Source organism: Neofelis nebulosa, chromosome 15, assembly GCF_028018385.1.
Source record: "Neofelis nebulosa isolate mNeoNeb1 chromosome 15, mNeoNeb1.pri, whole genome shotgun sequence".
In the NCBI taxonomy this organism is placed as follows: domain Eukaryota; kingdom Metazoa; phylum Chordata; class Mammalia; order Carnivora; family Felidae; genus Neofelis; species Neofelis nebulosa.
In genome coordinates this window covers 25677597-25821775 of record NC_080796.1, presented here as the reverse complement: position 1 = coordinate 25821775, position 144179 = coordinate 25677597, and positions in this window count along the sequence as shown.

Here is a 144179-nt window from a genome sequence, read left to right as displayed (position 1 = left end):
CTTCTGCTTATTACTGTCATTGGATTCCATTGTCATCAGACGGAAACCCAAAGTCCTCATGATAACCTGTGGGGCTCTGTGTGACCTGGCTCCTGGCTCCTGGCTATTTCTGTTCTTACTCTTGCTCTTTCCACTTCAGCCACTTTGCATATGCCAGGCAGTCTTCCCCTTCTAGGTCTTGACCCTTGCTGTTTCCTCTGCCAGGTGTGCTCTTTTCCCAGCTATTCACATGGCTCACTCACTTTCCTCATATCTTTACTTAAGTGCAGCATCTCTGATCACCTCCTGATCACTTATTGAAAAATTTCAATTAATTCCCTGGTATTTTCTGTCCCTCTACCATGATTTATTTTCCCTCTTGCCATAACATATTCTTTTTTAAAAAATTTTTTTCTAATCTTTATTTATTTTTGAGAGACAGAGTGTGAGCAGGGAAGGAGCAGAGAGGGAGACAGAGAATCCAAAGCAGGCTCCAGGCTCTGAGCTGTCAGCACAGAGCCCGACGCAGGGCTGAATCTCACGAACTGCGAGATCATGACCTGGGCCGAAGTTAGACGCTCAACCGACTGAGCCACCCAGGCACCCCGACTTTTTTTTAAGTTTATTTATTTATTTTGAGAGAGAGAGAGTGTGAGGGGAGTGGAGCAGAGACAGAAGGAGAGGAAAGAATCTCAAGCAGGCTCTGCACTGTCAGGAGAGACAAGGCTTGATCTCATGAACCATGAGATCATGTCCTGAGCCAAAATCAAGAGTTGGATGCTTAACGAACTGAGCCACCCAGGTGTCTCCAGACATACCATATTCTTAAACTAATTTTATTTTTAAATTTTATCTTCCCCATTGGAGTAGAAGCTCCATGAGGGTAAGATATTTGGCTGATTTGCTTGCTCTTGTGACTCAAACAATGCCTGAGATATAGTAAGTGCTCAAGAAACATTTGTTGAATGGAAAAGCAAATCAGTGATAGGATTGTGTTCCCAAAGGTAATTTGAAATTCTGCTATTGAGAACATTGTTCATATTTTCCCACAGAAGTAATGATATTCATGGCAAGTCAGTCCTATGCCATTGGCTCAAAATCTAAGTTCTACAGTATGCTTAAAACGAGGGGCTTTTGTTGAGGTGTCATACAATGTCGCCTAGCTAGCTTTTGCCACTGAGACGTACTTGGAAGCAATTGATCACAGTAGAGTGTTGTGAGGGCTATAAAAGAGGAATTGCAGAATTGAATCCAGTGGGAAGCTCAGAAGAAGGAGGAGTGATTTTGGAATTGGAGTTAACTTCACAAAAGAAGTGGGTCTGTAAAAATGGATGAAAGTTTGCCTTAGAAAAGGAGGGATATTTATTTATTCATGAATATAATTTACTGTCAAATTGATTTACATACAACACCCAGTGCTCATCCCAACAAGTGCCTCAATGCCCATCACCCATTTTCCCTCTCCCCTACCCCCCCATCCACCCTCAGTTTGTTCTCTGTATTTAAGAGTCTCTTGTGGTTTGCCTCCCTCCCTCTCTGTTTGTAACTATTTTTCCCCCCTTCCCTTCCTCCATGGTCGTCTTCTAAGTTTCTCAAGATCCACATATGAGTGAAAACATATGGTATCTGTCCTTCTCTGACTTATTTCATTCAGTATGATACCTTCCACTTCCATCCACATTGCTGCAAATGGCATGATTTCATTCTTTCTCATTGCCAAGTAGTATTCCATTGTATATATAAACCACATCTTCTTTATCCATTCATTAGTTGATGACATTTAGGCTCTTTCCATAATTTGGTTATTGTTAAAAGCACTGCTGTAAGCATTGGGATACATGTGTCCCTATGCATCAGCACTCAAAAAGGAGGGAAATTTAAGAGGCAGAAGGAATAGTATATCAGATGTCATAAGTATAAAAGTATATGGTATATTCATAAAAAGAACAAATTTTATGTGACTGGAATATTAAGAGAGGCGAGTGAGTTGTAGAAATGCCATGAGCCACGTTAGGGAACTGAGATATGCTCTATCAGTGCTAAGAAAGGTTTCTGGATTGAATGGAGTTTTGGAGACTGAAAAGAAGCAAAAACTCATTGCTTCCATAAGAAATTATCTTAACACTTTGTGGCTTATCAGTTGTTGGGTTCTCAAATTTCCTTTGGTTTCTAACTAATTCAAAAAATTAATTGATTGAGCTACTTCAAAGTTTAGGTAATTACTAGTATCTAAAATCTTATGTGCTTCTAATTCATTGTGATAAGTAATATGCTCACTTTTACCTTATTTTCAGAATGTCTGACCTCTGGAAGTCCAAATAGGAATTTACTGCGTTTTACCCAAACATCATCTTTATGATATCCACATACATTCTGGTTAAATACTGGCATGTTATCTTTATGATCATAGCTACTCAATAAAGTCAAATTTGAAATTTAGGAAGAAACTGGTGACCTGGATAAAGGCCTATCAAAAATGGAGGTGCCAGAAACCTGGGAGAGATAGCCAAGGGAAAAGACAAAGGAATCTAGATTCAAAATGATCCTGAGCCTGAATCCTGAATGCTGAGTCTACACCAAGAAGAAAAAATTTAAATGCAGAAAAGCTTAATGTCCTGAGTGTAGGTTCAGAAATTTAATTATGTGAGTCAAGATTGCGGAGGGGGGGCTTGAGCTGGCACCTGATAGGAAGCTAACTAAGTACCAGGTACCATTCTGAGAGCTCTCTGTAAGTGAAACCATTTAATCCTAACAGCACCCCTATGAATAAGAGAAGTTATTTTCCCCATTCCACAGGCACCAGAATTCTCCCAATATCATATACCCACAGAATGGTAGAGGTAGGGTTGAACTGATACTGGTAACTACTGTGCTGTACTCTGTGGTAGCAGTTCACGCGAACATTTTAGAATAACAGGGCTTGTAGGAAATTGAGAGATCAGATGGATTCTTTGTGCTTTCTGGGCAATGCCTTTATAGGTCCCCTCCAAGAGCTGCTCCAAGAGCAGTGGGGTGAGTAACTGGGTGGGCAGAGATCCAATGAGGCAAACAAAACCAGCACACTTCCATTGGTTCTGTTTCCCTGTTGGGGATACAAATATGGTTCCATTTGAAGTAAGAGTTCACACAACTCTTTTAAAGAAGTGCCTTTGACCTTGTAGCCTAAGCACTTGTATTGTTCATGAGGATGCCATGGCCAAACTAATGAGTGTAATATGAGCTAACAGTGAAAGGGGCCTTCTTGAACATAAAACCCATTTTTTTTTTTAGTATGATTCCATTTTTTAGAAAAAAATTGTTGTTGTAAGAACATTTAATGTGAGATCTAACCTCTTAAATTATTAACTGTACAGTGCATTATTGTTGGCAATATGTACAATGCTATACAGCAGATCTTTAGAACTTGTTTCTCTTGCTCAACTGAATCTTTATGCCTGTTGATTTGTAACTCCCTATGTCTCCCTGCCAGGCTCACCTGGAAACTACCATTCCACTCCTTGATTCTGTGACTTTGACTATTTCACATATTTCATATAAGTGAAATTATGCAGTATTTGTCTTTCTCTGATGGGCTTATCTTACTCAGCATAATGTCCTGAAGGTTCATCTATGTTGTCACGCATGGCAGAATTTCCTTCTTTTTAAAGGTGGAATAGTATTCCATTGTATGTGTATCCCAGTTTTCTTTATCTATTTATTTGTCAATGGACATTTGGGTTTTCTTCCCACATCTTGGTGGTTATAAATAATGCTGCAATGAACATAGGATAAAGCTATTATCGCTTTGAGATTCTAATTTCAATTCATTTAGATAAATATGCAGAAGTAGGATTGCTGGATTACATAGTTCTATTTTTAATTTTACATACTGTTTACCAAAGAAGCTGCATCATTTTTGTTCCAACTAACAGCGCACAAATAGCATCCTTGCTAATGCCTGTTAACTTTTTTTGATAATAACCATCCTGATAAGAGTGAAGTAACATCTTATTGTGGTTTTGATTTGCATTTCCCTCAAGATTAGTGACAGCATTTAAAAAAAATGTACCTATTGGCCATTTGAATGTCTTCTTTGGAGAAATGTCTATTCAGGGCTTTGGCAACATTAAAAAGGGCATTTGTGTTCCACGTACCAGAGATGACTGTTCTTTCTTGCACCACATTGGAATAATGTACTTAATTCAGGGGTTGCATTGTAACTGAGCTGCAGAGTGGTCCCCAGAAAGGCAGACAGCATGCTGTGCGGTCTGGAACATATACAGAAAAGACTGAAGTGGTTAAGGATGTCTAGCCTGGAAAAGAAGTGAAGGAGAAGGCTGACAGTTGTTTCAAACATGAAGGGCCAGTTTGTCCGAGAAGGAAAAGTTTGAGGAATAAAACACTTTGGTCTCAAGATAAACATAAAGAGTGCTTTAATAGTAGAATTCCAGAAATGGAAAAGGCATCTCATGAGGTAGTAAGGTCCCTGTCGTGAGATATATTCAAGCCAGGTGGTGAGCACTGTAGAGATGCTGCTGAAGTGGTTCCTCCAATGGTTGGGAGGTTTGACAAGTTAGCCTCTGAGATCACTTTCAACTGTGAGAATATATGAGTCTAAGAGGTCCTCAGTCCAAAGGGTAAGCCATTAAATCTTTACACTCCATTTGATGTTACAAATACCATTTTAGATTATATTCTTTATCCAAGGTCATTTACCATAACCCTTTATATAAATCAATAGATGATATGATTTTAGCAATTCCCAGCTGATCTAACAATATATCAATTCTAAACATAGAATACGCATTAGATTTGGTTCACAGATCAAAGAGTTTTAGAGCTATGAGCTATGAAGGCCTTAGAGATTGTCTGATTCAATCCTTTTATTGCAGGATGACAGAATTGAAGCAAAGAGGCAGCGTGTCTTCTCCTGCCTTACCTAGGTCCCTGCAGAGGCATAAGGAAATGAACAGACTCAACTCCGTCCATTTCTAAGCCAGTATAAACTAGGGCAGGACCCTTAGCAACAGTCTTTGGCTCACATCTGGGAAGGCCTAGAATTTGTTGAATAATGATAGTCGTGGTTTATCAAGTGCCAGTTCTGTAGCAGACACTATTATGATGGGTGTTTTGCAAACACTGTGAAACTTAATTCTATGAGACCAGGATTATTATTTTTATATTACAGATGAGGAAAGTGAGGCTCTGTGATTTACCCCAGGTCACAGAGCTAGTAAGGTGGCAGACATCTGATTCTAATACGCAAAGGTTTAACACTAAATCTTATGTTCTTACTTACCCACTTCATGTTGCCATTCAAGCATAGCCCATATCTGCTCACCTTTCCTGGTGTACTTTCTTTGCTCACCAGATTGGATCTTCCTAATACAGGCATTCTCCTGGATCATGCCTGATGTAACTACTCCTTATGGACATAGGGTATGGAGCCATTGACCTGCTCCTCAGGACCAGGTTTGGCAGCCAGGCCATCACCATACTTTTGAGGGTGTAATTTTTCATAGTTTTCACCTTGTGTTAGGACAGGTGAAGTAGCTTGCTCAAGGACACAAATAGTATAAAAGAGATCTGGGCCCCAGAATTCTATTACTCAGCATAGTGCACATTCCTCTGTCCTTCATTCTATTTCCCCATAAAGCTGTAAATAAGATATATACTTTTCGTTTTTTAATTTGAGCTTCACAAACTAATACAAAGTAAAAAGCCAGGAATTATGTTCTGTTGTCTTCTGGCACTGACTATTGGCTGTGAAGCCATCCAGGATAATATGGGTTTCTAGTATCCTTGTAGACAACTCAATATTTTTCTCCCTTGTATAGTGTCAATCTTCAGGCTCAAGCATTTTCCAATTAATTAGAGAGTTTTCAAAGTATTCTGTACCATTTGGTGTATTCTATTTGTTACAAACAATTGATGATGTGTATGGTTGATCTCTTTTGTCTTCCATAGCTATCAGCTACTCTTGAATCATTTTAAAAAATTTTTAATATTTATTTATTTTTGAGAGAGAGCGAGACAGAATGCAAGCAGGGGAGGGGCAGAGAGAGAGAGACACAACACACACAGAATCCAAAGTAGGCTCAAGGCTGTGAGTGGTCAGCACAGAGCCCGATGCGGTGCTTGAACTTGTGAACCATGAGATTGTGACCTGAGCTGAAGTCGGATGCTTAACTGACTGAGCCACCCAGGTGCCCCTCTTGAATCATTTTACTAAAAGATTTCTATTCATTCCTCTCTTAGTTTCTTTATTTATATTTAGAAACTACTTAAAACATTTGCAGAATGTTGAAGTTTTAACTCCAATAGGGGTTAGTCTATTTCTCCTTTCAGTTCTGTCAGTCATTGCTTTATGAATTTTGAAGCTCTGTTATTAGATATGTGCACAATTAGGATTGTTCTCTCTTCTTCAAGTTCTTACCATTAAAAAAGTCCTTCCTAATTCATGATAATAGTCCTTGTTCTGAAGTCCCCTTTTCTGAAATTAATATAGCCACGTTAGATATATATTTTTTAATTTTTTAATGTTTATTTTTGAGAGAGAGAGAGTGTGTGAATGGAGGAGGGGCAGAGAGGGGGACACAGAATCCGAAATGGGCTCCAGGCTCTGAGCTGTCAGCACAGACTGAGCCACCCAGGTGCCCTAACTACATTACATATTTTATTCTGATTGATAGATATCTTTTTTCATTGTTTTACTTTTAACCGATTCATCTAGTTTAGTTTTCAGTTAACATTAGCATGCTCTTTTTCTGTTCTCTTACTTTTGAGATACCTGTATTGTACTTAAAGTGAGGTTCTTGGGGCACCAGTGTGGCTCAGTCAGTTAAGCGTCTGACTTCGGCTCAGGTCGTGATCTAACGATTTGTGAGTTCGAGCTCCCTGTTGGGCTTTGTGCTGACAGCTTGGAGTTTGGAGCCTGCTTCGGATTCTGTGTCTCCTTCTCTCTCTGCCCCTCCCCCACTTGTGTTCTTTCTCTCAAAAATAAATAAATGTAAAAAAAAATTTTTTAAATAAATAAAGTGAGGTACTTGGGGTGCTTGGGTGGCTCAGTTGGTTAAGTGTCTGACTCTCGATTTTGGCTCAGGTCGTGACCCCTGCATCTCGCTCTGTGCTGACATGACAACGTGGAGCCTGCTTGGGATTCATTCTCTTCTCTCTGCCCCTCCTGCTCACACTCTCTCTCTTTCAAAATAAATAAACATTAAAAAAAAAACAAAAACAAAGTAAGTTTCTTATAGGCAACATATAGTTGGGAAATTTTTTAATACACTGTATTTCTGTCTTGTGATTAGTGTATTTGAACTGCTTATATTTACATTATTTATATATTACACTAAGTCTGCTCTGATAATCTGCTTGTTTTTTTTCAAGTTTTATTTAAATTCTAGTTAGTTAATATACAGTGTAATATTTCAGGTATACAATATAGCGATTCAGCACGTCATACAACCCCCGTGCTCATCATGGCAAGGGTCGTTAAGGATCATCCTTAATCTCCATCACCTGTTGCATCTATTCCCTCACCCATGCCCTTCTGGTAACCATCAGTTTGTTCTCTATACTTAAGAGTCTGTTTCTTGGTTTGCCTCTCTCTTTTTCCCCCCTTTTGCTCATTTGGTTTTTTAAATTAAATCCCACATATGAGTGAAGTCATATGGTATTTGTTTCCCTCGTCTCTGTTTCTTCTTGTGAGTTGCAGTGTTCTGTAGATATCAGATCAAGTTGGTTGCTAGTATAGCTCAAGTCTTCCTTGATTTTTATTTTTTCTGTGCTGTCTGAAGTCTCTACTCTTCTGTATTCTCCTTTGCATTTCCGTGTGAATTTTGGAGTCACTTTTGCATTCCTTGAAAGACTGCTAATGTTTTAATTGAGATTGCATAAATCTCTATATATAATGTAGGACAACTGATATTTTCATGGTAGAGAGTATCCTTAACTATGAATATGGTACAAATTTACATTTATGTAGTTCTCTTTATTGTCTTTCACTTTTGGTTTGTACCTTCTCCATAAAAACATTGCCCACGTTTTGATATATTTATGCCCAGGTACTTTATATGTTTTTATGGTACTTCAAATATTTAAAACTATTTTCTGTTTACTGCTGTTACAGAGAAGTAGAATATCTGTATATGAATTTTAGTCTAGCTGCTGCCATATTTTCTTACTAATTCTAGTAATTTGTCTGCAAAATCATTTGGATTTTCTGTGTAGATAATCAAAGCATCTGTGAATAATGACAGTTTGTTTCTATGATTCCAATCTTTATAGCTTTTATTTTCTTTAATAATAATATATGGATTAGGCTCTCCAGTGCTAAATAGGAGTTATCTTATTAGGAAACTTTATCCTGTTACTGATTCTACAGAAAATAATACTAACAATTCTCTATTGAGGTGATGTTTCTTCCAGATTTTTGGTAAGATGTCATTTACTAGGTTTAGGAAGATACTGTATACATGTACTGTTCATGTGTGTCTTCAGAATTAAGTTCATACTAATCCCATAAAATGAACTAATGCCAAACATTGCTCTAGAGATTGGGGATATAGCACAGAACAAAACAGATAAAAATCCTTACCTTTATTTTCTTATGTTTTGTTGTTCCTTGAATATTTGGCAGAATTTACCTATAAAACGTTTTGAGACCAGTGTTTACTTGGTAGAATATTTAAAAATTACTGGCTCAGTGTCTTGTATGACCAGTGTTTTTCTATTCTTTTTGGGCCATTTTTGATAAATGATTCAGGAATTTGTAGATTTTCTCTACATTTTAACATACACTGGTATACGATTAATGATAATTGATATCGTTTATCTCTTTGCTGTATTACTAGTTGTATCCCTCTTTCAAATATTATTACTCTTTTCATATCTTTATCTTAATTTTATTTTTTGTACTTTTTGCATAGGTAATGTATTTATTTATGTGGTTAAAATTCAGGAGGCCAAGAAGGATATACAGTGGAAAATCTCTCTCTCTTTCTTGTTTTTCTGCCATTAAATTACCCTCTAATTACTGTTATCAATTTCTTGCATATCCTTCTAGATTAGCATACATAATATATAAGTAAAAATAAGTACATATAAGTAAATAGTTCAACATTTTCTTAATTGGAAATATGCTTTTGTTCTTCTAAACTCTTGCACTCAATAATATATGAAATAGTAATTTTCCATATTGGGAAAGATCAATGCTTTCATTTTCTTTTGTGGATACATAGTATAATCCTGTATGGATATATGTAGGTTATTTTATCAGGGTTTGTTTGGTTTTTTTTGTTTTTTTTGTTTTTGTTTTTTTTTTTTTTTTGGTCAAAGGACCTAAATTTTATACTATCTTATGCTACTAACTTTGAACATTTGTCATCTACACTTGTGCAGATGTATCTTAGGATAAATTCCTAGGAGCAAAATTATTAGATCAAAGGGTACAGGAATATATTTTATTTTACTCATTTTGGGTAAACCAAATGTGCATGTGAGTACAATTCAAAAGAAACAAAGGGGTAAATGGTGAAAAATAAATCTTCCCCATATCCCTTTTGCCACGTTCTTCCCAGAGGCAATCACATGTTTCTTTCCAGAGATATTCTAGGTATATACAAATATATATGCGTATGCAGGATAACTTCTGTTTCAGATTGCGTTTCAGTTTGTGGGTATCTAAAAGGTTTTGCTTATTATTTTGGCCAAAAAAGAATTACCAGGTTTAATGAATCTACTCATTTTGAGAATCTCTTTGTTGTCTTTCAGATTCAGCCTTACACCTTTGGACCTCATCAGGACAAATAATGTCCTCTATTGACTTTTATTATGCCCACTCATATATTTTAGAAGAAAGAGGAGCTATTTTTATGCAATCCTTAATTTTTGTTGTCCAGAAATTTCAAACATGATACAATTTGAATTGTTTCCTATCTTACACCTCCTCATCTGATATCCTCTTGGGGATGATTTCATCTTTCTTTTGCACCGGGCTTTCATTTCTTGTGTGTCATGTATTTCTCTTTCTTGATTTACTTCCTAGCTTTGATGGGATACATTCTTTAGTAGTATTCTGAGAAAGCGTCTGTAGCAGGAAAAAATTTTAGATTATCTATGTCTGAAGACATCTGTACTTCTCCCATCCATTTAATTGGTATTTGGTTGGTATAGAAATAGAATGTAGAAAACATTTTCCTTTAGAACTTTGAAGTCATTGTTTAAGTGTCTGTTAGTTTAACATATTGGTATACAGATATCCGAAGCTATTGTGATTCTCGATCCTATCTATGTTACCTGTTTTTTCCCTCTAGAACTTTTAGGATCTTTTTCTTCTTCTCAGTGGTCTGAAATTTCACAGCAATATGCCTTAGAGTGGGCTTGCTTCCATCCATTGTGCTGTACCCTTTTCAGTCTTGAAAATTGTGTCTTTCATTCTTGATAAATCTCCTTGAATTATTTCATTGATGATATTCTGCTTTATCTTTTCTCTCTTTTTGGATGCTGGACATACTGAAATGGATTTCTAATTAGATTATCTTTTTTTTCTACTGTGAATAATTTATTGTCTTTTTACTTTATGGTAAAATTTCTTAAATTTATTTAGCAGTCCCCCTTCCTGAGTTTTATTTCTGCTATTACACATTCAGTTTTGTTTCCTACATGTTCCTTTTATTCTCACATTCTGCTATTACTTCATTAAAATTTTGTCTTTTCTTGTATTTCTGAAGATATTAATGGTAACTTAAAACTTTTTTTCTTCCCTTTCTGAGAAATCTTTGCTTTATTTAAGTTGCCCCCCTCCCATTTGTTCAGTTTTATTTGCCTTTCATGTTAGAGGCTTTCTTGTATATCTGATAATCTTTGGTTGTATATTAATGACTGAGAGCCAGAGACTAAAAATTTATTTAGAAGCTCTCAGCATTTGGTGGGTTTTCAACTTGGAATATCACTGTTGGCCAAAGAGTGTGAGATGTCTTGTGGGGAAAGAATTTTGTTAATAACTTTGTTTCTAGTATCCTAACTTATTCTTTCTTTATTAATTACTTTCTTGTACTTTTTTGGGGTTTATTCTCTTGTTTTATTCTCCCTCACTTCCTGGGTTGTTTACCTTATGAGGTTTTACCCCTTCCTCTTTTCTAAGTATTTAAATATATAAAAATTTTTTCTAAGCATCACTTTGCCTATGACCTACAAAGTTTGATGACTGGTAGTTTGATTGTGGGTCTTCGTCCTCTACCCGTGAATTATTTAGAAGCTTGTGTGTGTGCACACATACATGTGCACACCTTTGTTTTCCATTCATATGTTTGTTTTTTAAATTGCATTGTGGTCAGAAATATCTGGCCTTTGTGATAGTAATTATTGAGAACAGTTGCATGTTGGAGCACCTGGGTAGTTCAGTCAGTTCAGCATCCTACTCTTGACCTCTACTCTGGCCAACATCTAACGGTCCTGAGTTCAGACCCCGACTTTGGCCCCATATGGGGCTCTGTGCTGACAGCATGGAGCCTACTTGGGATTCTGTCTCTCCCTCTCCCTGCCCCTCCCCTGCTCATTCTCTTTCTCTCTCCCCCCCTCCCTCCCTCCTTCTCTCTCTCTCTCTCTCTCTCTCTCTCTCGCTCTCTCAAATAAACTTAAAAAAAAATTTAAGAAAGGGGGATGCCTGGGTGGCTCAGTCAATTGAGCGACTGACTTCAGCTCAGGTCATGATCTCATAGTTCATGAGTTTGAGCCCTGCGTCGGGCTCTGTAAGGACAGCTTGGAGCCTAGAGCGTGCTTCAGATTCTGTGTCTCCCTCTCTCTCTTCCCCTCCCCCACTCATGCTCAGTCGCTCTCTTGCTCTCTCTCTCAAAAATAAATAAATATGTGCTCAGTTAGTGTGTGCTCAGTTTTCATAAATATCACCTGTATGTTTGTAAAAAAAAAAAAGTTACCAAATTACTGGTTGCATATCCTATATATGTCTTATATAACCCAAGTTTGTGTACTGTGTTGTCCAAATATTTCATACTCTATCAATTTCTGAGAGAGGTGTGTTAAAATTTTGCCATACCATTATAGATGTTCTTTCTCTAGGAAGTTCTTTCATTTTTTGTTTTATGCATTTTAAACTATTTTATTCAGTATATTCAAATATAAAATTGTATCTTTTGGGGGAAGCAAATACTTTTACCATTATGAAATTATTTTCTTTATCTCTGGTAATGCCTTTGCTTTAAAGTCTATCTTTGCCTGATATGAACACAGCTATAGGATTTTTCTTTTGGTTTATGTTTATGTCTTATATAATTTTTCCATATTTTTACTTTTAGTCTTTTGTGCCTTTATGTTTTAGGTATATCTCTTATAAAGACTTCATAGTCTTTTTTAAAAGGTCCTTTTTGACAATCTGTGCCTTTTAACCAGAGTGTATTTTATTTATTGTAATTACTGATATATTTAGCTTTATTTTTTCTATTTTACCTTATGATTCCTTTTTGTTTTGCTTTTGCTGTGTTCTTTTTTTCCTTCCTTTCTTTCCTTTATTTTAATTGATGCAAGTATTTTTTTCTTCTCTACTGACATATGTATGTATATATATGTTTTATTTATATTTTGTTTGGTTGGTTAATACACAGTTCAATATCAGTTTCAGAAGTATAATTCAGTGATTCATCACTTACATAAAACATTCAGTGCTCATCACAACAAATGCCCTCCTTAGTACCCATCACCCATCTAGCCCATCTCCCACCCACCTCCCTTCATCAACCCTCAGTTTGTTCTCTGTCATTAAGAGTCTCTTGTGGTTTATTTCCCTTTCTTTTCTTGTATCCCCTACTTTCCATATGTTCATCTGTTTTGTTTCTTAAATTCCACATCTGAGTAAAATCTGCTTTTGAAGATTTTTATTTAAGTGGCTACCTTTGAAATTTTTAAAATATATGCTTAACACAATATAAACTTAATTAATATTTTTACCTCCCTCCCCCAAAATATAAGACCTTAGAATGGTTTAATTTTAGTCACCTCTTACCATTGTCTAGATGTCCACCCTTTTAGCTCTCTCTTTTTTATTAGATCATAAATTAGACACTTTTTTTATCATTTTATAGAGTCAGTTTTTATATAAATATAAATACATATATATTTATTTTTTATTTCAGTATATGTGCTGCCAAAATGAACACAATATATTTACTTTTTATTTCAATCATATTCTTTCTTGTATGTTAGACCTTCTTGCTGTTTCCTTTCTTCTTGAGACACATACTTTAAAATTTTCTTTAGTAAAGATTTAGTAGTAGTAAAGAGATTTTTATAGCTAAAAATATCTTTATTTCATCTCTGTTCCTGAGATATAGCTCGTATTAGTGTACAACTTTAGGATGATGTATTAAGCATGAGCCCAAATATTCATTTTTATAAAATGCAGGGTCACATTATTTTCAGGTTGAGACAATTTGATTGAACCAAACTGGCTACGGTTTCCCTAGTTGCAGCTGTATGATGCAAATCTGTGTAGATCTCAGAATTACTTAGGCACAGTCTGGTGGCCAGATGTGTATATCAGCTTAAATATTGATGGGACATTTCTGGGCCCCATGGTAGGCTGAGATTTCCAAGAGAGTAACCATGATTCTAAGGATCTCTTATTTAGTTGGGGAAATTGAGAATCATCTTTTTTCCACTTTCCTTACCTCTTTGACCTTTGATCTGTACATGATAAGAACTGGAGCGAGAGAAGGAGCCTATCTTCAATTGTATTATATATGTATCTACTTATGAAGAAATGCATTACTGCTTGGAGATTTTACTGTACTTACTTTTTGTCATCACAGGAGAAATTACAATGTTATATTCTGAATCCACTGCTGCTGTTGGGATATTAGCTATCAATTTAATTACTATGACTATGCAAGTAATCTCTGGTTTCTTTTGAGGTCTCTGGGTTATTTTTGGTGTTCTGAAATTTTACTGTGGTGAATGTTGCAATTGTCAAGATTCCTAAAGTGAGATTTCATGTCTTTCAGCAGTTCTGGAGAATTCTTGCTCATTGGCATTTGAATATTGGCTCTTTTTTGCCTTCTAGTTTCAGTGTCCTTCTGAATGCTGGACTCATTAAATCTGTGTTTGGTCTTCTGAATCTGTATTCTTGAGTTTATTGATTTCTATTTAATGTTTGCTATTTGAATCATATCTCTGAGCCGCATTTTGCATATTTCTTATTTTCTAACTCTCACTTTGATGTATTTATTCTGTTTAATCCTTTCATTGAGATGTTTTTATTTTTATTTATTTTTTAGTTTTTAGTTTTTTAAAAATTTTTTAACGTTTATTTATTTTTGAGACAGAGAGAGACAAAGCATGAACAGGGGAGGGTCAGAGAGAGGGAGACACAGAATCTGAAACAGGCTCCAGGCTCTGAGCTGTCAGCACAGAGCCTGACGCGGGGCTCGAACTCACGGAATGCGAGATCATGACCTGAGCCGAAGTCGGCCGCCCAACCGACTGAGCCACCCAGGCGCCTCTCATTGAGATTTTTTTTAATGGAGGTGTAATTAACATACAATGAGCTGCACAGTTCTTAGATATTCATTTGATGAGTTTAGACAATGTATATAATCATTTAACAACCACCCATAACAAAATAGAAAACATCACAATTACTGCAAAAAGTTTCTTGGTCTCTTTCCAGTTACTTTTGTTTAGCTTCTCAGTTATTTCATTGTTAATTTCAAGAAGTTATATTTAGTTGTTTTTAAAATCTGCCTGGTCATGTTTGATAGTCTGTTGCTCCTCATTTAAAATTTTTTTTTAACATTTATTTATTTTCAAGAGACAGAGTGTGAGTGGGGGAGGGGCAGAGAGGGAGGGAGACACAGAATCTGAAGCAGGGTCCAGGCTCTGAGCTGTCAGTGCAGAGCCTGACATGGGGCTCGAACCCACCGACAGTGAGATCATGACCTGAGCTGAAGTTGGACACTCAGCCGACTGAGCCACCCAGGCACCCCATGTTGTTCCTTATTTTATAAATTCCTTTTCTAATTCTCTAACGTACTAAAATAGCTATTTTATAATTCTCTATCTGATAATTCCAATATCTGAAGTCTTTTATTATTGTCACTATTATTCCTAGCTGATTTTCACAAATGGTGGCTTTTTTACCCTGAATTTTGTGACTTTTATTGTGAACTTATACTTATTGGAACACATTTTATGAGAGGTTTATGAGGTCTAACTTGGAGGAACTTCACCAACATACTCCCTACCCCCCAGAACATTTTGTGTTTGTTGTTTTATAATATTTTCTCAAACTCTTATTTTTCTCCTTTGAATGTATGTTTCAGTTTTTTAAATTATTATTTGGTAAGAGAGATGTCAGTAGTATATAAGTTTTTGAAGATAAGAATTATTTTTTAGGGGTGACCAGTAGCTCAGTCATTTAAGTGTCCTACTTCAGCTCAGGTCATGATCTCATGATTCGTGAGTTTGAGCCCCGTGTCGGGCTCTGTGCTGACAGCTCTGAGCCTGGAGCCTGCTTCAAATTCTGTGTCTCCCTTTCTCTCTGCCGCTCCCCCATTTGCACTCTGTTTGTCTCTGTCTGTCTCTCTCTCTCCTAAATAAATAAACAAATATTAAAAATTTTTAAAAAAGGAATTATTTTTAAAATGATATTCCCTCTCTTTTGGTGATTCCTTTTCAAATGTATAATGTAATTTTCATGTGATTTTGTTCATGTCCCTTTACTCAGTTCTTTATTTTGGTCTGGGGGTCATAGCTGCCCCCAGTTTTCAGTTTCTAAGATGTTGGTTCAGCTTAGAGGAAGGTCTCAGAAATTACAGGCTTTCTGTCTTGTGATCTGGTGACTACGATCATGGTGTCTTCCTCACTGGATTCATCTCAGTGATTTCCCTCGGCTAGGGGTTAGGGTCAGCGACAATAAAATGAGATGTCGGCATTGTTTTTCCTTAAATGTCTCCTCCTCTGAGTACCATATTGTTCATCTGCTTCTCCCAAACATTTTTATATCATTTTATTTTTTTATTAAAAATTTTTATTTTAATTCCAGTTAGTTAATATACAGTGTTAGTTTTAGGTGTATAATATAGTGATTCAACAATTCCGTACACCATCCAGAGCTCATCATGACAATTGCACTCCTTAATCCCCATCACCTATATTACCCTTCCCCTAACCCCCTCCCCTCTGGTAACCGTCAGTTTGTTCTCCGTAGTTAATAGTTTGTTTCTCAATTTCTCTCTCTCTTTTTTCCCCGTGCTTGTTTGTTTTGTTTCTTTCAAAAAAAAACATTTTTTAATGTTTTTTTATATTTGAGAGAGACAGAGTGCAAGCAGGGGAAGGGCAGAGAGAAAGGGAGACAGAATCTGACGCAGGCTGCAGGCTCTGAGCTGTCAGCACAGAGCCTGACGCAGGGCTTGAATTTACTAGCCATGAGATTATGATCTGAGCTGAAGTTGGACGCTTAACCACCTGAGCTGAGCCACCCAGGTGCCCCTTGTTTTCTTAATTCCACTGAGTGAAATCAAATGGTATTTGTCTTTGTGTGACTGACTTATTTTGCTTAGCATTATACTCTCTAGTTCCATCCATGTCATTGCAAATGGTAAGATTTTGTTCTTTTTTATGGCTGAATAATATTCCATTATGTATATATACCACATCTTCTTTATCCATTTCATCAGTAGATGGACACTTAGGTTTCTTCTAATCTTAGCTATTGTAAGTAATGCTGCTATAAATGTAGGGGTGCATGTATCCCTTTGAGTTAGTTTTCATATTCTTTGGGTAAATACTCAACTGCTTGATTGTAGGGTAATTCTATTTTGAACTTTTTGAGGAACTCATACTATTTTTACAGAATAGCTGCACTAGTTTGCATTCCCATCAACAGTTCAAAAGTGTTCCTTTTTCTCCATATATTTGCTAACACTCTTGTGTGTGTGTGCTTTTGATTAGCCATTCTGACAGGTGTGAGGTGATATCTTTTGATTTGCATTTCCCTGATGGTGATGATGAACATCCTTACATGTGTCTGTTGGCCATGTAGATACCTCCTTTGAGGAAATGTCTGTTCAAGTCTTCTGTCCATTTTTAATTGGATTATTTGGTTTTTGGGTGTTGAGTGTTATAAGTTATTTATGTATTTTTGATACTAAACCTTTATCGGATATGTCATTTGCAAATATCTTCTCCATTCCGTAGGTTGTCTTTAGTTTTGTTGTGTCCTTTTCTGTTTTTTTTTTTTCTTTTTTTTTTTTTAATTTATTTTTGGGACAGAGAGAGACAGAGCATGAACGGGGGAGGGGCAGAGAGAGAGGGAGACACAGAATCGGAAACAGCCTCCAGGCTCTGAGCCATCAGCTCAGAGCCTGACGCGGGGCTCGAACTCACGGACCGCGAGATCGTGACCTGGCTGAAGTTGGATGCTTAACCGACTGCGCCACCCAGGCGCCCCTGTTGTGTCCTTTTCTGTGCAGATGCTTTTTATCTTGATGTGGCCCCAATAGTTTATTTTTGCTTTTGTTTTCTTCAAGTTCCCCAAACATTTTTGACCAGTAGTTGGTTAACTAGCCTTTCCTGTATAATTACTTTTAAGGGTCTTATTGAGGAACTGAGGAGCTAGCTATGCCAGCTCCTAGAATTCTCCTTCATCTTGGTCTGGGTTTCTCACTATTTGGCATGTATGCTTCATTGTTTACAGTTGTTTTCTTATTCCCAGAGTTAAAAATTTTTTGTTGTTGTGGGGCACCAGGGTGGCTCGATCAGTTCAGTGTCCAACTTTGGTTCAGGTCATGATCTCACGGTTTGTGGGTTCAAGCCCCGCATTGAGCTCTGTACTGACAGCTCAGAGCCTGGAACCTGCTTCAAATTCTGTGTCTCCCTCTCTCTGTGCCCCTCCCCTGCTCACACTCTGTCTCTTTCTGTCTCTCAAAAATAAACGTTAAAAAAATATTAAAAATGTTGTTGTTGTTGTTGTTGTTTTCTGGAGTTAAAGAGATTATGAGTAAAAATGTCCTTCCTTACTCTGCCAGCTTTACATGGAAATCCCCTTACAATGTTTACTAGCTTAACAGTTTATCAAAATTGAGTAACCAGCTTGGGAATAAGAATTGTGGGAAAAGCCAAACGATTAAAATATGTTGGATTACTTCAGTATCTGTTTTACCTCTTTCCTGGAGTCACCTCCTTTTCACTAACACAAAATAACGACACTTGGACCATTACTCTTCCAGTCTGGCCAAGTCATATTATCGTGGTTTGCTTTGGTATGTATTTCTGTGGCAGAGATGGCAAAAGCTAAACCAAAATTCCTGCTTGAGCTTCCATACTGTTGGGTTGTCACTGTAAAGCAGCTCCATATTCGAGAGTTACATGTCCCCATTCTTCTGCATCTAGGAAGGCCATGTACTAGTTCTCACCAATGGAATACAAACAAAAATAATGATGTCACTTTAAGGCCAAGGATATTAAAAAGAGGTGCGACTTTTCTGCCTTCTATTTTTCCATCTGCCAGAGCAGAACAGATGGTTTCAAGGCTCTAGAGGAATAACAAATGCATAAGATGTTTCATGGAACTTGGGTCTTTCACCAAATGGAGAAAAGCAGCTTATCTACTAGGAACCCCTACATTGGATTTGCTGTTTAAGTGAGAAATGCACTTTTATTTTGTAAGGGTGCTGAATTTTTGGAATTGGTTTGCTATAATAATGCTGTGTGCCTTACCCTAACTTGCATAATCTAGATATTTATTTTGAGAGACCTATTCCCTTTTTTTTTTTGGTGGTCAGAAACAGGACATCAGGTTAGATGTTCCATGCTATCAAGCATACCAAGACCTTCCATCATCTTTAATGCTCATCCAATTTTGAGTCCTTAATGAAGTTGCCTTTTGACACATGGCTTTATATAATGGCATATATCTCTTTAAGGTTTTATTTTGTTTTATTGTTTAGCATATCGCCTGGGAGATGTTTTTCTAATATAGTAATTAAGAAAGTACATTCTTAGGCAGTCCACAGCATTAAAAACATTTTTTAAATTATTTTTTTATTTTAGAGAGGTGAGGGGGGGAGAGGAGCAGAGGGTGAGAGAGAATCTTAAGCAGGTTCCATGCTCAGTGCAGAGCCTGATGCAGCGCTCGATCCCACAACCCTAGGGTCATGACCTGAGCTGAAATCAAGATTCGAACCCTCAACCCGCTGAGCCACTCAGGTGCCCCAGTCTACAACATTTTATGGAAGGGCAGAAGTGCATCTTATCTCCCTCTTTAGACATTTTATAAAATGCTTTTTTTTTTTAATGTTTATTTATTTTGAGACAGAGAGAGAGCATGAACGGGGGAGGGGCAGAGAGAGAGGGAGACACAGAATCGGAAGCAGGCTCCAGGCTCTGAGCCATCAGCCCAGAGCCCGACGCGGGGCTCGAACTCACGGACCGCGAGATCGTGACCTGAGCTGAAGTCGGAGGCTTAACCAACTGAGCCACCCAGGCACCCCTAAAATGCTTTTTTAAAATCCCAGAAATTTTACATATTTTACGTCTCCTATATTTTTCTATACCAAGAGTTATTGTTATTTAATTTCTTCCTGAGACTTGATACATGATCTAGTACTATGATTTTGAACCCTGTAATATTCACTTCTAAGGGTTTTGGTGAAATCTGATGTCCTTCTCACTTTCTTTCTAGTTCTGAAGTGAGAACACAGTGGATGCCTGGCAGAGATTTCCTCTATCCATGCAACAGTCACTTATCATGATAATTTTAGGTGAATAGTCTGACTATTGTCAGTTGTGAACTCTTGCTATAATTGGATATAAACATAGGGTTTCATTGAGGTGATCAGATTCCAGGCTTACAAGTTAGTGCAAGCAGGAAGGAAGAGGAGTTGGAAATCTTACTAGCTGTTTTGAGGTGGGAGGGCTGCTGGACTCTGTTTCTCTGACATTCAGAACTCTTCCTACAGTCACTGTTCACGGCAGGCTGAGTGTCTGGGAAGATGAACAGGAGAATGGATTGGGTGACAGCAGCCAGGAATTTTCTTATATGCCTTTATGCAGTGACTGAGTAGGCATGAGTTACTGTTCCTGGCACTGAGACTTAGCAGGTGCAATAAGACGAAAGGGGGAAATTTGTCCTGTGAATGACAGAGGGCACTGACAGCTTGGCACAAACAGACTTAGAAGACTAGTGTTTCTGCTGTGTGCCCTGCCAGTTCGTCTAGTCCTGATGAGTCTCCCTGGAGTGGCTAACATGACCCACGTGCTCCCTAGAGCTGGTACAGAGGAAGTTCATGCTCTATTCTGCCTTCTTCAGGATTATGAAGGGGCCACCCATTCTTCCCTTTTAAAGTTTCAAGTGTTTAATTCGTGAATCTCTAATCTTAAAGCATTTCCTACCGGATTGACAAAGCATAGGGGTTAATTAAAGCTGCAGAAAGAGGTAGGCTGTTTGGTTCTTCCTTACATCGGGCTGGGAGGCTACAGTCTGGCCAGTTTGAGCACAAACTTGGAGGGCCTCCCAGCTGGAATGGAATCAAAAACTTCTGTGCCCTCAGGTTTGTTTACTTTTGGCATTATCCAATGTTTTCTGGCCTCTGATTCTTAGGCAGGGGGCTCTGAATGGCCCTGACCCAGCGTCCAGTTTAGCACTGGGAAGAATTAATGCAAGTGAGATCAGCAACATCCGGGTTTTTTTTTAAACCCTGAAACACACAGGGGGTGAGGGCTGGGCCAGCTGTCTGAGATATCCCCTGAAACCCCCAGTGCAGCTGGATTTTCCCCTCCCTTGTGCCAAGCAGGCCTATCATTATTAGATCACACTGCTCTTGGGCCATGTGACAAGCATACTATGGGGCAAATAATACAGTAAAGAAGAATGGAAAAGGAACTGCATTTTGTTTTCTTTCATTCTCTTTGCAGAAAGCCTGCAAGTGTTATGCTAAAATCTGCCTATTGATTTTGGTATAAATAGTCCTCTTTTTCTAATCCAGATGCAGCCGTGTGCCCCTCTGTTCAGGGTTGGTGATTCTCTGTTGTGTCTTGGGAGTAATAAGAAGATTCCACTGGAAAGAATGTAGGCAAATCAGCCCAGCTGAGATTACATAAAAGGGGATGGAAAATTGGAGAAAGTATGTAATAAACCTCAATATCTAGTTGAGTGTGATTTTTAACAAAAGGCTCTTGCATTTAGCTCAATGACTTAAGATCTTTAGATAGTAGCTAAATACATTTTTTCAAACTTTTCCAGCCCTGAGCAGGAGCCATTTCAGTAGGCAAGGTAATTCTACTGGAAAGGCATAAGCCGCTAAAATCAGAGGCTTAGGGGTAGATTTTAGCTCCTTGGTGATTTGTATTTAGAACTTCAGAGCCTTGGGCCCTGCTAATGAGCGGCTAGGCATCTTATGGGGAAGTTATATTTCCCAGATCTAGGAGAGAGTCCTCTTGTCTTGAAAGATCTGGTGAATCTTTGATTTATCCATATATTTTTACTATTCCATAGCTCCACTATTCTTGGACTCTTATGCATGCCCCCCTCCCCTTATTAATTTATCTTAGCTTCTGCTTTACTTCTCCAATGCTACCCATAGCTCTTTCCCTCCTGCCCTTAGATTTTGGCCTTGTAGAGGAGCGTTTCCTAAGCGTGTTCTCATCAGATCTATGAGATACTGCACAATAAAAGCCTTTATGGTCAATTTAGATTGAGAAATAACGCATACTTCACAACTCTTTTGGAAATTTGTAATGCAATTTTTAAAAGTCACTGAAGGAAAGTTATTTTCATTTGTTGGCGTGGATATATGTATATTTATTTAATACCAAAGTGTCTACTAGCTTTAGTTTTAGAATTACTAGTTTTAGAATTTGCTTTGGGCATTAACACTGTAATGCCCACAGGCTGAACAATCTGTCTAGACCAGTAGACATACAGGTTACTGAGAAATGGCCATGGATCATCAAACCCTCTGAAAAGGCTTACTTTTGAAGGCAAAGGATGAGCATTGACTAATTGTATAAATACAAATAAAAGGAATCAAATGTTTAGTAAAGCACAGACTGCCTAAAATAAGGTGAATTGGCTGCTGTCCATTGAGGAGATGCTGAAACAGGGATGTTCATGATCTTGATAAAAATGGATCCCTGACAGAGCCCTTAAAAAGGAACTACTCAGAGGGGCACCTGCGTGGCTTGGTTGATAAAGCGTCTGCAGAGTGTGGAGCCTGCTTGGGATTCTGTCTCTCTCCCTTTCTCTCTGCCTCCACCCCCCCGCTTGTTTTTTCTCTCTCTCTCTCAAAATAAATAAATAAATAAACTTAATAAAGGAACTACTCAGTGAGTGAATTCTACATGCTTCATGGAATACATAGATACAAAACCTATATAGCACAAGAGACAACATGGGGAAGAAGAGGCACATACTGGATAGAGAATTAACAGACATGGGAATTGGTCTCACTGCTCCTACTAATTAGATATGTGAGCTGGGACCAACCATTTCATTTCCCCAAGCCTTATTTGTCAAATAAGATGATTAGACAGGATGCAAGTCCATTTCTAGTTCTGAAAGTCATAGTGTATATATAATGACTTTGCAAGTTGGTCTGTATGTGAGCACAGTGGAAATCAAACTGATGCATACTTGCCCCAGCTCCCTAGGCTTCTATTCCCTTTTATTTTGGGGAGATGTTATGCGTTTGAACCATATGTGTTGCACTAATTGGTAAGAGTATTCCATTCTGAGTCAGTAACCACAAGTTTGGGAAAGAAGAGAGTGCCTGAGACAGGAATGTTGCAAGTATCTTGCAAATTTCGGTTACCTTTATTGAGAAGAACTCCTTCTGCAGTCTGAAAGGAGACATTTTTTTAAAAAATGCGTTTAGCAGATATTTAATTAATAAATACCTATTATGTACTAGGCTCTGTTTTAGACACTTGGGGCAGTGTGTGTGTGTGTGTGTGTGTGTGTGCGTGCGCGTGCGCGCGCGTGCGCACACGTGCAAGATAAAAGACAAAATTCCCTACTTTCAAAGAGCTTATATCTTAGTGGAGGGAGAAAGATAATAAACAATATGCCCAATAACTAAGTAAAGTATAGAGCAAAAAGTAAATTATATACTATGTTTTAAAATGCTAAATTCTTTGGACAAGGGTAAGGGGGAATGGAGGGTTATAATTAGAAATAGGGTAGTGTGATAGAGAACCCAGAAATGGACCCACAAACGTATGGCCAACTAATCTTTGACAAAGCAGGAAAGAATATCCAATGGAATAAAGTCTCTTCAGCAAGTGGTGCTCGGAAAACTGGACACGCAGAAGAATGAACCTGGACCACTTTCTTACACCATACCCAAAAATAAACTCAAAATGGATGAAAGACCTAATGTTAGACAGGAAGCCATCAAAATCCTGGAGGAGAAAGCAGGCAAAAATCTCTTTGGTCTTGGCCACAGAAACTTCTTACTTGAAATGTCTCCAGAAGCAAAGAAACAAAAGCAAAAATGAACTACTGGGACCTCATCAAGATAAAAATCTTCTGCAAAGCAAAGGAAACAATCAGCAAAACTAAAAGGCAACCAACAGAATGGGAGAAGCTATTTACAAACGACATATCAGATAAAGGGTTAGTATCCAAAATCTATAACGAACTGATCAAACTCAACACCCAAAAAACAAATAATCCAGTGAAGAAATGGGCAAAAGACATGAATAGACACTTCTCCAAAGAAGACATCCAGATGGCCAACCGACACATGAAAAAATGCTCCACATCACTCATCATCTGGGAAATACAAATCAAAACCACAATGAGATACCACCTGACACCTGTCAGAATGGCTAACATTAACAACTCAGGCAACGACAGATGTTGGTGAGGATGCAGAGAAAGAGGATCTCTTTTGCATTGTTGGTGGGAATGCAAGCTGGTGCAGCCACTCTGGAAAACAGTATGGAGGTTCCTCAAAAAAGTAAAAACAGAACTACCCTATAACCCAGCAATGGCACTACTAGGCATTTATCCACAGGATACAGGTGTGCTGTTTCGAAGGGACACATGCACCCCCATGTTTATAACAGCACTATCAACAATAGCCAAAGTATGGAAAGAGCCCAAATGTCCATCGATGGATGAATGGATAAAGAAGATGTAGTATATATACACAATGGAGTATTACTTGGCAGTCAAAAAGAATGAAATCTTGCCATTTGCAGCTACGTGGATAGAACTGGAGGGTATTATGCGAAGTGAAATTAGTCAGAGAAGGACAAAAATCATATAACTTCACTCCTATGAGGACTTTAAGAGACAAAACAGATGAACATAAGGGAAGGGAAACAAAAATAATATAAAAACAGGGAGGGGGCAAAACAGAAGAGACTCATAAATATGGAGAATAAACTGAGGGTTACTGGAGGGGTTGTGGGAGGGGGGATGGACTAAATGGGTAAGGGCACTAAGGAATCTACTCCTGAAATCTTTGTTGCACCATATGCTAACTAATTTGGATGTAAATTAAAAAAAAAATAAAAAATGAAGTTTAGAAAAAAGGAATAGGGTAGTATGGGTAATTCTCATTGAGAAAGGGATATTTGAGCTTAGACCTGAAAGTGAAGGAAGGATGCTGACAGCAGAAACAGTGCAGAGGCAAGAGTGTGCCTAACAGGTTCTAGGAATAGCAAAGCAGCCTGTAAAGCTAGAGAGGTGTGAGCAGGCGGGTATGTTGCAAAGGAGGAATCTAGGATGCTTTGGCTGGCTGGGAAAAATAACCATTGAGCCTACCTACTAGGGCAGTGTCAATACCCAACAGCAGCATAGCCTGGCCTCAGACTTCTCTCCTTGTAGGAAGCCTTGTAGGATTCTCAGGAATGGCATTCCCTGCCTGGCCTGAGTTACCAAGTTAACGGAATATCCATCCTCTCCCCAGCAATAAAGCATCCAGCCTTTGCATCTGTTAACAGTCTCCCCTGTAATTTATGCATTGTGTGGTTAGTTTAAATGCTGACTCTATCATTATCTGAGTTTATTACCATTGCCATTTGCGTATGTTTGATGGGGGGGCGGGGAGGCAGGAAACCTCTGGACAGATTCCAAGTTGGAAGTCTGCATCTCTCTTTGCTCTTCTCCCCCAGTCCTCTGTCTTCCCCAGGGCCTGGGCCGTGGCCAGCTGTACATTATGCTATGAAATAGGTAAGTGTTCTTAGTAGCCTTGTTGCTCTCTTCTGTATCTGCCTCCTTTCTTATCCCTACCATGACTCTCCCAACATTCCTGACTTTTGAGAACCCAGTGAGATATAGTGTATCTGCCTCTCTCTCCATCCCCATGAACCATCAGCACTGACTGTCAACCAGGACCTGATAAATTTGCTCACATTAACATAAGCCTGGTGATTACCTCTTGTGGGGTAGGGTTCTGCTTTTTGACAGGGAATAAAAAATGTACTCTTTCATTTTGCCATTTCATGTGTTGAGTTAGAATGAGGAGGGCATGGGGGTGATGGGGCAGCTTCTCAGCATCCTGGAACCCTGAAAATTATTACCAAATGGTAGGCAGCCACCTACCATTCAGAGAATCAACCTTGGCCCCTGCTGCCCACTTACCTCCAGCTCGGCTCTACCTGCTTTCCATAAATCACCTTTCTCCAGGATTTCACTGCCTTTTTTTTTTTTTTTTTTCTTGTTTTGGCTAGGAATCCTTCTGTAGATAGTAAGATATATAGTGAAATGTTTGTGAGAGTCTCTGAATTACTCTTCCTCTTGAGAGTTGGGAAGCGGTTCAAGCCGTAAGGGAGGGGTGGAAGGGATTGTTGTGCAATGGCCAGCAACTTGGTTTATTTCACAAGATTATGTTTTCTGTGTTGCTTGCAGTGTGAAATACTGTGCACAGGTGCCCCCATTTGATTCAATTTCAACCCTCATCATGATTGATAGTCCCACCTGATCACCGCCAGATCACTTTGCTGTTTGCCCTTGTCGCTGGGCTGCAGTCTATGAGCAGGGAGCCAGAGCCAGACATTTTAAGGACTCAGAATGAACAAGCATGTCTGTCTCTCCCTTCTCTCCAAATGTTCACCCATCTAGATTTTTTATTCAATCAACAAAAGTCTGATCCATATTTCTTTGAAAAGAAGCACAGCCAGAGCACAGAGAGTGGTATTAAACTGAATGGAGGAGTTACAGATAATAGAGATGCAAAACCTTGGAAGAGCTAAAATGAGTGAGAGGCATTTTATGACCCATTTATGACCTCATGTCTCCATGTTCATACCATCAACTTCAGAGTCATTGTAAGTTAACACAGCAACCATCAGTTACTGAATATTTATTATGTTGTCACTCTTAGAAGTATTTTATGAGAATAGATTCTTTAAATGGTCTCAACCACCTTAAAAAGTCACTTATTATTTCCACGTCTCAGATGACAAAACTGAGGTGTTTGAAAGGTTTGGTAACTTGCCCCATATATAAGCCAATCAGGGAGGCAGAAGTCTCTATAGCCAAATAAAGATAAGTGGTCAAAATGTGTATGTATAAATAAAGATAGAATTTTAGATAGTAAGACACCTAAGCAAGAATCTAAAGAGCTTCTTTACATAGGAACCTTTCCTGGTGCCTTAAGATAGGATTCTGTCACATACTGACTCCTCAGGAACAGATCTGCTCAAATAAGCCACCTCTGTGTCACCCTTGGCCTGATGCCTCCTCTCTGTTGGGTCTCTTTCTCTGTTTTTTTCTATCCCAATAGTGACATCTGGCTACTCCTGAGAAGGTGCCTATAGGCAAAGGATGCAAAGACTTCTTTGTTAGTGAGTCTAAACACCACCTCCTCCAAGAAACCTTCCTATCACCAAGGCATAGATCTCCTCCCTCTGTGCTTGCAAAAGCACATTGTGTCTAATTCAGCTAATAAGACTGTTCCTGTTACTCATACAGTGCTGTGTACAGCCCATCCTTGTGAATGCCAGGCTTTGTGCTAAGACTTTAACATTTACCGACCCATCTAATCCTCCCAATAACCCTGCGAGGTTGGTACTATTGCTAGGGTACAGAGGAGGAATTGAGGCACAGAGAGATCAATAACTCGCTAAAGGTCATCTAGCTAGTAAGTGGCAGAGTCAGGATTGAGAGCTAGGCAGTTTGCTGTCAGCACCTGGGCCTTCATCACATTCCCCTTCCATGGTGGGTTGTAGCCTATTCCCAAGGCTTTTGTCCTAATTAGGCTACAGTCTCAAAGGGAGGGAGTGTATCTCGAACATCTCTTTGTCCTCAGCTCTGGGCACACTGCCTGGCACCTAGCAGCACCCGGGAGTTATTTGCTGAGTGATCAAGTGAAAGAAGAGTGGTTCCTGGAGACGGACTGAGAGGCAGCTGGGGCAAACCACTCAGATTTGTCTCTGCTTTAAGGCACTAAATTGCTGTCTGGACCCTTACTTTTAGGACAAAAAGTGAGAGGGAGGGGAGGTATTGCAGAATAAGCCTTGTTTGACTCAGATCTTCCCTGACACTGTGACTGTGCCTTCCTGCCTCTCTTCTGTTTGCTTCTAAAAACCTACCCTGATTTTCCCCCCTTGGGCTGCACTTACCTCATCGTCCTTTGTCCTGTCAGTTTTGTCTCCATGTGGCACCTGTTACATCTTGTCATGACAGTATGTGTCCCTTGCCCCTTCTCTACCACTCTGACAATGAACTCCTTGAGGGAATGACCGTGTCTTCATCATCTTGTGCCCAAGTGTCTGGTGCAGAGCCTGGCCCACCACAGGCCTTCAAGGCATGCTTTCTGAATGAAAGGATGCTTACTTATTGCTAGACCTGGTACAGGCGGGCCAAGAAAGTACAAGAGCGAAGGAATTATTATGCATTTGAAAAAAAATACCTAATCTCTCGCCCAAAGAACATAGAATCATTTACTTGTTTCTCATTGTCTTCCCTCTCTTTCCTTCTAGCTCTCATCATTTGATAAGCAATGCAGACAAATTCTTTTCTTAGGATTGGTTAAAAGAGGCTGAAAAGGTGGTTTGATTGGGTGGGGGTGGGTAGGGAGTTAGAGGAAACATAAAACAATAAAGATGATTTAATTTATATCTGATCACAGCAACCAGCTGGCTTTGCCATCAATTATTACACCCTCGAAGTTATTAAAGAGCACCTCTGTCATAGGTACCTTATTAGCTAGGGATTTATGGAACACAGAGCCACAGCAGGAAATATTGATATTTCCCTCACAACATCACCTGTGGATGTCTGGGTTGTCTGTCTCTCAGCCCTATCTCTTCTCATGTATCCTCATTCTAAGGCCCTATCACCTCAGGCTTGAATCCCAGAATGTTTTGCTCCTAAAGTATGCATGATGAAAACAACATCCCTCACTTGTGCTTCAATTCATCTGGTGGGCTTCACACTTGTGGCCATTATATTCCTGCTTTCCAAGCAGAAAGTGTTCTGGGCTCATTCAAATACTTCTAGAGTATTCTGTGTCATAAATCACCTCCTTTGATAGGACCTCTGGTTTCAATCTACTTTTTAAGAGAAAATTCTAGACATCAGATCTCACTATATATGCATGAAGTAGCATGAGTCCCAGAACCTGAGACCTTCATTCCTTGGCCTATGCTCTGTCTTCCCTCCTTGAAACCCAGAAGCCCCAATGCAAATGAGTCTCAGCCTTCACCTAAGGAAATTTCCAGGTTCCTTACTTGGGTCTCTGTACTTAATATAAATAAATAAGTTGCCTTGACATAAAAGGCATATTTCTTTTTAACACAATTAGGTGCTTTTCTCATCACTAGAAGCAATTTATTCCTAATTATAACAAATTATTATGTGTGATATTAGAAAAAAAACCCCACCAAATAGCATTTCAAAATTTGGAACCTGGGTAGGGAGGAATAACAATATGGAGTCATTCATGTCGATTCAGGTCAGTTGTATAATTTTTCCTTTGAAGATAACATTTTTAAGAACTAAAAGAGTTTCCACATTTTGATCTTTTGAAGTACCAAAGTGACAACACAGGCAGAAAGAGATGACACAAGAAAAGTAGCAATTTAGTTACTTACCCAGAAATGCAGAGTTAGGTGTTATTAATGAGTGGCTAGATCACACTTGACATTTTACAAAGTGACTTACATTCACACCTGTGCATGTGGGTGCGTGCGTGCACACACACACACACACACACATATATATGTACACACACACACACCACATGTAGAGTAGAAAAAGAGGACAGAACTAGGTCTTTGTCTTGAGAGGCAGAATCAATTGTGAATAGTGCCCGTCTTGGCAGGATGGAATAAGTAATGTAAATGCATGAAGTGGACAGATCAGGAATTAAATCTATGAATGATGAGCATTAGCTGGGCTACGTTTATATGCATACACGTCAGTCACTCTGTTTACGGCTGCTGAGCTCATGGTGTCTCAAACATCAGCTACGTGAAGTGGGTGGTGGATTTGGCTCTTTATTATTTGTTTATTTTTTTACCTCCTTTATTGAGGTAGAAATGGCAGGCAAAATTTGCATATTTTTAAGGTGTGTAACATGATTTTATATATGGTAATCTTCCGTTATCCGCAGGGGATAAATTCCGAGACCCTCAGGGAATGTCAGAAACCAAGGATGGTACCGGACCCTATGTATACTATGTCTTTTTCCTATACATACATATGTATGATGCAGTTTAATTTATAAATGAGGCACAGTAAGAGATGAACAACAATAACTAATAAAATAGAACAAATATAACAATATACTGTAATACAAGTTATATGAACATGGTCTCTCTCGTTAATATTGTACTGTACTTACCCTTCTTCTCATGATGTGAGATGATGACATGAGGTGAATGACAGACTTCATGATGCAATGTTAGGCTGCTGTTGACCTGATGATGTCAGAAAGAGGATCAGCTGCTTCTGGACCACCAGTAACTGAAACTGCAGAAAGTGAAGCTATGGCTAAGGGGAGAACTACTGTGCATGTACATTGTGACATGATTCCCACAGTCAAAATAATCAACACATCCATCACCTCACATAGTTTTTTATTTTGTTTTGTTTTGTTTTGGCGAAGAGTACATAAGATATATTCTCTTCGTGGATTTCAAGTATACATACAGTATTAACTATAGTCACTATGCTGTACATTAGGTCCCCAGAGCTTATTCATTTTATAACTAAAAGTTTATACCCTTTAACCAACATCTCTCCATTTCCCCCAGCCCTCAATCACTGGTGACCACCATTCCACTCTGCCTCTGTGAGTTTGACTTATTCATATTCCACATATAACTGAGGTCATACAGTTCTTATCTTTGTGTGTGGCTTATTAAACTTAGCATAATGTCCTCAGGGTCCACCCATGTTGACACAAATGGCAGGACTTTCTTTTTAAAAATTCTCTTGCATACACACACACACACACACACACACACACATACACATACATACATACATACACACACCACATTTTATAATCTATTCATTTATCAACAGATACTTAGGTTGTTTCCATATTTTTGCTACTGGGAATAATACTATAATGAACATAGGGGTGCAGATATCTCTTCCAGATACTGATTTCGTTTCTTTTGTGTGTGTATGTATGTGTGTGTGTGTATGTATATGTATATATATATATATATATATATATATATATATATATATCCAGAAATGGGATTTCTGGGACATACGCAAGTGCTATTTTTTATTTTTATTTTTTGAGGAACACCCATATTATTTTCCAAATGGCTATGCCAGTTTACATTCCCACCAACAGTGTACAAGGTACTCTTATCTCCACACCCTTACCAACACTAGTTATCTCTTAACCTTTTGATAATAGCTTTCCTAACAGGTGTGAGATGATAGCTCATGGTGATTTTGATTTTCATTTCCCTGATGATTAGTGATATTTAGCACTTCTTCATATACCAATTGATCATTTATATGTTGTCTTTGGAAAAATGTCAATTCAAGTCCTTTGCCCATTTTAAAATAGGGTTATTTGGTTATTGTTGATTATATTGTTGTTGTTAGCTATTGAGCTGTATCAGTTATTTTTATTTTTTGGCTATTAACCCCTTATCAGATACATGATTTACAAAGAAATTCTCCCATTCATATGTTACCTTTTCATTTTGTTGATTGTTTCCTTTGCTGTATAGGAGCTTTTTCGTTCATTGTAGTCCCATTTGTTTATTTTTGCATTTGTTGCCTTTGCTTTTGGCTTCATTTCCATACACACAAAAAATCATTGTCAAGGAACTTTTTCCTGTTTCCGTCCAGGAGTTTTATGGTTTCTGGCATAACAGTTAAGTCTTTATTTTAAGTTAATACTTGTGTATGGTGTAAGGTAAGGGTCCGTTGTTATTCTTTGGTATGTGGATACCCAATTTCCCCAACCCCATTTATTGGTAACACTATCCTTTCCCCATTCCGTATTCTTGGCACCCTGGTCACAGATTAGTTGATTATATATGAGTGGGTTTCTGGACTGTCTGTTCTGTTCCATGGGTCTGTGCATCTGTTTTCATGCCAGTACCATATTATTTTGATTACTATGGCTTTGTGATATAGTTTGAAATCAGAACATGTGATTCCTCAAGCTTTTGTTGTTCTTAAAATGTTTTAGTATCTGGATTTTTTCAGTTCTACAAATTTTAGGAATTTTTTTTCCTATTTCTGTGAAAAACAGCACTGGAATTTTGATAGGAGTTGCATTAAATCTGTAGATAATTTTCGGTAGTGTGGACATTTTAACAATATTAATTCTTCCAGTCCATGAGCATGAGATATTTTTACATTTATTTGTGTTTTCTTCAATTTCTTTCATTAATATATCACAGTGTTCAGTGCACCTATCTTTCATCTCCTTGGTGAATTATTCTCAAGCATTTTATTCTTTTTGATGCTATCATAAATTGGATTGTTGTCTTAGTTTTCTTTCCAGATAGTTTGTTGTTACTGTATAGAAATGCAACCGATTTCTGTAAGTTGATGCTACATCTTGTAATTTTACTGAATTGATTTATTAGTTTTAACAGTTTTTTTTAAGTAGAGTCTTTAGGCTTTTCTCTAAGATCCTGTCACCAACAAACAGACAATTTTACTTCTTCCTTTCTGATTTCAATGGCTTTCATTTCTTTCTCTTGCCTAGTTGCTGTGGCTAGAATTTCTAGCACTGTATTGAGTAGAAGTGGCAAGAATGGGCACACTTTTCTTGTTCCTGATTTTAGAGGAAAAGCTTTTGACTTTTCACCATTGATTATAATGTTAGCTATGAGCTTGTCATGTGTGGCTTTTATTTTATTGAGGTACATTCCTTATATACCCATTTTTTTGTGAGTTTTTACCATGAAAAGATGTTGAGTTTTGTTAAATGCTTTTTCTTCATCTACTGAGATAATCAGATGATTTTTATCCTTCATTCTGTTAATTCATTGTATCACATTTATTGTTTTCTGTGTATGTTGATCCATCCCTTGCTTCCCAAGAATAAATTCCACTTGGTTATGGTATGTGATTCTTTTAATGTGCTGTTAAATTCAGTTTGCTAGTATTCCATTGACTATTTTTGCATCTATGTTCATTAGTGATATTGGTCTATAATTTTCTTATGGCATCCTTAACTGGCTTTAGTATGAGGCTAATATTGGCCTCTAAAAAATGAATTTGGAAGTATTCTCTCCTCTTGAATTTTTTGGGAGAGTTTGACGATTGGCATTAATTCTTTGCATATTTGGTAGAATTCACCAGTAAAGGTATCTGGTCCTGGACTTTTCTTTGTTGAAAGGTTTTTGATTACTGATTCAATCTCTTTACTAGTAATTGGTCTGTTCAGATTTTCTTTTTCAGCATGATTCAGCCTTGGTAGGTTGTATGTTTCTAGGAATTTGTCCATTTCTTCTAGGTTGTCCAATTAATTGGTGTATAATTGTTCATAGTAGTTTCTTATGTATTTCTGTGCCATCAGTTTTCTCTTTATCAATTATTAATGACTCTTGAGACTCCTAGGCATGTTTCTTTCACAAAATAGTTGACCAATCCTATTAAAGCCTTTTAAAGAGAGGAAAGCAGAGTCAGAGAGGAGCCAGATCTGTTTAAGGTCCCATAATTTTTCAGTGCTTGAGGTTAGACCTTCTTACCAGGACTTCTTCCTACCATCACATGGTACTTTCCAGGCTTGCAGGGTTCACCACTCTTTGTCACTCTCTCCATCCTGGTAGTGGCCATTAGTTATGAATGTAAGTGCCCTGTGGTTGAAATCTACATCATTATATTGTTTTCATTATTCCAGAGCAATCAGATGTACTGCACTCCTTTAATAGGTCAAGGACTGTGCCTACCTGTACACCGAATACAGAATACACTGTAGAACTCCCAAAATGGAAGTCTCATCCATTTAGGAGATACTCATTGAGTGCCTACTCTGTACCAGACCCCTTTCAAGCATTATAAATGAAGCAGGGTATGAGACCAAATCTCTACCCTCATGGAACTTATTTTATCATCAGGGAGACAGAATCCCCAGCAGTCACTAGCTGGAGATGGGCAGCTGCTCATTTTAGGGAGGCGTGCGGCCCCTGTGGTCCACTGTTTTGAGATATCGGTATCCTAATACCTACCGACTAATCTTGTTTCAGTTTCCTGCCAAGCCTCTGATTCTTCAATCTCAGATTTTAAATTTAAACCCCCTGAGTCACAACTTTACCACCATAGAGTAAGAACCTGATGACTTTCAACAGTAAGAACAAGCATGATTTCAAGTCCTGAAGTCCCATCCAGCTGGGGTCAGTCTCTGATATTAGAGGATGAAATAGATCAGGCTTTGTGATCAGGTCAGATACATGAGGAGACAAATTTAGAATAAGCAAGGGATACCTTAAGTCACAACTGAGGGACGTTAGAGGTGTAGAAGTTGGTGGAGGAGGGAGGGCAACTTTAATCAGAGAGAGTGATTATGGAATCAAATTAGCCTCTCATTTTCATTTGCAGAAGGAACATTCAATTCACTTAACACCACTCCACAGATCCTTCTACTCTCATCTGTACCCAGGGGAAAACAAATTCCACTGTAATAGAGCATTTGGACAGCAGTAGACTATCACAGGGAGAGCATGTAGCTAAAAATGAGGAGGCCTGAGTTTCAGTCTTGGCTCTACCTCTACTAGCTTTGTGACCCTGAGCACAGTGCCTCACCCCTAGGGGATCCAGTGCCCATCTGCTCAGTGTGGAGATTGGATTAAAACATTTTAAAGGTCTCTTAGCTGCAAAATGCTATACTTATTATTTTTTTTATTGCATATCTCCATACTATGGCCTACTAGTGCATAAAGTTACCATTTTGGAATTACTATAGTTCTGTTGATAAGAGTTTGAGATTTGGAATCAGGCAAACCTGAATTCCAGTGGTGACCCTACCCACATATCTTTGGGCCAGTTACTTAATCTTTCTAATCCTCAGTTCATAAAACAAGGACAGTGATAATACTTGTCTTAAAGAATTGTTCTGTGGGTCAAATTGTTCTGTACAAAGCCCTTTGTACAGTGCGTGGGACATAGTAAGACTCAATAAATGCTTAGCTGTTACTATTTAGTGGTCTGATTAACTAAAATGTTCAGAATAACTTGGGTATTTTATCTCTTTTTTTAAAAATGTGGGGCAGGTCTCTTTTTGAAAAAAATTCCTTGATGACACGGCTGGGGAGGTTTATTTGTGGGTAAGCTAAGTAATGGGGCAAGACTGAAATAGCTCTATGGAAATAAAGTATTTAATGTGGGAATGAATGAAGTTGCCACCCAGCACTAACAGCCAGAGTCCTGGCTGAGGTGTAATTAATTAATACGATGGCCAAGATTTATAAGGATATTTTAAGAAGTAGCTGCATTGCACAGAGCCCTGGATTTTATGCCTGAGCTGAAGTAAGATCAATGGGAAATCCATTCAGTCCCATGGTTTAATGGGTGTGGATGAGGATTTGTCCCCCGAGTTGGGGCTTTGTGCATCGTGGCTACCCGGGTGCTTTCCCTGGGGTGGAGGCTAAGGGAAGGTGAGAAAAGTTGATCACTTGGAGCCAGAGGAGAAAGAATGATAGCCTGTTCCTCTTTCCCTGTTAGAAAATGCAGAGAAGCGGCTCCCAACCCAAACTTTTCCAGAAGGCCTCTCTTTTAATGCCTAGTTATATCCTAGCTAGAAGGTAGGATGTTTACCTCTTCTCTTTAGGAAGACTTTGGAAAGACTACACTGAGCACAGTGTACGTCCCACTGCCAGGAGCTTGGGTACCTGAGATGACAGATCAGCAAACCACAGGCTTCTGCAGATGGCTTTGCTATCAGCAGGGACACCTAGTGCTTGTCCAAAGTTCATTCCAGGGGGCCATTTGCATCCTGGGGCCCTGCGGTAAACTGGAATTTTGTGACTTGCCTCATTTCCCTTGGTGGCAGAAATAATGTCCTTCTAAGACCTCTACAACAGGATTTGGGGATGAAATCCCCCTAATATATTTGGGGATATATGTTTTCAGTTCCTCTTTTACTTTGTGCTCAAGGAGGACTGAAGAACCAGAGTACAGCTATCTATGTCTCCCTGGACTTTACTTCTGAGTATGAGGCCATAGAAACATCTGATTTAGGCTCACCCCTGGGGAAGGTGATTTTCCATTTTCCCTTGGTCCATGTTGAACTTTTTTCTGCTATGTCAGCTTTGTTCATGTTCCTTCTGTCTGCATGTCCTTCTCCCTGGAGCCCAGCTCAGCTTCTTTAAGGGTTCTCTCCTGGGCTAGCAGTGACCTTGGCTGAATATAAACCTGGCACATTCTGTTCTCATTGTTCATGGATTTAATACCTGGCTCCCTGCATGTGACTTGCTTGTAATTTTTGTAGCTTCTTGGTCCTTTCTTTTTCATAATTTACCCATTCTTTAATCCTGCCTCTTAGAAATACCTCTTATGAGATACTCATAAACTATTTCTGAGTTTCAATTATAAATCTTGTTTTGTCTTCTGAATGTGATTCTTACATTTCTTTCTCACTTACTCCATGGGCAAGGCCCCTGGTGGTGAGATCTATCCCTTCTTCAGTCCCAAGGAGATCCTCCATGCGCTTATATGAAAGTTTACATTTTATTAATGATTTAAAATTGTAGCTCATCTTCAAAATCTAATTGGAACCCCTTCAACAATACTATAAAGTAACTATCATTATCCCGGTTTTACAGATAAAGAAAAACAGAGGCCCAAGAAAATTAGGTGACTTGCCTAAGGCAATCCAATTAGAAAATAGAAAATTAAGACTTGAATATGGGTCTTTTTGATTTTAAGTTCAGTTCCTAACCCACCACATCATCCACTGTATAGAGATTGGGGCTCCTGCGTGTTTTTTCCTCATTTTCTGTGACCTAAATCTCTAGCTTCATATCAATTTCAGTCCCATTTTTTCCTGTTGCTTCATCCTCTTGCCAAGGTACCACAGGTTCAGGACACAGAGACTTTGCCTTTCCCATGAAAAGTCATGCAAAAAAGTGTGAACTTATCCTAGACATAGGGCGTTTAAATGGCTTCTGCTCCAATCAGTTTTCTGTACTTGGTACCAAAAAGACAACTGAGTAGAGTTGCCTCACTAGTAAATGCAAGGCACAGGTAATCTTTGTAAAAGAACAGATAATCTTTATGTCTAATAGGTTAGGAAATTACACAGTGAGCCAATCATTTACTTTGATGAACAGTAGTTATTACATATCCACTGAACACCTAAGTATTATGTACCATTGGACAAGGGCACAAAGAAATAGCTGTAAATAGTTGCTAAAGATCCTGGAATAATCAAGACACAGACTTGGCTTACTGAATCATAATCACCATTGGAGAAGGAGATTAAGGGAGATAAATACCTGTTAAATGTTACTACATAATACGTGGAGTGTGACATATGTGACACCTTAGGAAGGTGTCAGATCTGAAGGGCAAGTCTCTCTGTTCATGCCTCTCTCCTCAATGCCTCACATGGTGCATGTGAGACACTTGCCCCAGCTATTTTGAGAGCAAAAGAATGCAACCATGAAAGTAGAGAAGAGAGTGGATGACTTCCTTGGAGAGGTGTGGAGAAGGTTCAGAAAAAGGCTTTGCACATGAGGTGATATTTAAAGGGGTCCCTACAAATGAGTAGGAATTTATTTTAGGGAGAAGGGTGAGAAGAGGCAAATGTGGGGTTCTGAAAGAATAGGACTCATGGGAGATGTGGCTAGGGAGGGGCTGGGTGACGAAGGGCCTTGGGTGTCCTGCTAGAGGATTTGATTATGCTTTGTAAGTGCTGGAATTAAGGCTGGGAAGTGACAGGATTTGGCCTGTATTTAGAGTGGGGCAGGGACTGAGGCAGGTCTCCATGAAGGCACCATGGCATTCTTCTCTGCAGCCTTGTGGGTGTTTTTAGGGCAGTAGAGGATGAAGCCTGATCGATGAAGATGCTTTTAACTGAAGTGGGGAATTTGGAGTGCAGAAGAGTTGTGAGCATGGGAGCAAGGGAAAGGGGAATGGAGGTCATGGATTTCAAATGTATCCTATGCTGAATTCCAGATGCCTTTGGGAAATCCAAAGGGATGTAGTCAGGAGGCAAGTTGTGACAAAAGACTGGCTCTGTGGAGAGAAGTGGGATCTAGGAATTTATATATAGAAGTTATCAGCATGTAAGAATTGTGCACTATTGGTATGAATGAAATCACCTTTGGGGAAGCATTAAGTGGGCTTAGAAGATGCTTCTTGGCATTAAACCATCTCTTATACTGATAAAGCAGTCTAGAGTGTTGAGTCCCGTTTGCCTAGAGGCATCTTTTCTTTTTTTTAATTTAAATATAATTTTGCTAACATATAGCACAGTATTGGTTTTAGGAGTAGAATCCAGTGGTTTATCACTTACATACAACACCTAGTGCTCATCACAACAGGTGTCCTCCTTAATACCCAGTATTCATTTTAGTGCATTCCCCACCCACCTCCCTCCATCAACCCTGTTTGTTCTCTATCATTAAGAGTCTCTGGGGTGCCTGGGTGGCTCAGTCCGTTAAGCGTCTGACTTCAGTTCAGGTCATGATCTCACAGTCTGTGAGTTCGAGCCCCGCATCAGGCTCTGTGCTGACAGCTCAGAGCCTGGAGCCTGCTTCAGATTCTGTGTGTGTCTCCCTGCCTCCATCCCTCCCTTTCTCTTGCTCGCTCTCCCTCCCTCCCTCCCTCCCTCCCTCCCCCTCTCCCCCTCCCCCCCCCCCCCCCCCCCCCGCTCATGCTGTGTCTCCCTCTCTTTCTCAAAAAACAAGCATTAAAAAAAAGTCTCTTGTGGTTTGTTTCTCTTTCTCCTATCCCTGCACCCCTTCCCATATATTCATCTGTTTTGTTTCATAAATTCCACATATTAGTGAAATCATATGGTATTTTTCTTTCTCTGATTGACTTATTTCACTTAGCATAATACAGTCTAGCTCCATCCATGTCATTGCAAATGGCAATACTTCATTTTGATGGCTAAGTAATATTCCATTGTGTATATATGGATTCAGGTAGAAAGATCTTGAGATTATTTTTATGATTCAGTTCTTCATCTTCACCAATACTAATCAAGTTAATTCAACACCATGACCAGGCCCGAAGTGTAGGAAAGTCACTGTATTAGGTACTGTAGGTTTTACGAAAGGAGTAAACCCTCCCTTCAAGGAACTTCTAACTTCTTAGAGAACAGTAAGCAAGTGACTGTAAGGCAAAGTAGAAGAAATTACCATTTACGTTAACAAATAGGATGCTCCAAATGTTCAAAGACGAAGGGATTAGTATGTTTGCAGAGGGCAAGGAAATGTTTCATAGAGAAGATGGTCTTGAAGAATGAACAGATTAATGATCATCAGTTGCTAGAGATTAGTGATAGAAGGAACAATAAAATCAAAGTGGCAGAGGATTAAATTCAGCTGGTTTGTAAGAAACACTGTGAGGCAAACCTGAGAAGGTGGGTCAAGGCCTTGAATACTAGGGTGAAAAGATTGTATTTAATTTCATAGTTTGAAGAACTCCAACTCTCTTTCAACAACATTTCAGAGGTCGAGCTAGGCCTTCCCCAGTTCAGAACAAATGGGCGTTAGAACTGTGATCCTTTTTCAAGGAGAAAGTTAATTGATTGGCATTACAAAGTCATCATACATAGTCAACTAAAATTGAAATCCACTTCTGAAGACAGATGCTGTTTGTTCAGGACTAAGCCACAGCCCCCATTCCCATTCCCTTAGATCCAGATCTGTATTTTCTTGGCACAAGATTCCCTTGAGGGGACTGCTCTTGTTTTTCTCGTGAGTCATTTGTTATCTTAAATATTGGCATCTGTGAGATAAGAGTTTTCTAAATCACATTTACAGAATGCTTGTAAACACTCCTCATGTTTTAGAACAGGTTTCTTCATTGACCTTGTGCCATTGATGTGCTTGAAGCTATTTCAGGGCATTAAATTCCCCAAAGCTTTACCATGGAAACATACTCCCAGGTCATAACTCTTCCCTCTGCCTGGGCGTGGGCCCCAAACGTTTATGTGGCGGCTGACATAACCAATCCAACAGGATTTTCAGTAAAACCTGAGCTGCCATAGGGATACAATATTTCTTTTCCTAATTGCTCATCATTTCATACTATTTCTTCTAACAGCAATTGAAGATGACATTACACTCCCTTTTATGTCAGTTGATAATGCATAGTTCCCTCGTGGAACAGCCAACGACTGTATTTACTAACACATTAAAAAACATCAATGTGTATTCAGGCTACAGCCATTTTTACACCAGTATTTTATGTGTGCATCAAATGGTGGAATTGTGAAAAAGGGGCTTCATTCTTATAAAATGCATCTCCCACCCTTATAGACAGAATGTACAACTGAAGGCCTGTGAATAAACAGATGCACTGGTTATTCTCTGTACCACACCCCAGTGACCCCCATCCCAGCCTAACTCCATTTTCTGTCCTTCCCTGCCTTGCTTTGCTCTTGGGAGGCTGTCTACTGCAGATTGCATCACCTGGGCCCCTCTGCCACTGGCCCTTGATTGAGTTTGGCCAGTGGGAGACACCAGTAAAAGACCAGAGGAGAGGAGAGAGATTATGGCATTTCTTTCTTGCTCTCTCCGTGTTTTTCTCTCTCTCTGTTTTGGTGCTGTGTTTCTGGCAGTAGCTATACCCTGCAATCACTGTAGCCTTTTTTGGGTTCTGATTGCCCTAATTCTTCCCCTTGTCCCTTCTACCCTGGAAATGTAACAGCTTTCATCAGATTTTAGTCCCTAGGTGCCTCAGTATCCCCACCCGTCACTCTATAGGTAACCCCTTTACAGAGATCTCTTCATTAGAGCCATTTGGGGTATATTGCATTTTCCATTGAGATTCTGAGGGAAACACAATATATTACAGTTTCCAAATAAATTATTTGGCAAATAAGCTCTCTGTTCACCTTGCCCATAACCTGCCTGGACCTTTCTTTCATGGCCATCAAGGGGCTCACTATGGAAATATCAAAAGCAATTAATTATAGAAAATTGAAGCTTACTTCTAAAAAAATGGGGTCAGAATATTCTACTTTGAATGAAGACACTATATTGTAGGTTTTATATGCATAGCTTATGGGAGCATATAAGATGATAAAGTTTTGATGTGAATAATGTGTTCACTGATGAAAAAAGGTCAGAGGAAGAGGTGTAGTGGATCAAATCCATGTGATTCAGCAGACATATATTTTTAAGTGAGAAAAGAAAAGGTAGGATATTTAAGAAACACAACAGTTGAATATAGGGGAAGGGAAGGGATGATAAGATAAAAAAAGAGGGAGGTAAACCATAAGAGAGTCTTAAATAGAACAAACTGAGGGTTGCTGGAGGGGAAGTGGGTGGGGGGATGGGCTAAATGGGTGATTAAGGACACTTGTTGTGATGAGCGCTGGGTGTTGTTCTATGTTAAGTGATGAATCACTGAGTTCTACTCCTGAAACCAGTGCTACACTGTAAACTAACTTGAATTTAAATAAAGAAAGAAGAAGGGTAAGTGTAAAAGGAATATTGAAAAATATCCAAAGCTCTTCCTACATACACTGGTTCTTGAAAAAGGTTTGCTAGTACTGATCTGTGTGATTAGGGTAGGATGGAAGGTTGTGAAATTACATCCAATACCAAGTGCTCTTTTATCAGAAATGCATAGATTGCTCAGTATGAGAATTCTGGAGATCTAGATCCACTCTCAGCTCTGCTGAGAGAGCTTCACTACATCACCGAGCCTCAATTTTGCCATGGACAAATGGGGATAATTATAGCCATTTTAGCTGTTTCATAGGATCTCTAGGATTATAAAATTTAATTATAGACATGAAAGCACTGGGGTGCATATATGTATGAAAGCACATACATATATATAACATGTATAAGCACATGTTATACACTACTAAAATAAGATCTTAATGTATTTTATCTCATTAGAAATTAAGCCTAAATGTTTTTTCCTCTTTTAATGTGAAAAATATACATATTTGGAAGCCAGACTTGTTGCTCGAGGCCATGTCTCATGGGGCTCAGTAGGACCGAGAGTTCCAGAAATAAACCCTAAAACCATTTTGCCTGTTTGATGTCTTATACACAGAGGAGGCTCAATACACATTTGTGGACTGGATTTATTTTATCTAAAATTGGTCCAGGTATCATTAACATTTTAATGACTGCAATGGCATAGACCTAAGTGACTTTTTCTGTCATGCCTCAGTTTTGATTAGATCACAGCTAAATTAGTGGGCAGGTTCTCATGTTCAGAATAAGGACTGAAAGTGATAGATAGTTCTCACTGGGCTTTCATATGATTAACAATACAGAAAGTGCTGGAAACTATTGTGTTTAGTGACTTTGTAGAGCAAGTAATGAAGGAATATTCAGAAAATTCTGAATTTGGTAGAAATAACAGTAGGCTTTTAATAAAGAAGAGTGGATATAATTGAGATAGTCTCTTCCTACAAAAAGTGGGAAGAGAGAATCTTTACCATTGAAATAGCATAATCTCAGCCATCAGAAAAATCTTTATCACCAACTGCTTGACCTTGGAGCAGCTTTTTGTAAATCTCTCTGGGTCTCAGTTTCCCCATTTGTAAAACAGATGTAAAATGGCAAGAATGATACATATTTTAGTGCTTTCATTGATCAAATGCTGAGCTCAGTGCCTGGCATAGACTAGGTCCTTAATAGCAGTTATTATCTGTGAAAACAATAATCTGACTTCAGTTTGCCATCTTTTCCCCAGGGTGTATTCATCAGTATAGGCTATACTTTGTTAAAGTAAAACTTTGAAATATGTATGGCTTAACATGAAAAAGATGTATTCATTGCTCATGTCATATTGTGACATGGATTAGGTGGTTCTCCTTCAGGAGGTGACTCAGGGATCTGGGATTCTTCCATCATGCAGTTATGTCAGCTAAGACCCATGGTTTCAGTGGAAAGAGAAGCAGTGGAAAATACTGGCATGTAGCTTTTAAGAGCCAGGGCTAGAAGTGGCCTTACATCACTTCTATCTACTTTTCATTGGCCAAAACAGAGTTGCATAGCCTCTGACCTAATTGCAAGAAAGGCTGGAAAATTTAGTTTTCATATGTCCTCAAGAAAATAAAAATGATGTATGTCTGTTACACAGGGGAGGTATAAGACTCACTGATCCTTAAACAATAGACTGATAAAATGCTTGTTTGGTATATTTGGTAGTTTTCCCAATTTTTTATGTGACAGTATGTCAGGACCTTGTTTTGTAAAACCCTCAGTCCTTGGAAATGATCAAGCACATTCTAGTCCACCATGAAAGGTGCAGCATGAAGGGACCTGAGGCTTGAGCTTCCTCCTGCCTCTGCCCTGGACAAGCAGAAGCAGAAAAGGGGGTGAAGGTTATCAGCCTGGAGAATGAGGAACATGTGGCGAGGAGTCGTTTGGCTGCAGGGATCTGCCAGGAAGCAGAGGTGATGTAAAGCTGCTTTGGGCTTTAGCAGATAAAGCAGGAGGCCAAGAAGATCCTCCAGGATTAAGAAGAAGAAAAGATCTGGGGTTATCATGGTGGTTAGAGGAAGAGAAGAGGTCAGCTCCCCTTGTGGAGGGTGTAATGGCAAGGCAGTGTCAGTACTAGTAGTAAAAATCTCAGAAAATAGTCACTCTAAAACCCAGGAGGAGCCTTTAACTTAGAAGAAAGGTTTTACTTGTCCCATACCTTTTTTAAAAATCATGTTGGCCCAACTATATTTTACAACCTTTTTTTTTCTACCAATAACATTTACATTTGGTAAATGTGGGGGTGGTGGTAGGGTCTAGACTTTATATTTGACATTTTACTGATGATACAATTTTAGTGTAAAATGCATGGAAAATTTGGGCCTCAAACTCTTAAGCTTTGCTCACTTCTGTATATGCATTTACTCTGAGTCTACTGTAATTAATTCTTTTCTTTCTTAAACCTCTACTCAAGTAGTATCTTTCTATAAAGCCTTCCCTGCGGATTTTTGCCAGCATGGTCTGTGGCTAATGTAATGTCCACATTACATTACCAGACACGTAATGTCCATGTGGCATTACCAGACATGTAATCACCGGCCACGTTATAAATTTCTTGGTTTGTTTCATGTTGTTTAATCCTAGGATTAGTATTGAACTTTTATTGTGATCATCTCTGGGCTCTGCAACCTGAGCCCCAACACAAAGCATCATAGTCGATGCTCCATAAATGCATCTTGTGTTGATGAATACATGCCATAACCAGACAAATTAGAGGTAGAAGCTGAATTATGTAACAGGAAATGAAAACATGCCCCCAAGCAGAGTTGCCTTTGTAAGAATTCAGATTTGGGAGTGTGGTGTTGGAGTTATCTCTGTTGGTACTTTTATGCATCATTGAGAGGAGAGATGCTATTCACAGATGCAGCATCCTTTCTTCTTAAGTGAAGTGACAGGGAATTAAGCTGGAGCCTCATCAAGCACATCTAGAAATACCCATTTGTCAATCTCCTGTTGGGAGAATGAATCATACTGTGTGACTTTAAGAGGAAATTAATGCTATAGATGTATATAATATTTTCCCAGGAACAATATTCCTGGGATAACTATAAATATAAAGGAATTTCTACACTCATGGGAAATAGGATTATTCTGACGACACCTGGAGATTGGAGAAAGAGAGCTTGTGGAGTAGGCAGGCATCTGTCTACTTATGTGAAAGCCCAGTGTCTGCAGTGCCCACTGGATTTAAAATCCTGCAGTAGATTCTGTGTCAGGCCCCATGCAGTCCCAGTGCTTACTCCTCAGAACACAGCTCTCTTTAGACTCTGATCAGCACCAGAGGAAACAACCTGGCCAGCCACCCGCAACCTTCGACTCATCTGCTTTTCCTTGGATTGAATAAAAATATATTGGGCATCAGCTGCTCAGGTACTGGGAAGAGAGAGCTAAGTGGGCTCCCAGTGAAAAGGCACATCAGAGAATATTAGTAAAATCACAGTTTTTAGAGGCAGATCTAAACCTCAGAATCCCAGGACTTTGCATTCTCTTTGCTGTTTATATTGAACTGTTCATTTCTTGTATGCTAACTGTGCATTAGGTATTATGCTAAGTTACACATATTATTTCATTTCATCTGTATAATATTCCTATTCTCATTTATTCAACAAATCTGTATTGAACACCTGTTATGTGCCTGGAAATGTCCTAGGTCCAGAGAGTACAATAATGTATATTATGGACAAAAATACTACTCATATTGACCTTACCTTCTGGTAGTTGAAACAGATAATAAGCAAAATAAATAAGTAAAATAATCAGTGTGTGAATCGGTGATAAGGTTTAAGGGAAAAAACAGGGTAGGGAAGGACAGGATGGCCAGGAAGGCTTCAGAGAGAAGGTGAATGTTGAGTACAGACCTGAAAGGGGAAAGGAGTAAGCCATGTAAGTACTTGGGGAAAAGAATATTGCAGAGACAGGAAGCCTAAAGTGCAAAGCCCCAGAGAACAGCAAGGAGGCCCTTGGCTATCATGGGAATGAGCAGAGGCCAGATGCTGGGAGGTGAGATCATGATGCCTTATAGGTACCCCATAAGGAATCTGGCATTTACAGTGAGTGAGATGGGAAACCATCCGATAGTTTGAGCAAGTAAAAGATGCAGTCTGACTCACTGGTTAATGGCTTCATTGAAGGTGTGTGGGGCAGAGAGAGAATTGGGAAACTCACACAGTTGTCTGCATGAGATGATGGTGGCTTGGACAAGGGTTCTAGAATTGGACTTGGTAAAAAAGTTTAGGGGTGCCTGGGTGGCTCAGTCGGTTGAGCATCTGACTTTGGCTCAGGTCATGATCTTACAGCTTGTGGGTTCAAGCCCCACGTCGGGTTCTGTGCTGACAGCTCAGAGCCTGGAGCCTACTTCAGATTCTGTGTCTCCCTCTCTCTGCCCCTAACCCACCTGCATTCTGTCTCTGTCTCTAAAAAAAAAAAAAAAAAGAGTATAGGTTAAGGATATGTTTTATTTTTTTTTTTTATTTTTTTTTTAAATTAATTTATTTTTTTTTTTAATATATGAAATTTACTGTCAAATTGGTTTCCATACAACACCCAGTGCTCATCCCAAAAGGTGCCCTCCTCAATACCCATCACCCACCCTGCCCTCCCTCCCACCCCCCATCAACCCTCAGTTTGTTCTCAGTTTTTAACAGTCTCTTATGCTTTGGCTCTCTCCCACTCTAACCTCTTTTTTTTTTTTTTTTCCCTTCCCCTCCCCCATGGGTTTCTGTTACGTTTCTCAGGATCCACATAAGAGTGAAACCATATGGTATCTGTCTTTCTCTGTATGGCTTATTTCACTTAGCATCACACTCTCCAGTTCCATCCATGTTGCTACAAAAGGCCATATTTCATTTTTTCTCATTGCCACGTAATATTCCATTGTGTATATAAACCACAATTTCTTTATCCATTCATCAGTTGATGGACATTTAGGCTCTTTCCATAATTTGGCTATTGTTGAGAGTGCTGCTATAAACATTGGGGTACAAGTGCCCCTATGCATCAGTACTCCTGTATCCCTTGGATAAATTCCTAGCAGTGCTATTGCTGGGTCATAGGGTAGGTCTATTTTTAATTTTCTGAGGAACCTCCACACTGCTTTCCAGAGCGTCTGCACCAATTTGCATTCCCACCAACAGTGCAAGAGGGTTCCCATTTCTCCACATCCTCTCCAGCATCTATAGTCTCCTGATTTGTTCATTTTGGCCACTCTGACTGGCGTGAGGTGGTATCTGAGTGTGGTTTTGATTTGTATTTCCCTGATGAGGAGCGACGTTGAACATCTTTTCATGTGCCTGTTGGCCATCCGGATGTCTTCTTTAGAGAAGTGTCTATTCATGTTTTCTGCCCATTTCTTCACTGGGTTATTTGTTTTTCGGGTGTGGAGTTTGATGAGCTCTTTATAGATTTTGGATACTAGCCCTTTGTCCGATGTGTCATTTGCAAATATCTTTTCCCATTCCGTTGGTTGCCTTTTAGTTTTGTTGGTTGTTTCCTTTGCTGTGCAGAAGCTTTTTATCTTCATAAGGTCCCAGTAATTCACTTTTGCTTTTAATTCCCTTGCCTTTGGGGATGTGCCGAGTAAGAGATTGCTACGGCTGAGGTCAGAGAGGTCTTTTCCTGCTTTCTCCTCTAAGGTTTTGATGGTTTCCTGTCTCACATTCAGGTCCTTTATCCATTTTGAGTTTATTTTTGTGAATGGTGTGAGAAAGTGGTCTAGTTTCAACCTTCTGCATGTTGCTGTCCAGTTCTCCCAGCACCATTTGTTAAAGAGACTGTCTTTTTTCCATTGGATGTTCTTTCCTGCTTTGTCAAAAATGAGTTGGCCATACGTTTGTGGGTCTAGTTCTGGGGTTTCTATTCGATTCCATTGGTCTATGTGTCTGTTTTTATGCCAATACCATGCTGTCTTGATGATGACAGCTTTGTAGTAGAGGCTAAAGTCTGGGATTGTGATGCCTCCTGCTTTGGTCTTCTTCTTCAAAATTACTTTGGCTATTCGGGGCCTTTTGTGGTTCCATATGAATTTTAGGATGGCTTGTTCTAGTTTCAAGAAGAATGCTGGTACAATTTTGATTGGGATTGCATTGAATGTGTAGATAGCTTTGGGTAGTATTGACATTTTGACAATATTTATTCTTCCAATCCATGAGCAGGGAATGTCTTTCCATTTCTTTATATCTTCTTCAATTACCTGCATAAGCTTTCTATAGTTTTCAGCATACAGATCTTTTACATCTTTGGTTAGATTTATTCCTAGGTATTTTATGCTTCTTGGTGCAATTGTGAATGGGATTAGTTTCTTTATTTGTCTTTCTGTGGCTTCATTGTTAGTGTATAAGAATGCAACTGATTTCTGTACATTGATTTTGTATCCTGCAACTTTGCTGAATTCATGTATCAGTTCTAGCAGACTTTTGGTGGAGTCTATCGGATTTTCCATGTATAATATCATGTCATCTGCAAAAAGCGAAAGCTTGACTTCATCTTTGCCAATTTGGATGCCTTTGATTTCTTTTTGTTGTCTGATTGCTGATGCTAGAACTTCCAGCACTATATTAAACAACAGCGGTGAGAGTGGGCATCCCTGTCGTGTTCCTGATCTCAGGGAAAAAGCTCTCAGTTTTTCCCCATTGAGGATGATGTTAGCTGTGGGCTTTTCATAAATGGCTTTTATGATCTTTAAGTATGTTCCTTCTATCCCGACTTTCTCAAGGGTTTTTATTAAGAAAGGGTGCTGGATTTTGTCAAAGGCCTTTTCTGCATCGATTGACAGGATCATATGGTTCTTCTCTTTTTTTTTGTTAATGTGATGTATCACGTTGATCGATTTGCGAATGTTGAACCAGCCCTGCATCCCAGGAATGAATCCCACTTGATCATGGTGAATAATCCTTTTTATATGCTGTTGAATTCGATTTGCTAGTATCTTATTGAGAATTTTTGCATCCATATTCATCAGGGATATTGGCCTGTAGTTCTCTTTTTTTACTGGGTCTCTGTCTGGTTTAGGAATCAAAGTAATACTGGCTTCATAGAATGAGTCTGGAAGTTTTCCTTCCCTTTCTATTTCTTGGAATAGCTTGAGAAGGATAGGTATTATCTCTGCTTTAAATGTCTGGTAGAACTCCCCTGGGAAGCCATCTGGTCCTGGACTCTTATTTGTTGGGAGATTTTTGATAACCGATTCAATTTCTTCGCTGGTTATGGGTCTGTTCAAGCTTTCTATTTCCTCCTGATTGAGTTTTGGAAGAGTGTGGGTGTTTAGGAATTTGTCCATTTCTTCAAGGTTGTCCAATTTGTTGGCATATAATTTTTCATAGTATTCCCTGATAATTGTTTGTATCTCTGAGGGATTGGTTGTAATATTTCCATTTTCATTCATGATTTTATCTATTTGGGTCATCTCCCTTTTCTTTTTGAGAAGCCTGGCTAGAGGTTTGTCAATTTTGTTTATTTTTTCAAAAAACCAACTCTTGGTTTCGTTGATCTGCTCTACAGTTTTTTTAGATTCTATATTATTTATTTCTGCTCTGATCTTTATGATTTCTCTTCTTCTGCTGGGTTTAGGCTGCCTTTGCTGTTCTGCTTCTATTTCCTTTAGGTGTGCTGTTAGATTTTGTATTTGGGATTTTTCTTGTTTCTTGAGATAGGCCTGGATTGCAATGTATTTTCCTCTCAGGACTGCCTTCGCTGCATCCCAAAGCGTTTGGATTGTTGTATTTTCATTTTCGTTTGTTTCCATATATTTTTTAATTTCTTCTCTAATTGCCTGGTTGACCCACTCATTCGTTAGTAGGGTGTTCTTTAACCTCCATGCTTTTGGAGGTTTTCCAGACTTTTTCCTGTGGTTGATTTCAAGCTTCATAGCATTGTGGTCTGAAAGTATGCATGGTATAATTTCAATTCTTGTAAACTTATGAAGGGCTGTTTTGTGACCCAGTATATGATCTATCTTGGAGAATGTTCCATGTGCACTCGAGAAGAAAGTATATTCTGTTGCTTTGGGATGCAGAGTTCTAAATATATCTGTCAAGTCCATCTGATCCAATGTATCATTCAGGGCCCTTGTTTCTTTATTGACTGTGTGTCTAGATGATCTATCCATTTCTGTAAGTGGGGTGTTAAAGTCCCCTGCAATGACCACATTCTTATCAATAAGGTTGCTTATGTTTATGAGTAACTGTTTTATATATCTGGGGGCTCCGGTATTTGGCGCATAGACATTTATAATTGTTAGCTCTTCCTGATGGATAGACCCTGTAATTATTATATAATGCCCTTCTTCATCTCTTGTTACAGCCTTTAATTTAAAGTCTAGTTTGTCTGATATAAGTATGGCTACTCCAGCTTTCTTTTGGCTTCCAGTAGCATGATAAATAGTTCTCCATCCCCTCACTCTCAATCTAAAGGTGTCCTCAGATCTCAAATGAGTCTCTTGTAGACAGCAAATAGATGGGTCTTGTTTTTTTATCCATTCTGATACCCTATGTCTTTTGGTTGGTGCATTTAATCCATTTACATTCAGTGTTATTATAGAAAGATACGGGTTTAGAGTCATTGTGATGTCTGTATGTTTTATGCTTGTAGTGATGTCTCTGGTACTTTGTCTCACAGGATCCCCCTTAGGATCTCTTGTAGGGCTGGTTTCGTGGTGACAAATTCCTTCAGTTTTTGTTTGTTTGGGAAGACCTTTATCTCTCCTTCTATTCTAAATGACAGACTTGCTGGATAAAGGATTCTCGGCTGCATATTTTTTCTGTTTAGCACACTGAAGATATCGTGCCAAGCCTTTCTGGCCTGCCAAGTTTCAAAGGAGAGATCAGTCACGAGTCTTATAGGTCTCCCTTTATATGTGAGGGCACGTTTATCCCTTGCTGCTTTCAGAATTTTCTCTTTATCCTTGTATTTTGCCAGTTTCACTATGATATGTCGTGCAGAAGATCGATTCAAGTTACGTCTGAAGGGAGTTCTCTGTGCCTCTTGGATTTCAATGCCTTTTTCCTTCCCCAGTTCAGGGAAGTTCTCAGCTATAATTTCTTCAAGTACCCCTTCAGCACCTTTCCCTCTCTCTTCCTCCTCTGGGATACCAATTATGCGTATATTATTTCTTTTTAGTGTATCACTTAGTTCTCTAATTTTCCCCTCATACTCCTGGATTTTTTTATCTCTCTTTCTTTCAGCTTCCTCTTTCTCCATAACTTTATCTTCTAGTTCACCTATTCTCTCCTCTGCCTCTTCAATCCGAGCCGTCGTGGTTTCCATTTTGTTTTGCATTTCGTTTAAAGCGTTTTTCAGCTCCTCGTGACTGTGCCTTAGTCCCTTGATCTCTGTAGCAAGAGATTCTCTGCTGTCCTGTATACTGTTTTCAAGCCCAGCGATTAATTTTATGACTATTATTCTAAATTCACTTTCTGTTATATTATTTAAATCCTTTTTGATCAGTTCATTAGCTGTTGTTATTTCCTGGAGATTCTTCTGAGGGGAATTCTTCCGTTTGGTCATTTTGGATAGTCCCTGGAGTGGTGAGGACCTGCAGGGCACTTCCCCCGTGCTGTGGTGTATAACTGGAGTTGGTGGGCGGGGCCGCAGTCCGACCTGATATCTGCCCCCAGCCCACCGCTGGGGCCACAGTCAGACTGGTGTGTGCCTTCTCTTCCCCTCTCCTAGGGGCGGGATTCACTGTGGGGTGGTGTGGCCCGTCTGGTCTACTTGCACACTGCCAGGCTTGTGGTGCTGGGGAGCTGGCGTATTAGCTGGGGTGGTTAGGCAAGGTGCACGGGGGCGGGAGGGGCAGGCTTAGCTCGCTTCTCCTTAGGTGATCCACTTCAGGAGGCGCCCTGTGGCAGCGGGAGGGAGTCAGATCCACTGCCGGAGGTTTGGCTCCGCAGAAGCACAGAGTTGGGTGTTTGCGCGGAGCGAGCAAGTTCCCTGGCAGGAACTGGTTCTCTTTGGGATTTTGGCTGGGGGATGGGCGGGGGAGATGGTGCTGGCGAGCGCCTTTGTTCCCCGCCAAGCTGAGCTCTGCCGTCCGGGGGCTCAGCAGCTCTCCCTCCCTTTGTCCTCCAGCCTTCCCGCTTTCTGAGCAGAGCTGTTAACTTATGACCTCCCAGACGCTAAGTCGCGCTTGCTGTCGGAACACAGTCCGTCCGGCCCCTCCGCTTTTGCCAGCCCGACTCGGGGGCTCTGCTTGGCCGGCGAGCCGCCCCTCCGCCCCGGCTCCCTCCCGCCAGTCCGTGGAGCGCGCACCGCCTCGCCGCCCTTCCTACCCTCTTCCGTGGGCCTCTCGTCTGCGCTTGGCTCCGGAGACTCCGTTCTGCTAATCCTCTGGCGGTTTTCTGGGTTATTTAGGCAGGTATAGGTGGAATCTAAGTGATCAGCAGGACGCGCGGTGAGCCCAGCGTCCTCCTACGCCGCCATCTTCCGGAACTCCCCCAAGGATATGTTTTAAAGGTAGAGCCAACAGGATTTCCCTGCACATTGGATATGGGGTATAAAAGAAAGATGATGATAATAAGGGTTTAGACCTAATCAGTTGGAAGAATGAAGATGCCAGGTAATTAGCTCAGAAAAGAGGATGGGAGAAACAGGTGTAGGGGAGATATTAGCAGCTCTATTCTACATATGTTCAGTTCTAGGTGCTGGTGAGATACTCAAGTTTAGATGTGGAATAGGAGATGTACAAATATGGAGTTAGAGAAGAAGTTCACATTATAAATATACATTTTAGTATCATCAGCATATGGATGATGTTTAAAGCCATGAGCGTGGATAAGATAACCAAGGAAATAATAATAATAATAATAATAATAATAATAATAATAATAATAAAAAGAATAAAGAAACTAAGACTTAGGGCAGTTAAACAACTTACCCTATATCGTGTAGCAATGGCAGATCAGTGACTTAAATCCTGGTCTGTCTGACCACCAAGCCTGGCTTCTTCACCAGCAGAGTGTCCTGCCTTCTGTGATGGCTGATAATGAATAGTTTCCCTGGACTTGACCAACTGGAGAGTTGGATCTGATGGCAGAAAAGAATGATCCATTGGAATTTGGAAGAGTCCAACATGGAGAAACCAAAAAGACTCCTGTTCCTTCCCTAGTTCTCCAGAACATGTTGACGATAATGTCTTACATTAAAAAAAAAATTTATAGAAGAGTGTACTAACAATCCTAACTCTTTACTCTTCCCTGCATCCGTGCCCTTTGCCTTGGAACATTCCAGTTTCACCCACCACAGAGGCAGATCATGCCCTTCACCCCTTACTTCAGGTTCACCAATGTGACTTGTTTTGGCCGATGGAATGTTAGAAGGCATCATGTGATCCAAGGCTTGAGAAGCTCTTGTGTGACTGGCTTGCCCTATTATGCCTATCCCATGGTCCTGGGAAGAACATGCCTGGGCTAGCCTGCTGATTTCAGGAGGAGGATGAGGAACAGATGGACCAGAGATGGTCTGCCTCTCTGAGCCCTGCCTGGACCAGTCAACTCCAATCTGACCACAAGACATGTGAAAGGGGTTAGTATCCAAAATCTATAAAGAAATTATCAAATTCAACACCCAAAAAACAAATAATCCAGTGAAGAAATGGGAAAAAGGCATGAATAGACACTTTTCCAAAGAAGATATCCAGATGGCTAACAGACACATGAAAAGATGCTCACCATCACTCATCATCATTGAAATACAAATCAAAACCACAATGAAATACCCCCTCACACCTATCAGAGTGGCTAAAATTAACAACTCAGGAAACAACAGATGTTGGCAAGGATGCAGTGAAAGGGGAAGGAACACTTCTGCACTGTTGGTGAGAATGCAAACTGGTGCAGCCACTCTGGAAAACAGTTCAGAGGTTCCTCAACCAATTAAAAATAGAAATACCTTATGACCCAGCAATTGCACTACTAGATATTTATCCAAAGAATACAAAAATGCTGATTCAAAGGGGCACATGCACCCCAATATTTATGGCAGTATTAGCAACAATAGCCAAATCATGGAAAGAGCCCAAATGTCCATCAAAAAATCATATAAATCCATCATATAAAGATGTAGTGTATACACACACACACACACACACACACACACACACACACACACAATGGAATACTACTTGGAGATCTAAAAGAATGAGATCTTGCCATTTGCAACAACGTGGATGGAACTAGAGTGTATTATGCTAAGCGAAATAAGTCAGTCAGAGAAAGACAAATACCATATGATTTCACTCACATGTGGAATTTAAGCTACAAAACAGATAAACATAAGGGAAGGGAAGCAAAAATAAGATGAAAACAGAGAAGGAGACAAACCATAAGAGATTCTTAAATACAGTGAACTGAGGGTTTCTGGAGGGGAGGTGGCTGAAGGGGATGGGCTAAATGGGCAATGACCATTAAGGAGAGCACTTGTTGGGTTGAGCACTAGGTGTTATATATAAGTGATGACACATTAAGTTATATTCCTGAAATCATTATTACACTATATGTTAACTAACTTGGATTTAAATGATAATAAAAAAAGACGTGTGAGTGAAGCCTGCTGAAATTAGGAAAGCTGCTCAGAGAAGCCCCACTGGTTCAGACAACCCACACAAGAGGGAGGAGAAATTAATTCTTTAAGCCACTGAGTTTAGGGCTGTTTTTCTAGGCAGCACACTTTTTTTGTTTTTGGCAATAACAAACTGATAAAGCACCTTTCAAAGTACATCCATAGACGCTGCCTCATGTGAATCTCATGGTAATTTTGTGAGGCTGAAACCACTATTCCCTTAGACCTCTGGTGGAAGGAAGCTTAAGCTCAGAGATGTCTCCTGACTTGCCATATAGTATGTAACTAGTAAATGAGAGAACAAGAATCCAAGCAAGGGACAGCTTCTGGTCAAGTCTCCTGCCCTCATGTGTTCACTATTTTCCCTTCTTCTTTGCCAATCAGAGAGCCTGGGGCCAAACATTTGGAAAGACAGTTTGCTCTCATGAGATCCTGGGAGCAGCATCTTCCTTGTCATTCTAGAGCTCCTGTTTTACATAACTAGTTCTTGATTTATTTTATTGGTGACTTACACATACACATGCATAAACTCACTGGGTGAACTAAATCTTGCTTTTCTCATATGGCTTAAGTGAATCTATTCAGGCCAGTGACAGGGTGGAGAAGGCTCTGGCCCTAAGCTCAAGGAAGACTCCACCCCATTCTCCAGACCCCATGACTGAAAGCTTTCTCTCACTTCCATGGCCTCTGCATCTACACATCCAACAGACTGCATCAAAGTCCAAAGACGTCTCTATTTCCCACAGCAGTTCTCCTGGGGAGCATGCTGAATTCTGGGAAAACACTTACGTGAATGGCACAGTGGTTTGTCTGTCTCATGATCCACCTCCTTAAAATTAAAGCCATTTTTAAAAAATTTTTTAAATTTTCTTTATTTCTGAGAGGCAGAGAGAGACAGAGTGTGTGTGGGGGAGGGGCAGAGAGAGAGGGACACACAGAATCTGAAGCAGGTCCCAGGCTCTGAGCTATTAGCACAGAGCCTGATGCGGGGCCCAAATTCAGGAACCATGAGATCATGACCTGAGCCGAAGTCGGATGCTTAACCGACTGAGCCACCCAGGCTTCCCATAAAGCCATTTTTTTAATTTTCTGCCAATGAAGCAGGGGTTCATATGTTGTCCAGGGAAGCCTTCTTTGTTATTTGTGTTCACAGGATGTTCCAAGTTAGAACATGACCTAAGACTTCAGATAAATGAAAATGGTTCCTCCTGACAAAAAGGTTGGAGTTTTTTTTTTAAGTGTTTTTTATTTTTTATTTATTTTTTTATTTTTTAATATATGAAATTTACTGTCAAATTGGTTTCCATACAACACCCAGTGCTCATCCCAAAAGGTGCCCTCCTCAATAAGGGTTGGCGTTTTGAATAGATGTTAAGAGTAGCATCAGCCTTCTGTGGCTGTGGCAGGGGGTGCTAGATGGGGATGGGAGTGTCCTCATAGTCTAGAAGACAGGGCTCTCTCATCCTCACCTTTTCAGTTTCAATCCCACTTCCTGTAGGCAAAACCCCACTCCTGTGAGGTGAGCCTCCCCACTGCCTCCCCTCCCACCACACTAGGTGGTTTCCCACCTTTGTGATTTTATTCACACCATTCTCCTGCCCCAGTGTTCTTTCCCAGCCACCCCAGTTATGTGGCAGGTACTGTCTGGGTGCTGTGAAATATATAAAAATGTCTTCCTTTATGCCCCTTTGCATTTAAGTAAATAGACACTACTAACAAGTAAGATGTCAGTGATGACAATAATAGGTGATAAGAGTTACGGAGAAAGATAACAGGTGGGTATTAGAGAGTCATGGGGGAGAGGGCTGCAATGTTAATTAGGATGTTCTGGGAATGTTTCACTGAGAAGATGCCATTTGAACAATGACCTGAAGGAGGTAAGGGTGAGCCCGACAGTCACCTGAGAATTCAGTGAGTATACCAGGTATGTTTGGAGAATATTAAGAGCCTCTGTGTGATTGAAATGGAGTGAAGGGGGGGGCGTGTTGAAGGAAAGTAGTAGTAAATGAAGGCAGTGAGACAAGAAGCCCGAAGAGTGACATGTCTGACTTAAGTTTTAATTGGACCTTCCTAACTACTGTGTGGAAAATAGTCTGTAGTGGGGGCAAACCCGAAAGTGGGGAAACTAATTAGGAGGCAATTACAGTTATCCAGGTGGGAGATGATGGGTTTGGCCAAGAGATAGTGATGGATACAAGAAGTAGTAGTCAGGTTCTGTATGTATTTTGTAGGTAGAGCTGATTAGAATTTGGATGGGAGTATAAAAGAATAAACAGGGATGACTCCAAGATTTATAGATCTGCAAGGTGAGTATCTGTCCTTCAAGGGCCAGCTCCAGCTGCCACTACTCTAGCAAGACTTCACTGAACACTTCAGAAATCTCTCTGTCTTCTAAACAAATATCATTTATGGGCCATTTATCAAATACTGCTCTGAGCTAAGAGCTTTTCCTTTTTCATGCTTTTATGTCTCTTCTTCCCAACAAGTTTGTAAACTGTTAAAGAGCTGAAGCTGTGTCTGATGCTTCTCAGCATCTCCCAAAGTTCAAGAAGTAGTGTCTAGCACAAAAGGAATACAAGTTGCCTTCTAATTATGAATTGCTATAGGATTGTGGAGACTTAGTATTCCTATCCAACAGGCATGTCACAGCCACAGGGTGTGTGTGTGCGTGCGTGCACGTGCAGAATCCAGGGACCAGACACAAGTGGAGTGGAGTCAGGGTAGTGCAGGTGCACTGGCTAGACCAGCCTCTCACAGTAGAAGGTATGCTGTCCTCTTCATACCAGACTGCACCCCGGTGTAATCCACATGGTATGGTATTAACGAGAGAACTTTCCAGCCATGGTAAATGAAAAATATAAAAATAAAATGGCTCTAAGCAAGGGCTGGAGTGATCTTTAGCTTCTCTTAGTTCTAATATTCAAAGTGGTTCAAAAGTTCTATTTACACTAAGTGAGTCCTCTAAAACTTTTGGTCCGAAACCATTTTTTTAAGTTACTATTTATTATCTTGAAACCTTGTGGAATGTGTGTGTGTGTGTGTGTGTGTGTACACATGCACACCCACGTGTGTAGTTAGGCTTCAAGACTGATTGGTCATTCTGAATTCTAAATAGCCAGAAAAGGAGGCAGATGGATGAAGCTCCAGGAGGTGAGAGATATGTGACTGCTTAGTCAGTTTTTGTCAATTGGTTGATAAATGACCCTCAGGACTAGGAAGTGAGATCCCAGTCTCAGAGTCAGCTGAGAGGCCTAGAAAAAGGAGAGTCTCCTTGTGAGCTCTTCAGCTTCTAGACCAGTGTTTTTCATCCTCTGGATTGAGATATAGTAGTGGGTTATGAGATCAATTTAGTGGGCTGCAACCAGCATTTTTAAAAATTGGAATAAAACAGACAATAAAATATCAAAGTGTCTTCATGAATGATGGTTTTATTTTGGGAAACTTTGTTTTAGTGTTGTGTATTTATGGATGTGTATGTGTATGTCCTAAATAACAATGTAGAATCTATTTCAAATAAGCTTAAAATACATTTTAAAAAAGGGAAACCACTATTCAAGACAATTTGGAGGCAAGTGAAAGATCTAATTTAGAGGGAGACCCTTCACTCTTTGAGCCCCTTCCCCCAGTGACCAGCACACTGAGTCCTGGGTTTTCCAGGAGGTAGCCAGCCACGTGGTCTATACTCACACATGAATCTCTTAAAGGGAATTAGTGCTGTCTACAGTCACAGGTAACACACACACATGTGCCAGCACATATGCACACCTTCACTTGGAAGAGCCCCCCGCCCAGCTCTGGGAGACATCCCTAAGCCCTGGTAGATTCTTAGAATTCAGCATTCATCCAAGGATGAAATTCAGGAAAAGGGGGCTGTCGGTTTCTTGCCTGAAGGTGCCTCTAAAGCTTCATTAGAGAGGTCTCTCCTCTTCTCTCCCTACACATGCTACTGTTTGCTGGAGCCACACATGAGCCCTTATTTAGCATGCACTTCTAAGCAAGGAGCATTGACTTCCTCTTAATTGAGGCATAATAATTAGAGCATTAGCACATTAGGAGGGTGAGACAGCATGTTTAGCTTTTGTGATTAATTATCTGAGGATTGTAATAAGTTGTTAAGACATTAATTATGCTGGCATGTTTACTGCGCTAGGTTGCACAGGCAATGCTTTGCCGTGGCAAGTTGTAACATGTCTAAGGAGGTAGCCGTGATGGGAGGCACAAGTGGGTTGGGTCATCTATGTGTGTCTGTGGAGCACTGCAGCCCTGTCTGAGAGAGCTGGAGTCAATGCCTGCTTATCTTCCTGGTCGTGTGTGGACTCAAGATGTAGAGGAATTAGCTTTTCTTTTAATGCTGACTCAGTGAAACGAAGACACTTGAGCTCTCCAAGTTCAAAGCTTTTCAACCCTAGAGGTCAGTAAAAACGTGAAATATGTCCTACTCTAGACAAATACAGACTCTTCCCCTCAGGCACAAGAATGCATCTGTCTGTTGTGTTGGTGGGCAGCCTGTCCTAGGGAAGAAGAGATACCAGTGGGGAGAACCCTGGGCTCCCGAGCTGGGCAGGAGCAAGGAGGGAGGTCCTGGAACCTCTGGACAGAAGCATGAGAGAGAAGGCACTGTCTGTGCTCTTTCCGATATCATGGGGTGGGACCACCTGTGCTGGAAAGGCATAACCATAGGCTGGGTGTGCAGAGCATGATGGAAGCAGACAACGGTACTTCTAACTTAAAGAGGTAACAGAAACTTACTACTGGAGAGATCACTTACTAGTCGATTGTTGCAGGCTCTTTATGTAGACTTTCCTAGGAAGTCGTTACTTGTTCTTGCTGAGAGGGGAGGTCAGCGAGAGAAGCCCAGGAGGTGCCTAGAATGCACATGTTGATCTAATGTTAAATGAAGCCACCGCCAGGCTGTATAACTACACTCATGCTCAGCTTAGGTGAGTGGACTAGTGGGAAGTGTGGCTTTAAAGGTAAATAGCTGATACATTTCTTCAAGATTATTTTGTTTAATGTTATAAATGCCACATTTGTAAAAAATCAGCAAAGATTAGAAATAAGATTTTATTTAATCTCTATTACTCTGCCTTGAATGGTTATTTATATTGTAATAAACGTGTAGTTGCCAAAGGATGTAGTGCTCTTCCTAAAATTGTCTACATAACACACTCATATTAACTCCCCATTAATTTTCTCATTTCCCCATTTATTTAGCAATTTGAAAGTTCTAAATAATTAGTTTTGTTCTTAAAATTAACAGCTTTCACAATCACCATTAATTTTTGAGGCATTTTAGCCTTGCAGTAATAAATGTATATTTAAACCTTAACTGACTGATAGAGTTTCAACACATAAAGCACATAAGGAGATGTTCATTTCAAAGTCCGTGTGCAATGCTTTCATATATTTGAAAGTGAATACCCAGATATTAACAATAAATTCGAATGACATGGCTTTTTTTTTCTTTAAAGGAATAATCGTGAATAGAAAAGCTGGTGAACTAGGTGATCACACACTCAGTGATCACACATACTTTCATGGGTCCTGGAAATTATGTTGAAGCGGGCCTTTGCCTATTTAGCCTTCCAATGGCCATAATCAAACAGAAGAAGAGATTTTGGCCAAGCCCCAGGTCTGAAGGCTGACTTTGGTATATCCCAGTCTAATTTATAAAAATGCGAAGGCAGCTTCTGCATAGGGTAAATTACCTTCATCAGGAGTTTGGGGCCGGTGTATTTAGGGCAGGGTTGAGAAGGCGTCATTTAAACAGAAAGACCTGATGTCCAAGACCACAGCGGGAGTCAGGGTGGAACCTGGACAGGAGCTGCTCACCCCTGCCGCCATCTTGTATCTCTGTATCCAGCCTAGTCGGGCCTGCGGAAGGAAGCAGGGGAGGGTGATTTGGCAGCCTGAGCTGGAACTGGTGGGAATCACCAGCTTTCAGAGCCCCAAGGAGGCCTGTGGCCTGGAAATGTGGGGAGGTGTGAGCAGAGCCCTGGTACCCCCTCACACAGAGAGTTCCTTTCTCAGCTCCCTTTAAGAATGTTCTAAATTCAGAGCAAGTCTTTCTGAGCCTTTTTACCTTGGAGTTCTTACGGTCTGCCCTGCCAGGCTGGGCCAGAGAGAGACCTTTTAGACTCCAGAACATACCCCTGACCTGCAGGTGGAGGCCTAATGGGTTTCAGATGCTACAGAGCATACAGTCTTTCTCAGCTCAGAGCTTTCGCCCTCACTTTCCTGCTCTTTCTCACTGCCTCATTCTGCTCAGAGCAAGGTGTAGTTTGCTGATATCCCACTAGACTGTTACTAGAGCTTCGAAGTTGGAAGTTATCGTGACTAAATACATTTCAAGTCTTCCACACATATCTGAGTACAGCAAACATTAAAAATTAATGCCTCTAATAATAAAACCCAGAATAACAATGCTGTTATTACTAATTGTAATTTATTGCAAACTGGTAGTGTGTTGAGTGCTCTGAAGACCATAAAGGTGAAAAACAGCCTTCTTTGTACAGGTGAGTGGGATGAATGATCTCCTCACTCCTGAGATTCCCTGCGCAAGGATACTTCCTTGCCCAGCTATCTCAGGAACACCTTCTTCCTGGTTGTAGGCCAAGGATGCCCCTCAACGGTGGGGGAAGAAGAAGGAAGTCTTTGAGCCATTTAAAGGGGGTGATGATAGGGGCACCTAGGTGGCTCAGTTGGTTAAAGCATCCCACTTCAGCTCAGGTCATGTGAGTTTGAGCTCCTCATCAGGCTCTGTGCTCACAGCTCAGAGCCTGGAGCCTGCTTCGGGTTTTGTTTCCCTCTCTCTCTGCCCCTCCCCAGCTAACTCTGTGATAGAGACTCTGTGTCTCTATCTCTCAAAAATAAACAAACATAAAAATTAAAAAATAAAAGGGGTGATGATAACCATTCCTTTTTGTGGTTCTGGGGGCTATGATTCACATGGCTGATAGCAGCTAGCATTCAGTACTATTATCTTTTCATATATGCTGTAAGTCTCTCTGCTTAAGTAATGTCACTTGAGATTTAGACTGTTTTGTATCTTACAGTGCCTATTACAGAGTCTTAAATTTTTTTTAATGTTTGTTTATTTTTGAGACAGAGACAGAGAATGACAGGGGGAGGGACAGAGAGAGAGAGGGAGACACAGAATCTGAAGCAGGCTCCAGGCTGTCAGCACAGAGCCCGATGTGGGACTCGAACTCGTCAACCATGAGATGACCTGAGCCAAAGTCACTCAACCGACTGAGCCACCCACGCGCTCTACAGTGTCTTAATGTACATTATTTTAAGAGATCTGAAAATGGAATTGTGTATGTGTGTGGGCAGGTCTTTTGCCCCTACTAAGTTATAATCTCTTTGAAGTTAAAGACAATGTCTTATTTATCTTTGTATCCACTGTTCTTAGCAGTGTCTTCTCTATTAACAGTTTTTTTTTTAATTAAAAAAATGTTTTTAATGTTTATTTATTTTTGACAGAGAGAGAGAGCACGCGCGAGCCAGCAGGGTAGGGGCAGAGAGACAGAGACAGAATCTGAAACAGGCTCCAGGCTCCAAGCTGTCAGCACAGAGCCTGACGCCCAGCTTGAGCCCATGGACCACCATGAGATCATGACCTGAGCCGAAGTCAGACGCTTAACCTACTGAGCCACCCAGGTGCCCCCCACCTCCTTTTTAAAAATTTTATATAGAGAGAAGGTGTGAGCAGCAGAGGGGCACAGCAGGGCAGCGGGGTGGGGGGGGGTGGAGAGAGAGAGAGAGAGAGAGAGAGAGAGAGAGAGAGAGAGAGAGCGAGCCTTAAACAGCCTCTACGCTCAGCATGGAGCCTGACAGAGGCTCCACCTCACAACTGTGAGATCATGACCTAAGCCAAAATTAAGAGCTGAAAGCTCAACCGACTAAGCCACCCCGATGCCCCTCAACAAATATTAATCAGTTACATATTAAGCTGTGTTAACTTTTCTCCTAGCTCTGATACTCTTACACATTAATTAGATACGTGATTTTCTACTCATTCATTTATGAAATATAAGTTTTGCATTATACTAAGGCCTGTGCTAAGTGCCAAGGATACAGAGGCAAACCAGACAAGGCTGTACCCTCTTGGAACTTATTTTCTAGCAGGACAGATGATAATCGAATAAGCATGTGAACAGACAGGATGACTTCCAGCCACGGTAAGTGCTGGCTGGTGAATTGTGAGTGAAGAGCAAGTGTGGGGGGAGGACAAGGCTACTTCAAAGAGAGCAGTTGCAGAATGAGGGAATCCAGACTGTGGCTCCCTTGGTATCTGCTCTACTCCTGGCCCCGGGCCACATGTGCTCGACCCTCAGTGACCATCTGTGGAACTGCTTCGAATGGAATGGTGGAATGGAAGCCGCAGAGAGGACAGAAAGCGTGAGGACAGGCAGAGAGCCGAAGTCACTGCAAACTTGAGCAGTTTAATGCTTTAAATAGGGTTCTGGTCAGGGGCTGTACGGCAGCCTCGTTCTTCATTTGAATTTACTCCCTGCAGAATTAATTGCGGAAGTCCTTCAGAAAGCAGCAGGGAAGTATTACTTGCCCAGAAAACATTCTGATTTAGTGTGAGGTTTGTGCTTATGACATATTTCTGAGAGGAGGAACCCGATTTTGTAGGCTTCATATTTCTTGCAGAGCCTATTAGAGTACTTAATTTATACACACACACTGATACATATGCGTACGTATATATATAGGTGTGTTTGCATGTGTTTCTGTGTGTTTGGTTGTTTGATTGGCTTGAGGTCTAGAACCAAAGAAGGAAAAGGATTTTTGGTTTCTAAAAGGCTGTACTCTCTGTCCCCTAAAAGAAGATGTGCCACAAGAATGTCAAAAGACGGTTTAAAAGGAGAAACACAGGATTATGCGTTCCTCCTGGTTATTGCATATAAATTGCTTCTTTGCCTGAAAGATCATGTTCCATGGGGACCAGCAAGTGACTGGCTTAATATTGTTGGTCCCTGTGCCACAGAGTGAATTGAGTTCTTCTCCCCAGTAGTGGGGTGATTGTGTCTAGAATGCCAAGCACAGGAGGTGGGCATTAATTAGGGCTAACAGCCTATAATTGGAGTTGCCTTTATTCCTCCTTCCATTCTCCAAGCCTGAGACTGTCAGAAGGCTCGTTTTCACTGAAGCGTCATAATTAACGCAGAACCTAATGTGAGAGGCAGATGAGGTTGAAGCCCAAAATAGCTCAGAGCTCCCCAAGGGTGTATGTGTGCAGAACTGTGGGGAACAGGCATGGGGAAAGAGGAGACTGGCATGTAGGTTGACCTCCAAATGTTTCCCTTTTAGAGAGGGAGTTTGGGGGTCAACACTGCCATCTCCCTTTTATATTCCTAAAAGAAGAACTCTAAACCCCTGAAATGTTCACGGATGGACTAGCATTTCAGAATCCTGGGCTACAGAAGTGGCAGGAACCATACCCAGTCAGTCTCAAATCCTCTGCTTTGCTTTGTTCTTGTTTGTAAGGGAAGATTTCCTCCCTCACGAGGCTGACATATTTTTGGGGTGGAAGCCCTGGGACCTGGGAAGCTGGGAAATGTAATAATGTCCGCAAAGCTATTGGAGTGCCTTGGAAGAAAATTCACGATATTTCTTTTATTAATGCCGGTCTCCCAATTCCCCTGAACTCTGAGAACCCATTTAAGTGATTACTTCGCGAGGAGCTAGTAGAAAAGCAAGGCTAATATATTTCTTCACTTGGCAGCGCCCACACAGCAAAGGACCCTGAGTGCACTTACCATCGCTGTCATCTTCTCACTCTTTCCCCCTTGGTCCTGCTTAGAACATAATGAACTAAACACCTGCAGTTTCTCTCCTAAGAAGATCAGATTTCATGAACTTTCCAGCAGGTAGCTTGTAGCACCTCTGGCACACATTTACACATATGTACTTAATTCTATGCCATTGGAGAACTGGGAGAAAGGTGGGATGGTGGGGGTGCCTCTGCCACACCGCTGTTCTGGGTCTCCAGTTAGGAGAGAAGGACAACAGGAAAAGAGAAGACTGTTGAATGCTCTAGGTTCTCTGCACCAGGCTTTCTTGGAGTTTTCAGACAACAAACCATTGGCTTAATTTCCATCCTGAGCCATTTATTGGAAGTGGATCCCTAAATATATGCAGTTTCCCTCTTCCCATCAAGGGGAGGCACCAGAGGAGGGTCACATGATGCTAGGTACAAAGAGAAGAAAGACCATGTTTGCTAACTTGAGATGGGGATGATTGGCATGTTGGGGATATTGCCTTATTGCATTTGCTGCTACAGGGTGACTTTGGGAACCTCAAGCCATACAGCTCTTCTGGTGAAGATGGGAAATGAAACCCAGATTACTCACAGCCAGCTGCAGATTCACAAGTGCTGGAGGCACCCACATGCAGAAACCAGCTGCCTTGTTTCTGTTGTGTGCTCATATGCCCTCGGGGGCTTAAAAAACTCTTTTAGGCAGTAATCTACTAAGTCATTACATTGCTTCATCAATAGATTTCTCTGGATTATTAGGGTTTTTATTCTCATGCTTGGCCATATTGGAAAAATTAGGGATAAATCGTTCTCCCCATCTCAGAGTAATCAGGCCCTGAATTATTATAGACATTGTTTTCTGATTTTTCAAACTTCTGCTGACATTTAGTAATTTACCTGGGCTGAAATGCTTGCAGGTGCAAATAATATGAGCCGAAGCCAGCCAGTGTATACTTCTTAAAGTTACTTGGGAAGAGTCACTGGGTAGCTGTGAGCGTGAGCTTTGGAGCCGACTGGGGATCATACAGCCAGGGGGAGGAGCGGTGTTTAGCGGGCATACACTGGCTGATGTGGCCATACTGAGCCTCTTCTGATGGGCGGGTACCTCGTGTTCTGGTTGTTTCGTTGCTTGAGTATCACATCCGCATGCAGCCTGCTCTTGTTTTGACAGTGGCACCAAGGTGTTTTGAAGGAAGGATGGTGTTGCTGTCCATATACTGAACCTTAAAAGCCTGGAGACACGTACCTTAAATATATACAGTGTTTGTTTTTTAAAAGAGGCTGGAGGTAAAACTCCAGATCTCTGCACTTTCTCCATGATAAATCTTTAGTGGGCTAGCATTCTTCACTACTCCCCCCCCCCCTTTTCTAAAATGTTTGAAAAGTTTTCCAAAATATTAGAAGCTAGAGAAGCCTGTTTAGGTTGTTTTCAGGAAACCCCGAGTTTAAGAACAACTAGACACTAGGAAAGACACATGGGAAGAGATTAGCGGTTAGGGCAGTAAGTGGGCCAGCTGTGAAGGGCACTGAAAATTGTGCTGTAGTCGTACAGGAAGGAACACCAAGGACGTGAGTTAAAGCGTCAGCTCCATTGTTGAACTCCCCACGTGACCCTTTAAAAGTCCCATCAGCTCTTTGTTCTCAGTTTCTTAATCTGTCAGATGGGGAGAAGACCTCACTGAAAAGACTCAGGTTCTTCCCCCCTTTCCATTCTGCGTCCTCAGACTGTCAGATGGTCTCCTGTCATGGATGTAAGAGGGTTGCGGCAGTTCCTAGTCTCACAGAATCATACACAGGTGACTGAAGGAGTCCACAGATTCTAAGTCGTCATGGGCTGTGAGTTGCACCATTACTTTATACACCACCACAAAAGAAATAGCACTGCCAGTTAGATTGTGACAAGCTGTTTATTGTCAGATGCATCCTGAGTTGTCCTATCAATGAAATATAGTACATTTTCCTAGTATCTTTGTGCTGTTTCAAAGGGGCATATGCACCCCCAATATTTGTAGCAGCACTACTGACAACAGTCACAGTATGGAAAGAGCCTAAATGTCCATCGACTGATGAACGGATAAAGAAGATGTGTGTATATACAAATATATATATATACACACACACATACACATACACATACACATACAATGGAGTATTACTCAGTGATCAAAAAGAATGTAATCTTGCCATTTGCAACAACGTGGATGAAACTAGAGAGTATTATGGTAAGCAAAATAAGTCAAAGAAAGACAAATAGCTTGGGACTTCACTCATATGTAGAGTTTAAGATACAAAACAGATGAATATAAGGGACGGGAAGCAAAAATAATACAAAAACAAAGAGGGAGACAAACCATAAGAGACTCTCAAGTACAGAGAACAAACTGAGGGTTGCTGGAGGGGAGGTGGGTGGAGGAATGGGCTAAATGGGTCATGGGCATTAAGGAGGGCACTTGGAATGAGCACTGGGTGTTACGTGTAAGTGATGAATCAGTAAATTCTGTTCCTGAAATCATTATTACACTATATGTTAACTAACTTAACTTGGATTTACATAAAAAAGAGAAGAATGTCTCTAAAAACTTTTGCCATGCCACTCCTCTTCTAGCAGCAGACTTGCTGCATTCGAGCCCTGAAACTAATCCCTGCAAGTACCACTGTAGCTGCCTTGTTTTATGTTGGTCCTCCTATTCTCTTGCCTCCTGGGCCCTTGGGTGTTCACAGCTACAGCAGCAGCCTGGCCAGTCCATGTAAGCCCATGCCATTTTGCTGAGTCTCTGGCTTCTCCCACCATGTGTGCGCTTCGGTGAAGCACCATGCCCGCAGTTACTCCTTACGGGCCAAACTCTTTGCGGTGGGAGACAGAGACTGGGAGAATGTAGATGAGTGCTTCTCTGTTCCGCCTGCGAGGGCATGTTCTGGAAGTGTGGGTTTTTGATGTAGCTTGCCTGGAGACATCTGGAGTGCCTCAGTAACTCCGTGTCTCTTTGTGAAATGGTGGCCACCATGGAAAAGCATCAACTTTTAGTTACTTCCCATTCTTCCTTGCGTCCCTTCCCTCCTCCTTCACCCTTTATGCCCTGGCATCACACCTCCCACTGACGTGATCACACGTAAGCCTTGCCCAACACCCTGTTTCTGGGGAAGCAGGCTGACACAACCACCACAGTCACCTCCCACTAGTCAGGATTAGTCCTAGCTCCTTGGGAGAGGAGCGGACTTCAGAAGAAAACTGAGGCTTTCCCAACGTGGAACAGAGAAGACGTGGCTCTAGAGTGAATAATCAACAGTGTTTGATTAGCGCCTGCCCTGCTTTACTGAATTGTTTGAAACTTCAGTGAGATACTGAGTTTTGAAGGCACGTAGTCAACCATAAAATAACATAAAAATGCAGAGTTGTCCTTGGACTTATGACTATTCACAAGTTCTAGAGCATCCCCATTAATTTACTCATTTAACAAGAATTATTTAAGAAGCACCTGCTATTTGCCAGTCATGTGGCTGGCATAGAGAATACCAGAGTTTCTGCCCTCCAGGAGCTTCTTGTCTATAGGTGAAATGAGCAAATAAACTCCGTGTGATTACAGTTTTCTAGAGGGAACTAGAGGGTGTGTTGTAAGTACCTAGCTTTGGGGAATCAGAACTTCCTGGGCAAAATGATACATTAGCTAAGAGCTGGAGGATGACTAGGGGGAAATGTGGTTGGGGGTGGAGCGGTGTGACAAGTAGAAAGAAAAGCATATGCAAAGGAGAAGAGGTAAGAGAGGGCTTGCTGTTACTCCTTTTTGGCTAGAATGCTAAGTGCTGGTTTACAAAAGCATGGATACCAGAAAGTGTGGTTTGAATTGTGAAGGCAATGAAGAGCCGCTGAAATTTTTAAGAAGGCTGGTTTAAAAAAAATCTCTTCAGTGATGGTAGAATGAGTGGACTTTTGATGGGGAGGGAAGTAGGAAGCAAGGAAGCAGAGATACCACTATGTAATGAGGTATTTCCTTTTATTTGCTTAAATCAATTTTGAGTTTTTCTTGTTATGAGTATTTTTCATAATTTAAGATTTCATGAATATTGCAGACTCCACATATGTCCTTAATATCCCCATATATGTGTCCTAAAGGAGAGGTTAACATTTTCAAGAAAAGGGAAGGGATCTTCATGGCCTTTGCCCCACACAATCATCAGCTTAATGGCTCTTTTTTGTCTGTGCTGTTAGTTCTGATTAGATCTCGGGGGCACTAATGAGTGCAAGGTCAATAATGTGACTCCCCAGGAGAGCCAATTACCCCTGCAGAGACAAGAACCACAGACTGAATTTCTACACGTGGCTGGTCATCACAGCCGTGAGCCACCGGTTACAAAGTGTACAAGGGGCATATCCACTAGTTGACTCTCTTGTCCATATTTTTACTTATTCATTCATTTGTTTATTCTTTCCTTCCTCTCTGAATGAGCTCAGGCTTCCATAACAAAATACCATAGATTGGGTGGCTTAGATAATATGCATTCATCATCTCACCATTCTGGAGGCTGGAAGTTCAAGATCAGAGTACAGGCTGATTCAGTTCCTGGTGAGGGTTGCCTTCATGGTTTGTAGGTGGCTACCTGCCTCCTTTGTGCTCACATGACCTTTCCTCAGTGCACAGGAAGAGGGCGAGCAAGCTCTGTGGTGTCTCTTCTTATCAGGACACTCATCCCATCATGAAGGCCTCACCCTCATGATCTTATCTAAACCTCATTCCCAAAGTACCCTCTCCAGATACCATCCATCTTGGTTAGGGTTCAACATACGAATTTGGGGGGCATATAAGCATTCAATACAAAGCATTCAAGTACAATATTTGAAAGAATACAAATTCTTTCTCCCTTCAGTCATTTTCCCCCCATTTAACCTGCATGTATTAGATACGTTCTATGGATGAGCTACACTGTTAGGCACTACTGGTAAAAAATTAAACTAGTATAGACCTTGCTTCAAAGAGGTCTAGCGGAGAAAGAGGAGAGAAAATAAAAGATGCCGGTGTGGTGTGAGTGCTGAACAAGAGTTGTGCATGAAGTGCTGTGAAAATACAGAGCAGAAATATAAACCTACATAAACCTAATAACTTTGTGGTAGAAAGCAGAGAGATGAAGGGAAAGGGGTGGGAGGTGGCATATTTTTGAGGAGAGAGTGTTAGGAAGGAAACTCTCCGAAGGAGAAGAGATGCTTGAGCAGAGTGTTAAAGCAAAGGAGACATCAGCCTGGCTGGGGTATTGGAGGTAGGGTTGGGTTTCGTACTCCAGTGAGAGGGGCCCTTCAGGAAAAGTACTAAGGTATGTGACAACATGGTGTGTGTAGGGAACAGCAAGCTTATTACCATGAAAGGAGACACCTGGGTGACTGTGGGGACAGTCAACAGATGAGGCCAGGAAAGTGGGCAAAAAAGCACATCATGAGAATCCCTCTATGGCATGGTGTGAAGTTTAAATTTATCTTGAAGACATTAAGAGGCTCTGAAGGTTTTAAACAGGAGAATGACATACAGATTTGCATTTTTGGAATGTGAGTGGATTTAGGCATGTGGAGGGTGTTTGGTAAAGTTAATGGGGCGCCTGGTTGGCTCAGTCAGTTAAGCGTCTGACTCTTGATTTCAGCTCTCAGGTCCTGATCTCACGGTTTGTGGGTTCAAGCCCCACGTTGGGCTCTGTGCTGACAGCTCAGAGCCTGGAGCCTGCTTCGAATTCTTTGTCTCCCTCTCTCTCTGCCCCTCCCTCCCTCTCTTCCTCCTTCTCTTTCTTTCAAATAAATAAATGTTAAAAGCTTTAAAGAAAAAAAAAGGAAAGGCAATTACAGTGGTGTTTATGTGTGAATCTCCTCTTGGTGTTGCTTGTCCTATTCATGGAGGATCAGTAGCAGTATCGATTTTGCCCATGCGGGATGTCACATACAGATAGAGAATTAAAACTACTGTGGTTTGGTTAAAGAAAGTAATGAATATAGACAGTGTTCAAGAAAAGATGCTCACTCTATGTAGGGGATAGTTTCTAAAGACTTGGTGACTAAGGAAATTTTTGAATTCTCTAGTAAAATGTTCACCTCCTTTTAGCCCCTTATTTATCTAGCATATTTTTTTTCTTTAGTTGCCAAGATGAATAATGTCAAGCATTCTGAAATAATACTATCTCTAGGTTTGGGAAAGAGCCTCATTTCCCTATGTCAGAGAGAGCCTGGCTTGTCACTGTATATGGTGACTAATGTTATACGGTCAGAACTGTGAGCAATGGTGATGGCATGGTCTTAAAAGTTTTCTTCTGATCTTGAATTGTGGAATCGAGAAATAAATGGGGATATTATTAGATTTTCTAAAATTTCCCAAGAAGTTTCTATTTTGGATTCATAAAAGTAATGTGACATAATTCAAAGCTTCCTATCTTTTTCAAGTGAACATTTATTCAATGGGATTTACTACCGTGCAGATAGTATGGTAGTAAATGATATTTCCTCATGTTGTTCAAAAAGAAAAAAAAAATATGCTGTTCACTCATCCCACCCTCCCTGAATAGAGGAAGAACATTTAATCTGCATGTCACTTTCTTTTGCCAGAAGTCAGTAACCCCCAGTATTTTTAGCTCCTTTTGAAAGTCCATTAGTAATGTTGCCTTTTTTTTTTTTTTTTTTTTTTTTTTTTTTTTGGAGACCTTTCCTGCCTTATGTACTGACATCAGCGTATTTCTGGTTTTCCGCTTGGACCTGTGGAAGAGTGTCTGGGTCTGTTCCTCTTTCATTCGCCTTCCTGTTCATAAACCCTAACTAGATTTTCTTAAATCTCTTCCTGTCTTTCTACTTTTTATTCAGTAAGTCTTGTTCTTGTTTATATCCTCTCTTAATGGTAGAGTTGTTTCTAGAAGATACATCATTCCAAAGAGCCGCCCACATGTGTCTCAGATTCAGGCTCCCACACCTGTTTTCTCTTCACCAATTATGTGACCACCTCTCAGAGGTGGGACGAGAGAGCTGTACTGAAACACAGAATTTGTAGGCACATAGTGATGAATGCTGGATTCAAAAGAGCTATAATCCTACTTGCCAGTGTGATTGCCTGATTTTAAATCCAGGCAGATCATAGGGTGAAAACAACTTCCAGTGGAAATGTCTTAATAGTTTGTTTATTAAACATTTAAGGGGAACCTAAAAACTTAACATAGAATGAATGGTGGCACTTCGATTTGAAATTAGGGTTTAGTGTTTGTGGAGTGAGATCAGAGAGAAGCAAAAACGGAGTGGCTCTCACTCCAGGGTGTTCACTTGCTGTGTCTTCTGCAAGAGAGGTGATACTCATTAGGTGCAGGCATACCCCGTGTATATTGGCATTACAGAGTTAAAAAGCAAAGCCCTACGCCTGTTGGGATGAGTACCGGGTGTTGTATGGAAACCAATTTGACAATAAATGTCATATTAAAAAAAAAGAATAAAAAAAATAAAACTCGCCCATTCCAATAAAAAAAAAGCCCCAGTTATACATCAATAAAGCGAAATAAGACTACATTTTATCACACGCTAGCTCTTCAATCTGTAGCTGAGGACATTTATTATGTGAGGCAGGAATAGCCACAGACGATCAGGCATTGCAGTAATGAGAGTTTTTCCAGGCAGTCCAGAAAATATTTATTCCTCATCTAGAATCGTGAAAGGCTTAGAGCAAAACAAAGCAAAACTACTCTCTTGTGGAGGAGGAGGGGGCATTTGATGAATTATACAGGCACAGTCACATGGCCCCTTAGCCTGCATTGCCAGTATGTGTGCTGTGGCAAGTAAGAGGTGGAATCAGGAGCAGAAGCGCAATGGAAGTGGGCGCAGTCTTCACGAGCTGATGGGGGAGCTGCCTCCAGACGGGGGGGGGGGGGGGGGGGATTGTCAGCACAGTACAGTTTCAGTACTAGAGGGCTTTTTTTTTTTCCTTTTCAAAGACTGACTTCGTTATCTCCTTCAAAATATATGATGAACTTTAGATGATCCCGCTCATATACAAATATTAGGATGAAAACACGTTCCAAAGAAATGTTAATTTTAAAGAATTATTTGCTTTGTAAAATTTTTCTACCATAGCTTGATTCTATTTGGTGAAGCAGAATTTACATCATGTGACATTTACAAATTTTAAGCATTCATTTTCCTGAATTTTGATAAATACACGTCACATCGCTTTCATCACCAACAAAATTCTCCCATGCTGATTCTAGTCAGTTCCCACGTCCACCTTGCAACCAGCAACCTGATCCCATCACACAGCCTAGTCGTGCCTGTTCTTGAGAATTCTATAAGTGGAATCATACATTAGGGCCACTGTTTTCTTTCTGGTTTTACACAAGGCAGTGTTTTAATACTAATCCATGTTGTTGTGTGTTTCAGTAGTTTATGCTTTTCATAATGGGTAATATTCCATTATGTGGATAAATTAAAATAAACTTATTCTCTTGCGTAGGGACATTGAGATTTTTCTAATTTTTGGTTATTGTGAATAGAGCCCCTATAAATATACAAGTATTTTTATGGGCATACATTTTCATTTATTTTGGTTACATATATAACAATGGAACTATTAGATACAGGTATGTGCGTATTTAAATTTTTAAGATAGTGGGGTGCCTGAGTGGTTTAGTCACTTAAGCATTTGACTCTTGGTTTATGCTCAGGTCATGATCTCACGATTTGTGAGATCAGTCCCCACATCAGGCTCTGTACTGAGTGCAGAACCTACTTGGGATTCTCTCTCTCTCTCTCTCTCTCTCTCTCTCTCCCTCTCTCTCTCTCTCCTTCTCCCTCTCCCTCTCCCTCTCCCTCTCCCTCCCCCCTTTCCCCTGCTCACACTCACTCTCTTAAAATAAATAAATAAAAATAAATTTGTAAGGAACTGGCAAACACTTTTCTTGAAGTTACTATTTTCTCCTTCTGCCAGCAACAGTGCATGAGAATTCCACTTGCTTCACATTCTCAGCTCAGTAGGTATTGTCTGTCATTTTAATTTTAGCTCTTTCAGTGGGTTTGAAATAGTAAGTGGTATTTCGTCCTTTTAACTTATAATTCTCTGATAATGGTTTTGAACACCTATTTACATACTTCTATGCTATTTCTGTGTTATATTGTGTCCTCATACCTTTGTGTGTAGGTGACATGTCCGTTCAAGTCTACAGTCTACTTTGTAATGGGGTTGTTTATCTTTGTATTATTAGTTTATAGGAATTCTTTATATATTCTGGATACAAATTCTCTGTCAGCTCTGTGTGTAGCAAATATTTTCTACCAGATGGCGACATGCCTTTCTTATTTTCTTTGTACTTTCTTAACAGTTCGTATACATGATTCTTTTTTTTCCTATAATCTATTTATTTTTTATAAATTTTATAGCCAAGTTAGCACATAGTGCAACAGTGTTTTCAGGAGTAGATTCCTTAAACCCCTTACCCATTTTAGATCATCCCCTCTCCCACAACCTGTCCAGTCACCCTCTGTTTGTTCTCTATATTTTGAGTCTCTTATGTTTTGTCCCCCTCCCTGTTTTTATATTATTTTTGCTTCCCTTCCCTTATGTTCATCTGTTTTGTATCTTCAAGTCTTCATATGAGTGAAGTCATATGAGGATCTCTTTTGCACTGCTGGTGGAAATGCAAGCTGGTGCAGCCACTCTGGAAAACAGTATGGAGGTTCCTCAAAAAATTAAAAATAGAACTACCCTGTGACCCAGCAATTGCACTACTAGGTATTTATCCAAGTGATACAGGTATGCTGTTTCGAAGGGACACATTCACCCCCATGTTTCTAGCAACACTATCGACAATAGCCAGAGTATGGAAAGAGCCCAAATGTCCATCAACAGATGATGGATAAAGAAGATGTGGTGTGTGTGTGTGTGTGTGTGTGTGTGTGTGTGTGTGTATGTATATATGTATATATGTGTGTATATATATACATATATACACACATATATATGTATATGTATACATACATATATATGTATATATATGTATATATATATATATATATATATATATATATATACACACACGCACAATAGAGTGTAACTTGGCAATCAAAAAGAATGAAATCTTGCCATTTGCAACTATGTGGATGGAACTAGAGGGTATTATGCTAAGTGAAATTAGAGAAAGACAAATGTCATATGACTTCACTCTTATACAGAATTCTTTTTTTTTTTTTTTTTTTTGCTTATACATGATTCTTAACAGTACTAGTGCTTTATTTTGTTCCCTGTAAGAAATACTTGGCAACCACAAGTTTGTGAAGATATTCTTCTGTCTTTACCTCTAGGAGTTTTTTAGCTTTTATACACACACACACAGACACACACACACACACACATATGTATATATAATTTTGTTGAATTGTATTTTTGTGTATAGTGTGAAGCAGGGATTGAAATGTTAGTATTTCTTAGATGTTATCCAGCTGGTCCATTCATATGTGTCAAAAAGACTTTTCTTCTCCCCTGTTGAATTATCTTGGCATCCTTGTCAAAAAATCAGTTAGAGTTACCACGGAGTTTCTCTGAGTTCTTCTCCATCCTGAGACTTGAGCAGGCCCTTCTCACCTGCACCTCAGAGGGAGACTTGTCTCCTGCTCTGACCCCAGCCTTTCTCATATTCTACTGGAAAGGCCCATAGAAAAGACTGAGAAGTGGGTACAGACTCCCCTGGAGCCTGAGGCTTCCAGGAATCATTACTTGCCATACCCACCCTGAGCTTTAAAAATTTGAATTCAGCTCTTTGCCTCTTACTGTTTTGACAGCAGCTGCCTCCCCATGTGACCACTTCAGCAAGAATGCAAGCAACTCTGGGTCCCCTCTGAGGTCTTGGAACCTTTTGGATTTTATGTTACTATTTTTTTTAATGACTTCGGTTTTGATTTTGTGGATTAAGTAGCAGAAGCCACATGCCCAGTAAATTATTTATTTCAGATGTTGTATGTTATCTAGATTTTCTATTTGGTTTTCATTTTAGTTTTTATTGCTATTCTGAGATTTCCTCATTGGTTCACATATTCCATCTTTTCCTTAATATCATTGTGCATAAGGTTAGCAGCTGTTTTAAGGTCTTTTTATACAGTTTCCAGCATCTGTTTCTATTGATTGCTTTGTCTCTAGATTAGTTACGTTTTCCTGCTTATCCATATGTCTAGTGATGTTTACATTTAATGAAAATTGATATAATGGGGGTTAAGTCTTCTGTCTTGCTATATATCCCATCTGTTCTTTGGTCCCCTTTTCTTTTACTCATTTCTTCTAGATTAATTCGGTAATATTTATTTTTTTAATGTTTATTTGTAAGAGAGAGAGAGAGAGAACGAGATCAAGTGGAGGAGGGGAAGAGAGAGAGGGAGACAGAGGATCCAAAGCAGGCTCTGTGCTGACAACAGGGAGCCCGATGGGGTGCTGGAACTCACGAAGCATGAGATCATGACCTGAACCGAAGTCAGACACTGAGCCACCCAGGTGCCCGAGTTCAGTAATATTTACAATTCCACGTTAGCTACTTATTTTGTTTTCTTTGGTTTGCTTCATTAGCTATAACTCTTTTCTTTTGTAGTCATTGCTTTAGGGTTAATAATATGCGTTTTAAAGTACTTTCAAGTAATATTGTTTATTATCTCATATAGTGTAAGAGCCTTACAATGTTATACTTCCATTTTCCCTCCCCTATCCTTTTGATACAATTTTCATACATTTTAGTTCTACATATGTTATAAACTCAGCATACCGCTCTTATTTTTGCCTGTTAAATAATCCATTATCTTTTAAGGAAATTTTAAAATTAAGAAGTCTTTTTGTATGTATCTGTATATTTACCATTTCTAGAAATATTTCTTTTGTATAATTGCTGATTTCCATCTGGTATTTTCTTTCTTTCTTTTTTTCTTAAGTATTCATTAATTTATTTTGAGTGAGACAGAAAGAGAGAGATTGAGAGATTGTGCAAGCTGGGGAGGGGCAGAGAGAGATGGAGAGAGAGAATCCCAAGCAGGCTCTGGGCTGTCGGAGGCTCGTCTCACGAACGATGAGATCATGACCTGAGCCTAAATCAAGAGTTGGATGCTTAACCAACTGAGCCACTCAGGTACCCCTGGTATTTTCTTTCTGATTGAAGCGCTATCATTAACAGTTTCTGCAGTGTTGATTTGCATAATAAATTCTTTCAGCTAACATTTGGCCGTTACATATGCAAAAATTTTTTTCTGTACTATGTGTCACTTCTTCAGGGACTCCTGTAATATGTAAATTGGATAGTTGAAGGTCCTTGATGCTGTTTCTTTTTCTTCTGCTCTGTGTTTACCTTTGGTCAGATTCTGTCGCTGTGTCTTTAAGTTTACTAATCTTTTCTTCTACTGAGTCTAAATGACTTTTAATACCTACCAGTGTACTTTGTCACCTCACACATTGTAGTTTTATCTCTAGAAGCACAGATTTGGTCTTTTTAATGCCTTCCTTATCTCTAACAGTTGTAACCTTTATTCTACATATTTGAACAAATGAAATATAGTTATAATAACTGCTAATGTTGTTGTCTACTAATTCTGTCATTCATGGCATTTATATATCTTTTTCCATTGATTTTATTTTTCTCTTCATTATGGGCTTTATTTTTTTTAACTTTTTCACATGTTATAATTTGTGGTTCGATGATCGCCATTTTGTATATTACCATGTTGGACTGCAGGATGATTTTATATTTTTATAAATGTTCCTGAGCTATGTTTTAAGACACAGTTAAGTTCCTTGAAAACCATTTAATTTCTTTTAGGTACACTTATCAGCTTTCTTGGGTGGCACCATAGAAGCTTTTATCTCGGCATGCCTTTCTACCACTACTACAATACCCTTGTGAATTGTGCAGTTTTTCTACTCTGGCAGTGGGAACATGGATTTCTTCTGACCATGTGTGAGCTCTGATATTTTTTTCCACTCTGTTTCTCTCGGGTGTTTCTTTCCCCAGCTTTGGGTAATTTTTTTATATGCATACTCTGAGAGTATTCAGCTGAAGACTTAAGGCAGTTCTCCCTCTTTAAGTGAAGATCTTTCCTCTTCAGTACATTGTCATTGGAACTCTGGTCACATTGGCCTTCCTGGTATCCTGTCTGTATCTCTTCAACTCAGGGAAACTCCCTTGCCCTGCATTTTGGGAGCTAACTCCACGTAGTAAGGTGGGACGATTGTAATCCTCCCTCATTTGTCTCCCTTTTCTCATGCATCATTGTCTTCTACTGCCTGATATTCTGTGTTTTGAAAACCATTGTTTTATATATTTTGCACATTTTAAAAATTGTTTTAAGTGAGAAGGTGGATCCAGTTCCTGTTACTCCATGTTGGCTCAAATGGAGGTATATTTTGATGTAATTTCACGGGCACAGAAAAGTTTCAGAAATACCTTAAGGTATTCTCATGTACCTTTTACTCATTTCCACCAGTCGTTTACATTTTGCCCATTTGCTTGCTCTCTCTTGGTGTCTCTCTTGGTGTCTCTCTCTCTTTCTCTATTTTTTCCTGAAAAAAAAGTTTTTGAGAGCAAGATCAAGACATCATGTCCCTTTATACTTAAATATGTCATTAAATATGTCAGTGTGCATATACTAAGGAAACAAGGGCATCCTCTTATGTAACTAGATTAGAGTTATAAAAACCAGGAAATTTGATATTAATACAATAATGTCATCTCATCCTTTTTATCAGTTGTCCCAGTAATGTCCTGAATAGTAACTGATTGTTCCAGTCCAGGATCAAATCCAGGATCCTGAATTATATTCAGTTGTCACATCTCTTTAGTGTCTAATTTGGAACAGTTCTTCAGCCTTTCTTTGTGCTTTTTGACCTTGAAATTTTTGAAGACTTTCAGCCATCTGCTTTGTAGAATGTTTCTCAGTTTTGATTTGTCTGATGTTTCTTCATGATTAGATTCAGGATATGCATTTTTGGCAAGAATACTACTGAAGTGATAGTGTATTCTCCTCAGTGAATCTTATTAGGAGGCACATAATGTCAGTTTGCTCCCAAATTGGCTGTGTTAGCTTTGATGGCTTGGATAAAATGGTATTTTCTAAGTTTCTTTACTTAAAAAATTTCCCCTTTGTAATTAATAAGTAACTTCAGTGAAATATTTGAAAAATCTATGAATACACAACTATCATCAAACTTTTGCCTACCAGTTTTAGCATCCAGTAATAATTTTCTAATTCCACCAGTCTCCCTATGTTAATTAGTCGGATTTTACTATAAGGAAAACTTTCTTTGCTCTCCTATTGATATGTTTTTATGATGGAAGACTCTTAGATTTTTAGATTTTATTAATGTATTATATTATAATACATATGTTATAATATATATGTGTAACATAAATTATAGCACATTATATTCTTTATTTAATTAGATATTCATCCCAAGTTTGATGAGTGGAGAATCCCTCTATCTTCTGTTGCATTTTGATAGGTCTTCATGTTTTTTTGAGTATTTTTTTAGTTTTTGTACCAATGAGATACTCCAGGCATTGCTTGTTAGTTTCTCTGCATTAGCCCTGGAATCATCATTTCTTTATGAGCCTTTGGTTTATGGTAAGGATAATAATATTTAGAAACCAAGATATGGGCACAGTGTGTGTTTATTGTTACCAAAGTGCCATCACTTGGAAAACCACGCATGCGCGCGCGCACACACACACACACACACACACACACACACACACACACACATTCTTAATTCTACCTGCATCTGTTTATTAAAAAGCATGAGTTTAGGGGTGCCTGGGTGGCTCAGTCGGTCAAGCAGCCGACTTTGGCTCAGGTCATGATCTCGCCATATGTGAGTTAGAGCCCTGTGTCGGGTTCACTGCTGACAGCTCAGAGCATGGAGCCTGCTTTGGATTCTGTGTCTCCCTCTCACTCTGCCCCTCCTTGACTCATGCTCTGTCTCTCTCTCTCTCTTTCAAAAGTAAATATTAAAAAATTTTTAAAGAAAAGCATCAGTTTATTCTTACACCTTTAATTCTAATCAGATACCATGGGATATATCTTACTTTTCCTTGTCCCCATATTTTAAATCCATTTTCCAACAATGGGAAACCTGGCTTCAATATTCTCAATATATTTGTTCATAGTATACTTGCAAATGTTTAATAAATTGTTCTTCAAAAAACAAACTGAAACAAAAATATTTATAACATTTGCTTATTTTTATAGTGTGAATACTTTCTCCATGGCCAAATTCAGTCTACCAACATGACTGCATCAGCGAACACAGAACTGGGAAGAGATGTTCACACTTGATGGGGTGAGTTAATGGCAAAACCTACACACCATAGCACGCAATGCCAAGAAGTCGTATCATAATTACAAACCCCTATCTCTGTAAAAAGCAAATATATTAACAAGGGTCCAATATTTATAACTTTTTAAAGTAAAATGTACATAGTGAATTAAATCTTATATGTACAATGTCAATGAGTTTTGATATGTAACTAACACGTGTATTAAGATACAAAACATTTTTATCACTCTAAATGTTCTCTGATAGCTTTTTCTAGTCAGTGAGACACTCAGAGGAAAGCACTGTTGTAATTTTTGTCATCAGAGATCAGCTTTGACTGTTCTAGATCATCACTCTAAGTAAAATGATATGATACAATTTTTTTTTTTTGATCTGGCTTTTTTCACTCAGAAAAATATATGTCAGAGTCATCTTTATTAATGCATATGTAAGCAATTTTTTTGTGTTGCTGGGTAGTATTCAGTCCTTTAAACCTACAATAATTTGTTTACCCATTTTCCAGTGATGAGTGTTTGCATTCTTTTTACTTTTTTTGGTTATTATGAAAAAAACTATAAACATTTCCATATAATTCACTTTGTAAATATATGTTTTTATTTCTCTTTGATATATATCTAAAAATGAAATTGCTGGTTTATAGGGTAGATGTTTGTTTAATTTTACATGAAATAAACATTTTTTTTAATTGTTTGTATCATTTACACTTTCATCAGCAATATACAAATTTTGGGCCAAAGTTCAGTCTTTGCAGGCTTCTTATTTTAGCAACTCTATTGGGTGAATGGTAGTATCTTAAGGATTTATTTTGCATTTTACTAACTACTGGTGATGCTGTGAACTTTATATGTGCTCATTAACCGTTGCATGTATCACTTAAGTTTTTAGAAATGTAGTGTCATAGTGTATTTTTCATAATATTCTCTTAATTTCTTTTTAAAATCTGTAGTATGTATAGTAACATCTACTTTTTCATTATTTCTGTTGGTAATAAATTATTTCAGCCTTTTTATTTCTGAAAAGGATATTTTGTTTATAAAAGATATTTTTGCTGGATATTGAGTCTCTAGGATTACAGCAATATTGTTACACTTCACGTTTACTGATATTTTCTTCTACAATATCTAATGTGCCATTTTCCGTATCTAGTGTATTTCTATCTTACACATGTTAGAATTAATTTCTATAATTTTGATTGAGCTGTTATAAAACATCCTCTAAGCCTACAGTAAACATTTGAATTTTTCCTCTAGCTTCTTGAATATGGAGAATAGAATTATAGTAACTATTTAAAAAACATTGTCTTCTAATTCTGTCATCCATGTCTTTTGGGGGGATGGTTTGGATTGATTGACTTTTTTTTTTTTTTTTTTTTTTTTTTTTTTTTTTTTTATTATTATTATTTATTTTTTTGGGACAGAGAGAGACAGAGCATGAACGGGGGAGGGGCAGAGAGAGAGGGAGACACAGAATCGGAAACAGGCTCCAGGCTCCGAGCCATCAGCCCAGAGCCTGACGCGGGGCTCGAACTCACGGACCGCGAGATCGTGACCTGGCTGAAGTCGGACGCTTAACCGACTGCGCCACCCAGGCGCCCCTGACTTTTTTTTTATTGCTATAAGTCTTCTGTCTACCACTCAGCTTTTTTGCATGCTTCTAATATTTAATTGGTTGTCATACACTGCAAATTTTACCTTGTGGATGGTAAGATATTTTTACTATTGTAAGTACTATTGAGGTATTTCTTCTTTTTTTGACACGGTTAATTTACCTGGAGACAGTTTTATCCTTTTAGCTCTTCAGTCTCTGTGATTCTGGGAGCAGGACAGTGTGTAGTCTTGGGCTAATTTTGCTCCACTGCTGAGGCAAAACCATTCTTATGATTCTACCTGTTGCTCCCTAGATTATGAGGTATTTCCACTTTGGCAAGTGAAACTGTCTTCAGACCTAGGTGAGCTCTGGGGACTGTTTTCCTGGTTGGTTCTTTCCCTAACCTTGGGTAGTTTCCTCACATGAATTTTAGGATAAATAATCTGAATATTTGGGAGAGTCCTCCCACTCTTGTTTTCTCTCTTTCTCAGCAGCTCCCTCCTTTGTGCTATTCTGACCTGTGTATTCTAGCTGTCCTTGCCTCCCCATTCTTCCAGCTCTGTCTCATCAATTCAGAAAGACCAATAGGTTCTGTCTGGGTTCTTTTCCTTTTACAATTAGGAACCTCTTCCACACAATTGGCTCAAGATTTCATAAGGTTTACTTCATTTGTTTCCATTATCTTAAGGATCTCTTTTATTCACTGGCTTATAGCCAGTGTCTTGAAAAACATTGTTTCATGTATTTCCTCAGGTTTTTAGTTGTTTCAGGTGAGATAGTAAATCTGGTCCCTATTCTTCTATCTTGGGTGAAAGTAGAGACCCATATGTCTTTTAAAAATTTACGTGAGGAGGGGAATGGCAGAGTAAGGAAATCCAAAAGTCTATGCTTCCAAAAAAAAAATCAATGAGAAAAAAAACTGTTAAAAACTATTAAAAAACTGTTAAAAACTGGGTCAAGAGGAACCTGAGTGGCTTCGTGTTTAAGCATCCAACTCTTGATTTCATTTCAGGTCATGATTTAATGGTTCATGGGTTCAAGCCCCACATTGAGCTCTGCAGCTGGCAGCATGAAGCCTGCTTGATATTCTCTCTCTCTCCCTCTCTCTCTGCCCCTCCCCCTCTAGTGCCTTCTCTCTCTCTCTCTCTCTCAGAAATAAAAACGTTAAAAAAATTTTTTTAAAAACCTTTCTGGGCCAACATTTTACAGAATCTGGAAACTAATCAAAAGCTTGCAAAAACCAGGGAATACTTACTCAGGAAAACCTAGCTTGATCTAAATAATTACAGTGAGCTTTGTGGTATTTTAAACTTTTTTGGATCCTTCCCTACTCTCTAACACAGTGGTACCATTGAAAATTAAGTTTGTATTCTGGCACTAACACCAGAGGGAGCAGAATGAACTACATTAGCAAAAATTTGTAATGGTGTTGACCTGTCTGGTGCCTCCTTAGTAGGTCAGTTCAAAAGGCTTGCCTTTATCATGCATAACACAGAATTATACCACTGCTCTAGCAGCTACCCAGGGTGCATTTGTCAAAAATGTTTATAGCCAAAGATACTTGTTGTTGCCATAAGCAATGGATAACAGTTAAGGCAAACAGTACGTCATAAAAACAGTTAGGAGGAGAGATTGATGAATGAAATGTTTTGGGGAATAAGAAATCTGAAAAACTCTGACATATTCTTGGAACTATTCACCCCTAGACGTGCATATACTCAAGAAAGCCCTGAGGAGGTCCTAACTCTCAGTTCTGTTTTCTGCCTTGTTCAAGCAGGTAGTGAAGGTTAAGGCAGAGATGTAAATTATGTGGCTGAATGTAGAAGGCATACACACATAGAGTTCATCTACCAGACTGGGAGGTTTTTTGCATTCCACACCATTAGGGAAATCCATGTCCCATCACTATCTGGCCATTAAGCAAATGGAACAGAGACTTCAGTGGGCATAAGTGACAAAACCTACAGATGTTACAAAATTAGCTCAAAAAGTCACTAAACAAGAAACCAGCAATAATTACAACAGACAGCAATGGCAAACCTATGGAGCAGAGAGGGGAATGTGATTTCCAGAGTTGCTGTATCATATTATTCAAAATATCCAGTTTTCAATAATTAGAAGTTATGCAACAAAATGAGAAAGTCTGACCCATATACAGGAAAAGCAAATTAATCATCAGAAACTCTTTCTGAGGAAGCACTGACATTGAACTTATTAGACAAATACTTTAAATCAGAAGTTTAAATATGTTCAGTTAAGGAAACCATGTGCAAAGAACCAAAAGGAATTATTGGGGCACCTGGGTGTCTCAGTTGGTTGAGCGTCCGACTTCAGCTCAGGTCATGATCTCACAATTCGTAGGTTTGAGCCCCACATCAGGCTCTGTGCTGACAGCCTGGAGCCTGCTTCTAATTCTGTGTCTCCCTCTCTCTCTGCCCCTCCCCTGCTCACACTCTGTCTCTCTCTGTCTCTCAAAAATAAATAAATGTAAAATTTTTTTTTAAAAAAAGGAACTAAAAGGAATTATGAAAATGATATCTCAAATACAGTACATCAGTAAAGAGACAGAAAAATTTTAAAGCAACCAAATATTTTGGTATGGATAAAAACAGTAACTGGAGTGAAAAACTCACTAGGGGATATCAAGAGCAGATTTTATCAATAGAAGGAAGAATCAGTTAACTTAAAGATAGGTGAATTGAAATTGTCCAGGCTGAGGAATAGAAAAAAAAGGAAGGAAGAAAAATAATCAGAGCCTCAAAGACTGATGGGATGCTGTCAAGCATATAGTAGGAGGCCTAGAGGGAGAGGAGAGAAAGGTGAAGAAAGAATATTTGAAGAAATAATGAGTGAGGCCTCCTAGAATTGATGAAAAATTTGAATCTGAATATCTAAGAGTCTCAGTGAACTCCAATTAGATAAGTTCAAATAGATCCACACTGAGATACATTATAATCAAACTGTTGAAAGGCAAAGAATACTGAAAACAGCAAGAGAAGTGACTTGTCATAAGCAAAGGATCCTTAATAAGATTAGCAGCTAATCTTGCCTCAGAAACCATAGAGGGTAGAATACATCAGTATGATATATTCAGAGTACTGAAAGAAAAAGAAACTGCCAACCAAGAATTCTATCCAGCAAAACTATCCCTCAAAGATTGGCAAATTGAGACATTCCAAGACAAACAAAAACTGGGAGAGTTCATTGCTAGCAAACAGTAACTTGAAGGGACACAAAGAAACAAAGAACACCAGTAATGATAACTACAAATGAAATTATAAAATTTGTATTAATGGTTTTTTTACTCCTTTTTTTCTATTATTTAAAATACAGTTACATCAAACTATAATTATAAATCTGTATCAGTGGGCACAAATGTATAAAGACATGATTTGTGACAATAAAGAGGGGACAGTTTTTTTTATATGTAGGAGGAAGTTTTTGTATATGTAAAAATAAATAGGTATTGAATTATAAGTTAAGATTGTAATAAATTAATATTGTTATAAATAAAGATGTTAAGTATAATACCCAGGGCGTCTACTAAGAAAATAACTCAAAACTATATGATAAAAGAATAAAAATAGAATTAAAATGATAAACTAGAAAATATTTAACACAAAATAAGATAGTAATAAGAGGAACTGAGGAACAAAACTGATGTGACATATAGAAAACAAGTAGCAAAATGGCAGAGCAAATCCTTATCAGTAATAATTAAATGTAAATGGATTAAACTCTCCAGTTGAAAGACAGAGATGAATAGAATGGATTAAAGAATCATGGTTCAACTACATCTCTATAAGCGATTCACTTTAGATTTAGATATTCAAATAGGTTGAAAAAAAAGTATGGAAAATATACTCCTGAAAACAGTATACAAAAGAGAGCTGAAGTGGCTAAACTAATATACAAAATTACTTTAATCTAGAAATTATTATGAGAGACAAAGGACATTTAAAGGGTCAATTCATCAAGAAAATATAACAGTTATAAACAATAGAACTACAAAATACATAAACCAAAGCTGACTTAATTGCAGGGAGAGATAGTTCAAAAATAATAGTTGGAGTCCTCAGTATTCTGTTTCAATAATGGATAGAACAACTTGACAGAAAGCAAGGAAGTAGAAAGGTAAATGAACTACACTATAAACCTACTAGATCTAACAGACATTCAGGCATTCTTCTGAAGTACACGTGGAACTTTGTATATGCCAAAGATAATTGAAAACATATATTCACACAAAAACTTGTACATGAATGTTCACAGCTATATTATTCAGCATAGCCAAAACAGTAGAACCACCCAAATATCCATCAACTGATTAGTGGAAAAGCAAATAGTAGTTTTCTTATAAAATGGGATATTATTTGTCCATAAAAAGGAAAGAAGTACTAATGCATGCTACAACATGGATGAATCTTGAAAACATTTTGCTCTGTGAAAGAATCCAGACACAAAAATCCACAATATATGATTCCATTTATATGAAACATCCTGAATGGGAAAATCCATTGAGACAGAAAGTAGATTAGCAGTTGTCATAGGCTAGGGTAAGAATGAAATGGGGATGGCAGCTTAATAGATGTGCAGCTTCTCTGGAGAGTGACAAAAATATAAAAATATACATTAATGATGGTTGTATATCACTGTGAACATACTAAAAACTCCAAAGATTATACTCTAAAATGTTTAAATGTGAATGTTATATTCTTGGGAATTTTATCTCAGTAAAAAATAAATTTAAAAACTTAAGCAAAGAAAACATAGTCTTTTATATTTGTGTTTTTTGATTATTATTCCTTTCTGTAGATCTGAGTTTCTGATATCATTTCCCTTAATTTATTTAAGTCAATAAATTTTTACTTAAGGAGTTTTACATGTGAATCCTTCCACTCCCAATCACTGTAGTTTTTCCAAAGTCAGAATCATTACCTTCAAAATAACCCTTTTAAAAAGAACTTTTGGGGGTGTCTGGGTGGCTCAGTCAGTTAAGCATCCAGCTCAGGTCATGAACTCCCAGTTCATGAGTTTGAGTCCCACATCAGGCTCTGTGCTGACCACTCAGAGACTGGAACCCGCTTCAGATTCTGTGTCTCCCTTTCTTTCTGTCCCTTCCCCCACCTCAAGAATAAATAAAGAACTTTTGTTCAGTCTACAGTTGTCACTGTCAGTCCAGAATTATTTCAGTTGGGCTTCTTTGAGCGCCATTTGAACATGGACATACTTCAAAAATTCCCCACCTGTAACCTTTGGGATTCAGCATAACATGTATCTCAGTATAACCACTCATTTCCCTTTATTCTAAAGAACTTTTTTGTTCTCTAGTACAGTTCTGCTGGAGATGAATTATCTCAAGAATTTTTTTGAATATTTTGTCATTTAATTTAAAGGACATTTTTGCTAGCTTTAAGATTCTGGGATGACAGTGTTTTTCAACACTTTAAAGATGTTATAGGGGTTTACTTCTACGTGAAACTAAATGTAATTTCTTTTGCTGTTTTTCTGGATATTATGTTTCTTTTTTCCCCTAAGATTACTTTTACGATTGTATCTTTATCTTTGGCCTTCACTGGTATGATTATGATATGCCTAGATGAGTTTCTCTTTGTGTTTACCTTTATTGAGATTTTGGAGATTCTTTGTTCTGTCACTTATTTTTCCCTAAACTTGAGAAATTTTTCAAGTACATTTTCTTACATTTTATATTTTTTACTTCTGAGACTTTAATGAAGAGAGTATTACACAGAAGAGTATTTTCCTACATGTCGCTTAATATGTTTATTTATGTCAAATGTTTTCTTCCTGTTCTTCTACTAGCTTGTTTGTATTGATACATCTTCAAGTTAAATGACTCTTTTTCTTCTTTCTCCAATATGCTGGTAAGAATTTCCATTAAATTTTCATTATAGCAATTGTGTACACTTTAATTCTGGTGGTATTTTTGTATTAATCTTTTTAATGGTTTCCATTTTTCTGCTGAGATTTCCCACATGAAAAAATTCTTCACAGATTCTTTTAAATCCTGAACATACTTTATGCCACTGATATGAAGTCCTTATGCTGTTTATAGCATTTGATTCTTTGGGGTATCTGCTTCTATTGAATGCTTCCTCTCTTGACTCCAGGCATATTTTTCCGTTTCTTTGTAAATCTAGTAATATTTTATTCTTTTTTAAATATTTATTTTTATGGGGGGTGGGGTGGGCAGAGAGAGACTCTCATGCAGGCTTTCTCTGTCAGCACAGAGCCTTTCACAGGGCTTGATCTTAGACTTTGTGAGATCATGACCTGAGCCGAAATTAAGAGTTGAACTCTTAACCAAATAAACCCACCCAAGTTCCTCTAGTAATATTTTGTTCTAAACTGGACTCTGGGTGTATGGTGTTTTAGAGACTTTGAACTCTGCTATTTTCCTCTGTTGAGTGTTGAGTTTTGTTCTAGCCTGAAGCTAATTGGGCTGGATTTAACCTCCAAACAGTATCTTCCCTGTTGTGTTCAGCCAATGAAATACCCTCTTAGACTTTTTCAGTTCTGTTTTTAACTAAGTCCCTTGAAGTTTTCCCCATGAATGTGTATTCTAGTGATCAGCCAAGTGTTGGGCAGACTTTGTATTCCAATATAGAGGTTTATCCCACCCTGTGGCTCCACTCTTCATATAATTTTCTCCCTAACCCACTAGTCACCTTGACAGCCCCAATTTCTTCCTCTGATTACTCAAGCTGTAAGACTACAACTTTATTCTACTCTACACCATATATACTGAGAAATGGCCTTGGGTGAAGAGTCACATATATAACTCTAACCTAATGGACTTCACTCTCCAAGAGTCAATTCCTGTAAAGTTTCTGCCTTAATTACTCAATTAGTTTTTCAGGCTTTCTGTAATAAAGCACCACAAACAGGGAAGCTTAACCAATAGAAATTTATTGTTTCATAGTTCTAGAGGCTAGAAGTCTGAGATCAGTGTATTAGCAGGGTTGGTTTCTTCTGAGGGCTGTGAGGGAGAATCTGCTCTATGCCTTCCTCCATCCTTCTGGTTTGCTGGCAATATATGGCACAGCTTGGCTTGTAGGTGCATCAAACTCTGCTCTCATCTTTACATGGTGCTCTTCTTTTGTGTGTGTGTTTCTGTGTCCAAATATCCTGTTTTTATATGGACACCAGTCTTATTGGATTAGGGTCTATTTTTATGACCTCATATTAACTTGATTACTGTGTAAAGACCTCTTTCTGCATAAGGTTGCATCCTGAGATATTGGGGGTCAGGATTTCAAATAATCGTTTTTGGGGGAAATCACAGTTTAGCTCAGAACAGTCACTCTCCATTGCCTTCCGGTTGTTGTTTATAAAATACTTTGTCTATATTTTATAACTTTTTTCTGCCATTTTGCCTCTCTACGCCTCTTCTCTTTGGCAGTCGTGAGTCTGTTCTTTGTATATATAAGAATGTTTCTTCTTTTGTATATGGGTGTATGTATATGTATGTGTGTGTTTGTGTGTGTGTTTGTGTGTGCGTGCCACATGCCACATTTCTGTATCCATTGGGTTGCATCCATATCTCAGCTATTGTAAATAATGCTGCAATAAACATAGGGGTGAAATATATCTTTTTGAATTAGTGTTTTCATTTTCTTTTGGCAAATACCCAGTAATAGAATTACTAGATCATATGGCATTTCTATTTTTAATTTTCTGAAGAACCTCTGTACTGGTTAGCATAGTGGCTGCACCAGTTTGCATTTCCATCAACAGTATACTTGTTGTTTCTTGTGTTTTTGCTTCTGATAAATTCTGACAGGTATAGGGTGATATCTCATTGTGGTTTTGGTTTGTACTTATGATTAGTGATGTTGAGCATGTTTTCATATGTCTATTGGCCATTTATATATCTTCTCTGGAAAAATGTCTAATCACATTTTTTAAATTGGGTTATTGTTGTGGGATTTTTTTCTTGGTGGTGAGTTTTATAAATTCTTCATATATTTTGGATATTAATCCCTTATTGGGTATATCATTTTCAAATATTCTTTCCCATTCAGTAGGTTGCCTTTTCATTTTGTTCATGGTTTCTTTTACTATCAGGTTTTATAGTAGCTATCTGTGGATATTCTGCCATTATTGGAAATGGGAATTATCTGAAAATTTTTGTTAGCAGGTAGACATTGTGTATAATATATGCTAGACAGTTTGTTTTATCTTGTCTTCCTTTATACAACGTTAGTTTTGTTTTTGCAGAGAGTTAAATACTGACTCTCCTTAAAACTTTCAGATTTGGTTTTATACCTTTGTGTGTAGGAATCCTCTCTAATTTGTTCTTATGTTAGGCTGTGGCCCTTAATCTAGGCAAAGCGTCTGCAAATTTTGGCTCATGGAACTAATCTGACCTGATTTTTTTTTTTCCCTATGGCCCATAGCTAAAAAATTTTTTTTTTCATTTTTAAAGAGTTGAAGAAGGAGGAGTAGAAAAAACAGAGATGACTATATGTGGCTGTAATTCTGAAAATATTTACTATCTGATTCTTTACAGAAGATATTTATGACCCCTGCTCTGAACTATAGACTTTTTAGTGTCACAAATGAATAAAGAAGTGCTCAGTGAGGTCTTTCCACCTAGGCTGGGTTGGACTCTATCTCCTAGCACCACATCACCTTTGGTGATGGGAGCGGCACCACATGCGTGAAGAAGGGACAGGAGCAGACCCCACACCAAGCACTCCAGGTACCAGGGGCCTGCACTTGGAAGACAAGTTCCCATAACATTTGGTTTTGGAAACCAGTGGGTTGTAACCTCATGAGTTTTTACAGGTACTGGGACTTAACTCTGGGTACTTTAAAAATCAGTGGACTTGTTTTGGGAGAGCCAGAGAGCAATAGGAAATTAAGCCTGTACCTTTAGAGAGGCAGCATAAGAAACAATCCCACGGAGATACTGCACAGAAGTAGAAGTTTGAAAAGCACCTGAGGTATATGTAAAGGAGGGTTATTTACTAATCTCAGAGCATGTTTTGGAGGGGCGAGGATCTTTAGAAGACTTCTCCAAGAACAAAAGAGCTGGTAGGAGCCACTTCTATCCCCCTTCTCCCAAGTCTGAACGGCTTGACACCTGTGGGAACCAGTGCAAATACCATCTACCCGCATCCCACCCCTGTATTCTCCTGCAGATTCACCCATTCGACCTGCCCCATGTGGCAGGAGTCCCTTCAAAGCAGTTCCTGCCATGTCTCATCATGCAGGCAGCCCCAGCAGTGAACAGCCCCACCTCCAAAGTGACTCCTTCCCTGGGTAGAGGGGAAGATAACCATACACACTGGTTCCACTGCAGTCCCAGAAGCTAAACCATATAACTGGCAGTGCAGAGAGAGTACCCTGCTGATCCGTGCACCTGTAGCCCTAGCACATGTCCTGGGGGTAGGTTCTGATCTGACTGCCAGCCCTACCTACCAATACCAGCCTCTCAGAGAACAGCACAGGAAAGCAGTCTAGCTCAGTGCAACTACAGCCCCAGCAAATGGGTTGAGGGCAGACATCTGATCTGACTGCTTACACTGCCCAACTACAAGCCCATGGTGTAGGCACAATAGGCAAAGGGGGCTATTGTAGCCAAATGGACTGAAGGCAAACTAGGCTCAGCCACAACAGTAGAGCACATTCAACCCACATAGGAGACACTCCTGAAGCTCCTGATTTTGGTGAGCAGGGGACATTGTGCTAAAGTGCATCATAGGACCTCTTCTCCATCAGGATAGTACTTTCAAGATCAGAAGACATAACTGACTTTCCTAATACATAGAAACAAACAGAGAGTTAAACAAATTGAGGATACAGAAGAATATGTCTCAAATGAAAAAAAAAAAAAGAAACAGGACAAAACCACTGCAAAAGACCTAAGTGAAATTGAGTTAAACAATATTCCTGATAAAGAATTCAAAGTAATCATTACAAAGATACTTACTGGACTTGAGAAAAAAGTGGAAGACTTCAGTGAGACCTTCAACAAAGTGAAAGACAATATAAAAAAAAGAGATGAAGAACTCAAGTGAAATTGAAAGTACACTAGAAGGAATCGATGGATTAGAGGAGGCAGAAGAAAGAACCAGTGAACTAGAAAACAGAGTAATGAAAAGCAACCAAGGGGAACAGCAAAAAGAAAAAAAAAAAGAATAATAAAAGATGGGAATAGGTTAAGGGAACTCAGTGACGTAATCAAGCCAGGAGGCACAGAGAGCTCCCAACAGAATCAACCCATTCAGATCCATACCAAGACACATAATAATTAAAACAGAACAGTAGTGATAAAGAAAGAATTTTTAAAGCATTAAGAGAAGAGAAAACAGTTGCATGCAAGGGAAGCTCCATAAGGTCCTCAGCTCATTTTTAACAGAAATTTTGCAGACCAGAAGGAAGTGGCATGGTATACTCAAAATGCTAAATGGAAGAAAACTTGAAATCAAAGATACTGTACCTGGCAAGACTATCATTCAAAATAGGAGAGATAGAATTTCTCAGACAAACAAAAGTTAAAGAAGTTCATCATCACTAAACCAGCCTTACAAGAAACATTAAAAGGAATTCTTTGAGTTGAAAGAAAAGGCCATAATGAAGAGTAGGAAAATTGTGGAAGGGAAAAATTTCACAGGTGAATACAAAATAATAAAAATAATACATTAATAACTTATAAACCAGGCAGAGGGTAAGCCACAAAAGCAGTAATATCAATTATATCTGTAAAAATCAGACAAGGGCTTCACAAAATAAAATGATGTCACATGTGATGTCATATGCATAAAAAATGTCATAGGGGAGTAAAAAGTTGGTGCTTTTAGAATGGGTTCAAATTTGAGCAACCATCAACTTAATACAGACCGCTATATGCGTAAGATGATATATATGAGCCTAATGGTAACTATAAATAAAAAATCCATAATAGGATACTGGCACAAATATAGATCAACAGAATAGAATAGAAAGCCTTGAAACAAACCCACAATTATATGGTCAATTAATCTTAAACAAAGCAAGAAAAAATATCCAGTGGCGAAAAGTCTCTTCAACAAATGGTGTTGGGAAAACTGGACAGCTACATGCAAAAGAAAGAAACTGGATCACTTCCTTGCACCGTACACAAAAATAAACTCAAAATGGTTTAAGCACATAAATGTGAGACCTGAAACCATAAAAACTCCTAGAAGAGAGCACAGGTAATAATTTCTCTGATATTGGCAGTAGCAACATCTTTCTAGATATGTCTCCTGAGGCAAGGTAAACAAAAGCAAAAATAAACTATGAGAATATACCAAAATAAAAATCTTCTTCACAGTGAAGGAAACAGCCAACAAAACTAAAAGATAACTTATAGCATGGGAGAAGATATTTGCAAATGACATACCAGATAAAGGATTAGTGTCCAAAATATGTAAAGAACTTCCTAAACTCAACACCCAAAAAACCAAATAATCCAATTAAAAAGGGGCAGAAGTTATGAACAGATATTTCTCCAAAGAAGACATCCAGATGGCCAGCAGACACATGAAAAATGCTCAGCATCACTCATAATCAGAGGAATACAAATCACAACCACAATGAGATATTACCTCACACCAGTCAGATGGCTAAAATCAAGAACAGAAGAAACAATAAATGTTGGTGAGGATGTGGAGAAAACAGAACCCTCATGCACTGTTGGTGGGAATACAAACTGGTGCAGCAACTATGGAAGACAATATGAAGGTCCTCAAAAAAATAAAAACAACTACCCTATGACCCATTAGTTGAACAATTAGGTATTTACTCAAAGAATACAAAAACACTAATTTGAAGAAATATATGCACCCCTATATTTATAGCAGCATTACTTAAAGTAGGCAAACTATGGAAGCAGCAGCTCAAGTGTCTAGTGATAGATGAATGGGTAAAGAAAATGGGATGCATATATATATATATATATGTGTGTGTGTGTGTGTGTGTGTGTGTGTGTATCCCTACATACTCACACACAATGGGATATTATTCCACCATTAAAAAAAGAATGAAATCTTACCATTTAACAACATGGATAGATCTAGAGTATATAATGCTAAGTGAAATAAGCCAGTCAGAGAAAGACAAATACCATATGATCTCATATATATGTGGAGTTTAAGAAACAAAACAAATGAACAAAGGGAAAAAAAGAGACAAACTAAAAATCAGACTCTTAACTATAGAGAATAAACAGATGGTTACCAGAGGGGAGGTGAGTGGAGGGATGGGTGAAATAGGTGAAGGTGATTAAGAGTACACTCATTTTGGTGCCTGGGTGGCTCAGTCAGTTAAGCGTCCGACTTCAGCTCAGGTCATGATCTCACAGTTTGTGGGTTCGAGCCCTGCATCAGGCTCTGTGCTGACAGCTCAGAGCCTGGAGCCTGGTTTGGATTCTGTGTCTCCGTCTCTCTCTGCTCCTCCCCCACTCATGCTCTGTCCTTTCAAAAATAAATAAAGATTAAAAAAAAGTTAAAAGTGTACACTCATTTTGATGAGCACTAATATATGGAAGCATTGAATTACTATACGGTATGCCTGGAACTAATATAACACTGCATGTTAACTATACTGGAATTAAAAAAAAAAACTAAAAAAAAAAAAACCCTATTATATATATGCAAAAAATAAAGAGAAAGGACTCCAAGCATATTACTAAAGAAAGCCATCAAACCACAAAGTAAGAGAGCAGAAGAAGAAATGAGCAGAGAAATACAAAAACACCTGTAAAACAAGTAACAAAATAACAATAAGTACATAGGTATCAATAATTACTTTGAATGTAAATGGACTAATTGCTCCAATCAAAAGGCATAGCGTAACTGAATGGATAGAAAAGCAAGAGCCAACTATGTCTGCTTACAAGAAACTCACTTTGGACCTAAAGGCAGGTGCAAATTGTAAGTAAAGGAGTTAAAAAACATTTACCATGCAAATGGATGCAAAAAGAAATCTGGGGCAGCAATACTATATCAGACAAAATAGATCTAAAAACCAATTTTTGTAACAAGAGACAAAGAAGGGCACTACACCATGATACAGGGAACAGTCCGACAGGAGGATATAAAAATTGTAAACATTTATGTACCCAGCATGAGAGCACCCAAAGAGATAAAGCAACTACTAACAGACATAAAGGAAGAAATTGACAGTAATACAATAATACTAGGGGGACTTAACACCCCACTTACATCAATGGATAGATCATCCAGACAGAAAATCAACAAAGAAATAGTAGCTGAATGACACATTGGACCAGATGGCCCTAACAAATATATTCAGAACATTCCATCCCAAAATAGCCCAGTATACGTTTTTTAAGTACACATGCAACATTATCCAGAATAATCACATGGTAGGCCACAAAACAAGTCTCAATAAATTCAAAAAGACTAAAATAATATCATGTCTCTTTTTTTTTATTTTTTTTTAATGTTTGTTTATTTTTGAGAGAGAGAAACAGAGCATGAGTGAGGGAGGGCCAGAGAGAGAGGGAGATACACTATCTGAAACAGGCTCCAGGCTTGGAGCTATCAGCACAGAGCCTGATGCTGGGCTTGAACTTGGAACAGCGAGATCATGACCTAGGCCAAAGTTGGATGCTTAATCAACTGAGTCACCTGGGAGGGAACCCCTATCATGCCTCTTTTCTAACAACAAAAATATGAAACTAGAAATCGGTCACAAGAAAAAGTCTGGAAAGAACACAAATAAATGGAGACTAATGACATACTCCTAAACAATGACTAGGTCAACCAAGGAAATAAAAAGTAAGTTAAAAAAAACATGGAGAAATATGAAAGTAAAAATACAGTGGTCCAAAATCTTCAGGATGCAGCAAAAGTTGTTCTGAAATAAGATTATAGCAACATAGGTCTACGTCAAGAAGCAATAAAAATCTCAAATAAACAACCTAACCTTACACCTAAAGAAACTAGAAAAAGAACAAAGAAAGCCCAAAGCCAACAGAAAGAAGGAAATAGTAAAGATTAGAGCAGAAATAAATGAAATAGAAATTAAAAAGAAAGAAAACCCGATAGAACAGATCAATGAAACCATGAGCTGGTTCTTTGAAAAGATCAACAAAATTGATAAACCATTAGCCAGATGAGAGAGAGAGAGAGAGAGAGAGAGAGAGAGAGAGAGAGAGAGAAGAGAAGAGAAGAGAAGAGAAGAGAAGAGAAGAGAAGAGAAGAGAAGAGAAGAGAAGAGAAAAGAAAAGGGGGGAGAGGGGAGGGAAAGGACTCAAAATCAGAAATGAAAGAGGAGTGGGGTGCTTGGGTGGCTCAGTTGGTTAAGCATCTGGCTCTTGCTTTTGGCTCAGGTAATGATCTCATGGTTCATGAATTCGAGCCCCACATCAGCATCTGCACTGACAGCATGGAGCTTTCTTGGGATTCTGTCTCCCCTACTCTCTCTCTCTCTCTGTGCCTGCCCAGCTTGTGCTTTCTCTCTTTCTTTCTCTCTCAAAAATAAATAAATAAACATTTTTTTAAAAATTAAAGAGGAGAAATAACAGACACCACAGAAATACAAAGGATTATAAGAGATTATTATGAAAAACCTACAATAAATAGATAAATTGGTAGAAACATGTAACCTTCCAAAACTGAATCAGGAAGAAATAGAAAATTTGATAGACTAATTACTAGCAATGAAATTGAGGCAGTAGTCAAAAAATTCCCAATAAACAAAAGTCCAGGATCAGAGGAGTTCCGGAAGATGGCGGCGTAGGAGGACGCTGGGCTCACCGCGCGTCCTGCTAATCACTTAGATTCCACCTACACCTGCCTAAAGAACCCAGAAAACCGCCAGAGGATTAGCAGAACGGAGTCTCCGGAGCCAAGTGCAGACGAGAGGCCCACGGAAGAGGGTAGGAAGGGCGGCGAGGCGGTGCGCGCTCCACGGACTGGCGGGAGGGAGCCGGGGCGGAGGGGCGGCTCGCCGGCCAAGCAGAGCCCCCGAGTCGGGCTGGCAAAAGCGGAGGGGCCGGACGGACTGTGTTCTGACAGCAAGCGCGACTTAGCGTCTGGGAGGTCATAAGTTAACAGCTCTGCTCAGAAAGCGGGAAGGCTGGAGGACAAAGGGAGGGAGAGCTGCTGAGCCCCCGGACGGACGGCAGAGCTCAGCTTGGCGGGGAACAAAGGCGCTCGCCAGCGCCATCTCCCCCGCCCATCCCCCAGCCAAAATCCCAAAGAGAACCAGTTCCTGCCAGGGAACTTGCTCGCTCCGCGCAAACACCCAACTCTGTGCTTCTGCGGAGCCAAACCTCCGGCAGCGGATCTGACTCCCTCCCGCTGCCACAGGGCCCCTCCTGAAGTGGATCACCTAAGGAGAAGCGAGCTAAGCCTGCCCCTCCCGCCCCCGTGCACCTTGCCTACCCACCCCAGCTAATACGCCAGCTCCCCAGCACCACAAGCCTGGCAGTGTGCAAGTAGACCAGACGGGCCACACCACCCCACAGTGAATCCCGCCCCTAGGAGAGGGGAAGAGAAGGCACACACCAGTCTGACTGTGGCCCCAGCGGTGGGCTGGGGGCAGACATCAGGTCGGACTGCGGCCCCGCCCACCAACTCCAGTTATACACCACAGCACGGGGGAAGTGCCCTGCAGGTCCTCACCACTCCAGGGACTGTCCAAAATGACCAAACGGAAGAATTCCCCTCAGAAGAATCTCCAGGAAATAACAACAGCTAATGAACTGATCAAAAAGGATTTAAATAATATAACAGAAAGTGAATTTAGAATAATAGTCATAAAATTAATCGCTGGGCTTGAAAACAGTATACAGGACAGCAGAGAATCTCTTGCTACAGAGATCAAGGGACTAAGGCACAGTCACGAGGAGCTGAAAAACGCTTTAAACGAAATGCAAAACAAAATGGAAACCACGACGGCTCGGATTGAAGAGGCAGAGGAGAGAATAGGTGAACTAGAAGATAAAGTTATGGAGAAAGAGGAAGCTGAAAGAAAGAGAGATAAAAAAATCCAGGAGTATGAGGGGAAAATTAGAGAACTAAGTGATACACTAAAAAGAAATAATATACGCATAATTGGTATCCCAGAGGAGGAAGAGAGAGGGAAAGGTGCTGAAGGGGTACTTGAAGAAATTATAGCTGAGAACTTCCCTGAACTGGGGAAGGAAAAAGGCATTGAAATCCAAGAGGCACAGAGAACTCCCTTCAGACGTAACTTGAATCGATCTTCTGCACGACATATCATAGTGAAACTGGCAAAATACAAGGATAAAGAGAAAATTCTGAAAGCAGCAAGGGATAAACGTGCCCTCACATATAAAGGGAGACCTATAAGACTCGTGACTGATCTCTCCTTTGAAACTTGGCAGGCCAGAAAGGCTTGGCACGATATCTTCAGTGTGCTAAACAGAAAAAATATGCAGCCGAGAATCCTTTATCCAGCAAGTCTGTCATTTAGAATAGAAGGAGAGATAAAGGTCTTCCCAAACAAACAAAAACTGAAGGAATTTGTCACCACGAAACCAGCCCTACAAGAGATCCTAAGGGGGATCCTGTGAGACAAAGTACCAGAGACATCACTACAAGCATAAAACATACAGACATCACAATGACTCTAAACCCGTATCTTTCTATAATAACACTGAATGTAAATGGATTAAATGCGCCAACCAAAAGACATAGGGTATCAGAATGGATAAAAAAACAAGACCCATCTATTTGCTGTCTACAAGAGACTCATTTGAGATCTGAGGACACCTTTAGATTGAGAGTGAGGGGATGGAGAACTATTTATCATGCTACTGGAAGCCAAAAGAAAGCTGGAGTAGCCATACTTATATCAGACAAACTAGACTTTAAATTAAAGGCTGTAACAAGAGATGAAGAAGGGCATTATATAATAATTACAGGGTCTATCCATCAGGAAGAGCTAACAATTATAAATGTCTATGCACCAAATACCGGAGCCCCCAGATATATAAAACAGTTACTCATAAACATAAGCAACCTTATTGATAAGAATGTGGTCATTGCAGGGGACTTTAACACCCCACTTACAGAAATGGATAGATCATCTAGACACACAGTCAATAAAGAAACAAGGGCCCTGAATGATACATTGGATCAGATGGACTTGACAGATATATTTAGAACTCTGCATCCCAAAGCAACAGAATATACTTTCTTCTCGAGTGCACATGGAACATTCTCCAAGATAGATCATATACTGGGTCACAAAACAGCCCTTCATAAGTTTACAAGAATTGAAATTATACCATGCATACTTTCAGACCACAATGCTATGAAGCTTGAAATCAACCACAGGAAAAAGTCTGGAAAACCTCCAAAAGCATGGAGGTTAAAGAACACCCTACTAACGAATGAGTGGGTCAACCAGGCAATTAGAGAAGAAATTAAAAAATATATGGAAACAAACGAAAATGAAAATACAACAATCCAAACGCTTTGGGACGCAGCGAAGGCAGTCCTGAGAGGGAAATACATTGCAATCCAGGCCTATCTCAAGAAACAAGAAAAATCCCAAATACAAAATCTAACAGCACACCTAAAGGAAATAGAAGCAGAACAGCAAAGGCAGCCTAAACCCAGCAGAAGAAGAGAAATCATAAAGATCAGAGCAGAAATAAACAATATAGAATCTAAAAAAACTGTAGAGCAGATCAACGAAACCAAGAGTTGGTTTTTTGAAAAAATAAACAAAATTGACAAACCTCTAGCCAGGCTTCTCAAAAAGAAAAGGGAGATGACCCAAATAGATAAAATCATGAATGAAAATGGAAATATTACAACCAATCCCTCAGAGATACAAACAATTATCAGGGAATACTATGAAAAATTATATGCCAACAAATTGGACAACCTTGAAGAAATGGACAAATTCCTAAACACCCACACTCTTCCAAAACTCAATCAGGAGGAAATAGAAAGCTTGAACAGACCCATAACCAGCGAAGAAATTGAATCGGTTATCAAAAATCTCCCAACAAATAAGAGTCCAGGACCAGATGGCTTCCCAGGGGAGTTCTACCAGACGTTTAAAGCAGAGATAATACCTATCCTTCTCAAGCTATTCCAAGAAATAGAAAGGGAAGGAAAACTTCCAGACTCATTCTATGAAGCCAGTATTACTTTGATTCCTAAACCAGACAGAGACCCAGTAAAAAAAGAGAACTACAGGCCAATATCCCTGATGAATATGGATGCAAAAATTCTCAATAAGATACTAGCAAATCGAATTCAACAGCATATAAAAAGAATTATTCACCATGATCAAGTGGGATTCATTCCTGGGATGCAGGGCTGGTTCAACATTTGCAAATCGATCAACGTGATACATCACATTAACAAAAAAAAAGAGAAGAACCATATGATCCTGTCAATCGATGCAGAAAAGGCCTTTGACAAAATCCAGCACCCTTTCTTAATAAAAACCCTTGAGAAAGTCGGGATAGAAGGAACATACTTAAAGATCATAAAAGCCATTTATGAAAAGCCCACAGCTAACATCATCCTCAATGGGGAAAAACTGAGAGCTTTTTCCCTGAGATCAGGAACACGACAGGGATGCCCACTCTCACCGCTGTTGTTTAATATAGTGCTGGAAGTTCTAGCATCAGCAATCAGACAACAAAAGGAAATCAAAGGCATCCAAATTGGCAAAGATGAAGTCAAGCTTTCGCTTTTTGCAGATGACATGATATTATACATGGAAAATCCGATAGACTCCACCAAAAGTCTGCTAGAACTGATACATGAATTCAGCAAAGTTGCAGGATACAAAATCAATGTACAGAAATCAGTTGCATTCTTATACACTAACAATGAAGCAACAGAAAGACAAATAAAGAAACTGATCCCATTCACAATTGCACCAAGAAGCATAAAATACCTAGGAATAAATCTAACCAAAGATGTAAAAGATCTGTATGCTGAAAACTATAGAAAGCTTATGCAGGTAATTGAAGAAGATATAAAGAAATGGAAAGACATTCCCTGCTCATGGATTGGAAGAATAAATATTGTCAAAATGTCAATACTACCCAAAGCTATCTACACATTCAATGCAATCCCAATCAAAATTGCACCAGCATTCTTCTCGAAACTAGAACAAGCAATCCTAAAATTCATATGGAACCACAAAAGGCCCCGAATAGCCAAAGTAATTTTGAAGAAGAAGACCAAAGCAGGAGGCATCACAATCCCAGACTTTAGCCTCTACTACAAAGCTGTCATCATCAAGACAGCATGGTATTGGCATAAAAACAGACACATAGACCAATGGAATCGAATAGAAACCCCAGAACTAGACCCACAAACGTATGGCCAACTCATTTTTGACAAAGCAGGAAAGAACATCCAATGGAAAAAAGACAGTCTCTTTAACAAATGGTGCTGGGAGAACTGGACAGCAACATGCAGAAGGTTGAAACTAGACCACTTTCTCACACCATTCACAAAAATAAACTCAAAATGGATAAAGGACCTGAATGTGAGACAGGAAACCATCAAAACCTTAGAGGAGAAAGCAGGAAAAGACCTCTCTGACCTCAGCCGTAGCAATCTCTTACTCGGCACATCCCCAGAGGCAAGGGAATTAAAAGCAAAAGTGAATTACTGGGACCTTATGAAGATAAAAAGCTTCTGCACAGCAAAGGAAACAACCAACAAAACTAAAAGGCAACCAACGGAATGGGAAAAGATATTTGCAAATGACACATCGGACAAAGGGCTAGTATCCAAAATCTATAAAGAGCTCATCAAACTCCACACCCGAAAAACAAATAACCCAGTGAAGAAATGGGCAGAAAACATGAATAGACACTTCTCTAAAGAAGACATCCGGATGGCCAACAGGCACATGAAAAGATGTTCAACGTCGCTCCTCATCAGGGAAATACAAATCAAAACCACACTCAGATACCACCTCACGCCAGTCAGAGTGGCCAAAATGAAGAAATCAGGAGACTATAGATGCTGGAGAGGATGTGGAGAGACGGGAACCCTCTTGCACTGTTGGTGGGAATGCAAATTGGTGCAGCCGCTCTGGAAAGCAGTGTGGAGGTTCCTCAGAAAATTAAAAATAGACCTACCCTATGACCCAGCAATAGCACTGCTAGGAATTTATCCAAGGGATACAGGAGTACTGATGCATAGGGGCACTTGTACCCCAATGTTTATAGCAGCACTCTCAACAATCGCCAAATTATGGAAAGAGCCTAAATGTCCATCAACTGATGAATGGATAAAGAAATTGTGGTTTATATACACAATGGAATACTACGTGGCAATGAGAAAGAATGAAATATGGCCTTTTGTAGCAACGTGGATGGAACTGGAGAGTGTGATGCTAAGTGAAATAAGCCATACAGAGAAAGACAGATACCATATGGTTTCACTCTTATGTGGATCCTGAGAAACGTAACAGAAACCCATGGGGGAGGGGAAGGGAAAAAAAAAAAAAAAAAAGAGGTTAGAGTGGGAGAGAGCCAAAGCATAAGAGACTGTTAAAAACTGAGAACAAACTGAGGGTTGATGGGGGGTGGGAGGGAGGGCAGGGTGGGTGATGGGTATTGAGGAGGGCACCTTTTGGGATGAGCACTGGGTGTTGTATGGAAACCAATTTGACAGTAAATTTCATATATTAAAAAATAAATAAATTAAAAAAAAAAAAAAAAGTCCAGGATCAGATGGATTCACAGGAATCCAACCAATATTTAAAGAAGAATTAATAAGTCTTCTTCTCAAACTATTCCCAAAAAAAGTAGAAGAGGAGGAATGCTTCTAAAGTCATTCTATGAGGCCAGCGTTACCCTGATACCAAAATTAGATAAAGACACTTACAAAAAAAGAAAACTACAGGCCAATATCTCTGATGAACATAGGTGCAGTATTCCTCAACAACATATTAGCAGACTGAATTCAACACTACATTTTTTTAAAAAGTCATTCACCACAGGTAAAATTTGTTCTTGGCATGCAAGAACGATTCAGTACTTGCAAATCAATCACAGCACATTAATAACAGAAAGGATAAACACCACATGATCATCTCCAGAGATTCATTTGACAAAGTACAACATCCATTCATTATAGAAAATTAATAAAGTAGGTTTGGAGGGAATGCACCTAACGTAATAAGGCCATATATGAAAAACCCATAGCTAACATCATACTCAAGGGTGAAAAACTGAGAGCTTTTCATGTAAGATCAGGAAGAAGGCAAGGATGTCCACTCTCACTACTTTTATTTAACTAGTATCAGAAGTCTTATCCACAGCAATTAAACAACAAAAAGAAATAAAAGGCATCCATACCTGTAAGGAAGTAAAACTTTCACTATTTGCAGATGACATGATACTATACATAGAAAACCCTAAAGACTCCACCAAAAAACTACTAGAACTGATAAAGATACAAAATTAATATACAGAAATTATATTTCTACACACTAATGAAGTAGCAGAACAAGAAATTAAGAAAACAATTACATTTATAATTGCACCAAAAAGAGTAAAATACCTATGAAGAAACTTAAGGAGGTGAAAGACCTATACTCTGAAAACTATAAAACACTGATGAAAGAAACCAAAGATAACACAAATAGAAAGTTATTCCATGTTTATGGATTTGAACCAATACTGTTAAGATGTCCATACCACCTAAAGCAGTCTACAGATTTAATGCAATCCCTATCAAAACACCAGCAGCATTTTTCACAGAACTAGAACAATTAATCCTAAAATTTGTTTGAAATCACAAAAGAAAAAAATTCTTAAGGAATAAATCTTTAATCTTGGCCACACTGATTTCTACAGATAAGAGTCATTGAAAATTAAATAAAAATTTAAATTATATAATACAGGGGAACATTCCACCATATGCACAAGTCAGCATATACCACACACATCAGGGAATTGGATTGTTATGAATTTGAGATTATCAAACAACCTAAGAGGTATATCTGTAAAATTATTAAATAAATGAAAAAAAAGATAACTTAGGAGAGCAAGATGCTATTTAAAAAAGACTAGGCAGTTTCAAAAAGGAATTGATTAAAACTTACATAGAAAAAAAGTTACGTAAGATAAAACATCATTATTCTGTTAAGCATATCCTTCCCAGCTGAAGAGGGAATTAGTGAAATCAGAAAAAGCTTCTCAGTGGTATAAAAAAATGAAAAATATGACAGAAAAGTCAAGAGATGTAGCAAAGAGAATATTCTTTTAAAAATCATAGAACTGGGGTGCCTGGGTGGCTCAGTCCGTTAAGCGTCCAACTTCGGCTCAGGTCATGGTCTTATGGTCCGTGAGTTCGAGCCCCGCGTCAGGCTCTGTGCTGACAGCTCAGAGCCTGGAGCCTGTTTGAGATTCTGTGTCTCCCTCTCTCTCTGACCCTCCCCCATTCATGCTCTGTCTCTCTCTGTCTCAAAAATAAATAAACATTAAAAAAATAAAAAAAATTTAAAAAAATTTAAAAAATCATAGAACTAACACTCCTGAAACAAAACAGTAAAAGTAAGTAAATTTTCTAAAATGTTAAATCCATATTCCAGTGAAGAAATGGGCAGAAGACATGAATAGAGAGTTTTCAAAAGAAGACATCCAGATGGCTAACAGGCCCATGAAAAAGATGCTTAGCATCACTCATCGGAGAAATACAAATCAAAACTACAATGAGATACCACCTCACACCTGTCAGAATGGCTAAAGTGAACTACTCAGGAAACAACAGATGGCAAGATGCAGAGATAGGGGAACCCTTTTGCACTGTTGGTGGGAATGTATACAGGTGAAGGCACTCTGGAAAACACTCAGAGAATTAAAAATAGAACTACCCTATGACCCAGAAATTGCACTACTAGGTATTTATCCAGAGGATACAAAATTCTGTTTCACAGGGGCACATGCACCCCAATTGTTATAGCAGCACTATCAACAATAGACAAAGTATGGCAAAAGCCCAAATATCCATCGACTGACAAATGGGTAAAGAAGATATGGTGTGTGTGTTATTCCACCATTAATTTCTACAACTCATTAAGAAAAGTAAAACAGCAAATAAGAAACAGGCAAAAAGTCTGAGGAGACACATCACAAAAGAAGATGTACAAAAGGCCAATAAACATGAAAAAGTATCCAGTATCTTTAGTACTCAAGGAAATGCATACACAATGGAATGTTATTCTGCGATCAAAATAATGAAATCTTGCCATTTGCAACAATGTGGATGGCCCCAGAGTGTATTATGCTAAGTGAAATAATTCAGTCACAGAAAGACAAATATCGTATGATTTCATTCATATGTGGAATTTAAAAAACACAAAAAATGAACATGAGGAGGGGAAGGAAAGATAAGGTAAAAATATGGAGGCAAACCGCAAGAGACCCTTAAATACAGAGAACAAACTGAGAGTTGCTAAGGGGAGGTAGTAGGGGGACGGACTAAGTGGGTGATGAGTATTAAGGAGGGCACTTGGGATGAGCACTGGGTGTCATATGTGAGTGATGAATCACTGGATTCTACTTCTGAAACCAATACTACATTGTATATTAACTAACTTGAATTTAAATAAACTAATTAAAAATAAAAATAATAATAAAATGTTGAATCCAAAAGAACAAACAGAATTGGAGAGAAGATTGTGAAGAGAAGTAGCAACAGAACTAGGAAGAATAAAAAAGATGAGTGAGTATTAACTAATATAGAATACTGGAGAAAGACAATGTGTACTAATGCAATTGGAGTAAGTGAAAAAGGAGGAAGATTATCGACACTATGGGACCTCAGAAAATCTTTGGAATTGGAGACATAAAATACATCTGAAGACTAGTGTGATATGGAGCTGAAACCAGAAAGAGATTGCAGTATAGAAAGTCTAGACTCAGGAATACAAAGTGTTCCTCAGAGTGTTAGTGCTATACAGAATACATGGTTATTAAGTGAAAGTTTACATAGTGAATGATGAGGTTTCCACCTCAACTGCCAAAGCACTAGCTGTTGAGTATTTATACACTATATGGAAATACCATTCATGAGCCTAGTACTGCCTTATTCTCAGCTGTTTGGTCAGTGGAGACTTCTAGATGTACATCTGTGTGTCATCTTTTAATACTCTCAGCTATTTTAGCTTCCCCTCAATGAGTGCAGCTTAGACACCTTCTCCAACGTGGCGGGAGTCGCAGCAATTCCAACACTCAGTTCCAGTACAACCAGACTCAAAGAAGCTATCAACAAAGTTTCCACCAAGTCTCTGGCTCTTTCTTCTATTTCCTGCCTGGTGATGGAAGTAGATCAGGGTGTTCAAGGGTGAGACAGTTGGGAAACCTACTATGGTTGTGCTTAACTTACACGATGAATAGAAGTTGAGCCCTGGTGAACAGAAAGAAAAGGAAAATCAGTTTTATGAATAAAACTGCATTTTTTTGGAGGGACATGTTTTTGTTCTTCTGCTCCTTTGTTCTTCCTAGGAGTAGAATTTCTGGGTTATAAGGTAGGTGTATGTTTACTTTTATAATAGGCAGCCAGATATTTTCCCAAAGTGGTTGAACCATTCAATATTTCCAATGCAGTGTATAAGAGTTCTGGGTTACCACCATTGGGTGCTGTTTATTTTTTAAGCATTTTAACTATTTTAACTGTATGATTTTATTTCATGGTGAATTTCAATTGCATTTCTTTTTTTTTCTTTTCTGAAATTGTTACTTAAATCCAAGTTAGTTAACATATATTGTAATAATGATTTTAGGAATAGATTTTAGTGATTCATCACTTACATATAACACCCAGTGCTCATCCCAGCAAGTGCCGTCCTTAATGCCCATCACCCATTTAGCCCATCCCCCCACTTAACACCCCACCAGCAACTTTTAGTTTGTTCTCTGTATTTAAGAGTCTCTCATGGTTTGCCTCCCTCTCCATTTTTATCTTATTTTTCCTTCCCTTCCCTTATGTTCATCTTTTGTGTTTCTTAAATTCCACATATGAGTGAAATCATATATTTTTCTCTGACTTCTTTCACTTAGCATAATACACTCTAGTTCCATCCATGTTGGAAATGGCAAGATTTCATTCTTTTTGATTGCTGAGTAACATTCCATTGTATATGCATTTCTTTGAGGACTAAAGATACTGAGTACTTTTTCATGTTTATTGGCCTTTTTTACATCTTCTTTTGTGGTGTGTCTCTTTAGCCTGTTTATTATTAGGTTGTTTTATTTTTAACAATGTGTTGTAGGAATTTTTTTATATTAACTAGATGATAACCCTTTGTGAAGGGTAAGTTTTGCAAGTATTTTTTCCTAGCCTGTGACTTAACAATGTTTTCTTTTTTTTTTTTATTTTTTGAAGACCAGAATATTTTTATGTATGTATGTATGTATGTATGTATGTTCATTTATTTTTAAAAAATTTTTTTAAATTTACATCCAAATTAGTTAGCATATAGTGCAACAATGATTTCAGGAGTAGATTCCTTAATACCCCTTACCCATTTAGCCCACCCCCCTCCCACAACCCCTCCAGTAACCCTCTGTTTGTTTTCCATATTTGAGTCTCTTGTGTTTTGTCCACCTCCCTGCTTTTATATTATTTTTGCTTCCTTTCCCTTATGTTCATCTGTTTTGTATCCAAAAGTCCTCATATGAGTGAAGTCATATGATATTTGTCTTTGACTAATTTCGCTTAGCATAATACCCTCTAGTTCCATCCACATAGTTGCACATGGCAAGATTTCATTCTTTTTGATTTCTGAGTAATACCACATCTTCTTTATCCATTCATCTATCAATGGACATTTGGGCTCTTTCCATACTCTGGCTATTGTTGACAGTGTTGCTATAAACATGGGGGTGCATGTGCCCCTTCAAAACAGCATACCTGTATCCCTTGGATAAATGCCTAGTAGTGCACTTGCTGCGTCATAGGGTAGTTCTATTTTTAATTTTTTGAGGGACCTCCATACTGTTTTCCAGAGTGGCTGCACCAGCTTGCATTCCAGCAGTGCAAAAGAGATCCTCTTTATCTGCATTCTCACCAACATCTGTTGTTGCCTGAGTTAATGTGAGCCATTCTGACAGGTGTGAGGTGGTATCTCATTGTGGTTTTGATTTGTATTTCCCTGATGATGAGTGATGTGGAGCATTTTTTCATGTGTCAGTTGGCCATTTGGATGTCTTCTTTGGAGAAGTGTCTATTCATGTCTTTTGCCCATTTCTTCACTGGATTATTTGTTTTTTGGGGTTGGTATTGAATTTGATAAGTTTTTTATAGATTTTGGATACTAACCCTTTATCTGATAGGTCATTTGCAAATATTTTCTCCCATTCCACCAGTTGGTTGCCTTTTAGTTTTGATGATTGTTTCCTTCACTGTGCAGAAGCTTTTTATTTTGATGAGGTCCCAGTAGTTCATTTTTGCTTTGGTTTCCCTTGCCTCTGGAGATGTGTTGAGTAAGAAGTTGCTGCAGCCAAGATCAAAGAGGTTTTTGCCTGCTTTCTCCTCAAGGATTTTGATGGCTTCCTGTCTTACATTTAGGTCTTTCATCCACTTTGAGTTTATTTTTGTGCATGGTGTAAGAAAGTGGTCCAGGTTCATTCTTTTGCATGTTGCTGTCTAGTTTTCCCAGTACCACTTGCTGAAGAGATTGTCTTTATTACATTAGATGTTCTTTCCTGCTTTGTCAAAGATTAGTCGGCCATACGTTTGTGGGTCTATTTCTGGGTTCTCTATTCTGTTCCATTGATCTGAGTGTCTGTTTTTGTGCCAGTACCATACTGTCTTGATGATTATAGCTCTGTAGTGTAGCTTGAAGTCTGGGATTGTGATGCCTCCTGCTTTGGTTTTCTTTTCCAAGATTGCTTTTGCTAATTGGGGGCTTTTCTGGTTCCATACAAATTTTAGGATTATTTGTTCTAGCTCTGTGAAGAATGCTGGTGTTTTTTTGATAGGGATTGCATTGAATATGTAGATTGCTTTGGGTAATATTGACATTTTAACAATACGTGTTCTTCCTATCCAGGAGCATGGAATATTTTTCCTTTTCTTGTGTGTGTTGTCTTCAATTTCTTTCATAAGCTTTCTGTAGTTTTCAGTGTATAGATTTCTACCTCTTTGGTTAGATTTATTCCTAGGTATTTTATAGTTTTTGGTGCAATTGTAAATGGAATCGATTCCTTGATTTCTCTTTCTGTTACTTCATTGTTGGTGTATAGGAATTCAACCCATTTCTGTGGATTGATTTTATATCCTGCAACTTTGCTGAACTCTTGAATCAGTTCTAGCATTTTTTTGGTGGAATCTTTTTGGTTTTCCGTATAGAGTGTCATGTCATCTGTGAAGAGTGGATGACCAGAATATTTTAATTTTGATAAAACCAATTTATAAATTCTTTTATAGTTACTGATTTTTGTATTCAGCTTAAGAAAACTTTGCTTACCCCCAAGTTGGAATGACATTAATAGTATCAAAAGTAATGATGATTAATATTAATAGTTTTAGCTTTTACTTTTGGACTAGAAATCACTGTAAATTAATGTTTCTGTATTATGTGAAGTAAGGATCAAGGTTCATTTTTTTCCATATATGTGTATTTAGTTGTTCATAATTCATTAATAAGATATTCCTTACCACATTGGATTGCTTTGAGATTTTGCCAGAAATTAAGTTACCATGTAACTGTGGGTATGTTTCTGATCTTTATTCTGTTCCTTTGCATTAACTTATTGACTCTTACGTCATTGCCATGTTTCTTGATTACACTATCTCTATTAAGTCTGAAATCATGTGGTGTAAATTGTGTAACTTTATTCTTTTTAAACATTATTTTGGATATTTAAGTCTTTTGCATTTCAGTATATATTTTTTCATATTATCAATTTCTACAGTAAGTTGGCTGAAATTATTTAAACTGCATTCAAGAAATTTGTAGAGAATTTTGGAGGTTAAATTATGGATAATTGACAGCTTTACAATATTTAGTCTTGCCATCCATGAACATGGTATATCTTTCAACTTTTTAGGTCTCAAATTTCTCTGCAGTGTTTTCTCATTTTCACTTTACAGATATTAAATTTATTTGTAAGTATTTTTGATGATTTTTGATGATTTTAGGAATAGTTTTCACTAAATTTTATAATTATTGGTACAGTGTAAAATATTATGGATTTTTGTGTATTAACTTTATATTATGCAATTTTGATAAATACACTTATTGTTCCTAATAGATGTTTTACAAATTCCTTACAATTTTTTGTGTTAAGCTTCATATCATTTGCAAAGAGACAGTTTTGCTTATATTCTTATTTTTATGTGTTTCACATCCTTTTCTTCACTTTTTTCTGTGGCCATCACCTCCAGTAAAATGTTGAATAGGAATGGTGAGAATGGACATCTTCTTCATAATCTTATGGAAAAAATGTTTAGTCCTTTATCACAAAATATTACAATATGTTTTTTTTTATAGATGACTTTTATCAGGTCAGTGAATTTCTGTTTTACCTCTAGTTTGAATACTCATAAAAATCATGACTTGACATTAAAATTTGTCAGTTTTTTTCCCTGCATCATGATTATATATCAATGGATCCAATGTAGTTACCATTTCTGTTAAGTATTTCTGCACTTTGTTCATGAAGGATATTAGTAGTTCTTGTTCTCTTTGTCTCTCTTTTTGCAATGTCTATTTCACATTCTGGTATTAGCATCATTCTTGACATAGAAAATTAGTTGGGAAGTTTTTTCCTTTTTTCTTAAAGAACTTGTTTATGTTTGATTTTATTTCTTCCTTATATGTCTGATAGAATTCACCAATAAAATCACCTGAGACTGGTGTTTTCTTTGTGGAAAAGATTTTTTTATGTAATAAATTGATTTTCCTAAGCAGATATAGGAGTTTTCCAATTTTCTGTTATGTCTTATTCAGTTAAGTGTATTTTTTGAGGAATTTGTTCATTTTTTTAAGCTGCAGAATTTATAAGCATAAAGTTCCCTATTATCTTTTTCAATGTGAGTACATACTTTAGGGAGACTCTCCCCCTCCACCCCCACCCACAGATAGTTGTAATTTGTAATGGACTTGTTTTACTGGATGAGTAGTATGTCCAGGTTTTAATCAACTGTATTTTTTTCCTGTTTTTTTTTTTACTTTCTTTTCTCATTTTTATTATTTCCTTTTATCTTCACCTTATAACCAAGTTTCCTTAATTTTACTGTTATAAATGTAGAAATAGATATAGCTCAAAAAAAAACTTTTTTAAATGTTTATTTACTTTTGAGACACAGGGAAGAGAGAATGAGACAGAGTGCAAATGCACACACAGGGAAGGGGCAGAGAGATATGGAGACATAGAACCTCAGGTAGACTCCAGGCTGCCAGTGCAGAGCCCGGGGGCTCAAACCCATGAACCATGAGATCGTGACCTGAACTGAAATCTAGTCAGACACTCAGGTGCCCCATACCTCAAAAATTTTTTATAAGAATTAAATGAGAAAATGTTCTTTGACACATAATACTAAATTAATGGTATTCAGCATTTAGATACCACCTCATACCAGTCAGAGTGGCTAAAACTAACAACTCAGGAAACAACAGATGTTCGCGAGGGTGTGGAGAAATGGGAACCCTCTTGCACTGTTAGTGGCAATGAAAACTGGTGCAGCCACTCTGGAAAATAGTATGTAGGTTCCTCAAGAAATTAAAAATAGAATTAACCTGTGACCCAGAAAGAGCACTGCTAGGTATTTATCCAAAGGATACAGGAGTGTTGATTCATAGGGGCACATGTACCCCATTGTTCATAGCAGCAGTATCAACAATAGTCAAATTATGGAAAGAGCCCAAATGTCCATCAACTGATGAATGGATAAAGAAGATATGGTTTATATATACAATGGAATACTACTTGGCAATGAGATAGAATGAAATCTTGCCATTTGCAGCAACGTGGATGGAACTAGAGGGTATTATGCTAAGTGAAATAAGTCAGAGAAAAACAGACATCATGATTTCACTCATATGTGGAATTTGAGAAACTTAAACAGAAGACCATGGGGGAAGGGAAGGGGAAAAAATAGCTTCAAACAGAGAGGGAGGCAAACCATAAGAGACTCTTAAATACAGAGAACAAACTGAGGGATGATGGAGGGAGTGGGGGAGAGGGGTAGATGGGTGATGGGCATTGAGGAGAGCACTTGTTGGGAATGAGCACTGAGTGTTGTATGTAAGTGATGAATCATGGGAATCTACTCCCGAAACCCAGAGCACACTGTATACACTGTTTGTTAGCCAACTTGACAATAAATTATACATACATACAGACGTACATACATACATAAAGTGGTATTCATTATAATAATTATAGTGATTTCCCTGGTACTTCATTTGAGGTTTCTAGTTAAGAATGATTAAGTATTTTCTTTCTGTATGTAGACAGGAGAAATTTCTTTAAGTTTTTTTTATTTGTGTGTAGTTGATAGACAGGGATACATTAGTTTCAGGTGTATAACGTATTGATTCAGTATTTCTATATGTTAGGCTGTGCTCACTACAAGTGTAGCCACCATCTTCACCATACAATGCTATTACAGTATCATTGACTGTATTCCTTATGCTGTGCCTTTTACTCCTATAGTTTACTTATTCATTCCATAACCACTATCTTGTATCTCCCATACCCCTCTCTGCCCCTTTCCTCTGGTAACTGTCAGTTTGTTCCATGTCTTTATAGGTCTGATTCTGGTTTTTGTTTGTTTATTCATTTGTTTTCTTTTCCAGTTCCACATATGAGTGAATTCATTTGGTATCTGTCTTTATCAGTCTGACTTATTTTACTAAGTGTAAAAGCCTCTTTGTCCATCCATGTTGTTGCAAATGGCAAGATCTTATCCTTTTTTGTGGCTGTGTGATACTCCGTGTGTGTGTGTGTGTGTGTGTGTGTGTGTGTGTGTGTGTGTGTATACGTACCGCATCTTCCTTACCCATTTGTCTATCAGTGGACACTTGGGTTGCTTCCATATCTTGGCTATTGTACATAATGCTGCAGTAAACATAGGGTGCATATATCTTTTTGAATTAGTGTTTTCACTTTCTCTGGGTAAATACTGAGTAGTGGAATTGTTAGATTATATGATATTTCTATTTTTAGTCTTTGGATGAACCTCCATACTGTTCTCCATAGCAGCTTTACCAATCTCCCTTCCCACCAATGGTGCCTGAGGATTCCTTCCTCTTCACATCCTCACCAGTGCTTATTTCTTATCTTTTTTATTTTAGCCATTCTGACAGATTTAAGATGATATCTCATTGTGGTTTTGATTGGCATTTGATTAGTGATGTTGGACATTTTCCCATGTGTCTATTGGCCATCTGGATGTTTTTAGAAAAATGTCTATCCAAGTCCTCTGCCCATTTTTTAAATCAGATAGTTTGGGTTTTTTGTTGTTGTTTGTTTTTTGTTTTGTTCTGGTGTTGAGTTGTGTAAGTTTTTTATATACTTTGGACATTAACCTCTTATCAGATGTATCATTGGCAAATATCTTCCTCCATTCTGTAGGTTGCCTCTTAGTTTTGTTGATGGTTTCCTTTGCAATGTAAAAGGTTTTTATTTTGATGTAGTTCCAGTAGTTTGTTTCTGCTTTTGCTTTTGTTTCTTTTGCTTGAAGAAACACGTAGAAAAATGTGCCATGGCCAGTGTCAGAGAAATTACTGCCTGTGTTCTTTTCTAGGATTTATTTTGGTTTCAGGTCTCACACTTAGGTCTTTAATCCATTTCAAGTTTATTTTAGAATATGGAGTAGAAAGTGACCCAGTTTCATTCTTTTGCATAGAGCTGTCCAGTTTTCCCAGCACCAGTTATTGAGGAGGCTTTTTCCCATTGTATATTCTTGCTTCCTTTGTCATAGATTAATTGACCATATAAGTATGGATTTTATTCTGGGCTTTCTATTTTATTCCATTGGTCTATGTGTTTGTTTTTGTGCCAGTATCATCATACTGTTTTGATTACTACATTTTTGTAGTATGTCTTGAAATGTGGAATTGTGATACCTGCAGCTTTGTTTTCTTTCTCAACATTGCTTTGGCTATTTGGGGTCTTTCATGGTTCCGTAAAAATTTTTGGTATTATTTGTTCTATTTCTATGATAAATGTTCTTGGTACTTTGATAGGGATTGCTTTGAATCTGTAGATTACTTTGGGTAGTATAGACACTTTAACGATATTAATTTTTCAGTCTATGAGCCTGGAATATCTTTCCAATTGTTTGCTTTGTCTTCAGTATCTTTCATCCATGTTTTATAGTTTTCAAAGTGTGCATCTTTCACTTACTTGGTTAAGTTTATTCCTAGGTATTTTATTCTTTAATGCAATTATAAATGGAATTGTTTTCTTAATTTCTCTTTCTTCTCTTTTGTTATTAGTGTATAGAAATGCTACTGATTTCTGGGTATTAATTTTGTGTCTTGTAACTTTACTGAATTCATTTATTCTAGTAGCTTTTTGGTAGAGTCTGTAGGGTTTTCTATGTATAGTATCATACCATCTAAACGTTTATCTTCTTTACCAATATGAATGCCTCTTTTTTCTTTTTGTTGTCTGATTGCTATGGCTAGGATTTCTAGTACTATGTTGATAAAAGTGGTGAAAGTGGTCCTCTTTAGAAAGGAGAAATTTTAACCAGGTAGAGTACAACAGCTTAATAGTTTGAGGTCTTTACTGAACAAAGTCATTAATATTTGTAAGGCTGTATGCCCTTCAAAATGGAAACAAAACAGGGACCATCCCTCCCTGAGTGAGACAATCTTCTCTTAAGCTGTAGCTTCAATTTCTCACTGTCTGATGAGGACATTTTTATAGGACTGTACTGAGTCAGCATGCCAGTTCCATTTATGTACCTTGAGTGAGATTAGCCTTGTTTGAAAAGAGGTAGGGATTCATAGAACCTTACATCTATGGAAGCTTTGAATAGAGGGGAAAAACTCATAGAAGATGGGAAAGTTGGAACAGAGAGTTGAAGTGGAACTGCTTCTCTTTGAAACCCAACTGTGTTGATAGGCCCATACTAGGCCCTTTATGTATTTAGCTGCTGATACTCCTGATATCATGTGACATAGATTATGGTATCATTTTAGAGATGAGGACATTCAAAGTTTTATGAGCTATAAGATGGAGTTCAAATTTAGGATTTTAAGACTCAAATGCCCATTTATTAACACTGAATAAAAGCTTATATGTAGATAGCCCTCCAAAGTAAATGAAGAGCAATGCACTTGTTCAAGTATTGGTGTGGTGTCTAATAGTGGTGTCACCTGGAGTACTGATTAAACATACTTGTTAATGCTCATCTGCAACCCCAGGCTTTAAAATCTGCCATGATGCAAAGTGGGAGGCAAGGTCTACAGAATCTGAAAAAAAAAAATTGGAGAGGGGTAGGAGAGGGTCTATACAGTAAAACAACTGTAGAATTCCCAATTTAGGTTTTATTGGGCGGTAATGAGGGCTGAGGGGGTTTTAAAAGTCCCCAGGAAAATACAATGGAATATTATTTAGCCATAAAACAAGAATGAATTCTTGCCATTTGCAACAATGTGGATGGATCTAGAGAGTATTATGCTAAGCAAAATAAGTCAGTGAGAGAAAGATAAATATCATATTATTTTACTCATATGGGGAATTTAAGAAACAAAACAAATGAGCAGAAGGGCAAAAAGAGAGAGAGAGGCAAACCAAGAAACAGACTCTTAACTATAGAGAACAGACTGATGATTACCAGGGGGAAGGCTGGTGGAGGGATGGGTTAAATAGGTGATGGGGATTAAGGAGTGCACTTCTGATGACATCAGGTGTTCTTTGGAAGTGTCGGATCACTATATTGTACACCAGAAACTAATATTACACTCTATGTTAGCTAACTGGAATTTAAATGAAAACTTTTTTAAAAAATTCCCCAGGAAAGTAAAAGTTGACCTTGTCTTACACACTTGATACATTAAGTTGAATATGAAGCTAATATTTGTCTATCAAATCTGTTTTGATATAATTTTAATGTTTTATTCCCATTAGAAAACACACACACTGAAATTCAAGGTCTTGAATACAAGACCCAATAAAAACAACTGTTAAGCATCCTAACATTTACCTCAGAGAAGCATTTTGTTTCTGTCAATATGTAGTCTACAGTGCATTTAATTCTCTGAGGAAACTCTGTGAGCAGTTGGCTAAACCAGTAATCAGTCCACTTGATCTTGCCCGGTCCGATTAAAGTATACCTACAAGAACACAGACCCTGCCTCTTACAGTTGAGGTGAAGGAGACTAGCAAGTGGAACTTCCTAGCCCAACTGGGGCATGTCCTCGGACCCCACTTTCCTTCATGATATGAAGGTCAGGAAGGTGGCAGAGGACAGCCCATTTGCCCCTTTACATGCTGACTCTTCTGTTGTTCTACATCTGTTGCTCTCTTCCTCATTGCACACTCATTCCTTGGTGGTTTTGTCTCCTCATGTCTCACTCACTCCCCTTCCCTCTTCCTCCTCTGTTTTTCTCCCCGCTAGGGCTACCTTTGGTTCTTTTGGTTATAGTTCTTGATAAATGACATCAGATATTTCTTTTTTTTTTTTTTTATTTATTTTTTAATATATGAAATTTACTGTCAAATACAAAGGCAAGGGAATTAAAAGCAAAAGTGAATTACTGGGACCTTATGAAGATAAAAAGCTTCTGCACAGCAAAGGAAACAACCAACAAAACTAAAAGGCAACCAACGGAATGGGAAAAGATATTTGCAAATGACACATCGGACAAAGGGCTAGTATCCAAAATCTATAAAGAGCTCATCAAACTCCACACCCGAAAAACAAATAACCCAGTGAAGAAATGGGCAGAAAACATGAATAGACACTTCTCTAAAGAAGACATCCGGATGGCCAACAGGCACATGAAAAGATGTTCAACGTCGCTCCTCATCAGGGAAATACAAATCAAAACCACACTCAGATACCACCTCACGCCAGTCAGAGTGGCCAAAATGAAGAAATCAGGAGACTATAGATGCTGGAGAGGATGTGGAGAGACGGGAACCCTCTTGCACTGTTGGTGGGAATGCAAATTGGTGCAGCCGCTCTGGACATCAGATATTTCTTGACTGTGTTGGTTGTAATCTTACTCTAGAACCAATTACTGAAGAGTTCAGAAACTGAAAATTCTGCAGGAAGGTGCTGATAAAGACTCCTTTTCAGAGAGAATGAACCATAAACTGTTATTCATTCACTCAGCAAATAATTTATTTTGAATCAATCCCTGATCTACATTCTTCAACAGAATAGTAAAGCAAAAGCAAAAGCATATACATGCAGAGATTTATTCTTGGCAGGAGATGGAAAGATAAATAATTTTTTAAATTACATAGTATATTGAAGATGCTAAGGGCTGTGGCAAAAATGGGAGGAGGGCAAGAAGGAGGAAGTGCTGTAAAGTTACAGTTGTAAAAAAAGGGTTGTAGGATTGGCCTTGCTGAGAAGATAACATTTGAACCAAACTTGATGGAGGTGGAGGTGCAGGAGTAGACTGTGATTCTCTCGAGGAAGATTTGCAGAGAAAACAGCCAGTGAGATGAGAGTACTCCTAGAGTATTTGGTGGAAGACGAGGATATACAGTTGGAATGCAGTGAGCGGGTCTGAATTTCCCAGTAAAGTTGCCATTGAACTTTTATGTCTAATTTCTCAGGTGTTCAATAAGCATTTGTTGGTACTAAAGACTGATTAATTGATTTCAAAGATGAGCTCTTACAACATCAGAAAGAACATAGGTTGCTAGAACCAACAGGGGCATGTAACAGGTTGTTGGAATATCATTTCAGGCTTCAGGAGGTGGAAATCTCAGGCTGATTACTGGCACTTTAGCAAATGTTGGCACATTAACTCATTCGAACCAGGCTGCATTACAATACCACATACCTCTAGTGGGTGAAAAGCAGGAAAACAACTATACTTATCAAAGTCAAGAACACATTTCCTGTATTTTATACTATCTTTATTTTCTCCCTTCTCAGAATTTACTCCCAGCAAGTACCTCCAAGCTTATTGAGAAGTTCTTGGCCATATGACCTTAGCTTCCTCACCTTCACCTCCACTTAGACCTGTTCCCCCACAGTCTTTTCTTCCTTCTCACAAGGCTCATTTTCTCTAACTTCCTCACCTCAGCCTTTTTTTGGTGTTGCTCCCAAACTTCTACTCTCCATAGAAGCTGCAGATTTTCCCATTTGACGAAATCCCTTCTTCTGCCTTCACATGATAGGAGTTTGTTTTGTTTGTGTTGCTTGCTCCTGGATACTCAGAACCTGGCACTTCCTAGCATCAAGTACACATTCCTTAAGTATTTGTGAGTGAAAAGAATGGTAGTTCTTTCTTGTCATAAAGAAAATCTTAATCTCTTTCTGGAGGTAGTGGGAGACATATGTGCATGTGGATGAGAAGCTCCCCTTCCCTTTTCCATCTCTCTCCTAACTCCCACTTTCCTCTTTTCCTAAAGAGCAAATCTTCCAGGGGTCACCTGGGTGGCTCACTCAGTTAAGCCTCTGACTCTTGATTTTTGACTCCATTCATGATCTCACGGTTTGTGAGATTGAGCCCCATGTCGGGCTCTGCACTAACAGCATGGACTCACCTTGGGATTCTACCCATCTCTCTCTCTGTCCCTCTCCTGCTCTCCACCCCTCTTTCAAAGTAAAAAATAAACATTAAAAGAAACTCCAGCAAACCTTCCTGGTGCCCTAAGCCCTGAAACCCCAACAGACCTTCCTGGGGCCCTAAGCCTTGAAGTTGCACATATGTCAAAGTTACCCATGTCTTGTCTTCCTCAACCCAAAGTCCTGTTCCCTCAATGGAGGGCATTTCCCTGAGAAGAAAGGAGGGAAATAATCTGATTCAGGTAATTTAGTGTGATGTTCCAATAATTACATCAGAGCCTTCTTGGGAATATCTGGATTTCCAAAAAAGGAGCCTTGTTAATCTACATGATATTTTTATGTTGGAAATGTTATGAAAAACTGCAAGTGAATTTTAAGAGATGTCGGTAGTTTGGGAAAAAAACATTGCCTGTTTCCCTTTATGAGAGATATTTCCTTAGAATTGCTTTGTTTGTTTGTTTCTTTGTGAACCTGCCTTTTTTTCCTTCAGAAAATTTTAAGTGCTCTGTCTGTGGGTCTCATCATGGTTATTTTCAAACATCCATTTACAGATGTCTTTTTGCAGCTGAGGCATTTCTGAGTGACATTTCCCATCAGGTCTGCAGGTGCATCTAATCGACCTCTGTGATTGTCCCACATCGGTGCCATGAAGGCCAAACAAGGCTCTGTGATTGTGGGGTGGCAGGCATTCCCAACCAATAGGTTAGCTCTATTTTACTCAGCATGCTCTTCAGCTAAGAACTCGTATTTTAAGGGCCACTCATGGGGCAAAGGGTACAGGAACAAAGTGTAGCTTGGAAAATCAGTAGTTCTATTATTTGATAGAGAACCATTTCCAGTGGTTTTGGAATCAGGGCAAGATGTATCTGTCCTGAAGGGCCTGACATGTCTGAGGTAACCACAGTGGCTCTCTAAATAGTGGAAACACTCACAGGATAAGGCCCTGTGTACAGGAAATGTAGACACTTTCAAATTACTTTAACTTCTCTGGTTTCTTGCCAGATTGATTTCTTTCATTAGGGGAAGTTACTTCCATCTACATACAGTTCTAGCCTCAGGAGGTAGGAGACTGATTTAGTGGTCTTAATTTAGGAGTGTCCTGCATTTTCAGGAATTTATTGTTTAATATTTGAATGCCCGTATGTGACATTTGGATTAATCGGCTTGATTTGGGTCTTTTGTGAGTTATGCCCCAAGTTGAATTTGAAACACAGTTTCCAATTAGTGGTGCCACCATCTTGGACATCAAGCCTAGAGGTAACAGATTTGAACACTATTTTCAGCCCAGTCCCCATTTAAGACCAATAGTAGCTTTCTATTTCCTATTTTCTCTGCCTTAACTTTCTTAGTTTCACATCAGAACCCTAGAACAAAGGTTTTCTGACCTCATCTCTCTTTACTCTGGGCTAGTGCCTTCAATGGAGGCATTACTGGCCCATACCTACCCCCAGGGAGAGATTTGGAAGTATGGGGTAATTTTAAAAGTCTCTATTACTCAGGGGCAGGACCAGCATTTGTTGGGTGGAGTTTAGGGATGCTATAAGTCCTGTGTTGTGTGGCAGTCCTATAAATCAAGAATTGTTCCCAATATTAAAAGGCACTCATTGATAAATACTGCCTCCCTTCAGCAGCTGTACCATGATCTCTCTGCCCTTGCTTATGTTCTATGTCCTCACTCCTTATTTTTTATCGGGATGTACCCTCTCTCCTTTACACATCTATACCTATTCCACTGAGACATCTATTCATACTATACTGTCTGCCTCTCTGAACCATCCTTAAAGGCTCAGCGTTATGTCCATATATCCTCAAAACCTTTCCGAATCATGCCACCCTGAGCAACCTCTCAATGCCATGAGTCCCCTTTCACCTTTGAATGCTTCACTTTCAGGAGAATCAGGCACATTCTTTTGTTTATTTTTTAAACCTTCTGCCCTGAGCTCCTAGAGTGCAGTCTCATGTCTTTCCCATTTTGGGGTCAGTCTAGTTCTCTAGCCCTTTTTCCAGCTCATGGGTTGACTTTCCTTCTCCCAAACACAATGTGGCAGACTGCTGTGAGTTTACCACTGCTTACTTCCTTTTCCTCCCTTGCAGGTGGGTGTGGTGTTGGAATTGAGGTCTAGTCAAAGGAATGTGGGCAGAAATGAAGTGTATCACTTCTAGGCCTTCTTGTGAAAAATTTCCATGTACAGTTAGTTCTCCTTACTCTTTCTTGTTCCTGCCCAACAGCTAAAGGGAGAGGACTCCACAGACCTAGAGGGGGAGAGAGCCATAAGATGAAAAGAATTGCGCCCTTAAATGGCCTACTCTCTGGGAACATCTGAATTGGACTGTCTATGAACAAGAAATAAACTTTAATTTTATTTAGCCATTGGGGATTGTTGCATTTTTGTTATAGTGGCAGGTATTACTAACCTACATGCCATGCACTTTCTCATCTCCATGAACTTACGTGCATTGTTCCCATTGCCCTGAAAGGATTTCCTCTTCACGGTGCTTACATTTTATGCTTCATCTAAGTACCTGGATCAATTCCTACCTCTTCCATGAAGCTTTCTATGATTTCACCAATTCAGAGTGACTTACTCTCCCCAAATTCTTGAAAATGACACGCACTGCTTTACCATTCAATCATCAAATAATATTATGCTGCACATATTTTTATTTAACTTTAATGTGTATATTCTGTCTTTTCTGGTAAAATTTAAGACCTTTCAAAGTAGTGTTTTTGTCTCATGCTTTATAATATTAAGGATGTTGTTGGTGCTTAGGAAATAATTATAAAATTGTTATTATTTTACTCAGGCCCTTTTTTACATCTTATCCTTTACTTTTGACACAGCTTATACTGTAATCTTTTGCTCCTTCCATGGATGGTTTTTGTTTTTTAAAGTTTTTATTTACTTATTTTGAGAGAGAGACAGAGCGAGTGGGGAAAAGGCAGAGAAAGAGAATCCTAAGCAGGCTCCATGGTGTCAGTGCAGGGTCCGATCCCACGAACCACGAGATCATGATCTGAGGCAAGATAAAGAGTCAGATGCTTAACCAACTGAGCCACCCAGGCACCCCCATGGATGGTTTTTATGTCACTTCTTTTTTGTCTACTCAGAAATACAGATGGAAGATTATACCTTCCCAACATCCCTTCTTTTTCATCCTATTTACTTTAGTGCTGCTTATTTGTGTAATGCATGTTAGTTGAAGAAACAAGTCAAATTATTTCCTCTGAATTTAGGAAAGAATATAGGTAAAGCATCCTGAACCTCCTGTTTTTAGAGATGTCAAAACACTGTATCATGTTTCTTTATTTTCTTTGCTATACATACAGGCAGCTGATTATTGTGAATGAGGTCAAACATTACCATATCGACTTCTGTCCAACAAAAGAAAAGATTCTTAAGTCTTATTGTAGTGTGATCATCACTTTTGCCGGATTCATCTTTTGAGTTAATGTATCCTCATGGATATGTTCTCTTTCAAGTTGGTGAGGTAATCTGGTGAGACTTTGCTTACAGGGATTTGTCTGCAGGAAAGCCTACTGAGGCGAAGGCCTTGCCAAGAAGTCCAGTTATTGACTCTGCTCTTTTTTCTTCTCCACTGAACCTTGAGACGCCATTCGTATATCAGTCGTGACCATAAAGAGGAGACACATGGGTCAAGTTGTGGAAGACCTGGCCCCTTATTCCAACAGCTTGATCCTCAGCAGCCCACTTCTTTCTGCATCACTCTCTCCACAGGAAAATGGGTCAGTATATTTCTCACTTCCTTTTTGGTGTCTTTTTAGAGTCAGCGTGGTAGTATTAAGAACCATATAGGTAAATTTTGACTAATGGACAGATAGTAGGCAGAAAGTCCCATAATATGTTGGTGTAGGAGAATCTTTCTGAATCAGTGTTAAACAGAGCGCTTAAGTATCTAGTCTCAGTTACTTGGATGTACCAGGTTTAGTTCTAATAACAGGGCTGCTTCCTTGCATACATCCCTGAGTTTCTTTCAGCAGTGAAGGGGGCAGATACTAGTACAGAAGGGCTAAGGCCAGTGACTGGGAAATTCCTGAGTAGCAAAATGAGAAGGCTCTTTCAGTGAGGAAGTGAGCAAGGAGTTAAGCCAGGGCTCCAGTGGTTGGTCCTAACAGGGAGAGTCATGTAGGAAGGAGACATTTATGGCAGAGATAGGAGAAGTGATGGGAGTGGGAAACATCCAGTGGCTCAGAGCAAAGCGATACAGATTTATTAACTAATTAGTTTTAATTTAAAGACTTCCACTACTTTTCTATAAATGGTCTCATTTACTAATTATTTACTATGTCTGCTCAACTTCACTGCCTGCTTATTATGAGAAAGGACAAAACTTGTTTAAGTTAACATTGTGTCTGTCACAACAACACAGGGTGAGATGTTTGGTACATACCTGCCAGAGGACTGTAGTCTGGTTTTAGTTTCTGTTTATTCCATTCTATTTTGGTTCAGATTCTGGGATGTATTTTCAGCTGTTCATTCCCTTATTTCATTCAATGGACTTGTATTAAATGCCCAATAAGAGCTAGAGATACAGACAAAGTTCATAGTCTCACAGAGCTTACATTCTTGGGGGAGGAGAAAGTCTGCATGTATGTACTTATGATGTAAATATATGATATTTAAGCAGAGTCCTGAAGGAAGTGAGGGAGGAAACCATGCAAACTTCTAGAGGGAGAGAATTCTAGGCAGAATGATTGCTTAGTGGCAGAGATAGGGTATGTACGTGTTATGTTGGAGGAGCAGCAAAGAGGTTAGTATAACCAAAGTGTTGTAGCACCAGAGAAAGGTATAGGAAATGAGATCGAAGAGTTAGATTAGGGCCAGATTACTTAGCATTCTTAGGCAGTGATGAGGACTGGGATTTATTCCAGGTGAAATGGGAAGACATTGAATGGCTTTGAGCAAGGGAGGGAGCTAATCTGATTCCCTTCTTGAAAGGATTCTTCTGGTTGCAGTGTAGAATACAGATATAAGGGGACAGAATGCAAAGGATTTTTTGCTTTGGTCCAGAGAGGAATGATGGTGACCTGGAATAGAGGGTAGTGGCAGAGGTGGCCTTTTCCGTAATCACTCCCAGTCACTGTCAGGGTAGAAGGATGATACTCTGTTTCACAAGTCTGAATGTCTGGCATACAGTACCATATTGAAATTAGAGCACCCCGGATCTTGCTCTTGAAATTGTGATCTTGTTATTGCTAGGGCCTCAGGTCCTGATCACAGCTGGATCTGGAATCTAGGAGTACAAAGGAAGGAAGTCAGAAAAGTTAGAGGAGAAGCAGAAGGTGGAGAAAGAAGAGTAATGGGATCTTGTTTCTGGTTACAGGGACCCCTAACAATGCCCTCCTCAGCCTGGAAGACATAATCCAATATGGATTACTGGAAGCTGTGTTCTCACAGCCCATTTCCTTCTCACCCGTTGGCTTCCATACCCATCAGTGTGTTAGATGCCTGCTTTGTCGCGTCAGCAGTGATGTCGACATGGGCATTCAACACTGCATTTCAGTTATCGCCCTCCTTGATTTTGCATCATTGGGCACCATGTCCTTTCCTGGTGTAGACACCACGCTCTACACAACACCTGCCTTCTACTTCCCCGTTTCTCCCTCTCCTTTGTAAGTTCTTTCTCTGTTAGCTTTTCCAGCATTGGTGTTTCCTGGGATTTTGTCCTCTGACCCTTTATCTTCTCACTCTTTCCACTGCCCATGGGGCTCCCACCCAGTTCTGGGGTTCAAACTATCGTGTGTGTGCAGATGCACCCTCTCTCCCCATATTTATTCCTAGTCTAAATTCTGAATTCAGCCTCAGACTGCTATATCAACTGCCAGCCAGTCACTGCTACCTGTTTGTCCCAGCATCATCTAAAATTGACAAATTAATTGACTTTGCAGTCTCAACCTTCTCTAGGATTAGTCTGCTTTTCTCTTTATTTTGTCTCTAGGTTTGTTGTGCCATCCTGTATTCCTCCTCCTTTCTACCCAACCTCTGGTGCTATCAGTCATTCACCCAATCTGGATGATTTTTGTTTCCTAAACATATTTTACTCCTTCTCCTTCCCCTTCCACTTCCCCTCTGCCTTCCCTTCCCTTCCCTTCCCTTCCCTTCCCTTCCCTTCCCTTCCCTTCCCTTCCCTTCCCTTCCCTTCCTTCACTTCCTAGCTGAGGCTGTCATTATCTCTGACCTGGGCTCCTACCTGATCTCCTTGCCTCCCATCCATTGTCTTTACTGCCTCAGGGATCTACCTATCTTAAGACCTGATCATGTCATTTCTTTGCCATAAACTCCAAAGAGTTCCTATCACACGTAGTGTCCTGTCTGGTTCCTCAGGAGACTAGGCAGGTTGTTCATCATCTGATCCTTGCCCATCCTCCAGCAGGATGCCCCGCACACCTGTCCCCATCTTCCATTATCCTTCATACTCTCCATCATTGTGTCATGGCAGAACTTCCTACCATTCTCCACTCAGATCAGGGTTCAGGACGGTGCTTATGCTGTGTCCTCTGCCCAGTAAGCCCTTCTTCCTTACTGCCTGGATAATTCTGAGTCTTCAAAACTTGGTTCAGTAACACACATCCCCTGGGATGCCGTCCTTAGTCTCCCCAGGATAGGTTAGATGCCCTTCCTCCCTGTCTCTGGTGCCCTCATAGCATCCTGTCCTCATAATTGTAGCATCAGTAATCTTAGTGATATGCGTATATGTCTGTTTCCCTTTCTGAGTCTTCATTTCCCTATCTGTAAAATGGGAATAATAATAGTACTTATCTCAGAATATCATTTGGAGGATTAGATAAGGTAATCCATGCAAGGAATTTATAATAGCACCTGATGCATACAAAACCTATTTGTTAATGGCCATTATAATAATATCAACAATATTGTTATTATGCAATAATTAAAATAATTATATAATTAACATTATTAATAATAATATTAACACATTATTGAGGGAAAGGACTCCCTCCTAAACAGTGCTTCTCTAACTAGCAGACCACTAGGCAATTTGAGAGTGATATCACAAAGTGGACATACCTGAAATAATGTGAGCTGTTCTTTTTTCTAATGTCAACTGTGAATAGTTTTAATTATAAGAAAACATGGATGGTAGTTTGAGATGAAAACACAACCCCTGGCTGCAACAAAAAGCTCTTGGCCCAGTAAGAGAAAGGCCATCGTTTTTCAAATCATGTTTCCAGTTCCTGAGAACAACATTACAACAAGTTAAACAGGTATCAAAACCATCTAAATTACTGACCCTGAAGGGCTTGGTGTCCAAAGAACAAAGGCATACCAGAATAAAGTCTCATGTTAGAAAATATGCTGGACCAGGAAAATATAGAGGAAGGGAACAGACCCTTATTGAGCAGCTGTGATGTACTGAGAATTTTGCACATACTTATCCATTGAGTAACCACAGTTCCATGAATTAACTGATATTACCCTGCTTACTGATGAGGCACAGAGAGGCTTGTAATTTGTCGCTCATTACAAAGCTAATTTTGTGACGCTGAGTGAACCACTTGGCTTCAGTAGACAGCTACTCTTTGCTTTCCTGCTTTGTTCAAATTCTTCAAGACTCAGTTTAAGTCGTTCCTTAGGAAATTTCCACACCTGGCCATGTCCACTGCTATCATCGCATTCTGGGCTTTTACCTCTCATTATTCTGCAATTTAGTGTGACCAACCATCCCCCCCTGCTCAGTTTGTACACCCATGAAAGTAGGTAGGGGTTGTGTCTCTCTGGTTCACACCTTTGGGACCAAGAACTAGTGCACGTCTTGGCTTGTAGTAGGTGCTCAGTGAATGTTGTTTAATTAGTGTTCTTATCTTTAAAAAGAGACATATAGAGTGTGTGACCTGCAAAGTTCCCTCCAGTTCTTTGTTTCTGGTGCTAATGTTCAGACCTAGCAAAGGCCCAGACCTGAATAGGATTTCATGTCCTCAGACAGCTGATGCTGTAGGAAGGGGCATGCCTGCCCATGGTGTGGGCTTCAGTTCTTGTCAAAAATTCCACCCAGGTTTTTTTTTACTTCTGAGCAGGTGCCACAGGGGCTTTTCATCTTCTTTCCCCGCCCCCCCCCCCCACCCCGCCCTTCCTGGAGAGCCTGGAGACAGCCTGCAGTTGCTTTCCTCTTCAACGCTGCTGCCACTCATTCCACCCTTGAAGTCCTTCTCTCCCCAGATCCGAGTAGGAAGTGGGGTGTAATCTTTGTGCAGAGACACACACACACAGCTCATTTCACCATACAGAGTTTTACTATGAGTCGGCACAAAGTCAGAGTTTGGGGAGCCAAAATTGTAAATATAGGGAAGTTATTAAGCTGAAAATAACCTTTGCTAATTAGCCAAGACATGACTCTTGGTTTCTAGTTCCTGCCCATGACTGGCCCCTTGGCAAACCAGATAGGGCTGTTTGCCATCTGGTCCTAGGGCTGCCAATCCTAGTTCTTGGAACCTCAATTCCTAATCTTTAAAATGGGGACAATGGTATCTATTAGGTTGCAACATAAAATTGCCATTTTCGTAGGTCAAAGGGGTCAAATACTGACAATTTCATAAAGCTCAGCTTAAGACATCATAGGATTGTTGTTGGTGAAATGAATAATGGATGTAGATTACTTATCATAATGCCTATCACAAAAGTACTCAATACATGCAACTAAGATGATCCCAATGATTTTTATCTGAGACAGTGACTGAGGTCTTATTGGACTTCTGCCCTCAGTTCAATTTTTCTAAGTGGCACCAACCAAATAAATGCCTAGCTTTATCTGACCATTGCCAAAAAAGCAAGCAGACAGCCCCAGAAGGCACTTTGCCCAGTATATTGCCTTGAATACGGTCCTGGAAAAGAATGACAAGACTCTGATGTCCCAGATGGACACGTTCAATCTTCAAAACCCTTTATACTGAAAGAAAACTATTCTCTGAGCATCTCCATACAATGAATGGTTACCTCAGAGGCATTTTCTCACACTGCCCACTTAATATTACTGTGACCCCAATTGGGTCATTTAATATTTGAGTGGCAGATCATTCATTTTCATATTCAAACAAATATATATTAAGTATTTGCTGGGTTTTAGGTAATGCCATGCTGCTTTCACAAACAAAAGTCTATCCTCATAGTAATATTGTCCATCATTTTCATCCATTCCACAAATATTTATTGAGCATCTATTAAATGTCAAGGCTTATGTCAGACAATGGATAAAGTGTGGATGAAATTAAATATAGCTCCTGGGAGCTTCTCGGAGAGATACTGTACTAGGAGAGATAGACACTAACCACATAATCTTATGCAAGTAAGTGTAAAATAGCAATTGTGGGAAGTATTATGGATGAGAATATATGCTCTTATGGCAGCAAGAAATACAGAGCTTTGACCTAGTTTGGCGATATAGGGCAGAGCTGCTAACTCACACCATGCCTTTGAGAGAATTAGATAATGATGTCATAGGAGATGCAGGTCTATGTCAGAATAAAGGGATTGGCAGGTGGAATATGACTCACTTCTACCCATCACTTGCTCCTTAGCCAATGCTCTTGTGTGGGGTGAAGGCTGCACAAATGTATATGGCAGCTTGAGTTGGGAGGGCTTCTTCAAGAAATGGATGTTGGAACTCTTGTTTTTGGAAAGGGGTAAAACTACTTATAAATAAAGAAAGATGCATACTTGTATTTGATAGAGTTGAGAGTTGGAGTAATGCTCCAGACAAAGAGAACTGTGTATGCAAAGGCCCTGTGGCAAGAAGAAACAGGATCTACTTGAAAAACAGAAAATATCCAGTGAAACTACAGATCAGAGTAATAGCAAAATGGAAAGGAAATTTGGAGATCAAAGAACAGATTAGAACTTCTGGGCCTTGGAAGGGATTTTGGTCTCCATCATGAGAACAATGAAGGGTCACTTAACTGTTTGAGGTTGGTGACAATGACATAACTAAATTTTTGTTGTAAGACCACTTTGGATGTTAGGAAGAAAATGGATTTGGAGAGAGCTGGCAATAATGAATACACAGAGACCTGTTAGGAGGATGTTGAAAGTGAGAAATGATGATAGTTTGTAATAGTGTGGCATCCAAGGAAATGGAGAAAATGGTACATATTCAATAAATATTAGGAGCTAAACTTGATAGAGTTGCTGATGGATTGAATACTGGGAACAAGGAGAAGCAGCAGTCAAGGATAATACCCAAGTTTTTGGCTTGTGGAACAGCATGGATGGTGACCCCACAGCCTGAGATAGAGGGCTCTGGAAGAGGGCCATGTGGGGCAGGGGAGGGGAGGGGCTGGGTTGGGGTTTCTTTGGCATCATCCAAGTGGAGTTGCCAGGTCCGCAAATGAGAGGAGAAATCTGTGTCTGAGATAGAAATCTGTGAGGTGCCTGCACAAAGAGGATGAATGCAGCCATCAGTGTGATTGAGGCCATCAAGGAAGAAAACATAAGTAAGATGGGGGGCTTAGAAATGAGCCTTTAGGAATCTCAAATTTCCTGGCCTGATACAGGAAGGGAAACCTTCAAAGTTCTTTTCATATCCATTTTCCAGAAACCAAGGCTCAGAGGAGTCGAGTAATCTGCCCAAGGCAAATGGCTGGCAGATGGTAAAGGTGGAATTTAAATCTCAATCTTTTATATTCTAGAACTCTCACTCTCCCACCATGTCATAGTTTCCAGTCTTTAAATACTTAGTTTTTAAAAAAAACTTCAAAGGATATTGTCATTATTTCATTTAGCATTGAATAACTCTATATTCTTCAATATAACTATTTTTTTTAAAGCCTAAAAGATCCACTCAGCCAAGGGTGAGGAGAGAAAGGCAAAGTAGGTGCTGTAAGGAAGGATAAAACACAGAAACTCATCATCCCCTGGGAGCCTGGAGTTCGCCAACTTGACATAATTAGGTGTTCACTTAACACTCAGTAATTAAATGACTTTACACCAACTTCTTTATGAGAGAAAAAATTTGTGTGAGGTGCAGCAGACACCTTCAGGCTCTTTCACAAAAGCTGCATCACGGCTGGGTTTTGAGGCTGGCTCCTGCTGAGTTACTAACTGCACTGTCACACCTCCATGGAACACACAGGCACTCCTCTCTCCCAGGCTCAGGTCTAAGAGCTGAGAAACTAGTCCCACCAAGTTCTGGAAATAAGGTGCTGAGCCTCTGCTGGGTCTGTTTTGTGTAGTCACTTCTTTCACTAAAGGATATTCCCCTGGCAGTGGACAGCATGGGAGTTAAGTCCAGGGTTCTGGGAAGTAATCTGGGACTTAGAAGGTTTGGTGAGGAGCTTTCTAAGTTTACCCCATCCTCAGATGACTGGGTGGCATTGGGTGTGTCTTCTAGATTCCTTCAGATTTTCTCCTTTTCTTTATAATTAAAGGTCAGAAGAGGATTCTGACTTGGAAACAGCACCAAAAGGAAAACCGAAGAGAGGGGCTTAAGTAACATGCTCCATATGAGCACAGACCCAGAAGGGCTGAAAATTTCACTTTAATTTCTTTAGGGCAGGAAAGTGATTCAAGAATTTAAATGTTAGTCAAACCCAAAAAAGTATTCTCACCTACTCACCCACTTAAAACAAACAAACAAACAGCAGATTTTAAAATGTATTACCCAGAAATACAATACTTGGGAAGAGTCCAAACTGGGCAGAATTTGGGGCTGCACAGAAATTGCAGACAAAGTTGTCCCCTCTGGAATAGCCACTTTATATTCCTTGCTTTGGCTTTGCAGCAGTTCTAATTAACATTCATTTACCATGGAATGGGCCTCTTCTTCCAAGAGCTCATTGGGAACCTGAAGCGGCTTCTTCCTAAAATGACCAACTTTCATTTGGTAATGATGACTTTGGTTGGCTTACCACAAAAGCATTCAATTGTAGACCTCAGACCATGGAAGTGACTAGGAGCATTGGGCTATTTATAGTCTTTAGAATTTTTTTTGACATCTGTGAGTGTCTGTGGGTGGGATGAAACAATGAAGAAAATGCTGGGCATAGAGTCCAAGGACTTTACATTTCAGCCCCTGTGCCACCATTTGCCAGCTGCATGACCTTGGCTAAGTCCTTCAATTCAGTTTAACCAAACCTGTATTGAGTGTGACTAGGGAGCTTGGCCACCGCTAAACAGTGACGTATTACAGGTTATTATGTCAAGGAATTTGTATTTTTTTTAAGGAACCTGGGGAGCCAGAGGACCATCTTGAGCCAGAGAATGACATGATCAGATGTGTGTACTACAAAGATCTCCCTGGTGTTAGTGTATAAGGCAGATTGGACAAAGATAAGGATAGATACAAGAAACCACTCAAGAAACTTCTACAGTTGTCTAAGTAAAAAATGTGAATGCAAGAACTACTAGGGGAAATGATAACAAACATGCAAATGAGGTGATAGATACGAGGTGTGTTAAGAAAGTAGAAAAGGGAAGACACTGTGAAGGTTGGATATGAACATAAAGGAGAAGTTCAGGATGACTTATAGATTTTTGGTATGGGCTACCCAGTAGATATGGCTACATCATTGAGTTAATAAATAAAAGGACCTGATCTTATGTTTGATGATGATGAATTTGGTTTGGAAAATGCTCAGTTTGAAGTTCCTATAGAGGATTCTAGGTGGAAATGTTTGGTGAACGGCTTTGGTACAAATCAGGAGAAAGTCTGAGTAAGAGGTAAAGATTTTGAAGCCATGTATTTATACGCAGTAGATGAAATTGTGAATACAGGAAACCTCATGCAGACAGGGTGTGCAAAATGAAAAGAGAAGTAGACTGAGTAAAGAACCTTCTGGGAACATTAAGCATTTAAGAGGCAGATGGTGGAAGAAGAGCTATGAAGTATAATAAGGAGCTATCATATTAGGTAAAGGAGACTAGAAGAGGTCATAAAGAATCCCAGAGAAGAAGGTGTTTCAAGGAGAGCCTGGCCAACAGTGTCAAAGTCATTGAGAATTCATGTATGATAGGAGCTCAAAAATAGATGCCTGAGATGGGTTGACAAGATGGAATGAGAGGTATTTTATAAGTTCACTTGTGGGAAAAAAGATAGATTATATGGTGGTAATTACTAATGAATGAAGGGATAAGATATTTTTATTCAGAGAGAAGAGACTTGAGGCTACTCATATCCTCATATGCTAGTAAGAAATAGCCAGTGAAAGAGAATTTGCACAGAAGAGTTTATTGATGGGGTTGGAGTTCTTAGGCTGGAACCTTCTTTAAGGAGGAAGGATGAACTTTAGGCAGGTCTCTTTCTTCCTCTAAGACCAAGGAAAGAAAATGAGAATGGTTGTGGATTTAATCATCTGTAACAGAGTGGGTAAGAATTCATGAGTGTTACCCAGTGATCACTGTTGTCCTTACCGTGAGGATGGGAAGCAAAGTCAGTTTCAGACTGTATAGGGGAAAAGGGTAGATTAGGAGTTCAAAGAATGTTACAGTTTGTAGTAGCTGTAAATTGGACAGTCTCAGAGCAAGGAAATACACAAAGACTATAGTTTATCAATGAAGATTCAGCTGAAGTTGAACGCCTTAGGGCAAGGGTGGCATCAATCCAGAAGATCGTGGATTTTCTCCATTAGCACCAGTTGCTAGAGTGTAAGCATACAAAATGTGGATGTTTAGATTGACCTGTTCGAGGGACTTTCTTTAAGGTAGATAGCTAAAGAACCAAGGTAGAAGGAGCTCGAGTTGCAAGCCAGAAAGATGTTGATTGATGAACTATAGAATGTAGACTCCCTGTGAAATTACAGAAGTTCACAGGCCTGGTAGACTGGAGAAAAGTGACGTATTAAGAGGTGGGCTATAACCCATGGGATTGGAGGATAATGGGGAAAGAAAATCAGAGAGCTTGACATTTTGAAGGGTGAGCTTTAAAAAGATGGAATTTAAACTTTGGCATGGAGCAGATTGCGGTGTGTCATGGCAGAGCAGTGGGAATGGGTTGTTACCTAGAGTGAAGGACAGAGCTCTTGCAGTCAAAGGGATCAAGGAAATCTGGAGCTAGGTTATTGAATTGATGGTCTATAAATAGAGGAATACAGGATCATGGAGGGGCTTGGGGTGAAGAGAGAGAATGCTAAGATGCCACATAGAGATGGAATATTATCTACAGATAACTGAATTATAATGTTAGGAGTTTTATAGAACCCCATAGAACAGTAGGTATAGCCACCCAGGCTTAGGAAGCTGTGGACCCCTGAAGACTTCTGGGGAGTGAGAGACAGACCCTTTCCAGATTATCAGAAAAAGGAAAGAAGACATGCTCTTTGGAGAGAAGTCAGCTTCTAAAAGGAGGACAGGAAGAGATGGATATATATGTATGCCTAGGTCCATAGCCTCATAAATCATTTAGATAACCACACCTCAGGCAGGAGAAAAAAAGTGTAGGTGTTAAAGCTAGTGATACTTTCTCTGCATGAAAGAAAGTATAAGGATTAGAGACAAAGATTTTTTTCCCCCTCTAAAGTCTTGAGTCAAAAAAACAGAAATTGTTCTAGGTATTCCAAGTAGACAGACTTTTTCTTTAAATTGAGGCATATTTATATACAGTAGATATCCAGAATAGGAATATTGGAAATAATCCAAACTTATAATAGCAAACCTCTGCCATGTAAAAAGGTTTAACAATGATGATGAGTTACAACAGATGAATTCAGCACATGTCCCATGCCCCAGGACACAACCTCTCTGGGCTTCAGTTTCCTCATATGTCAAATGATGGTGGGCTTGATGATTCTGAAGTCTTATAAAGTCTTGTAATATACACAAGAAAGTGATGCAGACAGTGGTTGATTTCTAAGTCAAAAGAAAGTTCTATGGTGAGGTGGGACACTAAAGTGGTACAGGGGAGCTGGGAGAATGATGATTCCCTCTCATGGTGCCATGGCACTTATGGCATGGAAGTGAATACTTTCTCATTTGAATAATCTGCAAGTGAAAACATCCTTTCACAGACAACCTTATTTCCATTTAGTAAGAAATGGAATGGCTAAAAAAGTAGAGGTTTTAACTTTCTACAAAATACAGTTTCTAGCTCTAGTGAAAAGAGCTGGCTGGGAAGAAGGACAGTGGAGGGAATGCATGTCAGTGAAACAGTGGTGGAGGATGGAATGGAGATAATGACGTGGTTAACTTCTACCACAAGACAGGACGATCAAGTCTGGTCCAGCTTGACCTACCCAACTAGTGGATGCTTGCAGGGCATCAATGTGGCTCCAGTGAAGGGGTAATCTGCATCTCTTTGTCAGGGATATCGTGGTTGTAAGAAACAAACAGTCTGAGACTACTTTAAAGAAAGGGATCAGAGAAAATTTATAAAACACGGGAAAAAAGGAAAGCTACATTCCAGGAACTAGAAAAATTAAAGCCTAGGCTTCTCTGTATATTTCTCTGCAACAAGAATTTCCACCCCCACTTCTGTCAGCACATTTGCTCTGTTCTTTTCTCTCTGGAGGTAAGGTTTATCTGTCTTGGCATATATGAGGTAGGAAGTGGATTCTGTGGTTATAGTTCCTACTTGATCTTGCAGATCCTATGCCCACCATCTTTTAACTAGGTTCTCCATGTCCCAGCTCCAAATTCCTAGGAGAGAGAACATAACAGCTCACTTTGGGTCAATAACCTATTCAAGATTTAGTCAGCTTTGTCCTAGGACAGAGGTTCACTTGACCCCAACATGGAAGGTTGATTCACACTTCAACTAGGTCCATGGTTCATAGACAATTCTCAGAGAAAAAAGCATGAGCTAGAGATGGGTCCAAGAAGTCTCTATAATGCAGACAAAGTCTGAAAGAAAAGTGTAGACCCTGGGACCTGAAGGACACAGGAAAAAGCAAGATAAGAGGTAAGGTCATAGAACCTATCTATTTGGTTCCTCTAAATTCTGTAATGAATGTATCAATCTTCTCTGTTTAGAATTGTTATAAGAATTGGTTAAGAGAGGTAATATGAAAATGGAACATAAATATAAGATTATCTCTTGAAACTAGATTAGGTGATTCTCAATCTAGAAAATTTGAAATCATCTAGTTGTGTTGTAACCTGGGTTGTTCTTGAGTTTCTATTCTCATTCTTGACCTCAATTACTAGAAATCTTTTGGAGTCACATATTTTACCTCCCAATCAGTATTTTTTGTCTTTATCTACTTGATAAATACATCTTTACCGTTCTACTATATCTTTGTGTGTGTGTTTCCAGGCTCAAATCAGATTCTTATTTAGAGCCATTAACCAAGACCTCTTCTGTACTCTGGGAATGGCAGGATCCCTTCTTTCGCTGCTACCAGGTAGAAGAAGTGATCGTTAATATCCCATCGGCCTCATGGTGGACCTTATGCTTTGAGGGTCTTCTGCACATAATCTATAGTCCTAACCATGAGTGATAGGGTGAAGACACTAATGATCACCATGATCCCTTGCCAGCCCCATGCCTAACAGAACCCACATGGTGATCAGGGTTCTGCCCTATTCCTGAACATGACCATCCCTGTCTTCTCACTGCACACATTAGAACCCTGACAGAAGTTCAGGCAACCCTTTTCATGAAGAATGGGGAGGCTTCCTGAGATAGGACAGAGTGAAAAGACCAATAATTGGTTGTTCCTCCTTTTCTCACTAACTCATTCTTGTACCACACAAGGGCTTGGGGGACCTCTGCCTCATAGGTTAGGGCTTTGGAAAAGATCCACGTGCATACACCCTCTCTCCTGACACTTCTCTAATTCCTCAACCTCCTCTTGTCTTCCTTATGCATCAGTCTTAGGTGTTTTCTCCCCAAATGTGAGGTGGCCAATCTGAGACCCATGAGACCCATGAGAAAGGAATCTAGAGCCTCTGTGTCCACTTGTGTTTTGAAAACACTAATATTCCACATTTCAAGTAGATAAAAAGTAGATTCTTCCCTCTTCCTTGGGGTTTGTTGACTCTAACTAGGGACAGACTGGCTCTTGAACAGAGTGACGGTGACAAAGATGCTTTGATTCCAGTTCCATATCTTCGCTGCTGAGGACTGGGATCAGTTTCTTCCTGAGTTTCCCAAATTCAAACACTTCTTGGATGGTAAGCTGAGGACAAGCAGTTTAGTACCTGAAAAGGGATAACATATTTTTCCTACCGACGTAACTTTAAATCTATATCTTCAGAAATAAGAACCCTGATGGTATTGTGTAAGGAGCATTGTGTGCGACTCCTTTTATAGCCTATTTTTATTACAAAGAAGAATCACATTGGTGGGAAGTGGCATCTGAGTCCCATACGCTGAAAATGCTACTCCCAAGTAGATTCTTTTCGATCCCTAAAGTTTTTCTCTGATAGAAGAAAGTTTGTTCTGACACATCAAGATTTATTCTTCTGGAGTATTGTATATCTCCTGTGCGTGTATGATTGTCATCAAATACCCCCTCGTGCAGGCAATAGGTCAGTTTTCCTCGGTGGGGTCCTATTGTGTAGCTTTGTAGCACAAAAGGTAAAGTGACCTCTGTGATATCATTACTAGCCCTCATGAATGAAAGTGTGGCCAGGTCCTGAAGAAAGCCCAGTCCTTCACCATTACTGTAGACAATATAGTTTCCCTCACATCCTGCCCCTATTCCTCCTGCAGTTAAATAGTATAAATGTGCTCTATCTCAATAGTGTCTGGAATACTCTTCTTCAGTAAGCTGTAGGCTCTAATGGATACATGGAAGAGACAAGGGAAGAAAAAAGAGGGAAGAGGAAAGAAGATTAAAGATCTCAAGGGTTTTTTTTTTTTTTTGCTAATTTTCAGTAGAAAATAGAAAGAAATCCAGTGCAGTTTAAAGTAATGAATCAGGGGCGCCTGGGTGGCGCAGTCGGTTAAGCGTCCGACTTCAGCCAGGTCACGATCTCGCGGTCCGTGAGTTCGAGCCCCGCGTCAGGCTCTGGGCTGATGGCTCGGAGCCTGGAGCCCGTTTCTGATTCTGTGTCTCCCTCTCTCTCTGCCCCTCCCCCGTTCATGCTCTGTCTCTCTCTGTCCCAAAAATAAAATAAAATAAAATAAAATAAAATAAAATAAAATAAAATAAAATAAAATAAAATAAAATAAAATAAAAATAAAGTAATGAATCAAATGAAAGTTCTCTTCAGAATACAATGATGATCTGCCTCATCATAGAGAAAACAAAGTGTGTGTATTATTACCTGAACAGTTTATGGGAAGGAACAGGTATTTGAGGAGAGTCAAACTGCCCACAGCCACTTTAAATAATATCGGGCTTGAAAAATAAAATGGGTAACTCAGTTCTGGTCCTAAAGGAAGGTAATTCTTGAGATTAGATTTATGAAGGGAATATACAGAAAACAGCACAAGCGGGTCACGTTAGGCTTTATGTGAGCAAGAGCCAAAATACAGGCTATAAACCCTGGGATAACAGGAGACAGTAACCAAGGTAGGTGGCCTATTGCTCTTTTTCCCTTAAGATGAAGGATGTCTCATTGGAGAACGACACCTCTTGGTTCAGCTGTGAGTTTATGGATTCCTTCTGTGGGCCAGCAGTTTTGTTTTTGATGTGTCAACGGCTGCTGCTGGTACAGAGACAGTAGCCCAGACCCATGGGTAATTTCTTCTCTGTAAGCTCCACTCAAGGCAAGAATGCTAGGTTTCTGATCCTTTTCTTTTTTACTAACGTGCTTCCTATATATCGTCAGCCATCTCAACTTCTTGTTCATTTTGGTCTTGAGCTGTTCGCTCCAGGGCTTATGATCAGCAAGATCATACTGAAAGAAAGAATAAGAAAGTGAAAGAAAGCTGAAGTTCAAAGCATTTGATTATAAGCTCCTCCATGGAGTTCCAGGGTGTTTAGAATATTCTGCACAGTGTGTAATGGTAATTGATGAGGGTGTAGCTATACAGTAGCTTTAAGTGGATGTCAATAGAATAAGGAGATACTATCTGCTCCCTATTCGGTTTCTAATTCTCCATCAATCCTGCTCTCTTGGTTGCTCTGAAGCTGCCATCTCCTCTAGGTGATGTTTAGGCCTGTCCCACCCCTCCTCTCACATACCTTATGAAAAATGGTTGTGCCATCTGCAGCTGTCATGAGGCTGTGGAATAGGGAGTACGGCTCAATGAATATACAAATGTGCAGCTGGACCACAGCCCCTTCCAGAAGGCAGCTGCAATATCAGTCACAGTGAGCTCACACTTCTCAAGTAGCAGGCTGCCATTGGGGGCTGCCATGCATAAGGGACTGGAGAGAAATAGAAGAATGTGAGAAAGGTCTCAGTGGAAATCGGCCCTGCAGTATGTGGAAAGGTTGGCTGGAAAGACAAAGCCAAGAGTAGCATGTTCTGAAAAACCTAATTGCTTGGGCTCTTGCAGATCATGGAACAAAGCTAGGCACAACATGGGGTTTATTGAGTTTCAGTACATTTGCTTCCCTTTGAGCTGATGGGAGTCTCTCCCTCTCCCTCCAACTCCTGCCTCTCTCAGCACCTCCCATTTTCCAGGCACCGGGCAAGGTTCTGGAGCCACAGTTGTAGTTTTTGAATCAAACAAAATCTCTGCCCTAAATTTTAAGGGTGGAGAGACATGGGGGTTGGCAGTGATGATGGGGAAACAGACTTTATAATAATGAAAAATAAAATAAACTACAATGCAATGTGCTGAATTGGAATGGAAATAGATACCAGAATCTGTGAGATGTCAAGAGGCAGAATGGGTAAGTCTGCTTTGGGGTGGTTTTTCAGAGGTGACATTTGAATGAAAATCTTCCAGCATGAGTGGGTGTTCCTTAGGAAGGTCAGGATGAAGCAGGGTAATAGCGGATGTAAGGCTGGAGGCAGGAAAAGTGTGCATTGATCCTCTTTTGCTGCCAAAATTTTAATCAGCCCAAATTATTGAATGTTTTTCTTCAAGCCTCTCTTATTAAAGTCACTGCAAATTCTACTGGTATACTTGTCTTTCACACATCTGGCTTCACCCCAAATACATCTGGCCCATGCACTCCTGGGTCCCCATGAAAATAAATAAAATAAATATAAATGTAACTACTTTTCTTCCTATTCTCTCTCTCTCTCTCTCTCTCTCTCTCTCTCTCTCTCTCTCTCATGTACACATGCATAAGCACACACAGACATACACACTAAAGAATGTGGGCAGTCCCTAGGGATGGAAAAAGCAGAAACTAAACAAAACGGATTCTCCTTAGAGCCTTCAGAAAGGAACACAGCCCTGCTGACACTGAAACCTTGACTTTAAACCCAGTGAGACCCATTTCAAACTTCAGACCTCTTGAACTGTAAGATAATAACCTTCTGTTGTTTTAAACCCTGAAGTTTGTGGTAATACATTGCAGCAGCAATAGGAAATTAATATAGACTCTAGTATCTGGAAGTGATGTGCTACGGTAACAAATAAAAATGGAGAACTGGCTTTTAAATTAGGTAATGGACAGAGGCTGGGATAATAAAGTTTTTGGTAATAAAAATGTGTATGGTAATGATCCTGCTAATGAGGACTCAGAAAGAAGTGAGGAGTATGGTAGAAAAGGTATGTAGTCTTAGAGAATGCCCAAATTGTTATGAAAAGACTATTGGTAGAAATACGGTGTTGAAGTCACTGCCAGGGGAATGAGGACTCGAAAACAAAACGTATAAGCAGTGAACTGGGATATTTAACTAAGGAGATATCCAAGCAAAGCATTGAAGGCATGGTCTGGTTCTGTTGCTCTTTATAGCAAAATATGAAGGCAAAGAGCTAGATTGAGAGAATCATTGTTAAACAAGAGTGAGCCAGGCCTTGGTGATTGGGGAAATTTTCAGCCTATCTGGATTACAAAAGACAGTAAAATTTGGTGATTCATAGTCAGGAAAGTATGCTCTGGAGAAAAAGCCAAGGACATGGCTCAATACTCTTTTGCTTGTGCCTCTGAAGGTTAGAGTATCTAGTCACACAGAAGGCTCTTTGAAGAGATTAGGTATGTGAATCCCCTCAGCCATCTCAGGAGAAGCCAGGAATATAAATGAAATTATCTAGGGAAGATTTGTGAACGTCTTGTTTAACAGAGTTCTCATGACATACACAGGAGACACATGAAATATTTGAGAATCTTATATCATTAGAAGCGTGTACCTTTCATGAAATCGGAAGTAGGACTGAGAGGGCAGAGCCATTAGGGCAAAGGGCAGAGCTGAGAATCACCACGGATTATCCCCAGGTTTTGAAACCAAAAGGAGGTTTCCTGGCTGGATTTTGAAATTGCATGGGAATGACAATTCCTTTTTTTTCTTCATTTCCTCCCTGGTTTTTTCAAGTAAGTGTCTGTAACTGTTACCCTTTACCTTTCCCAATATTGTCTTTTTGGGAGAAGGTAACTTGTTACTTGCGTTTCACAAATTGATAAGATGTATGGATTATACCTAGGGTTTCCCCCATAATCTCATTTTGATGAATTAGGATCAGGTTTCGGTTTCATTGGCTTTTTTGTTTTCAGTTTCATTGGTTTCTGCTCTAGTTTTTGTTATTTCATTCTTCTGCTGGCTTTAGGGTTGAGTTGCTCTTCTTTCTCTGTTTTGCTAAGGTGGAAGCTCAGGCTATTGATTTCAGATCTTGCTTCTTTTCTCATATACACAGTTAATGCTACAATTTTTCCTGGAAGTGCTACTTTCTCCACGTATGACAAGTTTTGGTATGTCGTATTTTCATTTAGCTAAAAATATTTTTGGTTTTAATCTTGAGGTTTCTTCTTTGAGCCATGTGTTATGTAGGAATGGGTGGTTAAATTTCCAAATATTTGGAGATTTTCCAGCTATCTTTCTCTTTGGATTTCTAGTTCAATTTCATTATAATCTGAGACTATACTTTGTATGAGTTCTCTTCTTTTAAATTGTCTAAGTTATGCTTTATGACCCAGAATGGGGTCTATCTTGGTCTTTCCATGTGAATGTGTATAAAATGTGTATTCTGCTATTTTTGATAGCATATTCTACAAATGCCAATTATCAAGTTGATTTATAATGTTGTTTAGGTCAACTATATCTTTGCTGACTACCTGCTTGCTTGATTTCTCAACTGCCGAAAGAGTCATATTAAAGTCTCCAACTATAATAGTGGATTTGCCTCCTTTTTTTTTCAGGGATACCAGCTTTTGACACTGTGCTGTTAAGTGCATATACATTTAGGATTGCTCTGTCTGCTTGGAGAATTGACTCCTTTTTTTCATTATGAGATGCTCTTCCTCATGCCTGATAATTTTTCCTGTTCTAAGGACTCATTTGACTGATATTAAAATAGCTACTCCAGTTTCCTTGTGGTTATTGCTAGCATGGTATATCTTTTTTTCCATTAAAGAAAGTCTATTTGACTATTTATATTGAAGTGTGTTTCTTGTAGACAACATATAGTTGTTTGATTGGGTCTCTGTCTTTTAAATCCCTCTGACAGTCTCTGTCTTTTCATTAATAAATTTAATTCATTCACATTTAAAATCTTTTTTTTTTACTTTAAAACTGTTTTATTTTTATTTGTTTTGAGGGAGAGAAAGAGAGAGAGAGCAGGGGAGGGGCAGAGAGAGAGGGAGACAGAATTCCAAGCAGGCTCTGTGCTAGCAACACAATTGCTCAATGCAGGGCTTGAACTCATGAACCATGAAATCATGATCTGAGCCAAAATCAAGAGTCGGATGCTTAACCGACTGAGACACCCAGGCACCCTCCCCTGAAATCATTATTGATGTAGTTGATTTAATATCTATCACATTTTTAACTATTCTCTATAAAGTTACATTTGTTCTCCCCCCCCCCCTTTATCTGCTTTCCTGGTTTGAATTAAGTGTTTAAAATGATTATCTCTTGGCATATCAATTATACTTATGTAAAAAAAAAAAAATAGTGGTTGTCCTAGACTTTGAAGTATGCATTTTTAATTAATCTAAGTCCATTTTCAAATAGCACTATGCTGTTTCACATGTCGTATATCTTCCTTATGACAGAGTATTCTCAGTCCCTCCCATCCACTGTGACACTGTTGTCATTCTATATTTGCTATAATCACCCAATATGTTGTTAATATTATTACTTTGGACTGTTACCTTTTAGATCAATTAAGAACAAAAAAGGTAAGACTTTAACTCTATTCCCTTCCTGCTGCTCTTCCCATTGCTTTGTATATATATTTGTGTTTTGATATACATCATTTTTCTTCTCCCTGAAGACCTTTAAAAATTTCTTTCATGGAAAATGTGCCCAAGATGTAATTCCTCAATTTTTGTTTGTTTAAGGAAATTTCTGTTTCTCCTTCACTTTTGAAGGGTAGTTTCACTGGCTATTGGATTTTAGGTTGGTATCTTTTTTTTTTAACGCTTTAAATATTTCAATTCACTCCCTTCTTCACTTGCCTGATTTCTGATGAGAAATCCACTGTAGTTCTTAGGGAAGGTGATAGTTCTCTGATTTCTTTTGGGATTTCCTCCTTGTCCTTGGTTTACAGAAGTTTGAATATGACATGCTTTGCTGTAGTTCTTTGTTATTATTCTTGTCATTATTTATCTTTCCTTTATCTTCTCAGATCACTGGATCTGTCATGTGGTGTTTTTATTTAATGTCACAAAGTTCATTATTTCTTTAAACATTTCTTTTATGCCCTTTTCTCTCTTTCCTCATCTTCTGGTATTCTTATTACTCATATACTACGTCTTCTGAAATTGTCCCACATTTCCTGGATGTTCTATTATAGGTCTGTTTTTGTTGTTCTTTTTTTTTTTCTCTCTTTGCATTGTAGTTTTATTGAGCTATTTTCAACCACACCGATTCTTTCTTTAGTGTGTGTAGTCTACTGATAGGCCCATTAAAGGCATTCTTTATGTTACATTGTTTTTAATTTCTCACATTTCCTTTGGATTTTTCTTAGTGTTTCCATCTCTCTGTTTATATTACCCATCTATCCTTGCATACTGTTTACTTTTGCATTTGAACCCTTCACATATTAATCATAGTTATTTTAAATTCCCTGATACCTCTGACATTTGTGTCATATCTGAGTCTGGTTCTGAAGCTTGCATTGTTTCTTTCTTCTTTCTTCTTCTTCTTTTTTTGGCTACAAGATGGACATGTATCAAGTAACCCAATACTGAAGTACCTAGGCCATTAGTGAGAACATTTATATTTATCTGGCTATGAGTTTGTCTATGCTCAATGTTTGTTGTAGCCATAGGTGCCTTGAGACTTCAGATTCCTCTAGTGTCTTTGTTACTGTTTATCCTCTTGATTTTGAAATGCTCTAAGTACTCCTCTTAAGAGAGAGCCCTACATCTTGCAATTCTTTCAGCTATTAACTGCTTTTCTTTGGATCCCTGTTGTGTGGTAGTCTGATGTTGGGGAGAAGGAGCGTTCTATAGTCCTGCCACTAAATCTCTTTTACTAGGCTTGTGGCTCTGGATTGTGACTCTCACAGTATTTTTTTTTTTTTTCTGGTGGCTTTGTTTTGTTTTGTTTTGTTTTTCCTTCATCCCTAAAGTGAGACAGTAAAACTAGAGGGGACTAGAGTGAGAGGAACACTCTTCCTCAGCTGGAATGGGGCTTTGGTAAATGTTTTTCCCTGGAGTGTAGGTCTTCATTATAAAGAATGCTCTGAGTGTATTTCTGAGTGATTTTGTCCCCTCCCCACCTTTGTGAGAGCCACAAGCATATTTTTCATGGCTCTTTGCTGTGAGGACCTGGAGGGATGCTTGGAAGTAAAACCCATGAACATATGGTATACCCCGTAGACTGTGATCTCTAGGATTTTCTCATTCTCATGCTAATCCACACTCAACAGTCAACAATTCATCAAAATTACCATTTAAGTGTTCCTATCAGTTGCTCCAACAGTTTCTGCTTCAGGTAAGCAGCTCTTGGATGGATCTCTGAATGAGCCTGTGTGTGCACATTGGAGGGTGGCAGCCCTGCAGACTCAGTTCCCTGGTGGTTTTAAGAAGAGTCATTGGTTTGTAGTTTGTCAAGGTTTTTCTTGTCATAAGGACAAGTGCGACAACTCCTCAACTTCTTACATGTTAGAGCTGAAACAGGAAGTTGTCATTGTTATTTTTGTTACCATTGTTATCCCAACTCTTTAAGGATGCATATTAGTTTAAGGGAGATAGAAGCTGCCGCTTTATATTTCTCAGTGGTCAAATTCATTTTTGCATTTAGTGTGCCAAAAAGGAGAGCTCAGGTTTTGACCATTCATTTCCCCTGTAAGTATCTATTTGAACCTGATTTATCATCAGAGTGACTATACCCACACTGAAAAAAAAGTTATAGCTTTGTTTTGCCTTTCTGGACGTCAGCTACCTTGCAATCCCATCTCTTTGGAGTGCAGCTGAAAACCAGAAAATAAGCAAAAAAAGGTCTCCTGAATAGTTAATGTCACAAGTACAGGTGCTGAATTTCTTAAAATATAATTTTGGTAGAAGCAAAACTATATGCAATCATATATAGGCTACGAAGTATAATGATCAGCACTGATGAGTCCACCACCTGTCATAAAAACTAGAGCATCGCCAGTACCTCCAAAGCTATCTCTCATCTGCAGGACTGCTAGCCTCCTAGGGAGAACTACTTTCTGAAGGTTTAGGCCCATAATTCATCTGTTCTTTGAAAAACATTTTCTTACATATATATTCCAAGACAATATAATCTTGAGTATTGTTTGGTTTTTAGCTTTACTGAAATAACATATTATGCTATATGTTGTCTTCTGGACTTGCATTTTTCATTTAATTAATTACTTGTACTCTCTGTGCCCAGTGGCCCTCTCTGCAAAATGGAGGTAATAATAGTACCTATATCACTGCATTTTTATAAGAATTAAATAAGTTAATATTTGTAAATCACTTAGAATAGTAACAGACATACAGATCGTGCTTTGTATATTTGTTAAAGAAAATATACATATATTCATTTACACTGTGGATCTATTTGGAGTTCATCCATTTTTACTGCTATATAATATTTCACATATACTATAATTTATTAATCCAGTCTCATGTTGATTGGCTTTTGGATGATATCAAGCTTTCTGTTATTGCATATAATATCAATTTGAACGATTTTACTCACATCTTGTCATATGCCTTTGTGAGAGTTTCTCTAGGGGTATATCCACAGTAAAAGTGCCATATTACAGGACTTGAGCATATTCAGCTTTAACACCAGAATGGTTGTACACATTTACACCTCTATTAGTAGAACATTAGAGGTCTTGGTGTTCCCCATACTTGCTGTCATTTGGTATTATAAAATTTAGTGGGTTTTGCACTCTAGATGGAGTAGAATATGGTTTATTTTGTGCATTTCCAGAATTTCAAATGATATTGGGCATTTTTCAAACTCATTATCAAGTTCCTTCTACTGTAAAATAACCATATTGTTTGCCCACTTTTCTGTTTGGAGATATATATGTGATTTTTTGTACTTTATATATCTTCATATTTTTCTTTTGTCAATTAAATATATTGCAGTAATCTCACACTCTATACTTTGTCTTTTTGCTTACTTTGCGATTTGGTTGAAATAGAAGCCTTAATTGTAAAGTGGTCAAATTAATATATTTTATATGCTTACTATTCTTTAGAGCTTCTTTAGGAAACTCTTTTTAAAGCCCGAGTTACAATTATATGTTTAAAATTGGAGGTTTCACAATGAAGTCTTTGTAATTAATGTTGTATATGGTATGAGGTATAGATCAAATTGTATTTTTCTCTAGGTGAATTGCATGTATCCTAATATCTCTAATCCCTATATATTAAGCCATTCATTTTTTACATTGATTTGCAGTGATACCTAAATCATATATAAAACATTCATATTTGCAAAGGTCTATTTTTGAGTCTTGTATTCTGTTCCTTTGTTTAAATTATCAATTTTTTTTTAAATAGTTTATATTTTTGAGTAATCTTTACACCCAAACTTGGGGCTTCAGTTTACAACCCTGAGATCAAGAGTCTCATGCTCTACTGACTGAGCCAGCCAGGCACCCATAAATTTTTAATGTTCAACACCAATACCACATTAACTTAATTACACAGATTTTAAACACATCTTGATATTTGTATGTTTCTCTTCTACAGGAGAGCCCTGGCTATTCGTCACTATCCCATATTTGTTCTTCCATATAGATTTTAGAATAGGCTTTCTGTGAACCTTAATATTTTATTGGAATTACATTCAATATAAAGATTAATTTGGTTAAATTTGATATAATATTGAACTACTATCCTTGGACATGGCATAT